This window comes from Sarcophilus harrisii, chromosome 5, assembly GCF_902635505.1.
Source record: "Sarcophilus harrisii chromosome 5, mSarHar1.11, whole genome shotgun sequence".
NCBI lineage: Eukaryota > Metazoa > Chordata > Mammalia > Dasyuromorphia > Dasyuridae > Sarcophilus > Sarcophilus harrisii.
In genome coordinates, this window is record NC_045430.1 from 184,405,186 (window position 1) to 184,549,364 (window position 144,179).

Below are 144,179 nucleotides of genomic sequence, written 5' to 3' on the forward strand. Positions count from 1 at the left end.
GCTAAAAGGAATTGGCTTTTTCATTTGTGCAAGATGTAAAGAGACCAACTTTGACTCCCTCTGATTTATCTACCAATAGGAATCTGCTCCTAAAAGTCACTTGTTTATTATTCTCCTCTGACCAATTGAATGTTTTTATGCAGAAAAATTATGCTCGACTCTCCCGCAATCTCATGCATATCTGTAGTCCATGGGAGAGAAGAATTAAAACCATATGTCATTGGTTTTCCAAAGGAGGTCAGAAATCCAAATTCTTACTTATTAACCATATCCAGCGGTGTATTTTATCTCCCTAGCTAGACTGTAAGCTGCTTAGGGGCTGAGGGACTGTCTTCAGCTTCTTTCCTATTCCTTCCCCAATCCTTATTATATCTCCTTCAGTATTGGGCTTAATAAATGCTTATTGAATCAGTGGATCATCTAATGGATGAATTGGTAAAGTTAATAAAAGAGGTCAGATCTGGCCTGTGAAATATTGTATATAACAGATATGTTAATTGTTTTGCCTGAACTGATTTGTTTTACTATGAATATATTTTGTATATTTATGAATGTGTATAAACATGTTTCCCCTGATGAGAGGTGAGCCTCCTTGAATGCAGGGACTGTTTCATTTTTGTCTTTATATACCCAGTACAGGACTTGCCATATAGTAGATAACAAATGAATATTGATTGATTGATTCCTTTTTAAAAATCTTCGTTAAATGGGATGACTTGATGGATTAGAAAAAGGGAGGGATACATTTAGAAATGAATGTGATTTCCCAAACAAAAATCAGTAATGAGGAAATGCAAAATATTTAATTTTTCTATGCTATGATGCCAAACAAGGCTACAATCTTCAATCCTACTCATAGGTAAAACCTGGTTATGTTTACATCTAAGACAAAACTTTTTTAATTATAAAATTTTAGTTAGAAAATATATACATGGATAATTTTTGACATTCATCTCTACAAAACTCTGTGTACTAATTTTTCCCTCCCTTTTCCCCACCCTCTCCCCCAGGTGGCAAGAGATCTAATAAATGTTAAACATGTGCAATTCTTCTATACATATTTCCACAATGATCATGCTGCATGAGAAAAATCAGATGAAAAAGGGAAAAAATGAGAAAGAAAACAAAATGCAAGTAAACAACAACAAAAAGAGTGAAATTGCTATGTTGCGGTCCACATTCAGTTTCCATGGTCCTCTCTCTGGGTGTAGATGGCTCTCTTTGTTACTGAACAAGTGGAACTGGCCTGAATCATGTCATTGTTGAAGAGAGCCATGTCCATCAGAATTGATCATCCCATACTTTTGTTGCCATGTACAATGATCTCCTGGTCCTGCTCATTTCACTCAGCTTCAGTTCATATAAGTCTCTCCAGGACTTTCTGAAATTATGCTGCTGGTCTTTCTTACAGAACAGTAACATTCCATCACATTCATATACCATAACTTTTCAGCCATTCTCTAACTGATGGGCATCCACTCAGTTTTCCAGTTTCCAAGACAAATTGTAAGAACTGTGTCCTCTCTTTATTATCTAGCTCCAAGCCCTTGTCCTAACCCTGGCCTCAAGGCTTGATACTTTCAACCATTGCTTCTCCTTCCCCATAGTTTGTCCTGATCGAGTTGCTCTGGTCACTACAGACATTCACATAAAAAAAAAAAATCTTGGGAGGTTTGCATTTTCACTTTACCGCACCTTGTTTTGGTCGGCCTCAGTGGATTGTGGGCCTGCAGGCTCCCTGCCAATGGAATGGTATATAAAAAAAATCCATAAGGAAGGTGGGACAGTCAGACCACTTCCCAGTATGGAAAATTTAGAGAATGATTATAACATCTTTCTGGGGTACATTTCTTCCTCTGTCCATTCTTCCCCTACTATTGGTCTTCCCTTTTCAGACTAGTTCTGGACCCACCATAATTCTTGCCTTAAAAATGGCTACCTTTTCAGCAGCTCAAAAAATCTCCAGGTGTCCTGGGTTAGGGGGTCTTACTGCAGCAGCCGCACCTGAGCCCTTCCTTACTCCTTCCTTCAGCAGTAGGGAAAGACACATCTGAGTTTCCTGGAGTTTGCTTCCTAGGTGAGTCCCCCTCCCTCTCTTCTCCCAGCCCAACTACTTTCCCTCCATGAAAATATTTCTTACTACTCTTTTCTATGTAGGTCAGACAGTGCTGGACAAGAGATCTACATGATTTAGATGTGGTTTAAACATTGTGATCCATTTCACTAGAAAATTGTACTCCCTAGTAAGCTTGTAGACTCTTAGAGCTGTAAAGAAAAATTGTTGTTATTCAGTGGGTTCAGTCATGTTTCTTGGCAGAAATACTAAAGAAGTTTGTCCTTTCCTTCTCCACTCATTTGTCAGATGGGGAAACTGAGGCAGAGTTAAGTAACTTGCTTAGGCCTGGTATCAAAGTTCTGTTAGTCTAATTCTGCACCTCTTATTTTAGAGAGAAGGGAACTGAGGTTTAGAAAGATTAAGTGGCCTTTTCCGAGTTCACGGAGGCTGCAGCTTTCAAAACTGAGCTCTGATAGCAGGTCTTTAGATTTCAAATTCAGAGTTCACTGTGTAAATACCTGTGTTTAATGGAGGGAAGAAATTTTGGCATTAAACATATATTCATTTATTAAAATCGAAACTGAAAAAGAATTCTTTGCTGTGTCAGTCCTTTCCTCTCCTTTCTATACCTTTGCCACAGGGAGGTGCCATGGATAAAGTGCTGGGCTAAGGATCAAGAAGACTTGAATTTGAGTCCAGCCTCGGACACTAGCAGTAGGATCCTGGGCAAGCCAGTTAATCCTTGCTTATCTCAGATTCCTCATATGTAAAATGGAGATTATAATAGAACCTACCAACCAGAATTGTGAGGATTAAATAAAATAATATTTGTAAAATGGCTGGCACATAGTAGGTGCTTTATAAATACATACTCCCTTTCATTCCCTCCCATTCACCTTCCTGCCAGGTTGCCTACCTCTTTTGTTTACTCCTGAGATTAGAGGTCTTGCATAGTATCTATATATGTGTATGTAATGGTGATATAAGGGTCCTGTTAGGCAAACATTGATTAGACCCATTCCTTCTTTCATATATTGAGCTGACTTTCTTCAGGTACAATGGGAAGAATGCCGTCTTGATTTCTGTTGCCTGCCTTGTTCCAGCGTCTCCCAAGAGAGGAGAGGGGCAAGGTTAAGCCAGGATAGAACATTTTATTTAAAAAAACACACCCCAAACTGAAACCAGCCTGTTATTCCCTTCCTGACCCCCAGACAATTTTAATCTTGTAAGTAGTAATGATGTGCGTGGGGAACAATTTTGTTGTTTACTGAAGCAGCTGAGTGATAATTGCAGGGAAAGGAGAAAGCGGAAGGTTTTCCCCACATACTGTATTTCTTGCTGTCATTTTCTATGCTAATACAGCCCTGAATGGTAAGCCTTGTGAATCAAGATGACAGATGGAAGGAGAGCCCAGCAGGAGCTCAGGGGAGGAGGCCAGTGAACCTAAAGGGAAAGGTCTCCCTTCTTCCCAGGAAATGAAATTGGAAGAGGACATTTGTGAAGGCTGTCAGACCCCGCAGATGCCAAAGCAATGCCAGCTGAGAGAACAGGGAGTCTGGCACAAAGACTTTTCTGCCCACAAGATGGAGTGCCAGCTCTGCCTATCAGTGAGCGCCTGAGCCACGGACAGCCCGCCCTCTCCCAGGTAAGGAATTCCTTCCCCTTTGACATAAAGGAGAGAGGATGGGGCAGATGCCTCCAAGAGCTTTCCTTTCTTTGGGTTAAGGGGGGGTGTTTATTTTTCCCCAAAATATTTGTCTGAGAATAGACATGGATGATCTTGGAAGGGTTGGAATGTGTATTGTTCTGGAGGGGAAGTTCCACTGTCTAAGGTAGTGACAGACACATAGTAGGTGCTATGCTATACCATACTATTCATGCATACTATACTATAAATAATAGGTACTATACTATACTAATACATAGTAGGTGCTTTACTATACTATACATAGTAGGTGCTATACTATTCTAATACATACTACACATAGTAGGTGCTATACTATACTATACATAGTAGGTGCTATACTATACTAACACATACTAGGTGCTTTACTATACTATACATAGTAGGTGCTATACTATAGTAATACATACTACACATAGTAGGTGCTTACTATACTATACATAGTTGGTGCTATACTATACTAACACATACTAGGTGCTTTACTATACTATACATAGTAGGTGCTATACTATACTAATACATACTACACATAGTAGGTGCTATATTATACTAATACTATACTATGCATAGTAGGTGCTATACTATACTATACTAAAACATACTATACATAGTAAGTACTATACTATACTAATGCATACTATACATAGTAACTGCTATACTATACGAATATATATTATACATAGTAGATACTATACTATACTAATACATACTATACATAATAGGTGATATGCTATATTATATTATACATAGTAACTGCTATATTATACTAATATATATTATACATAGTAGATACTATACTATACTAATACATACTATACATAATAGGTGATATGCTATATTATACTATACATAGTAGCTGCTATACTACACTAATATATATTATACATAGTAGGTATTATACTATACATACATACTATACATAATAGCTGCTATACCATACTAATATATATTATACATAATAGGTACTATACTATACCAATACATACTATACATAGTAGCTGCTATGCTATGCTAATACATACTATACATAGTAGGTGATATGCTATATTATACTATACATAGTAGCTGCTATAATATACTAATATATATTATACATAGTAGGTACTATACATATATACTATACAGAGTAGCTGCTATGCTACATAGTATACAAATATTTGCTGATTGGTTGATCAAATGGGGCTCTCTGTTCCACTCTATATTGTTCACTGTTCCATAGCCTCTTCCTGCCCTTTCCCATCTCTGTACCTTTGCTTGTGGCAGTTCTTAGGCCAGGGATTGCTCTTTCTGCCCTCTTTTTCCTTTCACCCCCAATCCTGCCTATTGAATTTCCTTCCTATCCTTAAATGCCCAGCTTAGGTGTCACCCCTCCTAAGAGGGAAGGGCCAGCTGATGTCCCTCCTCAGATCTTTATAGTTTTTTCTTTGTACCTTTGCTAGGAAGTTATCAAGTTCTAATTTATATTAGATCTCTTTATATGTATACTTCTTAGCTTGCTTACTGGACTGTAAGCTCCTTGAAGATAGGGACTATGTTTTCTTTTTATGGGTACAGTGTCACAGGCACGCAATAAAAATATTAAATAAATATGTGTGATCTGAAACTTGTAAGTTGTATTTCTCAGGGAGTCAGTTACAAAAGTTAAATACCTCCCAATCATTTAGATGTGCCAGTCACTGGGGATCATGGAAGAGAAGAATAAGAGAATGCAGAATTCTAGCATTAATATAAGGCAGTATTGCATAGTGTTTTGCTTTTTGGTTCAGGAGTCAGCAATTCCTGGATTCAGCACATAGTAGGTGTTATACCTACTTGGATTCAAATCCTGCCATTTACTACCAGCCTTTTGATCTTGGACAATCACTTGGCCCATGTCTGTTTCCTCACCTGTAAAACGACAGGGTCGGACGTGATGGTTTCTAGGATCCTTCCCAATCCCTAAATCTGTGATCTGTGATTCCATCAGTGTGACTACTTCTTTCTGTTATAACAGATTGCCCTTCCTCTGTGGCTTAGTCTTCAAGATCTGCTGTTGCTGAATGAGCTTCTTCCTTTAGCTAGTTTAATGATAGGTTTCCCCAATAAAGAGGCTTCTAATCCCATTAAGATGGAAGTTCCATGAAGTTAGGGACTCTTTCTCCTTTTGCATATATTTGTATCCCCAGTACTTAATACAGTGCCTGACATATAGCAAGTCCCTAATAAATACTATATCTCATGTAGTGTAAGCTAATGCATCAATGAGCTCACAGTGGATGTCTTTCTGGTTTCTAGGACCTATCAGAGATTTCACTGTTTTCACATAGCCTTCAAGAATCTGGGAACACCTTTATACAACAAGGATAAGCATACGACTTTAGCTTAAGACTTTAGAGGGAGAAAGGGAATATGAGAGGAAGCCCCAAAGAAAAGGTATACATCATGGATCCCAATGAAGCTTTGGTTCTGCATCATTCAGTGGAATGCAATCCATACAGAAAAACTGATTGCAGGAATGGCAAAGTATCAGACAAAAAAGAAGGTCTATTTTTCTCTGTCCTAGACAGAGGCATTTCTTAGTTTTTCTTCCCTTCCATCTAAAAAGATAGCCCAGACTTTAATAAAAGGATAAAATGCAAAAGTTGCTCATCTATTCCCTTGAAAGTTTGCATTTAGGCATTTCAACCTCAACTCACATCCCTCCTCCCAAACCTCTTATTTGATTTGAACCTCTTTCATGTACACTCTCTCTTTTGAACAATTCCCTAATGAAGCTTCTGTGGCAACCTTGTCCAATTACAGGTTATTTGACTTTCAGGATTTTATATAACAGAAAGGATCACTTCCACCACTGAAACATAACCTCCTGTTCCCAAAAGCCTTAGATTTGTTTTTCCTTTTCTTACCAATTTCTAAGTCAGGGCAAAGATAATTTGCAGGGACAATGCTAATTCAGATGCTGCACATGAGCATTCTATTTTATGCTCAACAACCTTTTACAAGATTTCTCATTATTGGGAATTAGCTCTGGGAGATGAGAGAGGGGTCTATGTATGGAATTCTGGGTGGAGGATGGAGGGAGTCAGCAGAAAACAGTCACAATAGTTTTCTTGTCATTTAAGTCCTTTCCAAGATGACAGAATCATAGATTTAGAGCTGGGGAAGATATTAGAAACCATGTAGTCAGACTGCGTTATTTCACAATTAAGAAGACCTAGGTCCAGTGGAAGTGAGGATTAAATAGCTTGTTCAAGATCACATAGGTGGTAATGGGAGAGTTGGGATTATAACCTGGGTCATCCATCATCTGACTCCAAAGCTATCACTTTCCATTTGGATGACTGTAAACCTCTTCATTTGATACATGGGGAAACTGAAATCAGGGAAGTAAGGTAGTTTGTACAAAGTTTTACACCCAGAAAAGTGCAGATCTGGGATTGGAATGCTAAATCTGTCTCCTGATATAATCAGTAGCTTTCCCACTATACAACATGTCCAGACCTCAAGAGCCACCTAAGTATAAGATGCAAATGAAGTTAACTGTGACTCCCTTACCTCTTTCATTTAAAATCAAATGGGGATAATTTGTGGCTCATTTAAGAACATAAAAAAGATGCTTATTGAGCCCGGCCAAGTAACATGTAGAAATGGGAACTGGATCACCTAGCTGGCAGCAGTAACATGGAAAAGATCACGACCCCTAAGTTAAGTACACTGGGAATTTGGTAGAGCTAGCTCTGGTAAGTGAATCTGTTGGTTTTTAATTTAATTTAATTTAATTTTCAAATAAAGATTCATCATTCTATCCCTCCCACTTTCTCCTTTCCTCTTCCCCCACCGAGAAATCAAGAAAACCATACCTCTGTTAAGAATGTGTAGTCAAGCAAAACACATTTCCTCATTGGCCACATCCAAAAAAAATGTCTCAATCTGCACTCCAAGTCTATCACCTCTCTATTAGGAGATGGACAACATGTTTCATCATGAGTTCTCTGGGATCCTGGAATGTGACCAAATTGAATTCTTCAATCAAGGGGATGAGATGGGAGGACATGTCCTTTTGTTTGGAATCAAGTAAGACATGTCTCCCCCTAGAATGTGACACATTGAGGATACATTAATTAGGCTTCAGGCGCTAGGGTGATTTCTGATGTAGATTTGCCGAGAATAATAACATTTAGTGCTTGAAGATTTATAAAACATTGTACATATGTCATATCATTTGATGCCTAAAACAACCCTGTGAGGTAGGGTGCTATTATCCCTTTTTTGAGGGTCAAATAGCTAGTTAATATCTGAGACAGGATTTAAACTCTGGTCTTTCTGACTCCAGGTTAAGTATACTTACCTACTGTGCCACCCCTTCCTCCCTTTACTTTTTCCCCACCCCATTTCTCTATCCCCCTTTCCTCTTCTCTCCTCCCTCCTCTCCATCTCTCTCTTCTTCTCTCTCTCCCTCTATTCCTCTCTTTCTCTGTATCTGTCTTTTTTCACTTTCTCCCATTTCCTTCCTCCGTTTCTTCTCTCTGTCCTTCTGTCTCTCTCTCCTCTGTTTCTCTCCTGTCTTCCTCTGTCTTCTGTCTCTTTTCCCTCTCTACTTCTTTCTCCCCTCCCCTCCTTTCCTCCCTCTCCCTTTTCGTCTCTGCCCCTGCCTCTGCTCTCCCTGCCTGTTTTTGTCTCTCTCCCCCTCTGTCTTTTTCCCTCTCTCCCTCTCCTTTTTTCTCTCCTCTCCTCCCCTAAAGGATTCCAGCTATGGGAATATCATTACCATTGGAACAAAAGAAAGACCTAGGTTAAGGAATCTTTCAGAGCAAAGGATAAAACTCCATTAGATCTGAAAGATGCCAGAGCTTCAGGATTCTTAATTTGATCCTGATTGTTTTTTCTCATCCCTTGCTAGGAAGACACAAGGAACTCCATGATGAGGAAGTCAAACTTTTCAGTTGTCAATAGTTCATAAATTATACCAAATGTGAGGTTGGAGGAGGGCCTAGGAGAGCCTCCAGTGACATCTTCTATAATCACAGGGAATGACATAAGAAGTTAATTTTCACTGTCTGTGCCCATATCTGGAATGCTCTCCCTTCTAGGCTTTGTTTCCTGACTTTCATGGCATTCTCCAAATCGAAGTTAAAATGGTACTTTCTACAAGAAACCTTTTGCAACCCCATTTCGAGCTAATGCTTTCCCACTGTTGATTATCCCCAATTAATCCTATATAGATCTTCTTTGTATATAGTTTGCATTTGAATGTGAGCTTCTTAAGAGTAGGGACTGTTTTTACCTTTTTTTGTTAATCTTCAGATTTTAGCACAGAGTCTGGCAATATGTGTTTAATTGTGATTTATGGTCTAGTGGTACAAGAGGGGTGACTTTCCGTTAAGTTGAAAAGACAAAACTGGACAATAAACATTTTATTTCAAGCACCTCCTAAGTAAAATGTTTACAGGTTAAATACTAGGGATACTGACACAGAAATAAAAGAACCTTTCCCTCAAGGAGTTTATATACTTATAAAAAGAAAACTCAAATGCATATGTTCTGTTCAAAATTTAACTGCTGGCAGGGCAAGTTCAAATATGATCTCAGATGCTTAATACATCCTAGCTGTGTGACCCTAGGTAAGTCACTTAAGCCCGATTGCTTGAGCCAAAAAAAATTAACTACTGCCTTTCCTGGAAGAAAAAGTACTTGTGATTTTATACTCCAATACTAACATCATCTCCATCACTTTCTTAAGTCTAGATAATCAACAAAACAATACAAAAAGTCCTAAGTTTTACCTTTTTCCTATTTTTCCACTGTGTAACCTCTCAGAGGTAACATCTCCTATAAGACAATTTGAGCCAATTCCAGCACATCCCTGCTCAGATGCTACAGGAATAAAGAAGAATAAGTGAAGCTTAGACACTCCTAAATGGAGAAACCATTAAGAATTTAGTTCAGGTAGGCTCTTCTAAATAATATAGGTGAGAAGGTGATGGTAGCAGTAGAAGTAGAAAAAAGGAGAAGGTTGTGAGAGTTCTTGCAAAGGTAGAAGCAATAGTAGAACTTTTGGCAATGTGGGAAGAATTCTGGATTTGAAGTCCATGGTTCTGAGATCAAATCCCTGCTTTGTCATTTACTACCTGTGGGAACTTGAATAACTTCTCTGAGTGTTAGTTTCTTCATGTATAAAATGAGGATATAGAAGTGTGTGTGTGTGTGTGTGTGTGTGTGTGTGTGTGTGTGTGTGTGTGTTTCTAGGGGAAAAAGTCTGGAGTAACAGGAATTGATAAAAATCAGTGGGGAAATGCAGTTCTTTATACTTACACTAAAATAAGCAGACTTCCTTCAAGAAAGAATCAGTTTTACTCAGTCATGACCAATAAGGAGGGAAGAAAAGTTGAGCCTGAGGGTCTCTACTGACCCAGCTCCACAGATCTATTTCTTCACTTCAGGAGCTTCTTTAGCTGGAGAGTTGTATTCCTCAAACTTGTAGTTCTCACATTTTTCTTCCCCTTCTGTAACTAACTCAGATTTTGCTCTTCTCATTTTCTTCAGCTGCTAAAGCCTTCCTCTCCCATGTTCCTTTTTGATTACTTTGTATCTTCCATCTGCCTACTTATCTAGGTGCTAGATCCTACTTTGGAACACAAACTTAGTAAATGTGTGTGTGTATATATATATAGTATAGGTCCTGGTAAAGTAAATGCTTTCTAGATGCTTTTTGACTTATTAAATGATTATAAACCTGGTTGACTGGAAAAACAAAAATATGGGAAAGTTGGGAGGAGGAGTTGAAGGGGGAGAAGGGAGGAAAAAGAGCAGGTTTTGCTGGCTAAAGAATTCAAAATGAGACATGTTGAATGTGAGGCATCAGTAGGATCTAAGTGACCTCTATTGAGATGTGAAAATCTGGAGCTTGACAAATAGCAATCCTAACACTATCTACCTTACAAGGGCTTAAGGAAAATGTTTTGTAAATATCACACAAATATAGGATTAATAATTATTAATTTTATATCCAATTTATATGAATTCCCAGAATTATAGAATTGTCTAATGATATTGAGATGAGAAAAGGAGAAAATTCCAATATCTTCATTTGGACCTGGTCCTGAACTCAAGACAGGACTTCTCTTTTCTCAGAATTCCTTGTATTTTCTGTTCCTATCCTAGAGAGAGACAGAGCTCTGTGAGAATTCTAGAGGCCCAGGGAGTCTATGTGAATGGGCCTGAATCTTCTTGTCTGAAGTTTTGCTGGGCTGATGGCTGGACCTAAAGTGAAGTGCATTCCAGCTAATTCCTTCCGGTACCAATTCCCTCTGAAAAGCAACACCTTAAGGATGACAAAAACAACTTAAAAGCAGCAGAGATTTCCGCAGGTAAATTCAAGGTTGTGATTTCTATCACAACACACCTTTTAACAGAATTATTTTCATAATCTTCAGTGCCATTTAAGACCTGGATTGAGTTGCAAGGTAAAACTCATTGAAGTCTGAAGCTTCCGAGTGTGAGCAACTCCATTTTAATGTTTAAAAACTCTCTTAAATAACCATAAAGAGGAACTGTTTATCTCAATCGACACTTCAAACACCTGCTTAACTGATACTTGATTATGTGTTTTTGAGGTTTGTGATTGAAAATCCAACACCTGGCTGATTAGATGGCTGTTTGATCATGTTTGGAAATTCAGTCCCATCTTGTGCTGTATTAAGTGGATTGGGTGCCTCTGGGTTTTGGGGCCTAGTCTCTCTTGTGGCAGGATGTTCCTGTTCTAAAAATGCTATCTTGGTATTCCTATTCTATTTGAATAAGTCTTTGGATTGGAAATTTCCTTGGTCTGAGATTTTAGACCACAGGAATAGAGCAAGCATCATCAAAGGGATATCAATCAAAATTGCTTGAGTGAGAATCTGCTTTCTATATAGAAAGTGTCGCCCACTTTGACGCTGTTCTGGGCTGCTCTGAGTGTGTGGAGAGCCCCCTGGCTCCTCCACCAGTTTGGGGGACTCAGCTCCTCCATCCCATCATGGAGCACTGGGATGTCATTTCTTGAGTTTCCCAGGCGGGGCGGGGGGGGGGGGGGGGGGGGGGGGGGGGGGGGGGGGGGGGGGGGGGGGGGGGGGGTAGGACCCTATTCTCTCACCACTTGGGAACTAGTATGTTTCAGAGCCAAAATATAGCCTTTTCCTAGAATCATCTCTGTGCCCTTTCTCCCTTATAAATGAGATAACATTTGTAAAGCTCTTAGCACAGCATCTGGCATTTTTGTTGTTTGGTGGTTTCGACTGTGTCCGACTCTTTGTGACCTGATTTTTGGCATTTTCTTGGCAATGATACTGGAGTGTTTTGTTGTTTCCTTCTCCAGCTCATTTTATAAATGAGAAAATTAAGGTAATGCTCGGGGTCACACAATTAGGAAGTGTTTGAGACTGGATTTCAACTCGTGAAGATGAATTTTCCCGATTCTTGGCTTGGAATCCTATTCACTGCACCATGTACTTGCCCACCTGGCACATAGTCAGTGCTATATAAATATTAAAATACTTATTTTCTTCCCCTTCCCTACTGTGGACTGAAAACTATGGCAGAGGTAATAATAAAAGCTTGCATTTGTATGGAGTTTTACAATTTTCAAAAACCTTTACATATGTATTTCAATGATCTTCACCACAACAATATGAAGTAGATATTACTATTATCTCTATTTTACAGATGAGGAAACTGAGGCAAATAGAAATTAAATGACTTGCTCCCAAAAGTCTGAAAGTTGGATTTGAATTTAAGTTTTCCTGACTACAAGACCTGTATTTCTGCATGAGCTTACTTTTATATTAACAATCTTGACTGTATCCGTTGTTTGTCTCTACTTTCTGAGTTCCTTCCCTGCGCCTAGGACACCTCATATTGGGACTTCAACTTTCTTTTATGTTTATTAAAATGTTATCAAATAAAGGCCTGTTTGTTTTTTTTTTTTAACATTAGCATTTGACATTTCACAAAGCCTGTCTAAATTCCAAGTTAAGGATGAAAGATTGAGCCAAATACTTATTGTTTTCTTTAATAATAAATACAAGGTAACAACTACGTCCTTTTGATAGAAAGTGATCTTTTAAATTATCTCCCCAATATGGAAATCTTCCTTTAAAAAAGGAATAATCATAACTGGCATCCTAAAAGCATTTTTGTGCATTATCTCATTTGATCCTTAAAATGATCCTGTGGGATAGGTGCTACAAGTTTTATTATTTCATTTTCTTTTCTTTCTTTTTTATAATCAAAGAAAATGAGACACAGAATATTTAAATAACTTGGTGAAAGATAAATAATAAAACTGATATTTGAGCTTGGGTGTTTTGGTTCTAAAGCTAGTGTTTTTTCCTGGATAGCATAATTGCCCGAAATGTTAACGTTCCTTTAGATTTTTAAGTGGAACAAGTATTTTCCTGGGTTATGCTTTGATATAAACCAGGAGTTCAAACTTGATGACTATTCTTAGAATCTATGGTAAAATTAGATTCAGTTTCATATAACCTCATAAGCATACTTTCTCATTCAGAACATTTTTTTTATATAAGAATGGTCTATGTACACATGAAGGGCATTTCAATGAAAGTACATCAAAGAAACAACACAGAAAACAACTTTAACTCTCACTCCCCCTGAAAAAAAAAAAAGAAAATATTTTAAAAAATTTAATTTTTTTCTTATTTTGAACTTGAAAAATATTAACAACATAAACATTTTTATAAAGGATAGTAAAATAAAGACTATTGTATATGCCACCACAAACCTCATTCTTTAAAATATTTAAAATATATATATATATATATATATATGTATATACACAAAACACATGACACATGGATATATATATATATATATATATATATATATATATACACACACACACACACACATATACACACATGTATTTCCCTATACCTCTTTCTGACTTTTTCTGAATATTTTCTATAAATCCTTCATTAACAACCTTTTTTTTAAGCACTAAAATCAGAATTCTCCCCTTTTCTTACTTCTATTCTCCCTCAACCCAAGAAAACCATGCCCTAAATCTCTTGGAGCAAGTTAATAGTCAAGGGAAAAAAAAAACCCATATAGGCCAGGTTCAAAAATGCATATCTCCTTCTATATCTCTAGTCTATCACCTTTTTGTTAGAAGTGGGAAGTATGCTTCTCCACAGGTTCTTTGGAGTTATGGTTTGGAGTTATGTGTTTGCATTGTTTAGAGTTCTTAAGCCTTTGATAATTATCTTTCTTTGTAATGTTGTTGTGTAAGTTCTGCTGGTTCTGCTCATCTTATTATTAATTCATTCTGGACTTCTCCAAAATCTCTCCTTTGCTCATTTCTTAGGCTGGAATCATATGTCATTATATCACCACTCTCCAATTAATAGACAACTTTTTGGCTTCCAGTTTTTGATAACAAATAAATTTTTGTATAAATGATTCTTTTCCCTCTTTCTTTGATATCTTTAAGGTTTAGGACTAATTGTGTTATTGTCATAGCTTAGTGACTTTTGGGGTACAATTCCAAATAGCTTTCCAGAAAGCCTGAATCAATTAACATACTCCCTTCCAAAATAGTTATTTTCCTTTTTTTTTTTTTTTTTTTGTGGGGAAGGGGAGAGAAAATCATCCTTGACAATACAATGGGTATAAAGTGGAATCTGAGTTTTAAAACTGCATTTCTCTTAGCAGTAATTTGAGGCATTTTCCATATAACTGTTGATAATTTATTTATTTATTTTTTTTTTGGAGCTGCCATAGGAGAAGAATTTAGCATATAATTTTCCATAGTAGATTATAATATTCTAATAAAACAATTGACTAAGAGATGTAGAGGTTTTAAGTTCTGTTTTATCTATTGTTTGCTGATTATGAAAACAAAAACACATTTAATTTGATAGAATATAAATCTCTCTTTGAATAATGTCTTTCATATAAACTCAAATTAGAAAAATATGACAAGATCAGAGAGAAAAATGGGAGATCGATGTTCACAAAAGATGCTGAGGTATTTGAAACTCATATTTAGATGTAAGATTTTTGGAATGATATTATGCTGATTGCATTGAGCCCTGGAATACTTGATCAATGAAATCAATAATAATTCCACAGAGATTTGGCCCAGTCATACATACTGAAAAACAAAATAGATACAAGGAATTTGTATCTATGTATGAAATGAATATGTAAATGATCAAAGGATATGAATAGATAGTTCTCAAAGATATCCAAACTGTCAGCAACAATATGAAAAAATACTTCAAATTTCTAATAGAGAAATGCAAATTAAAGCATCTCTGAGGTTCCATATTTATCAAATATGAGCAGCAAAATTAAATTTGAGTTCCTTGAGGGTGGGGATTGGTTTTGTGTTTTTTATGTGCTACTTTTCATATCCCTAGCACTTAGTACAGTGCCTGACACATAGTACATGTTTATTGATTGACTGATGATTTTAAAAAGGAAAATGATAATTGTTGATAGGACTTAGAATAGGGTTAATAATGTGTAATGGTTGAAATTGTAACTTGGTCTAGCCATTCTAGGGATGGATATCTTGGAATTATGCCCCCCAAATTACTAAACTCTGCTTACTCTCTGACTCTGAAATAGTACTACAAAGGTTAGACTTCAAAGAAATAAGAGAAGAATATCCATATTTTCAAAAATATTTATAGTGGCTATCTTTGCTATCGTAAAGTACTAGAAACTAAAGACTGCCCATCAACTGGGGAATGGGTGAACAATTATGGGATAGGAATATAAAGGAGATTATTGCTTCATAAGAAATGATGAGCTGTTTTAGAAAAACCTGGAAAGATTTGTATAAATAGATGATAGATAGAAAGATGACAGAGGGAAAAAGTATATTTAAATAACTTACAATGTGCTGGGCACTATACTAAGTGTCAGGGATATAAATGCAAACAAGCAAGACAATTCCTGCTCTCAGGGATGTTATCTTCTAATAGGGAATGATAACACAAGAACATTTAGAAGAAAAGGATACTCTTAGTACCTTGGCATAGAGCAGACGGATAAATAATATGGAGCTCGAGGTCTTAGCAATATAAGACAAAGGTTCACCTATCAGAGCCTGGAGATACAGAGAACTCAGATAGGCTTCGTGGCTTGCCACAAATTAGTGCCAAGAGAAAAACATTCATTCTAGTAGGAGTTTCTAACCTTTTTAATGTGTTATGATTTTCTCTGGCAGTCTAAGAAAGCCTATGGTCACTTCAGAATAATGTTTTTTAAATGCATATGATAAAATATATGAACCTAGAAAGCTAATCATATTAAAAGTTATCAAAATACTAAAAACAAAACAAAACAACTCCAAAACAAAACCAACACAAGGTCATACTCTAGATTAAGAAAATTTGCAATGTCAATCTGGAAAATAATCTCATTCTCAAACAAAAATATTTTCAGTACATATATAATTTTATTATTTAAAAACTTAAAATTAATTTAACTTTTACTTAATTTGTTAATTAAGTTAATTGTTAAATAACTAAATTAACTAATATTTAATTTGATTTTTATTTAAATTTATACATTAAATATATATTATTTAAATTTAATATTTATTTTATTAGAAGGAAAATACTTCTTAGATTTTCTCTAGGAGCTCCTACTAACATTTGTGTAAAACATTGGGTTTTTGAGAAACAGAGTTAATAATAAAAATGGAGAAGAAAAGGAGACTCAAGTTCAGGATCTATCGTCAGTGATCAGTGAGAAGTATTTTTAAAACAGTGGGTGCAGAATTTAGGGGTCAGCTAAGTGAATAGGATTTCATTTCTTCTTCTTCTTAGTTTGCCCTTAAAAACTTAGATTCTGTTCTGTTTTCTTCTTTGGTCTCTACTACATTACCAGTGGAAAAACTATTTCCTATGGCTAAAGCCAGCCCCCTTGCAGAGTCAGCTCATTAGTCTTAATTGTCTTTAAAATGATTTCCAGCTGCTATCATTCCTTCCTGGGGAGGCTGCCTGCCTATCCAGAGTTATGAAGAATGCTGTCAATGGCAGAGTATGTGTGTTGGGAATAGATGTGAGACCTTGCCACCAGTATTTGGAGTTGACAATTGAGGAATGAACACATTTATATTGAAAAGGGACTGCATCAAAATAGTGCTATTAACTGCTGGTAATTCTCAATGTTGGGGCAGCCATAACATGGTAGTAGTATTATATAGTGGAGAGACAGTGTAGTGAAGTGGAAAGAGTAATCCTGCCTACAATAATACTTATGAGCTACGTAATTTAAGCCAGTCACTTAACCTTTCTATACTGAGAGGTTTTCTTTTTATAAATGAAAATGTTTTGATTTGATGAATCCTAGCTCTAAATATAAGATTCAATGTAGTGTTTCCTACCTTTTTTTTTTCTTTCAGTCTATGACATACTTGAGATCCCACCAGGGCAAGTTGTATTGAGGAAGAAAAGATTCTTTGTCTAGCCATTCTCTAGCAGGTGTCCCTTCAGACCCAGCCTCTATCTCCTGTCCCCACATTTTGCATACTTGACTTATCAAGGACCCTTTTAGAGTAAAATTCTCTAATTTTGTGCAAATAACACAATATTTTTTTAAAAAAAGGAAAGATGGGATAAAAATTTAAGTTTGGATAGGAGATAAAGGAAAGAAAAGAAGGCAAGGGAGCTAAAGATAAACCACATTTTGCTGAAATATATTAATAAATAATAAAAATAATTTTTAGTCAAGTTAGCTAATAGTTTATTTAGTTGGGTTTTTAAAAATAGCTTTGTTTATTAATTCAATGATTTTTTTTCACTTTCAATCTTGTTAATCTTTTTTTATTTTTAGTATGTCTATTTTGGAATCTAATTGGAGGATTTTTTAAAAAATTGATATTTTTCAGGGGGTAGTAGTGATTAGTTACAACTTTTTTTTCCCCTCTTATTGGTGAAATTGATGTTAGTTTTCCCTAAGGCTTACTTTTGGCTGCATCCAAGAAATTTTTAATATGTTGTCTCCTTGTTGTAATTATCTTTTAATGAAGTTTTCAATTTATTCTATGATTTGTTTTTTAACCTACCCATTCCTGAGAGTATGTATAATATGTATGAAATGGTAAAGTATCTAAATACATAAATGAAAAATTATGTTATGTGGAAAATAGACAATAAAACTATAAAAGTGGGGACCAAAATTTATCCCTTTTAGCCTTTAATAAATGTAACAAAAGAAAAGCATGTAAAAAGTTAAAGAATAATAATTTTGGAAAAGTTAGAAAGGAGAAACTTATAGAAATTATTGAGTAGTAATAGAACGGGGTATACATATTTTTCAATTGTGTTTGGCACTTTGACAAAAATTAACCATGTATCAGAGACCAAAAACTATAGAAATGTAGAAAAGCACAAATACTAAAATTTCATTTAAGAACACAATGCAATAAAATTGTATTAAATAAAGGACTTCTGAAGAAAAGATTAAAAATTCCTTGATGAGTTAATAATTTGAATTTCAGGAATGGGTAGGTCAAAACACAAATCATAGAACCAGCTGATAACTTTATTAAAAGATAATTACAACAATGAGACAGCATACCAAAAATTTTTGGATGTAGCCAAAAGTAGTTCTTAAGGGAAAATTGATAACACTTTCACCAATAAAAGAAAGAAAAAGAATCTCTCTAATCTCCCCTCCCCCAAAGCAATTTTTTAAAAGTCCTTCAATTGAGACACCAAAATAGAAATTCTAAAAATAAAAAAAATTAACAAAATTGAAAATGAAAAAAAAACCTCATTGAATTAATAAATTAAGCTACTCAAAAAACCCCAACTAAATAGGTAAGCTATTAGCAAACGACTAAAAAAAGAAATAAGAAAATCATATTATAAATATAAAAAATGAAAGGGTAAATTCATAACCAATAAAGAATAAATAAGATACATTACCAGAAAATATTGTGCTTGATTATATGCCAATAAAATAGACAACCTAAATGAGTTGGATGAATATGTACAAAAATATAAAATGTCCATATTATCAGAATAAGAAATAGAAAATTTTAGAAAAAAAAATTAAATATATCATAAATGAACTCCCAAATGAAACAAAATTCAAACCAAAAGGATTTACAAGTTCATTCTATCAAACATTCTAAGAACAATTAATTCTAATGTTATATAAATTGTTTGGGGGGGAAAGAGAAAAGAAAGGATCCTCACTGAATTCTTTTTATGATACAAATATCTTAATATTTAACCCAGATAGAGTAAAAATGAGAAAGAAAAATCTATATCTTTAATGAACATAAATAGAAGAAATTTAGGTAAAATCTTAACTAGGAGATTATAGCTGTATAAAATAGTATATACTATGATCAGGTCAAATTTATGCCATGAATGTAAGACTAATTCAATAATATAAAAACTACAAATGTAATCGACTATATTAATAATAAAAACAACACAAATCATACAGTTATATCAATAGATGCATTAAAGCTTTTTACTAGATAAAACAGGATTTCTTTTAAAAACATTAGAAAGTAGAAGAATAAATGGGTCTTGGGTTAATGTAAGTAGTGACAATCTAAATGAGAGACATTATATGTAATGGGAATATGTTAGAGATATTTCCAATAAGGTCAGGGATATATCAAATTGATATTACCACCCTTTTTATTTAATATTGTGTTAAAAAAAACTAGCTATAGTAATAAGACAAAAAAAGAGATATTAAGGGAGAATAGGTATAGGCAAGGAGGAAACAAAGTTATCACTTTTTGCAGTTTTAGTTGACTTATTTTTTTCTAATTGAAACAATTAATAACTTTATTAAAGTCAGAAGCTGTAAAATCAACCTACATTCTTTTTCAGCATTTCCATATATTAGCAACAAAGTTCAGCAAGAAGAGATAAATTTCATTTAAAATAACTACAAAAAGCATAAAATATTTGGGAGACTACTTGTCAAGACACACACAAGAACTATATGAATACTTCTATAAAATGCTCATTGCCCAAATTAAGTTGGATTTAAATAATTGGAGAAATATTAATTGTTCAAGGATAGTCAATATATTAATATATATATATATGTATTACTATATTTAACATGGTAATATCTAAATTAATTTACTTATCTGGTATTGTAACAATTAAATCACTAAAAGATTGCCTTACAGTGTTGGAAAAAATAAAAATAATTTGGAGGAACGAAAATTCAAGAATCTTAAGAGAAATCACTCATTTGCCTTTTGCCACTATCTCCTCTTTCACTCCTGTCTCATTTGATGATATGACCTTACTCCTTACTAAGTCTAATCCCTTTACTTGTTCAAGTGATATCATTATATCCTATATCCTCCAACAAGACTGCATTCTTTGTCGTTGGTACTCTCTCACTTATTTTCGGACATTCCCTTTCTACTGGCTCACAAACACTTCCATATCTTTTCTATACTGAAAAAAACTCTCACTAGATCGTTCCGTTTCTGCTATCATCTAATATTTTTTCTGTCCTTTGCTGCTAACTTGAAAAGTTCATCTCTAATAGGGCCTCCACTTTCTCTCCTCTCACTCTCAATCTCTTCCAATCTGTCTTCCAATTTAATAATTCCACCAAAATAGCCCTCTCAACTTTACCAATTTTCTCTTAGTTGGCAAATGCAGTGACCTTTTTTCAATCCTCATTTTCCTTGACCTTTCTGCAGTCTTTGACACTGTTGATGATTCTCTCCTTGAATTTTTTAGGTTTTTCAGGACATATTATTTTCTGGTTACCACTCTATCTGACCTATTTCTTTTGCTGGATCCTCTTCTAGATCATGGCCTCTAACTGTGGGTGTCCTTCACAACTCTGTTCTGGATGATGTCCTTTTGTGTCTCTCTATGCTCTATCCTCTGTTTGGTATTCAAAGTCCTTTATGATGTATTCACTTCATACTTTTTAAAGTCTTATACCTTTTCTTATACGAACTTTCCAATTTAATGACAATGACCTCCTTGCTGTTCCAAAAATAAGGCTCCAGGCATTTTTTTTTTTTTTTTTTTGGCTGACCAGGCTGTCTGGAACACTCTTCCTTCTGAGCTCCACCTGCCTTCCTTTAAATCACAATTAAAATATCATCTATTGAAAACCCTTTTCTAACCCCTCTTAATTCTAATGCTTCCCTTATTACATATTCTCTGTTTATCTTACTTATGACTTGCTTTGAATATATTTGTTCACATATTGTTCCCCCCCCATTAGATTGTAAACAATTTAAAGACTACTTAAATATTGTCTTTTGCTTCTTTTTGAATATCTGGTATTTAGTATAGTATTTGGCATATGGTAGGAGCTTAATAAGTGTTTAAAAGTTTTTTTTTGCATGAGCATAAACAATATAGCTAAAATTAGAAGAGTAGCAGATAAATGGGGAAAAATCTTTGTTACAAAGATTTTAGTGAAGATTTCATTCCTTTTCTTTTTTCTTTTTCTTTCTTTCTTCTTCTTCTTCTTCTTTTTTTTTTTTTTTTTTTTGCTGAGGCAATTGATGTTATGTGATTTGCCCATGGTCACACAGCTAGGAAATGTTAAGTGTCTGAGAGCAGATTTGAACTCAGGTCCTTCTGACTTCAGAGCTGGTTCTCTATTGTGCCACCCAGCTGCCCCGAAGATCTCATTTCTAAGCTAGAAAGAGAACTGAGTCATATTTATCAGAATAAGAGCTACTAATTAATTGACAAATGGTCAAAGGATATAGATAGGCAATTTTCAGAGGAAGAAAGCCAAAATGCCCTAAATTGTTCATTATTACTGAAATTCAAGTTCAAAGAACTCATTGGCTTTGCCTTATAAGTGTTAGAGTTAACAAAGTTGACAAAGAAAAATGACAATTACTGGAGGGGCTATGGGAAAACAGGTACACTAATACAAATGGATCTGTGAACTGGTTCAGTCATTTGGGAAAGCAATTTGAATCATGTTCCCAAACTATTAAATTGTGCATATGCATTGATCCAGAAATACTGCTACTAGATCTGTAAGATCTGTACTTCTAAAGAAATCAAAGACGTAGGAAAAGGACTCATATGTACAAAAAAGTTTAGCAATTCTATTTGCAATGGCAAAGAATTGGAAATTGAAGGAGTTTCCATCTTGGGGAATGATTGGCATATATGTATATATATGTGAAAGAATACAATTGTGCTGTAAGAAATGAAGAAAGAGTGGTTTCAGAGAGATCTAGGAAGACTTGTTTGAAGTAATGCAAAGAAAAGACACTAAAACCAAAACAGTTTAACAATATCATAAAGGCAATTTGAAAGATTTAAAAATTCTGATCAAAATAATAATCAACTACAATTCCAGAGAACTCATGATAAACATGTTTCTTATTTCTTGACAAAAGCTGAGAGATTGAGTATAGATTGAGACTTTTTTTTTCCTGCATAAGGCTAAAACAATAATTTACTCCTGTACTGCTGGACTCCTTGTGTAGCTTGTGTATACATATTTTTAAGAGGTGTTTTATTTTTCTTGTTTTCTTAGTGGGGGAAGAGGAGGAGGAGGAAGATATAGATGTAGATGGAAGGGAAAGAAGGCAGACTTTAGTTGATTGAAAGATCTAATTGAAATATTAAAAATCTAGTAAATTACATAAAAGTTAAAATAGTATTTCAAATAATCTTATGATAGTTTAAAATTCCTCCTGACGTGGTTATCAGTTTGGGAGGGAAAGATATCATTTACCTCATTTGGTAAATTGGGGAAAAGAATTATTGGGGTAAATATGGATGCCTGATCCCATCATAAAAACTGAATAGGTGACTGGCCTTAAAACTTGAGAGTGGGTTGGCTTTAGGCCTCAGGTTCTTTCGGTCAAATTGCCTTGGTATGTTCTGCTGCCAGAAGTATTAAAGCATCTTCCCCATTTAGGAGCTGGCCACCTTTCAGAAATGGCATTCCAAGTTTTCCTGTACTAACTCCAACTTAAGTTTTCATGTGCCTGTAATATAGTTTAACATTTAAAAGATCTCTCTAAAAAGGGTATAATAAAAAGTCACTAGATAGAAGTGCCTTTTTTTTTTAAAAGAAATAAAAAAAAACCCATGCATGCACTCAACTTACTGCTATATTTTTAAGTTGAATAATTAATTTTGTCTCATCCAACATTAATAAAGGCAAAGAGTTCTGAATATGGAGTCAATGGACCTGGGTTCGTATCTTAGCTAGTTACTACCTATGCCACTTTAGATAATTTACTAGGCTTTTTTCAGTTTGCTCAGCTGTTTAAAAAAGGGTTTTGTTTGATAACCGCTAAGTTCTCTATATTGTATGATATATGAAGATAGGGCAGGGAATGCTTCTTTCAAAAGGACTATATCTCTAAGCTAACAGAGATTCCATTCATCCTGAAAGTGGATCTGACCCTTAAGATAGTGAAGTCAGGATGCTCTAGCATCCCTTGGTTTATTATCCCCAGTCCAGTGTAATCTCTGGGAAATCTCTAAAACCAAATTTAGGTAGGACTCAATTCTGGGTTCTTCCTAAAATGGGTAACAGGGTTCCTTCTAAAAGGGTATGTAATGCACAGTATGAATATTAGGTATAGGACAAGGGTCACTTTCCTCCATGACTAAAAATATTTGAGACACAAAAACTCAAAGGAAGCTTAAACAAATTCAGAAACATGAAACAAGCCATCACAAACATTATACTTTCTCCCAAAGATAAAGACAACTTTGTGGACCTGATGAAGTAAAAATTTCACTTTCATCTAAAACCCACATTGTCTGATCAACTCACAAGGTCTTTATCCCTAACTTTCTTAGTACTTTTCTTGGTCAAAAGCATTCTCTTGGCAGCACTACTAGTTCACAAATTAATCACTGCCTGCTGGGCAGATGGCACTGGACCCATAAAATCTTGACATCTCAGATTCATGAGGTTACCCTCAGAATTGGAAACATCCATTTCTCAGGATCACTGGCCAGTTATTGGCCTTTGCTCAGGAAAGGAACAAAAAACAGAAGGAAATAAGAGCACACAGGCTTATGTAGACAAGCTCTGTGGTCTCATTATACCATTGTTGCTGTGGGGGGAAGGGAGTGAAAGTCTCCCTAGTTTCCCCTGAAAGTTGCCTTTGGATCCAGTACATAGGGAAAAATGAAAGAAAAGAAAAATAATGGGGAAAATCTTCTGGAAAAGACCAGAGAGGTTGGAGAAATTAGAGGCTTGTAGAGGGGTTGATTTAGCTCTGAGAAAGGCCACGTCTTAGGGCTTCCTTCATAATGGAGGTCTAAGGGAAAAGTTCTGGAAGAACCCTCCTTTGTATTGGGAATCTTGGTGCTTAGCACAATTCCTGCCACCTACTAGGGGCTTAATAAACGTATATTCCTTGTACTCTTGCTTGTCTGAAGGAGAAAGAAAGCCGTTTTTCCTCAGTTCTTCTTTTAACCAATCCAGTAAGTGGTACCTCCTGACTTTGGCCAACTACCTTGGATGCAACTCCCATCTCTAATGGCCAATCAGGAGCTGCTGCATCATCTCAATAAGGATTATCCCCTTCATCAAGGGACCAGAGAACATGACTAATTCAAGGGAAATGCCTTTACCAAAGCCTGTGTTTCCCCATATCCCAAAACGATCCTTTAGTTCATTTAATACGTAGTTACTAGGTGGTAGAGTGGATAGGGTACTGGACCTGGAGTCAAGAAGACTCATCTTCCTGAGTTCAAATCTGACTTTAAACACTTACTGACTGTGTAACCCAGGCAAGTCATTTCATCCTGTTTGCCTTAGTTTCCTCATTTGTAAAATGAGCTGGAGAAGACAATGACAAACCATACCAGTATCTTTGCCAAGAAAACCCCAAATTGGGTCATAAAGAGTTGGACATGGTTGAACAACAACAACAACATATATCCAAACACCCAATGGGTAGTATAGATAATGTTATAAGAGTCTAGAAAAGGCAGTGAGCAATATGGAAGGAAGGGGAGAAATGGGATCTAACTCATGGAAAAAGGCCCTTAAATCTAAGGCTAACAGGGACCTCAGAGGTCATATAGTCTAACACCATCATTTAAAAATGAGTTTCTTATGATATATATTATAACATTGGTTAAAACCTAATCTGTGCCAAATTACTCTCCTGTTTTCCCAGAAATTTTGATCAAATAGAGCGTTCTTATCTAGGTAATTTATCTATGTTTTGGGATTTGTTGAAGACTGGCCAATACCTTCATTTTTATAGAGAAGACAAGCCTAGAAAAGTTAAAAGATGTAAACCAGTTCACACATATGGTATTGCTGTTTGAACTCAGATGTTGTGCATCTGAATTTGGTGATTTTCCCCATACCCTACTGTGTCCCTTGAGATAAAACTTGAAGGATAAATTGAACAAGACAAATGGAGAGGAAGCAGTAGGATATTTCAATTTCAGGAGGATGGTATATAGAAAATTCCTTGGATTCAGCTGCTCCTTTGTCTTCCCTTTCTCTTGGGCTGCTGAATGAGTCAATCCATTATTGACAATAAATAAATAGTATGCCTAGATTTACACAAGTTAGTGGTAGGATTAAGGTAATACTTAATAGGTGCTGAATTAATATGAAGTTATGTTCTCAGCTGCCTAATTTCCACTGATAGTTGCCTTTGGATCCAGTAGATAGGGAAAAATAAAAGAAAGGAGAAATAATGGGAAAAATCTTCTGGAAAAGACCAGAGGAGTTGAGGGATCAGAAGCTTGTAGAGGGGTTGGGGGATCAGAAGCTTGTAAAGGGGTTGGGGGATCAGAAGCTTGTAGAGGGGTTGGGGGATCAGAAGCTTGTAGAGGGGTTGATTTAGCTTGGAGAGCTAAGTTTAAGAGTGCAGGAGATTAGGTAGATGTCTGAATTATATGAGGTGAGGAGGAGAGGAGATAGGGAAACTCTGGGAGTTGTCTTTCCTTTTCTCCCTCTTTCTCTTTTCCTCTCCCTCTCCCTCCTTCCCCCTCTCTCCCCCCTTCTCTCTCTCTCTCTTTTTTCTCTGCCTCTCTCTCTTTGTAAAATATGAGACTAGACTTGACTGAGAGGCTGAAGGGAGGGAATATTTTGAGATGCTGGGAGAAGGACAGGCTGGGAAATATTTAACAACTGGCTCTCTGCAAAATAAAATATGTCCATGTCATACTTTTAAGTTTGATCTACATCATTAATATTTCCTCTATCATTTTTTAAAATCTAAAAATCAATGAAAGAATAAGCCAAATATGATTTCTGAAGTATAAACATTTACACTGAAATTTCAACAATTGAATCTCACAAGCTAATCAGATATAACTCTACAGCACCTCAACTAGGTAGGCTTAAGGAGAAAAGAGAAGAGCTGATAGATCAGGTAGGAGGAAGATGTTTGTTTTACTGCTGTTGAGTGTCTAACTGAGATTAAATAATATAAATTCTTGGTGATCCCATGTGTGAGTAGGAAGGAAGGAGCAGGAAGGGAGCAGTAACTGGAGGTTGGGGTTAGGAATAGGCCCAAACAGATGGGGTGGTAACACGTGGCCAAAAAATTCTCAGGTGGAACTGGTCTGTCCTTCCATAGACATGTGTGTACACACTAAAACCTTATGAACATAGGATCTTCCTGAATCTGATGACTGTGCATCTCAGCAGATTGTGCCTAATGGCTCACAGAAATAATTTTGTCCTTGAAAAAAGGGATGAATGCATATTGTCAAATGTGCAGGATTAAAATATGTATGGATTATTTTGGGGAAAATTTGAGTTCAAAGGCAACTATGCTAATCTACCAGAGAACATCTTTGCATGGGAAATTTTAATAAATCCTAATTAATCCTTACACAGCACAGCCATGCTTAGGAGTTATGATCACAGCAAGGAAATCGATGGAGTTTTGGCCCTTCTAGATTATTTCTAATGTTTGAGGAGTATTGAAATTCTTGGTAAGGCAAAGAGAGGGATAGAATGGGGAAAGAAAAAAAGAGAAGGGACTTTTTATCTATAGGCTCCAGGACCTGAAAGCCCTAAAAAAAGGCTTAGAAAATCAAAGATGGGGGGGAGGGAGAGAGAGGAGGGATAAAGGAGAGAGGAGGAAGGGGGAAAGAAAGGGAAAAAGGAGGAAGGAGGGAGAAGGAGACAAAGAGATTAAAACCTTCCCTTTTCTTCCCACACCTCCCGAAGAACTGAGCAGAGAAAGATGCACTACAAATTCCTAATCAGGGGCATAGGGCAAAATTTTGTTTCCTTTCCTTATTGGGTGTCCAAAGACTTTCAGATATTTAGAATTAGGTTGAAAGTATGTGACCAATACTTCTCCTAATTTTTTCATCTTGTTTCCACTAACTCCAGTGTGTTTAATATATGGGTCTGTGGTCATTCTAATGGTGTGTTGTCTCCTCAAGGCATGTTAGAGAAATAAAACCCCAATTTTTTTAGTAGTATTATTTTCCCGAATACTTTCACCTTTGCAAAACTTTGGGTTCCATGTTTTTCTCTCTCCTTCTTCTCCTCCCCCATCTTTCAAACAGCAAACAATCTGATATAGGTTAAACATGTGTGATTCTTCTAGACATATTTCTATATTTGTCATACTATGCAAAAAAAAATCAGATCATAAAAGAAAAAGCTATGAGAAAAAAAAGCAAAAACAACAAGGTGAAAGCACTATGCTTTGATCTACATTCATTTTCCATAATTCTCTCTCTGGATCCAATTGGAATTTTCCATCCCAAGTCTATTGAAATTGCCTCGAACCACCCTATTGTTGAAAAGAGCCAAGTTCATCACGGTTGATCATCACATAATCTTGCTGATACTGTTTTCAAAGTTCTCTTGGTTCTGCTCATTTCACTCAGCATCAGTACATGTAAGTCTCTCCAGGCCTCTCTGAAATCATCCTGCTGATCATTTCTTACAGAACAATAATATTCCATGACATTCATATATCATAACTTATTCAGCCGTTCTCCAAATGATGGGCATCCACTCAGTTTCCAGTTTCTTGCCACTACAAAAAGGGCTGCTATAAACATGTGTATCTTTTTCTGTTTCTTATGATGTCTTTGGGATACAGACCTGTAGAGGCACTGCTGGATCAAAGGGTATACACAGTTTGATAGTCTTTTGGGCACAGTTCCAAATTGTTCTCCAGAAAGGTAAATCCAACTCCAATTTTATTAATGCCTTTTTCTGATTCTCAAATTTGCTATGTATGGCCTTGGGCAAGTAATTTTTACCTTCCTGATGTTAAATTTCTCAACCTTGAAATGATGACATTTCACCAGATGACCTCCTGAGACCCCTTTCAGATCTGGACTGTGAGCTGATGACATAATGATCTCTCCCACTGATCTAAAAAATTCACTTGGAACTTTCACTAAGCACTTGTAGGTGTGTTCCAGGAAGCTGTTAATGTGCATTGGACATAGTTCACCTTATGATCAGATTAAATATTAATCAATTAATTAAATTAATAGTCCAGTTCAATGGCATGGTTGATAGAATGGTGGACTTAGAATTAGGATAACTTGAATTCAAATTGTCCCTCTGACACTTGTCACTAGCTATGTGACCTTGGACAAGTCACTTAACCTGTCTTATATTTATCTCTCAAGGTAGGAAGGTAGTTCAATGGATAGAGTGCTGGGCCTAGAGTCAGGAAAACTGGGTTCAAATCTGGCCTGAAACATTTCCTAGCTCATGTATCTAGTGGCTTGCCTGTGCTCCTATTTAGAATTATATTCAAGAAACAAGATAAAAGGAGATTCTTGTTGGCAGATGGTTGGGTAATACTAATAACTGCTAACACTAATACAATACTTCGGGGTCTGCAAAGTAACTTGTACATTATGTAATATGATTTGATCCTTATAATGACCTTGCAAGGTGTTGTTGATGCTGTTGTTCAGTATTTCAGTTGTGTCCAATTCTTCATAACCCCATTTTGGGTTTTTTAGGCAAACAGTGGGGTGATTTGCCATTTCTTTTTCTGGTTCATTTTACAGATAAGGAAACTGAGGTAAGCAGTGTTAAGTGACTCATGTAGGTCACATAGCTTCTAGGTGATGCTATGGGGAGATGTTCAAACTCAGGTTTCCCGGATTCTAAGTCACATTTCCCCAGTTGCATGGTAGCCTTAAGAATGCAGGGACTTTTGGGATTTTGTCTTTGTATTTCGAGTGCAGTGGCCCCTAGTAACCATCACCTAGCAGGGTACTAGAAGGTTAGGGGAGCAATTCCTAGTTTGTAATAAACATGTGATAAATTTACAATGGCCATTTCTTTACCCCAAAGTAGGTTTATTTAGGGGAAGAGGTTACAGACAAAATGGAAAGGTAAAATAGGCATCAGGAATGGCAAATAAGAAATAGATGTGGGAGATCATTAGGGATATCCAGGAAAGGAGTTTGGAAGAATCCATTAAATGAATATGCCATGAGGCCTGAAAATGCCATTGATTTGTTGATTAGATCCATAGAGGAGGTTAGCAGACTAACCAGAGTTAGCAATAGAAAGGAGAAAAATGCCTTTAAAGGGAAGGATCTATGGTGGGGAGAGGGGTGAAGAGTAACTCATAGAGAGCTTAGTCCTGGAAAGGACTTAGCAAAGATCTTCATCGTGGGTATATCTTTTATAGGGGAAATATAACCTTGGTGGTGGTGGGGTTCTCTAATGGCTCAGAGGGAAGGATCAAGGAAGAATCAGTTGGAATACACCTGGCAGACCAGGTTCCAGATAAAGATCAATATCTCAAAGGTTGTTTAAAGATGCCCAGAGGTTGGAAGGACAGATAACGGAGGCTGATGAAGATTCTGTCCTTACAAATCTCACTGTACAAACAGGATAGTGTGGGACTTGGCTATAGCCAGATGGATTTCTTTCTCACAAGGCAAGAGAGTAAGCTCCAAGTTCATATCATTAGAAATTTGGCGACTTTTGTGGAAGGAACTAGCATACCCTAGTGGAGAGAGTACTGGACTTGGAGCTAGGAAGAACTAGGTTCAATTCTTGACTCCAATAGTTGCTGTATAACCGTGGGTAAACCTTTTAACATTATTGTGCTTTCATTTCTCCATCTATAAAATGAGAAATTGGATTTAATGGCTTCTGGGATCTCTTTTACCTCTAAATTCATGATCATTTGACTTAAGTTCACACAGCTAGTTAGTGACAGAACTAACTCTCTTTGGTGAGCTATTTAATTCAATATAGCAAGCACAGATTTTTCTAGGCACCATGCTAAGTTTGAGGATAAAAGATAAGTGAAGTTTACATAGTGATGGTGGGAGAGGGGAAGAAGGACACTATATAGTGTCTGTCATATAATATGTGAATATGAGTAATGGGTCCAAAGGAAACAAAATATTCTGAAAGTTTTGGAGAAGGGGGAAATAACCACTTTGATGTATGAAGATCCACCTCCTCCTCAGAGGTTGGATCTGAGATGAGCTTTGAAGAAAGATTTTCCAAATGATACATTTTGGGATTTTTCTAATCCTGTAGTATTTTTATTGGGTAGCATTTAGCTGTCCCTTTAGAATTGATATCTGTCCTACAATTTTGGAGGGGCCAAGAGCGGAGGAAAGTAAACCAATAAGGGCGGAATCCTGTCCCACAAAAGCAGTGGGGGAGGGGTGGAATTCAAACAACTCGTCCGGGAACAAAACAGATAACTTTTGTTTGAGATGAAGGGGAGTGCCAAGCTATCCCAGCATGATGAAAATGACAGCTCCAGATCTAGTGAGGAATTAGTTACTTCAAAATAACAAAGAACCTGAACTGCCACTGATACACAGCCTCTGCTGAAGGTAATATGAGGTTCCTCACGAAGGGAGACATCTCAAGTAACAGCTATGCCAGTGAAAGGGAAGCAGCAAACAAACCTAACCCCTGAAAACTGTCAGTGTCAAAACCAAGGCAAAAGGATTTAACCCTTCAGTTCAGGGAAGGATAACTCCCTCTCAACTGAGTGTTCCCCCAAAACCCCCATTTCTTTGCTTAGCCATTTCAAATTTCTGTGGCCCCCTTTGCCTCGGACGGTTTGGTTGCGTTTTTCTTTTTTTTCTTTTAAACAAAAGGGCCAAAGCCGGGTGCCGGTTTGCCGGGTTTTCCCCCTCCCTCCCCCCCTTTTCCCCCGTGAGACCCCAAAGGGGTGGAGGGGCCCCGAAAAAGAAAGTCTGGCTACCTTTAATGGATTTTGAGAATGAAACGAAACCAACATCCTTCCCTTTCTTTCTCTTTTTTCCCCCCTTTTTTTTTGGTGAGAAAACTCCACCAAAGTAGATTAGTACTTTGCCTGCAACTTAGTGGTCTTAAGAGAGTTGTCTAGAGTTCTGAGAGATTAGATGACTTATTCATAGCCAGTATGTGTTGAAGGTAGAACTTGAATTCAGGGTTTCCTGACTCCAAGGCTGATTCTATGCATGTTGCTGTCTTTCTTCTCAGCACATAGTTGGTCATTGATAAATGTCCAGTGAAGTAAATGGATTTCACAGCAGTAGGCAGACTGTCAAAAAGTAAGGTTAACATTCACATGAAATGAAGATAGACTTATCAGAAAAAGTCCCAGAGGAATAGAAGGAGAGAAGTGAGTTCTATAGTGTAGCATATGGGCAAGCTCTTCTAGTCTCCCCTGAGCACACTGTTGCCATTTGATGTTCTGTCCTTCACATAGTAAGAGAATCTTGAAGGTTTTCATCAGTAAAGCAGATAGGTCACAGTTTAGTCACCCTTTATAACAGGACACACGTGTGTAAGCTATCTGAATTTGGTGAAGGGTACTGTAGCGGGCTGGAACTCTGGAAAAGTATACTTCAAACAAGGATACTTACAGCTGGGTGTTAACTCAGTGTGATTGATGAGATGATGGTTCTCTAGTTCACATATACTTAGTACTTAGTATGGAGGTAATGGTTCTACAGTTGACACATGCTCAGTGTGCTAGAGTGATGTAATTGTTCTAAGGTATATAAAGGCTGAGAGGACTTGAAATAGAGACTTGAGAGAGACTCTAGTGAGAGTATACTTGAGCTCGATCTCAGACTCCTCGAGAAAGCTAACCTGGACATTACAGGTACCATTTGTGACTGGAGAACAGTGGTTCAAAGTGGGTTAAGCTCATTAGTTGAGTGGGGGCAAGGTGCCATAAGCATTGCATCCCCTTGACTTTAGTCTGGTTAACACCATATAGTATCCCCTCACTTCCTTTCTTCTTGTGTACTCCCAGGAAGTATTTATTCCATGAAAAACCAAACCAGATCTTCCCATCATTCTTCAGCTTTGAAGGCTCACTTGTCTTTCTTCAAGGTTAAGATGATCCTTGCCCTCATTTCTGGGAAATGTTCTACTCCATCTTTCTGGGTGTTTTGAGGCTCTAGAATTTGTTTAGAGTCATTACTCAGAGGAATTTGGAGCAGTTTGGGGGAGAGGTTGGACGAGTTCCTGCTTTTCCTCTGCCATCTTGGCTCCACCCCACCTTGGCTTCATACCTGAAAGAAAGCTCACACTGCTCACTGACACCAACACACTTGGGTAGCTGGTGTTAATTCTGGAATTACAGAAATGAGCTTATCTTGAAAGAAGAACAGTTCTTTCTTTTTTTGTTTCCCTCAGAGAGGGAACAGAAGACAGACTGAATCTGGTGAGCACTAACAGGCAGACAGTATTCAATAATTCTCTGAAAACAGGGCAGGGGGGATGCTGCTGCTGCCTGAGAGTGGGATACAAGTAGAAAGAGTAGGTTATTCCCTGACAGAGGCTCCCAGGTTGGGGCCACATGATTCCTCAGTGCAAAGAAATGCCAGGAAGAAAATTCAGTCCTTTGGCTCATTGCTTTGAACCTGAAATTCAGGAGTTGTAATTTCTGACCCTGGTTTAAGGCTGTTTTTCCAGTTAACCAAATTCTAGGGCTTTATTAAGGCTATTCAGAGATCCTTATCATTCTTAGCCTTAGGCTAGAACACAAGCCCTTATTGTTTCCTCTCCTCATTTCACCTTCACTGGTCTAGACTGTTTACTTAGAAATGAGGCTGTCAACTGAGTAGGTGAATGGAAGTCTATGTTTCTATCTCAGATGAGCCATTCTATAGCTGACTGGTGCTACCTTGAGTCAGTCACATACCCCTTGTCCCTCACTCACTCTCTCTCTGTGCTCCAGTTCACCCTCATTTCATCCCCTACTAGCCTGCTTGACTAACATTTGAATTGTCCAGACAGCTGCCAGGTTGGTGTTCCTAAAGCACAAATCTGACCATGTCATTCCAAGGCTCAAGAATCAATTAATCAATTGATATTTACTAAGTATCTACTATGTGCCAGGCACGGTGTTAAATTCTGGGAAGGTTCAGGGGCTCTCTCCTGCTTTTTAGGACAAAATTTGAAGTCTGATTGACCTCTTAAGGTCTTCACAATATGTTAGTGCGTCAGTAAATATTAAGCATACTATATGCCACATACTTGGGGGTACAGATATGTTAAAGACAATCTCTGTCCTCAAGATGCTTACTATCTAATGGGAAAAGACCATTCATAAAAGGAGGCTGACAAGAAAAAGTAGGGTGAGATGGTGAAGTCAAAAGAGGTAGCCCATTGGAAAATGAAGAGATGCTTTGTCCTAGACCCTCTTTTTATATATATATATATATATATATATATTTTTATTTAATAGCCTTTTATTTACAGGATATATACATGGGTAACTCTACAGCATTAACAATTGCCAAACCTCTTGTTCCAATTTTTCACCTCTTACCCCACCCCTCCCTAGATGACAGGATGACCAGTAGATGTTAAATATATTAAAATATAACTTAGATACACAATAAGTATACATGACCAAAACATTATTTTGCTGTACAAAAGAATCAGACTCTGAATTATTGTACAATTAGCTTATGAAGGAAATCAAAAATGCAGGTGGGCATAAATATAGGGATTAGGGAATTTAATGTAATGGTTTTTAGTCATCTCCCAGAGTTCTTTTTCTGGGCATAGCTAGTTCAGTTCATTACTGCTCCATTAGAAATGATTTGGTTGATCTCGTTGCTGAGGATGGCCTGATCCACCAGAACTGGCTAGACCCTCTTTTTAAATAGATGATTTGGGAGCATCTCTCTGACCTCCAATTATGGACAAAGTGTCCTCTTTGCCTCTCTTTATCTCTGTCTAGGTCTCTGTCTCTCATTCTCATTCTCTGTTCCCTCCTCTCTTCTCCCCTCTTTTGTTCTCTCCTCCCCTAAGGGAGTTTATTATTTCCCCTATTAGGGGGATACAATCTAGTGTTCTCTTGAAAGTACTTTGTAGTATTTTGTATGTGGAAAGCTTGGAGCCCAGAGGCTTGCTGCTCTTCTTCTCCCCTCTTCCCCTCCTCCCCTTTTCCCCTCCTCTCTTATTCTCCCCTTTCCTCCTTTTATCCCTCCCTCCTTTCTCTCCCATCCCCATCCTCCCTTTTCATCTCCTTCCCTCCTATCTCCCTCCCATCTTTCCTCCCTCTCCTCCCTTCTCCTCTCATCCCTCTCTCTTTCCCTATCTTTCTCTCTCCCTCTCCCCTCTCTGTGTGATGTGCCATGAGCGTGTACAAAAAAGGAGGATTTCAGTGATCACAAGACAACAAGCATGCTGAGGCTTAGGCCTCATGGGAAAGAAGAAATTGGGACACAAGCATAAGGAAATAAAGAAGCATAAGGAACACGCCATAAGGAAAATCTTCCTAACCATCCTATCTGTATTGCCTGTATGTGTCTAATGAATGTTTCTTCAGAGAGCCTCCCATTTATCAAGAACTTATGCTTATCAAGAACTTATCAAGAACTGTGTGGTGTGATTATATCCGTCTTGCACAGGGGATTTCCAGATAGGGTCAGTGTCTATTCTTCCCCTCCTAAGCTGAATTGGGTATCTGTAGCCTCTGTTTCCCGATAGGAGTCAAAACATTGCAAATCTTCAATAAGGTTGGGGTGGGGAGGAGAGGGAGAGGCGGGCTGTGATAGCTGCCAGATTTCCTTATTTATCAGACCTGACACACATGACAGCAGGGAAGGGATATACTGAAAAATAAATAGGTCACAGGCCTAAGCCAGGAGAACAAGGAGAGGTTAGATTTTTCTCTTCAGCCTCTTCCTCCTCCAACAAAGCCCAGATTTGGGTGGGACTGTTGGTGGAAAAAGAGGGAGGGAAGGGACCAAACCTTTATGGGGTCCCTACTATGTATTGGATACCCTGTTAAATGTTTTATATTTTCTCATTTGATTCTCACAACTACCCCTGGGCGATATCTGCTGTTATTATCTCCATTTTACAATTGAGGAAACAGGAAGAAAAAGTTAAGTGATGTGTATGGTCCCAGCTAGATTGGAACTCAAGTCTTACAGCCACTTTGATATTTAGCTGTTTCACAGCAAGAAGGGAGCATTTCATTAAGGTACACACTGTGTGTGTATGACTGTCGTAGTCCTGTCACAGCCCACCACAGTCTCAGAATAGGGGGGCTGGGAAGTTAGCATAGAAATCAGAAAAGTTGTGACCTTGCCAGTGGTACTTGTAATGTTCAAGATGGAGGAACTAGCTCTTATCTTTTGGCTTTCTCTCAAGAGAAACTATAAAAGTCAGGTTTTCAAAGAGATCCCACATAAACTGGGGAATTCTGGGATAGTATCTGCTTGAATCTAGTATCTCCATAGCAGTGTTATCTGGTTAGGGAGCACAGGAATCCAGGGTTTCATATGCATATATTAAGGGGGTGGGAGGGAGAATGAGGAGAAAGACAGAAGTTAGAGAGTGAGAGAGAAGGGTGAGGGGAGAAGGAAGGAGAGACAGAGTCAGAGCCAGGGGAAAGAGAAACAGAGCCAAAGACAGAAAGGCAAGAGAGACAGAGAAGAGGGAGAGAGGGAGGGAAGGAAACACAGACAAACACACACACACACACACACACACACACACACACACACGCAGAGACAGAGAAAGCAAGGAGAGACAAACATAAACACAGAGACAGAAAAAGAGAAGGGGGAGAGATGGAAGAGAGAGAGAGACAGAGACAGAGAGACAGAGAAAGAAGAGGGGGAGATACAGAGATAGACAGGCAGATGGAAACAGAAAAAATGAGAGGAAGAGAGAGAGACAGGGAAGGAGGGAGGGAGGAAGAGAGAGAGAGCACGGAAAAGAGAGGGAGGGAGGGGAGGGAAGGAGAGAGAGAGAGAGAGAGAGAGAGAGAGAGAGAGAGATATTAACAGTAAGAAAGAGAAATGCATGTCCTTTGAAGATCATGGGTTACTTGAAGAATGATTCAGTTGACAGCTGCTAGCTGGAGCTCTGCTCTCTTCTCAGAAAGATTTGTGTCCATTGGTTGTACTTTTACCCCAGATCTTTTGGAATAATCTACTCTTCTTTTTTGTTGTATCAGGAAATGAATTTGGGTGAATGACAGGGAGAGTGACCAAGGCTGGCAGAGAGGGGAAAGAATTAATGAAGGACTGCTTTTCCTCCTTGGGAGCCCCGTGCTGTTGTCGGGTCTGTTTATGTATGGCTCATTAGGACCTCAGGCCTTCACCATCCTGTAGGAAGAGGTCCTTGATGTAGGGTTGTCTTCCAAGTGACAAAAGGGATGGACAGGCCCAATCATTTCCATGTGAAGAACAGGGAGTCCCAAGGAGACTGATAAGTAGTTTTATTTGGCATTGAAAGTTAGCAATAACATTTCACCAAGTTACTTTTTTTCTTATGTGAAAATGTGTGGGATCCACTGTATTAATACTACTAATTACAAAGCAGGGCTAGGGCATAGTGTTTATCAAGATTTCTTCCTGTCCTCCCATTCTGGGGCCTCTTTTTTCTCATATCAGGAGCATGACTTCTGTATATCATGCTCCCTACAAAGTAGTCATCCCCAAGCCCTACTTGAATAACTATAGTGACAAAGTACTAACTACTTCATGAAACAGCCTATTCAATTTTTTTTATTTTTGGACAGATAGAATTATTAGGAATATTTGCTTTATACTGAATTGAAATGTTTCCCTGTAACTGCCCTTCATTGGTTTGAGTCCTAATCTCTGTTCAAAGAGAACATCTGATCTTCTAATCTTCAATGTGAGAGTTTTTCAAATATTTGAACATTATTTTCATGTCTTCCTCCCTATCCCCATTCTTCAGTTTATCAATCTAGATTTAGTCCATCCTAGGCTTGATCAGAAATCTCATTATCTATTCTTGCATCTCTTAACCTCTTCACCCCCATTTCCCCATCATTCTCCTTACTTTACTCCCTTGATTTACTTTTAGTAAAAAAAAAAAAATTGGCAAAGTGAAGCCATAGGATAACATAACATTCCTTGGAGAGCTTCTTGATGCATCTGTATGCTGAGTACTCTGATACGTGGATTAGGTTGCAGTATGGTTATATTAAATGTGTCTGTATTCTTAGATGATCATGTCATTGTGCATTGAAGATATCATTGACTAAATCAACTCGGCTTCCACCACAAAACCCCTTTGCTCATTTACCACTTTATGGTGCCTACTACAGATCTGCTTATATTCAGGCCTCAAAAATACATTTTAGATCCTGTCTCAATTTATTCTTTAGTGGCGGGAGGAAGGAAGAGGTTATGCTGGTAAGTGTTTAACTACCAGCTCTTTTTGGAGAGAGATGTAGATATTTTTAAATTAATCTGCATCATTACATTTTTCTCCATCATTTTCTTAGGTCTGGACCAGCAACAAAACAGCAATTCAAGTCCTGATTTGTATTGTGTGATGATTTTCAAGTTGTAATTACTAATTTTGATGTGTTGATGCCTCTTGATGTCTCAAAGATATTTCTTTGTCTCCTCTGGTTTCTTTTTTCATGAGCTCAAGCATGTGGTTTGCTTATACTTTTGTTATCACTAGAACTAGACTTCCATCCTTGATATCTGGATTCCCCTTCAATAAGAGATGGAAATGGTTCCTGAGAATAGGGAATAAAACATACCTATCTCCTTGCAAAAGATATAGGGACTTCAGAGACATTGTATATAGCCTTTCATAATATTTCATGTTTTGCCATATGGTCACTGTATCAATTGTTTTTCTTTGTTACAAGGAAGGAGATTTCATGGTGGAATGGATATACAAAATGATGTAATATAAAAAAAGAAGAGTAGCAATAACTTTTTTTTTAAGGTGATGGTTTCCACTAGTTTTTCTTTTCTCATCTCTCTGAAATAAATCAAAAAGAGACCAAACATTCTTTATTTGTTTAGTGTAAGGTCAACTCTACTTGAGAGATGGGAGAAAGAAGGCTACTCACAGGGGGAAAAATCTTTGCTCTTATTTTGAATGCTCTTGTGGAAAAACAGCTGAAGGAGAAAAAGGAGGATTCAATGTTTTTATGAACTTCTTTGTTTTCCCTCATTAAAGCACTGGGAGGATGGGGTTGGAAGAGGACACTAGTCCTGTTGCCTCGGACACAGTGAGGAAGATGAAGTCAGGTAAAATGATGTTCATGGTTGTATGTGTGTACTATATTTATCTATAAAAAGATATAAAGCATATATCCTTTTTATAGTATATATGTCTACATATTGATATCTTTATCAAATATATATAGTCTCTCTTATAGAGATAAAATATCTATAGTTATCTATGTAAAATATATAGTATATATAATATGTACAGTATAGTATAAAGTATATATCTATACTACATATAGATATATACTTTGTATATTTATATATCTCTATATAGAGATATGCTATCTATTTTAATAGATATAGATATCTCTATAGAGATATAGATACATCTCTACACATATAGATAGGTATCTATATATTTATAGATATATGCTATATATTTAATACAGATACATATCTATATCCATCTATATCTATATATACTATGTCTATAATCTCTATTTTTTCTAATATGTTGAAAAATTTTTGTTTATTAAATTCACAATAAAAATAAAATTAGAAAACAAAAACAGAAATATTGAGTTTAATTGAATTTTTTCTTAAAACTTGCAGAGGAAGAAGGAGAGAAATGACTTTTGGGATCAGCTCTTGGAAAAACAATGAAGAAAGAAAAACATGTATCTTAGATTTCCTCTTCTCAGCTTTTTTTTTTTTTTTTTTTTTTTTTTTTTTTTTTTTTTTGCATCATATTCTTGCTTCATGGTTCTTCTCTTAAACTTCAGGTATGTATATTAACTGAGATACTTGATTGGTTCATTTGTTCATTCAGCAGTAATTAAGCCAGGACTGTCCTGTCAGTTCCTTTTGCTATAGAAATCATCTTCTTTTCTACCTTTTAATGATTGAATTCTATTAATGAGGGAAGGAAGAGGAAAATATGATAAACTAAAATATAGTAAAATATAGAAGAGGTTAAATATCAATTCACACTAACAGGTGAATAAATGATAAGATCTAAATGAGCTGTAGGAGGTCTGAATTTTCAAGGGGGTACTTCAATCTCTATAAATGAAATTCTCTTTAGTAGATATGCTGGGAGATTTTTTTTTGGGAGGATGGGGGGGACCTTCCTAGTACCTTTCAAACTCCAATGAAGAGGAAACTGTTTGGCTAAGAAGTATCGCTGGGTAGAAGAGAGAAGAGGTACCTGATAAGAAAAGGCTTAGTTAAAAACTAGGCACTAAGACATCTGGAATTTCCCCAATTTACTGAGGCCATAGCTCTCAGCAGGCTCTTGAAAACTAATGAGTACAAATCACTTCCATTTGACCTCTATATTCTATTTGACTAAGTCCCCAGAAAGATAAAGAGGCTCCTTGCCAAGTTTAAAAGCCATATGTAGGTAGTGTAATAAGGTTTGAACCCTTTGAGGTTCAGATTTGTTTATGTTTGACCCCAAATCACCTCTCTCTACCAAAGAAAATTGACCTGAAAGTTTTATATACGGTTTACAAGACACTTTGAGTCTTTTTGCCAGTTTTACTCAACATCTCCAAAATGAGTTTTAGGTATGTTAGAGCTTTATAGATTAAATTTCCTTCGAGCTACTAAGAAATAAATACTTTGTGATATGCATTTTGGAGCCTATCCAACCCCCTAAGCTTGAAGAACAGTCAGAGGCACTGGGTGATCATTGGGTAATTGGAAGTGATATGTAGTACAGTGGAAGCAAGGAAATTGTGCAGGAGACAGACTTCTAATTAGTCATGATTCATCCATATTAACTAATTGTGTGTGTGACCTTGGACAAATCATTTAATCCCTCTAGCTCTTAGTTCCCTTACCTGAAAAAAGGCTGCCTTAAATCAGATAGTCTATAAGACTTCTTTCTTTCATTTAAAAAAAAATTATAAGCTTAAAAACAAGTGCTTTACCTTTGAGTCATTCATCTCTGAAAGAAGAAGCTACTAAATTTCTATGATCTTTCTTTCACAAAGTGAAAATTTCACCATTCTAATTTGTTCCTTTTCTACTCATCTCAAGTCTAGTTAATTTCCAAGCTGAGTGTCCAAATTTGTTATAAGAGAATGGCAAATTGGAATGGTAGAGACTAATGCATGGTCGTAATGACATATTAATATAACACTTTAAAATCTTTTTGTACAAAACAAAAAGATCAGAATTTTTTATTGTAAAGGTAAAAATCATAGGCCTGTGTGGTTAAAAACTTTTTTTGTTAAGGAAAGGAAATGCCAACATGCTTTTTTAATTTTTTGAGAGGTGGGAAGACTTTTATAACTTAGCTTTGATGATACAGGGCAAGAAGAGAGAGAACTAGAACAGCCTTGTGGGGCTTACAGGATAGATGAGGAAACTGAAATTTAGAGAGAGGACCAATTGTTTATCCAAGATCTCTCATAGTTTCCGAGTCTTGGTGTCTTTTTGTCACATCTCATTGCCTCTTTGTTTTTGCTGACCCTTGTGGGATACCTGTGATTGTTTCTAATATACTAATCCATAAATTTTACTTGGCCAATTTATTCACCAGTCATCAAATCTAAACGTGATCTCTTCCTTCTCTGAGCTCCTCATTACAGTTTTTTTTTTGTTCACAGGTTTCATATAATATTTATATTTATAGATAGGATGCACATATTGAATGCTGGGTTGCCTCTCTTAGTGTTGTTCCTATAGGGTTTATGCACTCAGTGTTAAATTAATTATGTCCTGCTAATGTGTCATATTATAAAGATGTGTCTCTGTTTTATATGGGTGCTCTGTGAATTTGATATCTTCTCCATGACAGATATTTCTTGCTAGTGAGGCAGCTAGATAGATTAGTGTATAAAATTCTGAGCCTGGAATTGAAAGACCCAAATTCAAATCAGGACTCAGTGATCACAGGCAAGTCATGTGACATCTGTCATCCTCAATCTTCTTAACTGCAAAATGATGATAATGATACTTACTTTCCAGGATGGTTATTAGCATCAAATGAAATAATATTTGTAAAGCACTTAGAAGGCACTTAATAATTGCTTGTTTCTTCCCATTCTTCTATTGAAAATTTCATCAGTTGTACTTTGGAGTACCATTTTACCTACACCACCAAAATCCCAAACTAGAGTGAGGTTGGTGTTGTGCAGCATCATGCACTCGATGTGCTTTTAGCCTTATTTCCTGAACAGCCTCCATATGCTTATTTTCTGATCTGCCACAATTCATGACAATCTTGGCTGACTTTGTGCTACTATTTGTTTTGAATGTATCAGCAATAGTACCAAAAAGAAAAGTGAATGAATGGGCTTTGAGTGGGTATATAATGATCAATCAATCAATCAACAAGCTTTTATTAAATGCTTACTTTGTGCCAAATACTATGTTAGCAGTGCTTGCTGTTGCATGTTGAGTTGGGCAATTAATCGTTTCTATTTGCCTCCTTTACCCTGATGTTGATTCAATGTTTACACAGATTTCCCACTATAAGCCCTCCTTTTTTCTTGCATCAAAGCATTTGTAATTCTCCCTATATGTTTTATAACTTTGAGTCCACATTCAGAGATGAGAACCTGGAAAAACACTAAAGATTTCTTTATTTCTCTTCTCCAAGGATATTCCCCATTTAGCTATCCCATTATTTCTGTGAATTTCCTTAGAGTAGCAACAACCTATGATTAACCCTGCTTATAAAAAATGAAGTAAAAAATCATGACAAAAAGAGGTAAACAGTTGTTCCCAGATCAAGAAGGAAAAGTTGCAGCCTTCAAAGAGGAAGATCAAGAGAAGAAAAGAATCATAGCATTATTTACCTTGGGGCCTGTAGTTTGGATGCAGAGGGTTATAGGGATGTAACTTTTAGCTAGCTGTACTTTGTGCTTTATCTGTTCAAGCAGCCTTCTCCCAGGATCCTGGTCTTTTTTTATTTGTGGCAACTACCTCAACCTTCACTTTTAGTCCCCCAGCTCTTCTCTGTGCCTGTGAAGCATCCCATCAAGATCTGAGTTCTTCTTTATCTCTTTTCTCCTAGATTCATTGAAGTGACTTTTAAAGTCCACTTAGAAGTTTAGAATCCTTAACTGTTTGATATTATTTTCTTATTTATATTAGTTATATTTCATGAAGAAATATCCCCATGTGGCTATAATTTTTTAGTTATTTATTGTTATTTATTAAACCTTTTTTTTTGTAATTAGGCATATGAAAGAACCACTTCATTATACATAGAAAGGTAGGTGAGAGTGCATACTCTTTGATCTAGCAGTATCTCTACTGGGCCTGTATCCCAAAGAGATTATAAAAAAGGGAAAAGGACCCATGCGTGCAAAAATGTTTGTAGCAGCCCTTTTTGTAGTGGCAAAGAACTGGAAACTGAGTGGATGCCCATCAACTGAATAAGTTATGGTATATGAATGTTATGGAATATTATGGTTCTATAAGAAATGATCAGCAGGATGATTTCAGAGAGACCTGAAGAGACTTATATAAACTGATGCTAAGTGAAGTGAATAAAACTAAGAGAACATTGCACATAGCAACAAGATTATGTGATGATCAATTCTGATGGATGTGGCTCTTCGATAATGAGATGACTCAAGCCAATTTCAATAGACTTGCTTTTTAATTTTATTTTTAATTTATTTTTTTAACACATTGCTTTATGAATCATGTTGGGAGAGAAAAATCAGAGCAAAAAGGAAAAATCATGGGAAAAAAAACAGAAAAAAAGAAGTGAACATAGCATGTATTGATTTACATTCAGTCTCCTTAATTCTTTTTCTGGATGCAGATGGCACTTTCTGTCTAAAGTCTGTTGGGATTGCTTTGAATCACTGAACCACTGAGAAGAACCAAGTCTTTTATAAAAAGGTTGACCATCACACATTCTTGCTGTTATTGTGTACAATGTATTCCTGGTTCTGCTTGTTTTGCTCAGCATCAGTTCATGTAAATTTTTTCAGGCCTTTCTAAAATCAGCTTATTCATCATTTTTTTTTATAGGACAATAATATTCCATTATCTTCATGTACCATAACTCGTTCATCCATTTCCCCCTTGGTGGGAATCCACTCCTTTTCCAATTCTTTGCTACCACAAAAAACTGCTACAAACATTTTTGCACATGTGAGTCCTTTCCCCTCCTTTATGATTTCTTTGGGATATAGAGTCAATAATGACACTGTTGGGTCAAAGGGTATGTACAGTTTTATAGCCCTTTGGGCATAGTTCCAGATTGTTCTCCAGAATGGTTGGATTATTTCACAACTCCACCAACAATGCATCAGTGTCCCAGTTTTCCCACATCCCCTCCAACATTGATCATTGTTTTTTCCTGTCATTTTAGCCAATTTGAGAGGTATGAGTTGTTTTAATTCACATTTCTCTAATTAATAGTGATTTAGAGCATTTCCCCCATATAACTATAGATTCCAATAGTCTTGTGATGGAGAGAGCCATCTGCACCCAGAAAGAGGACTGTGGGGACTGAATGTTGGTCATAAATTGTTTTTTCAACTTTTCTTTTGTTTGCTTGCTTTTTGTTTGTTTGGTTTTTTTTTTTTAAATTTTTTCCTTTTTTGATTTGCTTTTTCTTGTACTGCATAATAAATATAGAAATATGTATAGAAGAATTGTACATGTTTAATATTTATGGGATTAACTTGCTATCTAGGAGAGAGAGTGGGAGAAGAGAGGGAGAAAAATTTGGAACCCTAGCTGTTTCTGAGATCTGAGGATTTTATTAAGACATTTTTGATAAGCAGCATGTTGTAATGGATAGAGTTGTTTTTTGAGTGAGGCAGGCTGGGCCCTCAACTCAGATCAGAACTCTGACAGATGGTGATTGGGTAATTCTGGACAAGTCATTTAATGACATCCTAGATTGCTTGTGGTAACCTGAATTGGTAGGGGGAACTTCCTCACTAAAAATTCTCTATCCCTATGAAATCACATGTGGTCCAAAAATCCTAATTAGGATTGTATGGGATGCCAGTTTCCTCTGCTATTTTGGAATAAGAATTTCAATGTGGTTAAGATCAATTTCTTTTCCATTACTTCATGACATTTCATTTCTTGTTCCTATTGTTTGAATATATTGCTTAACTGTAGTGCTCTGCATAATTTTCCATGATCAAAATATGCCTACAGTGAGCACTTTCTTTGTGTATTGAGAAAATACTTTAGTAGCTAGTATTTTCATTTACTAAGCATATTTGTGAATTCCCTGAAAATGATCCTGTGCAAAACCATTATTTTACTTTTCCTCATCATTTTCTTTCCTGTCTTGACCCTCCCTAGACCAAGTCTTCATCACCTCCTTTTGGAAACTGGATTACTACAACAAGCTTCTACCTGGTTTTTGTTTTTCCTCTTTACCTATTTCTACCTTTATGTTCATTTAGTCTTTTCTGGGCACTACTTCCCACCTCATGAAATTAGAATGTCTTCCTAAGGCCAATCCAAATACTTCAGCCTGGTTGTGATGTTTCCATCACTGAAAGAGGATAAGAGATGAAGGCTAAGGTTATAAAGGTAAATTAACTCCTCATAGGCACTTGTATGCCTTCATTTGAGGTAGCTGCTGCCAGGGGACATGATTCCTGCACTGGTATTTATCAAATCATTGAATCTTAGAGTTGGAAGGGGCTAGGTAACTCAACTGGTTCCAGAATGGAAATCCCATCTTGTTGTTGTTTGGTTGTTTTCAGTTGTGTTTAACTCTTCATAACCCCATTTAAAGTTTTCTTGATAGAGATACTGGGATAGCTTTCCATGTCTTTCTCCAGCTCATTTTACAGATGAAGAAACTGAGGCAAATAGGGTAAAGTGACTTACCCAGGGTTACTCAGCTAGTATGTATCTGATTTAACTCAGGAAGATGAGCCTTCCTGAGTCCAGGCCCAAGGCTATGGCAGTGTCCAGCTGTCCAAATCCCTCTACAGTGTCCCTGAATTTTCCTTCATACTCTGCTTGAAGATAACCCATGAGGGGGGCACATTACATCTTAAAGCAGCTTATTTTAGTTTTGGAAAGTGCCAATTATTAAGAAATTTATCCATATCCAGGCTAAAATGTGCTTCACTGTATCTTCTGCCCATTCTTCTTAATTCTGTCCTCTATGATCAAGCAGAATAAATTGAATTCTTCTTTAATATGATAGTCCTCCCAATTTTAGGAGATAACTTTGATTTTCCCTTGGTGACTTTTCTCATCTAAGTTAAACATTCTTAATTCTTTCAACTGATTCTTGTATGGAATGATTTTAAGTCCCCACACTGTCCTGGTGACCCTCTTCTGCAGAGATTCAACTTAGTGTTCTGACCAAAATGGGACTCATTGCACTTGTAGTTCATCAAAACTGTTGTCTCACCATGCCTCTTCTATTCCATGATGTTGTGACTGCTTTTATAAAAATTAAAAAAAAAAATCTGGTCTAGAAATTTATATTTGTATTGATTTTTACCTTGAGATTTGACTCATCATTCAAACTTAAAAATTCTGTTTGTATCTTGGTTTTTGTAATTCTTACTATTTATTGCTGGAAGATTCCTTAGAGATGTTCAGTTTTCTCATTTAACAGATAAGGAAACACCAGCCTATAAAAGTCAGGTGACTAGACTAATGTCACACATGCAGTTAAGTATAAAAGTTTAGATTTTGTTATTTACTCATAAATTGGTTATCCCTCCAAACTTCATTTCATTTGTAAATTGGATAACCATATTATTATTATTTTTTTTTAATTTAATAGCCTTTTATTTACAGGATATATACATGGGTAACTTTACAGCATTAACAATTGCCAAACCTCTTATTCCAATTTTTCACCTCTTACCCCCCCCCCCTCCCCTAGATGGCAGGATGACCAGTAGATGTTAAATATATTAAAATATAAATTAGATACACAATAAGTATACATGACCAAAACGTTATTTTGCTGTACAAAAAGAATCAGACTCTGAAATATTGTACAATTAGCTTGTGAAGGAAATCAAAAATGCAGGTGTGCATAAATATAGGGATTGGGAATTCAATGTAATGGTTTTTAGTCATCTCCCAGAGTTCTTTTTCTGGGTATAGCTGGTTCAGTTCATTACTGCTCCATTAGAAATGATTTGGCTGATCTTGTTGCTGAGGATGGCCTGATCCATCAGAACTGGTCATCATCTAGTATTGTTGTTGAAGTATATAATGATCTCCTGGTCCTGCTCATTTCACTCAGCATCAGTTCGTGTAAGTCTCTCCAGGCCTTTCTGAAATCATCCTGTTGGTCATTTCTTACAGAACAGTAATATTCCATAATTTTCATATACCACAATTTATTCAGCCATTCTCCAACTGATGGACATCCATTCAGTTTCCAGTTTCTAGCCACTACAAAAAGGGCTGCCACAAACATTCGTGCACATACAGGTCCCTTTCCCTTCTTTATAATCTCTTTGGGATATAATCCCAGTAGTAACACTGCTAGATCAAAGGGTATGCACAGTTTGATAACTTTTTGAGCATAGTTCCAAACTACTCTCCAAAATGGGATAACCATATTATTAAGGCCATCTTCCGATTAATTGAAAATATCTTGAAGAGATATTTGCCACAGAGACCTGCGATATTCCAGCAACTTTCCTTCAAGATGATTTTAACCCATTAATCATCACCCTTTGGGTTAGATTGCTCAAACAATTCTTTTCCTCCCTTAGTTCAACTCTAGATACAACTATTTTCTAGTATGTGAGCTTTGACAAGACACAACCTCTGAGTCTCCATTTCCTCATCTGTCAAATAAACTGGGTGCTTCAGAAAGATCATTTTTGGCAACAACATCAATAATAGAACTATGTGTTAGAAAACAGGTTAAATGAGTTGACCAGGGTCACATAGCCAGCAAGTGTCTGAAGGTAGGTTTTTCTGACTCCAAGCCCAGCACTGTACCCACTGTGCTTCCTAGCTTGCCAGAAATGTGGATAATGAGGTGGAGAGCAGGGAGATCACATAAAAGACTCTTGTGACAGTCCATTTGAGAGTTAAGGAGTGTCTGATCTAGGGCAATGGCCATATAAGTAGAAAGGAGAGGAATATGAGAGTTGTGACAGTATAATTGACAAAACTTGACAACTGATTAAAAATCATGGATCATGAGTCAAAGGTAATTCCAAGGTTACAAATCTTAGGTGACTGAGAGTTCCATCGTGTTCTCAGTACAAATTGGGAAATTAAGAGAAAGGGAAAGACAATCGGTTTTACTTTGAATATTCTGACTCATAGCTTATGTGATTGATTGCTTATACTCCCACATATTCCCAATCTATACACATTAGTATGGTACTTGTCACTTCTTCCCAAGGTTTCCATTATTTCCACTTTAGCAAGGAGTTTCTCAGTTTTTGTTAGCATTGTTAAGTGTAGAGAGGGTTATCAAAATAGGCTGTTCATTCTGGGATGAATTAATTGTTTTTGGCTACCCAGGAAACAAAGAATAACAAAATAAATAAAAAAATAAAAATAATCCTCAGTCCTGTGTGTCCTTCTTTAGTTGCTGAAGTTATTGTTACAGAGCAGAGGAGAAGGGGAGAGTCTTTTGAGAATCACACAGTTTTTAGACTATCTTGAAATGTTAAATTAGATATAGGTCATCTAAATATTTAGTTCTTGTCCAAGAACCAATGAGTGGATATGTTATTAGAACACTATTGTATGACATTCTCACTACAAATGAAACTAAAATGGAGAAGGAAGTTGAAATTAAATGCAAAGATGGCTCATAGGTTTTCCTTGGAGAGGTCACTCAAGGACTTGTAGAATTGGCTCCAAAATATATAAAGCTCCCAAATGTCTCCAAGAAGTAAAGGCCCCCCCCCCCTTTTTTGATGGTGTTGTTAAATACCTGAAAATCATGAAACACTATAGGGGTGTGAAAAATTAAAAATGAGTATCACTTAATGGAGAATGGAAAGGAATAATGGAAGTAAGCAGATAGCAAAACAGAGCAAATAAGCAACCATGAAGAAGTAAAGCATGTCAATTAAAAAAGAAGAAAAAAAAGAAAAGAAGATAACAGCTAATAATGATAGCTAGGACTTATAGAATGCTTTGATGTTTCCAAAGTACTTTATAAATTCAGAACAACCTTGGAAAGTAAATGCTATTATTTTCTCCATTTTATAGATGAGGAAACTGAGGCAGAGAGAAGTTAAGTAACTTGTCCAGTCACATAGCTAGGAATTGTCCAAGGTAGATTGAATTCAGGTCTTCCTGATTCTAGGCCCAGTGCTCTATCCATTGCACCATGGAGCTACCTCAGAAGATGTGCTGGCCATGTTTTTAGATCATAGGCTAGCTAATGGGTAAACTATATCCTCGTAATATCAAGAGAAAACAAGGAAGTTTGCACATTGGACAGATTTCTGGCAAATTTATGGGAGGACCTGGAGATTGGTCACACTAAATGGACAGACCTAAATGGATTGTGATCTGAATTGTTAGAAGGAATATCCATCCTTCTGGAATCACAGAATATTCAAGGATTTCAAATAATGCAGATAGATGTTAATGATGCTTAATACCTATCATGATCAGTTTTGCTCAATTTAATTCAACAAATGTTTATTAGGCAATTATTAAGTGCTTGGTACTGTGCTACAGAGAAAATGATCCTGATCCTGATCCTGATGAATGATTCCTGATCTCAAAGAGCTTACATTTTGTTCTGAGAGATAAGAGGAACACAGATTATCCTTTCTTCCCTTCCTTGTTCAGAAGATAAAACCAGTATATAGCAAAGTGAAGCTACATTGTAATGGGGGTTAGGGGTGGGAGAAGGGATATGTGTATTTGTAGAGCTATGTGACCTTTATTAATTTTTTTTTACCATGTTCTAGGTATTGTGCTAAGTGTGGGGGATACAAAGAAGGACAAAAAACATGGTACCTACTTTTAAGGAGCTTACTTTTCTAAAGGGTGAGACAAAATGTGGAACATTTGCATTCATTCTGAAAGGAGAGAAGCAGAAAATGGATTTTTCTAGCTTAAGAGATGGTACCAGTTGGATTTGCTGCTGAAGTACATGGCAGAAACGGGCTTATGTATATTCCCTCAGACAATGAGAAGAGTCCCAGCCATGGAGGATGCCTCAAAATTGGAGAGCTTTGCAGTCAGAACTTCTAAAGAAAGAAGCTGCATATTTCTGGAGCAGCATCCAACTTGGAGAACAAAGCCAATGAATTGATCATACGTCATAAATCTGATTGGGAGGGGGTTGTTTGTTCTGTAGCACCAAAGTGAGGGAAGACTAGACTACAGAAAAACATTCTTAGTCTCAGTAGGATTGTTCTGAACTCTGATAGAGATAGAGAAATTCACTTGAATTTCAAAGAATTCCCTCATGAAGGAAATCAATAGAGACATTAGTTTTTTAATAATTTCAGTTGCATCCAACTCTTTGTGACCCCTTTGTGGTTCTTTTGGCAAAGATACTGCAGTGATTTACCATCTCCTTCTCCAACTCCTTTTACAAATGACAAAACAGAAATAAACAGGGTTAAGTGAGTTGCTCACTGTCACATTGCTGCTAAATGTCTGAGTATGGATTAGAAGCTAGGTCTTCCTAACTTTGGGCTTTCCGTGCACTGAGCTGCCTAGCTGCTCTAGGGCTATCTGAGTGTCTGATATGTTTTTTATGTTTATTTGTTGTTTCCTGTGGCTATCTCATATTTCACTTGTAGTTGGATGCTTAAATGAGATCTGGGGATTCTTTTATCCACATTTTGGGCAACCTAGATATGAGTCATAACTAATCTATATTTGGAGATTTTCTTGGAGTAATTCTGGATGGAGGCAACAAAGCAAAGGAAATAACTCCATCTCTCTAGCTCCCAGGGTTGATTGTCCAGATGCTCTTGTTCTGATATAATTTTAGAATGTCAGTTATTTTGGGGTCATCCTCTCCTGAATCCCATAGGCGTGGGTAATTAATAAACACCAAGTCAAGCCTGTTAGTGTTCCATCACAAGACAGTAACAGTTGTAGCTCTGACATCTGCAGGATACAATAGATGCTACAGTTTTCCTTTGGCTGCTAAAATGTCCACTGCTCTCCTTCAGCCAACAGATTATCTCTCTGATGTTAACCATCCTCCCAGGTTGCCAGCCAATGAATGTTGAAGCCCAAGGAAGTGGCTTCTTTCATCCCCAACCCTGTTCCTCTTATTTCAAGGCTTTAGCAAATTAAAAAAAGTAACTTGTCTGCATACAAGGTACTACCACTTCTGTACAGTAAAAAAGAGCAATAGTTCTGGAGTCAGAGGTACGCTTACCACATGTGTGACCTCAGCCAAATTACTTTGCCACTTTGCATCTCAGTTTCTTCATCTGTGAAATGGGGGACGATTGACCAAATGACCTCTAGGTCTCCTTTCAGCTCGAGTTGGAGGACTGAAGTTTGAACTACCTGTTTACCAAAGTACAAATAATGTCAGGGAAGTAGCTCAAGAAAACATATTCTGAGAGCAGTGCAGAAGACAATGTACCTCTCTGAAAAGTTATCTTGCACAGTGCAAGTCAAGCTGGACGGAGATCAGAAGAGCCAGGTCCCAGTCCCTGCCCTGCCCTGTGATTCACTAACTGGGTGACCTTTAGCGATTTTCTCATTTGTAAACAAAGGAGTGGGATTGCCTGGTGGTTTCCAAGGTGCCCTCCGGTTGCGCCTTCACATCTGGTCCTTGTTCTTCCCGCCATATTGGTATTGCTGGAATGGGTGGATGACTTGGGGCTGCCGGGGGGAAGTGTCGGTGGTCGGGGGAACGGGGGACCCTTTTAGGGACTAACCGGGGCTGCGTTTTGCTCCCCATCCCTGAAATTTTGCGTGCAGCTGCTTCTGAGCTGGGGAATGGCCCAGAAGGACGGGGGGCAGTAAGGACACTGGTAGCCTGGGAAAAATTGGCGTGTCAGGGAGCACGATTGAGATGCAAGGCCAAAGTCTGAAAATAGAGAGCATCCCTATTTATCAGGATATCTGACAACTCTCCCGTGGCTTCCTGCCAGGGAGCCTGCCTCCCTTTGTGCTTTCAGGAGGGCGTCCGGATGGCACAGGGAAATTGAATTCCCTTTGAGAGCCGAAGGGCTTCTCAGAGGGACGCGGACCTTTCCTTCCTGCTGGGAAGAGGCAGAAGAAGGGAAAACCTTATATTCACGCACGACAGTGTCTCAATTAGCGAATACTCCGTTCCCAGAGTCTCTCCCCCAGCAGCGCCGGCTTCCACCTTTATCCATCTTAATCTCTACACACTTGAGGACCGGGACTGCTGCGTAAGGACACCAGGGGGCGATGCGGCGCAATGTTAATCTTTCATTCCCTCTGAGTTCCTCTGAAGAGTCAGGGGAGATTCGGTTTTACTGTTGTTAATTCTGTATCAGGTATTAAGGTATTAAAGTATCAGGGTATTAAGACTTATTTAAAAACACACACACGCGCACGCCGCCCAAACCCACTTCAAAATGATTGGCATCCTTTTTATGATAGAGTGTGCTGAAATAATCACAAAATGTCTTTTTTTTTAAAAAATTAAGACTTTTAGTATTTCCCCCCTTAATTACATATTACTAATTATAAGATAATCTTCGACAGTCATTTTTGTAAGATTTTGAGTTCCAAATTCCCCCTCCTTTCTTTCCCCCCTTCCCCAAGACAGCGAGCAATCTGATATAGGTTATATAGTCACAAAATATCTTTGACAAAAATATCTTGAATTAGCTTGTGTAATTGCTGACACTTCAGTAATCTCCAGTGGAAGGCAGCATGTGCATGTGTGTGTGTGTGTACATGTGGATGTGGGAAGGCACATAGACTAGCTTTCCACAGATTGTCCTCTTCTTCACTTGTTAGGAAGATTAAGAGTTGGATAAGTTAATCACTATTTAGTTGTTAATTGACATCTCTTAAAAACTGAAAAGTCTTTACAATCCTAAGGAACGAATCTAGTGGAATAGTTCAAACACCATGACAAAGATCTCAAAAAGGAGAAATTTTTGAAAAATGGAAACTATCACAGAGCATTATTATCCAAAAAGGGTGACTAAGAGAAGATTAGGAATTATCAATATACCTACTTTCTTATCTCTAGAAAACCTTTATAAGAATGATCTAAGCAGCCACACAAGCTCTGCTTGGCAGAGCTTTATTGAGTCAGGAACTCCTGGTGAAGAAACCCACTTTGTTTGTTGACTTGGCCCTACTAATGCTGCAGAGCATTGTCCTGAAAGTTAGTTCCAGGGATTTGTCTCGGGTACTGAAGAAGTAAAGGGATTTGCTCAGTGTCACACAGACAATAAGTGACTAAGGCGGGTTTGTATTTGAGTCTTCCTGCCTCCGACCACTAAGCTGGACCAGAATATTTCTGTCTGACAATGTTGCGTACAAGTGTTAGAAGAAAGCCTTGCTGGAGCTTCAGCTTCTAGACCCTCACCTATCTGGCCAGAGATGCCAAAATCTCATTGTGAGGAGCCTTTGCTGTCAGCTCACAATTATAAATCTCCCATCCCTCCCTGTCCCACAACTAGTGATGAGAAGACCTGAGTTTGAGGCTTACTTAGGTTTGACCACAGGTCAGTGTTTAATGACCAGCTCTCCCTCCCCTTCCCCAAATGTACACAGGATATTTTAAAAGTTTAATCTAATCATGTGCTTCAGTAAATCAGTTCAACAATAAATCAAGCCCTGATATATCAATGTCTGGGGTGTAGCTACTCACTGAAAATTTAACAATGGGCAGGTTCCAGAGCCACCCTGGCTCTATTTCTCACTAAGATAATAATGGAAGGGCAAAGAATCAGAACTGGAAAGTTATAACTACCTATTGGACTTCTTTCCTAATCCACATCTGTCAGGGGAAGTAGCTAGACCATTCAATAGACACAGCAAGAAGAACTGAATTCAAATCCTAATTAAGGCACTACTAATTGTGTGAGTCAATGCAGATCACTTAACCTTTCTCAGCTATTTCCCTCTCTGTCAAATGGAGATATGGCTCCATATGGCTTCTAATTACTACTTGATTGACCTTAAAAAGCCCAGTTTCAATGGCTGCATATTACTTCCAAAAGCAAATGCAAAATCCTCTGGCTTTTGAAGAAGTTCACAACCTGGACTCTTCCTGCTCTTCTATTTTTCTTGTCTTTTACTCCTCTTCACATACTCTACCATCTAGTAACACTGGCCTCTTTTCTGTTCCCTGCACAGGGCACCCCAATCTCCAACCTGTGCTTTTCCAACTTGTTGTCCCCCTGCCTGAAATGTTTTCTCCTTATCTCTATCTCCCAGCTTCCTTAATAACTCAGCTCAAATCCCACCTTCTGCAAAAAGAATTTCCCCGGGTCTTCCTTCCCCAGTTCAGTTAGCTCCCACTTGTACTGTATATTTACTATATGTTTATATATTGCATCACTCCTTAGAGTGGAAGTTCCTCCTTTTAATTCAGTAAACATTTATTAAGTACCTACTAGATATTGAGCACCACTATGAACTCAGGAGATACTGTAATGCCAAAGTTCCCTTTTAATGGGGGTGACCAGTTCCTACAATTGTCCTATTTGGTAATTCTGCCTTAAAGTTATGTCCATCCCCTCTTAATGGTTGAGATAAAGGTTTTATAGACATTCCTTAATGTCATTAGAATATCAGTAACCTCCCTCTATCCCCACCTAGGTCCCTCCATTGTTGTTATTCCATAAAAGGCTTGTCCAGATACTCTTTGAGCTAGACTAGATACTCTTTGGGCTAGACTCTTTGAGATGATAGTCTCGTCTAGCCCCGGGATCTATTGGTCCCAGTATTTCTCTCCATTTAATAAACTATTGAATTGGTCTCTAATCTCTGTCTTGCTCAGTTTCTTTTGGCATTACAATACAAATAAGAAAAAGACACTGTCCTTGCTCTCAAGGAACTTACAATCTATTGGAAAGATGTCTCACACAAAGAGAAGTTGAAAATGGAGGGAAGACCACAGCTATGGAAGCCAAGTGGAGCTGCTGATGGAAAATAGTTCTTAAAGGCAAGGACTATATTCTTGCCTTTTTTTGTTTTTCCAGCACATAGTAAAATATTTAATACATTTATTGTTGAGATGTTGACTGATTATGCCTTCCTTACTGGTTGTTGTGAAGATCCAATGAAATAATAGATTTAATATAAACATCAAGAGATATATAGATGTTACTTATTTTTATTATTATAATAGACATGTCCTCTAACCTGAAAACTCTGGCTCTTTCCCCTAAACATTACAGAAATTTGGCTTCCTGGAAATTAGCCTGGCCTACTGAATGGAAATAACCTATCTCACAATGGCAGGAGCTATATTAAAAGTATACAGCACAGCTCATCTATCTCTAGCTCCATAGGAGCAAATTAGATTAAACTCTTTGACACTGCTGGAAGGAGTTGGCACTTTGAATTATCAAGCACCTTCATGAATAGAGAATGATTGGAGCTCTCTCACCTGGTATTTGTAATGGTAAATCATGTCTCTGTAAGCTGTCAGGATTCTGGACCCTGACAAAATGTAGGAGAAAGGAGATGAGACAGCTATCATTTATTTATACTTTCAAAAGGTTCTGAAAACATGGTTAACAATAGGGGCAAAAGAATCAGCACTGTCATGTATTAATAAACAGGAAGGCAGAGAGCTCAAAGAGAAGGATCTCCTCTATTGGAATGGACAAAGGTGACTAATAAGGTTTCCTAGGGTTGAGGATGAGGACTGATGCTGCTCTGTGGGCTTATTAGTAACGGAAATAATGTGGTATTTAGATACATTTCTCAGATCTTTAAAAACAGGATGGCTATCTCTTTGTCCCGAGTAGACTAAAAGTAGTTATACCCAGAAACTGGGCTTTTTAGGTCAATCAGCCAGTCAACAAGTGCTTACTTACTGTCTTCTGTGGCCTGTGCTGGTTGCTATTAGGGAGGAGAAAGGAGAGTTAGAAAGCGTTCTTTGAGTCCAGTTTCTGACATATACTGACTGTGGGGCTCTGGAAACTCACTTTAAAAAGCAGAGTGGGAGACAGAGCTAACATGGAATGGATGATTCAGCATTCTACTCTGTTGTGCCCATTATAATTGCAATAGGAGTTTGCAGAAGGAAAATGCATATAATGTGGGCTCAAACGGTCAGAGAAGACATTTATGGTGTTAGGTTTGACTCAGGTGGCAGAGAACAGCCAGGTCACAGGCTTGGAAGATTTACTGGAATAGGACAGGGGATCTGAGACATCAGCAAGAGAGTTCTGGCAGGGGGAAGTTTGTGGATTTCCTAGTAGTTTGTGGGTGTCCTAATAGGAAGGCAGGGGTATTACATCAGGGATTCTAGGCAATAGGCACTTAGCATCAGGGGAGTTTCCTAATGGGAGTAAAAGCTTGTCAGGGGCAAACGAGTACCCCAATTCCAGGGGCTCAGAGAACTGAATAATTCAGTTCTCTGCAGTAGTGGTCAAGGTAGCAGTATGGAGGCTTGGATGGTGAGGATTAAGACCTCAATTTCTGAAGCACCAGGAGGAAAAGGGTCTGGTCTTAAGAAATTAACTTTCTGTTCAGTCTTATCTCATTCTTATTTGTGTAAATGCCTTATCCTCTGTTGAGAAGATGAATTTCTTGAGAGCTGGAACTGTGCTCTTTTGTAATTTTTGTATCCCTGGCACATAATAAATGCTTAAGTGTTTGTGAATTGAATCTTCTGAGTCATTGTTGATTTCCTCTCAACTGATTTACACATTTTCGGTGAAATGATACTGATCAGAATTTTCCATCTTCCTTCTGTTTTGTATTTTGTATTTTTTTGTAAATGAGCTTGGACTCTAAACCACTATTGACCTTGACTGCTTTATCTCTTGGCTTGACAAAGAGAGTATATGTTTGATGGCTGACGCTGTTTGGGGGCTCTTTTATTCTTTTTTTGTTTGTGTGTGCTGTTTTGCATTTCAGTTTTTTGCTTTTTTTTTTTTTTTCCTCTGGACTTGTGATTTCATCAGCATAAGGAGCTGTAGGTAAGGAAACTCTCCTGACCAAAGCAGATAGCAATTTTAACTCAATTAAAGAATTGCCTAGAGACAGGTTAAGTGAGTTTCCAGAGTTCCACAATCTGTGTGTCAGAAATAGGACTCAAATGAAGGTTGTCCTGATTTGGAGGTCATCCCCTAACCACAGTACTATATTTTGTTAATAATTAGTTTTGATATTTCTGGTCAGTGCCATTACAATCACACAAAGTATTGTTTTTTCATTTTAATCCTTTCTTTTCATTTGGTACTATATGCCCTCTGCTTGGCTCTAGCCAAGACAGGCAGCTAGACAGGCCAGCTGCTTGTCCATAAATGGCTTATTCTGAAATGACTGCTACATCTTTAATTAGATTGTGAGCTGCTTGAGGGAGGCAACTGCTTTTTGCCTCTTTCTTTGTTCCTAGCACTTTATACAGTGGCTGGAACACAGAGGGGCTACATATTGATTTGTTGTTTGATCAATTATTTTCTGTTTTAAGATACGATCATTTAAACTTTTTATTATGTCATTTCTTTTTTTCCATTTTATAATAAACTAGATTCTTTTTTTGGAGAAAGTACTCATGATATACAGGTATAAGGTTTCTGAGTCAACTATAAATAAATCCTTGGCCTCTTTCATTTCTTAAACTGGAATAGCATTTTCCAGTGCAATTTTCACTATGCTTCCCTGGAACTCCTTTTGCACCAAAGCCATTAGGTGCCTGCAAACTATGAGCAAATTTTATTTGAAGAATCTTGTAAAGGTTTTCAAAGAATTTTTTATGCCTTATTTGGCATATAGTGTATATATTGCAGTTATCTTCACAGTAGTTGTTTATTTATGTTCCTTCTGCATAGTGTCCAATGATCTAATATCCCATGGAATGATGTTTGGGTGTAAAATGATACCAATTCTCCCAATGGAGCTTATGAATCATCCTTCCATTTAGCTATAGTTTCTCTTCCAACCCATTTTAAAGCCATGCTGACTGCCCCATATCATCTACCTTCTTCTAGAATTGAAAGTACCGTTCCATGGTTTGGGGTTTTGGTTTCCATGGTGTCAAGCCCACTATTTCCACGTTTAATCTCTCTACCATGTAATCATTGATATAACCTCCTCTTCTTCCCCAATTTTCCATCTTTAGTTCTGAGTATACTTAATCAGTAATCAAATCAATTCTACCTTTCCTGGTAAGTACATGTGAAACATTTGACCTCTGGCTTCAATCAAGTTTGTTTTTTTAAATGTTTTTATTTATATTATTTGTTTTTCTATGTTATTATAATTTCATCTAGAATCCCTTGTTCTTTCCCTGAGAACTGAATATGATACATAATATTTTAAAAGATAAAAAAGAAAAAAAGCTCATGAGGTTCATCTTTTCCTGTTTCAAACTTTTAAAACTTTTTTCTTTAAAATAATTGGTTAATGGATTTCTTATTGCAAAGTCCCCTCCTCCTTTATATGCAAAGACAATAGCTTCAAAATCGAGAAGAGGTGCTGTGGTACTATTTTTTTTTTGTTAAAGATGGTCCAACTATGGAAAGAAAAACAAAACAAAATGTTTTTGGGCACTCTTCTTTCCTGAAAAATGTGTCAGCATGTACAAGACTATCTGTAACTGAGTAAATAGCTAAGATAATGGAGCAATTTTATGGAGTCTTGTACAACTAATGATACATATTTGACTCTTTTAGAAAAAAAAAAGTACAGCATACTAAGAGACAAAGACTTCCCAGGAGAGTGGAAATAAAACTCATTGTCAAATAAAAACATTCTAGGCTTGCAGAGTATTCTCATAATAATCTTTTTGCCCTTTAAAGTTTAACCAACAAGAATTATCCAAAACTGACCTCATTGTTTCTCCATTACCATTGAGAGTACCACCTCCTTTCAATCACTGAAGCTCCAAGTCTAGGTGAAATCTTTGATTGCTCATTCTCTTTTACCTTCCATAGCCAATCTGTTATCATTTTACCTTTGTAACATCTGGCCCTCATCACTTCCTATGTAGACTACAGCAATGGCTTGCTGGTTTGTCTATCTTGCACAAGTCTCTTCCCAATCCAGTCTATCCTCCACTCCTGGGCAGATCTGACTATGTTATTTCCCTATTCAGTCCACTCTTAGGGTTGTTTATCACCTCCAGAGTCAAATATAAAATCTCTTTTAGAACCTGGCCTGCCCCCATCTTTATAGTATTCTAATTTCTTTTATTTCCTTCCTCCCCATTTCCTCTTTGCTGTTTTTCAAACAAGATACTTAATCTGACCTTTTTGCTGACTACTCTCCATGACTAGGATTCTCTCCCTCCCATTGCTGTCTTTTGGCTTCCTAGGCTTTCTTCAAGTCCCTTCAAAATCCCACTTTCTAAGAGAAGCTGTTCCTAATCCCTCTTAATTCTAGTGCTTTCCAGGATCAAACAGGTGACAGCAGATCAAGTTACTGGCTCTGGAGACAAGCAGAACTGAGTTCAAATGCAACCTCAGACACTTATTAGCTGGGCAAATCACTTACCCAGATTGTCTCCAAAAATTCTAAAAAATATCTAGTACCTTCCTCCTGTTTATCGTTTCCAAGTTATCTTGCATATAATTGTTCTGTACATAGTTATGTTCTGTTATCTCCTCCATTAGGTTGTGAGCTCTTAAAGAGCAAGGATTTGCTTTTACCTTTCTTGGTATTTCCAGTGCTTAGCATAATGCCTGACACAAAGCAGGAACTTAATAAATGTTTATTGATTTACTGGGAAAAAAGAATTATTTGTAAGTAACTTTCATATAGTGTTTTATGGTTTGCAAAGTGTTTTATATAGCTTATCCCATTCACAACAACCGAGGTACATGCTATTATTATGCCTGTTTTATAGATGAGGAAACTGAGGCTGAGAGAATTTAAATGATTTTTCCAGGGTCACACAGTTAGTGGACAAGCGAGGATTCAAACTTTGCTTTCGTGATTAAAAGTTCAACATCTGGTCAACTACTCCATAGCTACCTCTTAATAGTACTACCTTTTTCAATTTTGTGAAACAAGAGCTTGCCTCTTAATGGGAAATCTTTTCATTAAATATAAACAAATGCACATACACATAAAAGACACAATGCACACAAAGGCATACACATATGTGTATACATGCATATAATCACAAATACCTATGTGGACACACAGTACAATATATATAAACACACACTATACACATGTGCATATAAATACACACAATACACAATATGTATATACACATACACACACATATATGAATGAAAACATATGTGTATGTGCACATATACTTTCCCTTAGGCTCAATTATGTTTAAAAAATATTTATTAATTTTTATAGCCCTCTCATTTCCTCATTATTTCTCACAGTCCCAGAACAATCTTGCCTCTTCCTTGCAACAATAACAAAAAATAGTTAAGGAAAATGTATGAACCTTCAGGCCATATTTTTAATTTGCATCTACCTGTTCCCTGTCACCTTTCTAATGAGACTCAGGAGGCTTGCTTCATCCCCAGTCCCATCCATTCATGATTCATTATTTTGACTTCATTATTCACTATAGAGGAAGAGCTCTTTCTTTGGTACTTGCTGGTTGGCAATATGGAACTATATTACTTGTTCTATATGACTGTATTTTCAGTTGTTTATATTGACTGAATGACTTTTCAGATTTTTATGATAACTCAGCACATTTTAAAATTTAGTTATTTATATATATTATTCAGATATAGTTACATATTATACATATAAGGTCATATATATATATACACACACAGTAGTGTGATGTATTATATACGCATATTATTGTATATATCACACACACTATTACATATCATATATATGATTATGTATTAAATGTAATGCATATTTTGTGCATATCTGTATATACACATATCTGTGGATCCTTAAGACAACCCTATGAGGACAATGTTATTATTCTTTCTATTTTGCAAATGAGGTAATTGTGGCCAAGAGAGGTAAAACAAGTTGTCCAGGATCACCCAGAATTGCCGTCATCTTTTCTCCTGGTCCAGCCCTCTATGCTCTGTATTTGTTTAGCTGCCTCATCACAATCCTATATTCTCTTACATATAGCTTTATGCTTATAGAATAAATAGAAATGACACTAGAGGGAGCTGAGATGGGAAAACTAGTTTTTGCAGGCGGCCTTTCCTGGCCCCCTTAATTTTCCAGGGCCTTCCCTCTGAGATCACCTTTGATTTACCTGTTTTTATGTTGTTCATCTTCGTTTACATGTTCTCTCCCTCATTAGACTATAATACAACAGGGGAAGAGCTTGCTCTTTGGTACTTGCTCCTAGGAGACAGGGACTATTTTTGCCTTTCTTTCTTCTTTGCCCCAGCACTTAGTTCTTGGCACAGAACTTAGGTGCTTAATAAAATGTCCGTTGACTTAATATTCTCACTTGTTGGAGGCATCAGGAGTCATCTAGTCCAACCTGTACTTGGACATGAATCCTCACTATGGACATTACTATTTCCACAATGCTTGACAAATAGCAAGTACTTAACAATGTTCTTTCATTCATTCATTCATTCATGCATTCCTTCATCTCTGTGACAAAGGTTCATCTAACTTCTCCTTAAAGACCTCCAGGGAGGAAGAACTTAACTGCCTCCTATTACTCTTGGAATTACTCTTTTACTCTACTTAGATCTACTTAAAGCTAAGTTTTCCTTTCCACAGATTTCACTTGTTGTATCCAGTTCTGCCCTTCAGGGCTAAACAGAGTATTTTTTGTGAGACAACCCTTTCTACAATTGCAGATTGATCCCGTTTCTTCTCTGTTTCTTCATCCAGCCTTAATGTAATTTGGTATTCACACTCCTCACTATTCTAGTCACCCTACATTGTTAATGTTCTCCCCAAATGTGATCTCCAGAGCTCAGTGTAATACTTTACATGGTGGTCCTAAGAATAGACATTTGGGAGCTAAATATCATAGGATCCATGGGATTTTAGGACTTAAGGATGAGAAGAGATGAGATTTTATAAATAAGGAAACGAGTCCCAGAAAGGCACATTGGATTTCTAAGGATCATGATTATTTTTATGGCATCATTATTATGGGATCATTATCCTGGTTTATCATCACTGTTTTCAGAATAAGGAGGAAAGCAGCATGCATTTATTAAACACTTATTATGTACCAGGCATTGTGTTAAGAACTTTACAGAACTTATCGCATTTGATGACTATGAATACCAACAAATAATTTTAATTTGTAGGAATTGAAACTCATAATCTCACAGTTTTTGATTTGATAATTTAAAACAATAATTGATACTTGCAGCATTTTATTGTTTGCAAAGAAATTTTAATATCTTTGATCTTTATCACACTGCTATGGTGCATCTAGGCATTATCCCCATTAGAAAACCAAGATTTAGAAAGGTTAGATTAAGTGACATATCCAGATTGACAGAACCAAGATTCAAATCCAGGGCCAATTTTTTTTTTTTCTGCTGAGGGAATTGGGGTTAAGTGATTTACCCAGGAAGTGATTTACCCAGCTAGGAAGTGTTAAGTGTCTGAGAGCAGATTTGAACTCAGGTCCTCCTGACTTCAGGGCTGATGCTCTATCCACTACACCACCTAGTTGCCCCCAATCCATTGTTTTTTCTACTGTACTGAGCTCCATCAAAAATTTAAAGCAAAAAAAAGGATGGACAAAAACTTTTGAGGGTTTGCCAATGATATGAAGAAGACGTGGCATTTTGGGGCTTCTGTAAGGAATGGATGATTCTGTTTTCCATTACTGTCTGTCTATCTGTCACTCTCTCACACACACTACCTCTTCAACCCCACCACACAGGTAAATATATAAAGCTCTAGTCTTTTATGTACATATTTCTTTTTCTCTGTCTTGCATTAGGGCAATTCAGGACTCCCTTCTTTCATACAGGTCCATTAAGACAATCTAATTAGAGTCAAGCCAATAGTGTTGGGACCTGCTGCTGGCTCTTGATTAATAGTGAACTCGAGGGAGAAGAAATGTCATCCAAAATTCTTCTACTATTTCCCTGTCACTAGCTGGGGGTAAGCATTTGGTGGAGGGTCCATGAAATCTTGATTCTGAACTCAGTTCTATTGCTATAAGCTTCCCTTTCCTAGTTTCTTCCATTCATAAACTTTAAGGCTGAAAAACTGTTAAAAAGTCAGGTAATTGTGTTCTTATTTTTATACTATTCCTGTGGCTGATGACTTCACTGGGACTATATCATATTTCAATTTGGACCTCTTGTACCTAGCACAATTCTCTGCACATAGTACTTCTTGGGTTCTTATTTTCTTCAAGTAAAAAATGGAAGGTTTAGACTAGATGACCCCTAAGTTCCCTGATGACCTGTCTGAAATTCCATGTTAGTCTTTCCTCCTTGCATTTTTCACATTTTAGCACTGCGTGGTGCTGATTTATCTTGCAAAAAGAACATGTTACATCTCTCTCTTTTTTTTTTTTTTTTTTTGAGTGTGAGATGATGACATTCTGTATCACTCAAGTAGAAATGGAGATATACTCTTGCTGAAGAATACTGGTATAAACGTTTGCTTTTTTGGCACTTCTAATGATTAGATGGAATACATATTAGCTCTGTGTAAGAGTCTTGGATTAGAATTGGGCAGTATTTAACAAAACAAATAAAAATATAATCGAACATATATAATTTAAAAATTAAAAAAATCTTGTCTTTAATATTTTTATTTATTAACATTTTTTATTATAAATATATATATAATATATATTACAAAATAAATTAACATTTATTTTATTTTTATTAACATTTGGTAAAGCTCTCCATCTCTGTCATCTGTCTCCTTAATAAGAAGGAAAGCAATTTAATAAATTATACAGCACATATATGATGTTAATATATAGTTTTCTATGTCAATAAGCAGCCTTATGTATGACTTAATAAAACCTTTTCTAGATATTCGATTTTCTAGTCTATTCTCCTATATTGATGCTGGGATAAGAACTGGATTGATCAGATTGATTAAGATTTTTTTTTGAAAGTTATAATTAGGATATAATCAAATAAAAAAAAAGAAAAATTTATTAAGTACTTAATATCTCCTGGGTCCAGCACTAGGTACTGGGTTAATTATGTAAGTTTCATCATTGATGCTACAAGTCACTGCACTTAATGCTACCATCTAAATAGGGAAGTGCAAAGTAGAAGAGGTAAAGCCTTTACTTTTAAGAGTAAGAGGGTTTGGGACTATTGCTGTCTGAGTTTTTCTGTGATTTTTTTTAACCTTTAATTAAACTGCACTCCTCATTCCACTAAGTTCTAAGTCCCTTCAAGATAGGGCTGATTGTATTCCAGTGTTTAGTTCAGTGCCTTAAACAGAATACAGCCTTAATATTTGTTGAATTGGACCAGATGATTCCTCAGGTCTCTTCTTGATCTAGCCATCTGACCTCTGTGTGGTTGTAACACACAAGTGCTAGATTTAGAATCGGTGGGGACAAATCTGCCTCTGCCACCAAACTACTTGTAAAACCACAGGGAAGTTGCTCAGCATCTTATAAAATAGGCTTCCTTTCTGCTTGAAATCTATGGTTCTATCCACCTATAATCATTCCTCACTTATAGATCTCACAGAATATAAAAACAACAAACCAAAACCAAAACATTACTCATTCTTTCCAGACAGCTTCCATTGAAACATTTCTGAGATCTCTTTATTTATAAAACTGAAAGGTCATTATTGAATGTCTATATGCAAGAGATGATCTTGCCATTTTCTTTGCTTTTCTTAGGAACCATGAAGAGCAAGTGAATCTTGAAAGAACTGTTCCCAGCAGTGTTGCCTTTTTTTATGACAATGATCAGACAATTTTGAGAAAGCACATTAAATAGCTGTGGCTACTGGCTGCTGACAAACTCTGGGGGATATTACTGGCACTAAATAAAGTTGATTTTGGATGTGTGATAACACATCGGGCATCTTGAGAGTATCCCTAAGTCATTTGAAAAGATTTTAAATTTTATGGGGCATTTGAAACATTAGCATCACCTTTTTCTGGGAAAACACATCTTTGTGCTAGGAACAGGACCTCTGCCTGTGGTACTTGGTACACCTCTGTGAGTATGTATAGTTAGCATTATGGAGGTAGTACCCCCCCCCCCCCCCCCCCATCTACCTGTTCTTTTATGAAATCACTTCCTCAGGGCAACTAGGCGACATAATATATAAGGCACTGACCCCAGAGTCAGGAGGGCTTGAATTCAAGTCTGTTAATTATAAGGGTACCTAGGTAGTGCTGTGGATAGAGTGCTGGGCCTGGAGTCAGAATGACTCATCTTGAGCTCAAATTCAGTCTCAGACACTTATTAGCTGTGTGACCCCGGGCAAGTCAATTAACCTTATCTTTTTCTTCATTTGTAAAAGGAGATTGAGAAGGAAATGGCAGATTGCTTCAGTATCCTTGTCAAGAAATCCAAAATGGGGTCATGAAGAGTCAGATATGACTGAAATGACAGTAATTATGAGTAATACGTAGCCCAGAGAGGTGAGTGACCACCATATTTAAAAACCACAAAATGGAGATATCTCTAGGAGCAAAATGAAGGTTTATTTTAAGTTCTTGCGAGAAGTGGGCAGTCACTCCAGTGGAAGAAGCAGTCAAAACGATGAGGCACTTTTAAGAGACAGATCAGCAGTTTAAATAGTCCCTAATGTAAAAACCCCTCCCACTACTGACCATCATCCTCACTGGCTGAGGGTCTTACATTCTAAATAATGGGAACTACCCAGGAAATGGAACTTTGGCCAGGAAGAGCACAGCTGCCCATATTGGGTTGAGGTAGGAAGGAAATGATGTCATGGAAGAACAGCAGGTATGTCCTTGGGTCAATGCCCAAGTACCACCTTCAGGCCTACTCCAACTCTGGGGTGGGTGAAGCCTTACTTGATTTTCACAACAGTATTGAGAGATCTCACTCCATCTCATTCAGTAATATTCAGCATAGATGTCTGATTTGCTTATATTTTTGATAGATTTTCAAGGTTTACAGTGAAAAAGAGATAAAATAGATGATATATAAAAATTCACTGTGGTGATACACTGTTAAATTTTATTTTCAAAATTACTTTAAAACTTGCTTAGACAGAGCTGGGAGTTTTCAGATCTTTTAAAAAATGTTAGAACCACAAAAAGATCACAAATGATTTTTAGGTATGGTTTCATAGTTTCTTTATAGATTCCAGCTTCTGGAAAAAGAATTTTATTAGGTTCATGCATTCAAAAATGTTAACTCTCTGCTTAAGATTACTCTCGGCTCCTTATGTTTAATTCTCACCCATTAAGCATCAAAAAAACCTACAGATAGTTGTTACACTTTTGTTTCCGATGATCTGTTTAATTCTTCAACAATCCATTTGACTATTAGAGGGAATGGCCTTTTCTTAATCTTTATTCTTTGACAATTCCAATGACACTTTTCTGGATATGCTTTCCTCTCTAGTTTTTTTGTGACCATGCACTCTACTCCCTTTCTACCTGTTTTAACTATTGTTTCATTTGCATTTCGTTGGGAAGCACCCACTAACCATGGGCATTTTTCAAGGACTTGTCCTTGCTTCCTTCCTTCTTATATACTATTTCGCTTGCAGATCTTACCAGTTCTATGCAGATGATTCTTAGATCTATTTATTCAGCCCCAATCTCTAGTTTCTCATTACCAACTACTGAACATCTTGAACTGAAAATTCGACATTTCTAAACCCATGTCAAAAGAATTTATCATTTTCTCTCCAAATCCTTTCCTTCTTCCCAACTTTCTTATTACTGTTATTCAGGCTCACAAGACTCATTCTTGCCCCCTTACTTGCACTCACTACACATTATTTGTTGTCGTTGTTGTTTTAATTAATTATCTTTCGCATTAATTTCTTCTCTGATGCTGCTGCCACAAGAGTACAGGCCTCATCCCCTCATAACTAGAGTTCTGCTATCCTGTCCACTCTCCATTTAACTGTCAAAGTGATTTTCCTAAATTGTGGTCCGACCATGCTACTAATCTACTGGACTCCAGTGGCTCCTTTTTGCTTCCAACATGAAACTTCAAATCCTATTTGGCTTATGAAGCCCTTTTCAGTATCTCTCAGTATACTGTACAATCCAGAGACACTGGTCTTGATGATCCTCACCTGTCCTATCTTCTAATTCTGTTTTTTTTTTTTTACTTTTTTACTTACTGTGTCCCTCCTTGCTTCTGCTTCCTTGTTTTCTTCAAGACAGCTCAAATCCCAACATCTTCATAGGCCTCTCTCAGCCTCCTGTACTTGTAGGGCCTTTCCTTCAGTTTACTCTGCACAGTTGTCCCTTCCACATTGACTTCTGACATAGAGGTTTTGATATATCATGGGTTGGCATAAGAAACTAAATGGTTCCATCGGTGTTTTATATCGAAGGTTAGAAAAGACTTTGCCAGCTAATTCTTTTCTTCTGGACAATGCATCCCTGGTCACCCAGTAAGCCACAAATTCTACAGCATAGGTCCCGAAGTAGTCTATATGCCACCTAACACATCGTTCATTCAGCCTCTTGATCAGGGGTAATACAGATATTTAAGGTACACTATTGCACACTATCAATGGTTAATTTTTTAAAAAGTGCTTTTTGTTATAGTGTGTTCTCTTTAAATTTGTCTTACTTTAAAAAAATTCATATTTATTTTGTATTTAAGAAAAATTATTTTCATACGGTATTTTTGCATAACAATGACCTACATGTAACCTGTGACCAAATATTTAACACAACCCAAATGAAAAAAATTCAGACTTCTTTGGTATGAAGGGAAAGCCAAAACATTTTACATAGATTTTCCAGATTGCAGAGCCATTGTGTCCCTAATCCCTATAATGTGGAAGGGATAACTGTCTCCCCCATTAAGAATTTTAGCTCCTATAGCTATGCCCAGAAAAATAACTCTGGGAGATGACTAAAAACCATTACATTAAATTCCCAATCCCTATATTTATGCACACCTGCATTTTTGATTTCCTTCACAAGCTAATTGTACAATAATTCAGAGTCTGATTCTTTTTGTACAGCAAAATAATGTTTTGGTCATGTATACTTACTGTGTATCTAAGTTATATTTTAATATATTTAACATCTACTGGTCATCCTGCCATCTAGGGGAGGGGGTGGGGGGGGTAAGAGGTGAAAAATTGGAACAAGAGGTTTGGCAATTGTTAATCCTGTAAAGTTACCCATGTATATATCCTGTAAATAAAAGGCTATTAAATTAAAAAAAAAAAAAAAAAAAGAATTTTAGCTCCTTGGGGCTATATGTTTTTACCTTTTTTTTAAAATTACCCACTCTTAGCACAATACCTGACATGTAAGTGTTTATTTAAATGCTTGTTGACCATCTTGTTGTCTGATGTGAAAACAAACACGAGGTTTGGAGAGGACATACTTCCCCCCTTCCCTCTGAAGGGATTAGCCTAGATCTTAATCATTTTTATGTCATAGATTCCTTTAGCAGGCTGGAAGAACTCATGGACCTTTTCAATACTGCTAATTGCATAAAATACATAGGATTACGAAGGAAAGAAATTATAGTGAAATAAAATTTTCCAAATATTTAAAGAGCATCAGCTTAAGAATCTTTGGCCTAGATAATTTCTGAAGTCCCTTCCAAGAACTTAGATATTATATGAAGTTTTCTAATGCAGTATTAAGATTATTCAATAGTCAAATTTGCTATTTTGCATAAAACCTTGTTCAGCTTAATGACAAAAGTCATTGTTTATACCTAGTGGAATATGGATGCTCGGTACACATTTATGATGCTGATAAATCAAAATACTCTAGAATAAGTGCTATAAAGATCTGACTTAATTGGAATGCTTTGGGGATTAACTGCTGTTGGTTAAGTCAAAATTCATTTTTGTTAAAAAATATTTCTAAAATGTATTAGCATAAAGGATATAATGGAATCTTTCTATGTTCTTCTTAGAATTTTCTAGTGCTGATACAGAAGAATGGACAAATTTATATTAAGTTACATTTTATTAGAAATTTTTTTTTTTCTAAAGACAAAACACCTAGAACCCCCCAGTATAAGGTTGAAAAATTCTAATTGAAGGTTCAAGTTAATCAAGGTTTTGCTGTGTTTGTGGAGATATGTGGGAGAAGTAGGTAAAAGGGATTGAAAGGCAAAAAATAAAACTGAAGATTTCTCCAACTGTAGCACAATTCAAGTTTATTCCATTTGTTCTTGCAACACAAAACTTAAAACACAGTATTATTTAGCATTCTGATGTTTTATGAACTAGGATAATATGAGAAACCTAACCGTGTCAAAAGAATTACATTGTGGAAAAATGAACTCAGATATATCAAAATGCACAAAAGCACTATTTTTTTTTTCATTACTGCTTAGAAAGATATGATTGTTCCTCCATTTACAAAATAGAATTAGGACAGCTTTATTTATTTTGCATGCAAAACACTGCAATTGCTTATGTGGGAGTGCACTCTCACCAGCTTCTTCTAATAGACACTCATGCGGACAATATTGCATGGGAGAAGGTAGCAGCTCAATTTAAGTTTCAATGTAATTTAACAAAGTAGAGGGTGCAGAGGATATAAAATTCAATAAGTATTCATAGGTCTTTAATCATGGTTTGGATGAAAACAATAAGGAATGAGTGGCCTACTTGTCAGCAGCTTCCACATATTATATCTACCTGTCCTTTATACACAACTAGAATTAGGAAAGTGTGCTGTGCATAGAAGAAATAAATGAGTGTGTAAAGGAAAGGGAACTGTGAATTTCGAAGTTCTTAGTAATTTGTCTAAATGTGGCGGTTGTAATTTGACACTTCACTGATGTGCTGGTGTGAGGTAAAGGTAAGCCACCTGTAAATATTTACTGGAGACAAGAGGAGGAAATGAAAATAGAAAATCAAAGAAAAAGAGCAAAAGAAAATGCAAGCTATCTTTCTGAGATGCTAAATTTTACTTCAAGAGGACAAAAATGGTAATTTGACCCTTCACTGATGCATGTAGTGCAAAAAAAGGACAGTTTTAGCTTTTTTTACCCAAAAATATTAATGTTAAAATTGTTGTCAATTTCTCTGCCAAAGTGGTTCAGAGATATATTATAAATAATGAAGTTAGTTAAAAAAAAAATAAATTCCAAACCATCTTGGTCAGCATAGAAATATTATGTTGTCTTACCAAGGGAACTCTTCACAATTATGGGGCTTGCTTACAAGAAGTTAAAGAGAAAGGTGGAAAGGCAAAACTTCCTTTACTGGATTACAAGAAACAGTATAACTTTGTACAAAGCATCAGCTAGTCTAATATACCACAATGTCTGAAGAAAGCAGAAGGCCTGGGAAAAAGTACAGTATACATTCTGTAATAGTCAACTATAATGAAACACTTTGAAAGGTAAGGGGTAAACTGTATAAAGGGTAAGTTCTAAGCCTTTAGATGGCATTAAGCTAATGGGGGAAACGAAAAACTGAACCAAAACCCACACAAATGCACTATTTTAATGGAACTAAAATGGACAAGTATCCTACATTTTAATAGATGTCTCCATTTTAGTTCAGTGATGTAGGTCAGCCCTGATTAATAAGATTTTATTAAATATAAAAAGGTTGTATGAAGACAGCAGAATTATCCAAATATATTCTTTTTTTTTGTTTTAAACAATTATTCAGTGATTGGCTTCTCAGAGTAAGGGAAATCATGGGGTTGGACTGGCTGTGGAAGTGGGAGGGAGGAAGAGGAATCATTTAAAGAGGAAAAGATCTTGAATAAAAAAAGCCATTACACTTAACCAATCGGCAACTGTTCATTATGATTTGGTATTGGCCAGGCTAGCTGTTCTTAGTAGTAATTTAACTCCCTGGAAGGATGCTGCACTATGTATAAAAATCTTCATTAAATTGTTCCCATTCCACAATCTGAATGCAAGGCCTTTTAAAAAATCTGAGGTACATTCAAAATTGTGTGACTTGGTTAAAAAAAAAAAATCCAACATTTATTAGCAAACTAAACTTATCTGGATATTTCTGTTTAGTGCATACTTCTGATTTGTATCATTATTTAAATGCAAGATATTAAAATTAAGTATTCATATTTTGTTTTGCCATAATGCTCAGGAAACACATATTATGTGGTGTGTACAATATTTTTCTTCAAGTTATAAAAACACTGCAATTGGATACTTATTCTAAATGTAAAGAATCATTTTTAAAGTGTATCATACCTTATGTAATACATGATTTTAAAACAGGAAGTTACAATTGTCCAGGTATTATCCAGGTGGGTTGCCATATGTCCATCAGAAACTTTGAGATATTCGGTAACAAATCATGTTTGAGGAGACTGGGTCAAATTAAATTTATCCAAATACTAAACCCCACCTAAACATGGTCTAATCTTATCCTATAATAATCAACATCCAATGTTGGGCTGAGGAAACTATTCAAATTATTTTCTTTGATTCTTCAAATAAAATTTATTGCAAAGAAAAATTTTAAATAGAAATAAGTAGAAGAAAACCTTCAGTTACTAGGAAACTTGTTTTTTTTTTTTCTATGATACTAACAAACTTATGGCTATGATTCTATTTTTAAATCCCGCTCACTGCTAGTCTGAAAGTGTTTCATACATAATACAAATTCTCGAACTAGAAGAGAAAATGAATATATTGGAATGCTATTTCTCCTTCGGATCCCCAAAGACTTATAAATAAGACTGGTCAGTTTTACTTAAGGACACATGAAACCCACATGGAAAAGGAGGAGAAATTCAAAGTCCAGTCATCCAGCTACTTAAAGGGTATGCCCCTCCTTATCTGAATTGAATCTTTGTTTAAATCAAAGTTACTGAGGAAAGATTTGGTCACCAACCATAGGTAACACTCTTAAGCAGGCCAGGAAATCCCCATTACAGTGCAATCTTAAGGCAGAGGGCTATAGCTAATTGCTTATCTCAGCACCCTAAGTTTACAACATGGTAGCCAAAGTTAGGGCTACAAAATATATAGAAGTAGGCCTTTATATAATCAGACCTTTCAACACAATCTAATTAATAAAACTAGTTAGGGAGCTGCACAGGTTGAATGTTAAAACAGTATATTTTGTTTTTGCCCTTTAGGGCATGAGCTGAATTTTATTAGAAACATGAGAGAGTGACATGATCAGGAATCCTAATAAAGTTCCGATCACATGGATTTACTCTCTCTAAAAATAGCTTTTCTGGTAGTTCTGATTTATTATGAATTTCTCTCTCCCCTCACCTCTCTTAAAATATTTAGCTGAAGAAGCTGGCAGATAGAGAGTGACAGACAGACAGGCAGCAGTGTGAGGCCATGGGAGAGGCATTCTTCCATATTTATCAGTCCATCCAGCCATCACTGAAGAAGAGCTTTGATTGCCTGGTTGTCAGTGGCTTCAAAAGCAGTTAGTCCATCTGGGCCTTTCACAGTTTTATCAGCACCCTGGGGAAAAAAAAAAAAAAAAAAAAAAAAAAAAATGCAAAAAAAATGTTAACTTTGGGAGAGAGAGAGAGAGAGAGAGAGAGAGAGAGAGAGAGAGAGAGAGAGAGAGAGGAATTGTTATCATTAATTTAGTGTAAAGTTTGTTACAAGATTACTTTGTTTAGTTGAATGTTTTTACTGAGAATTAAAAACTCCTTAATGTCTTCCTGCTAATTTACTCATCTAGAAAAGAAAGGAGTTGGACAAGAGACTTACGAGTTATCTTCCAGGGCAAAGTATATAATCTCAGTATAGTGTTCTAGAGTTTCTAAAGAACAAACCATTACAGTGCACAAGGGTCTAGGAATTAAAATAGGTTGGGAAAAGGTAAAGGATTACATGGGAGAAAAAAAATTTCTTAACAATCAACAAATATTTTGACAATGTAGACTACATAGAAAATTAGCACGTGGTAAAGATGTTGGCTACAAATAGTTTTCTTTTTCTGTGTACTATATTTTATATACAATCTCTTCACAAAGCATCTGTAATTAACAAGAGAATAAAGTTATGAGAAGAATCAATTATCTTTAATTCTCTTTTCAAGACTGAAGAGTTATTACATATAACACATAATGAACACACACACTAAATCCACAACTAGAATATAAACCCAGATGATAAGAATGACATTGCTCACTTAATAAAACTATGGGCTTCAAATAATGTATAAGTTATGGAGAATATCCTCTTATGCATCTTACTTCTCTGATGGACCACCATACTATTCTAAATTTTGTGTTAGTCCTGGATGAATAATCCATATGCAATTCTAGGACTGTTGTTTGGGTTGTGTAGTCTTTGTACTTAGGCTAATGAATATACTTCTGTGTGTGTTAATGTGCACACCTATGTATCTCCACAAAATATATTTATTTAATTTGTTGGGATACACAGGTCACACCTATAACCTAATGGTTATAATAAGTGTTAATAATCTGTATCTCTCTACTCAGTCCAGAGTTCTTGTTTATGATGCCCCCAACACCAGACGCTACCCTTATCCCCTTCATTATTGTCACTGGCTCCATTGTGTGTAAACTCTCTCTATTTACCAAATTGCTAACTTTTCCCCTAAATCTCCCTGCCCTAATTTGGAGTTTTAAACTTTGAGTCTGTATAAAAATACAAAATATTTTGCTGAGACTAAATTACAATGTATGTTTCCTTTGTAGATTATTTTATCTATTTAAGAACATTATTCTGACTAACAAAGAGAAATTTAGGGATCTATGGCAGAAAAAAAGGTTAAAACTTACCCCTGATTGTTATCTAATTAATTGAAACCACAATATTCCTTCCTTTTCAGTATTTATTACCATGCCATCTCACCTCCAGATGAGAGGCAGCGATGAATTTACTATCATAAAACTTGCATTCTAATCAGTTTTTATTAGTGAGCACTGGCAAGTTGTATAGTTTCAGATCTCTGAAATGAGGGAGTTGGACAAGAAGGTGTCCCTTCCAACTGTCAATCTGTGATCCTGTAATCATACTTTGATGACTTTAGCACCTGGTTTATAATTCTTTTTGTCATTTCCCACGGTATCATTAATGTCTTGATTTAGATTACTCTCTACACCTGTTGTCATCTTCAAACCATTTTTTAAAGTTACCTGACAGTAAATTATTTTTTGAGTATACATTCCTAATATAAATATACTTATTTATAAATCATATATTTATGTGATTGTACTATTATGTATATTATAAAACCACACAAAAATGGACATATAAAAAGATGTGATTAAAAAAAATGAAACATTTGACCCCTGACAAAAGGGAGTTGAACCACTTAAATTTATTAAGTAGTAGTATGACTACTGTTAGATCTGCACTTCAGGTCTCTGAGTAAAGATTATGATAATTACAGGGGCAGGGAAGGCTGGGGGAATGTTAGGGGACAAAAGTACGTAAGAATAACATGCAATCTATTTTCTCATCCTTTGGTTGATTATATAATCTATGGGTCAGTCCACAGAAAACCTCCCTAGATTTCTACTTTGGAATACTGTTCTAGATTTTCAGAACTCACTCAATATACTTAATATAGTTTTAGAAGGGCAGGAATCTTTAGAGATTATCTAATCTCACCTCTTCATTTTACAGAGGAGCAAAGTGGGGCTCAGGAAGGATTAGTAACTTCTCCAAGACCACAAGAATAGTAGTGGAAGATCTTGGATTTAAGCTAACGTCCTTTGACTCCAAGGCTTCCATTGCTATCCCAGACCTTAATTTGGCATTTCTTATGCCTGCCATCTCTACTATTTCCCTCTCTTCCCAAGGTCCATTAAACCTTTTCTCACAGGAGTATAGCATATCCCACTTATTAAATTCATTAACTTTTTCCTTACTATAATGGACTCCTTTTTTTTTTTTTTTTTAATCTCATATATATAGTCAACTACTTCAGGCTATCCTCCCAAATTGCCCTGGATTCTCTGACTAGGAGACCTGCCACTTTAACCCATGTCTTGCACTGCCCAAGATGATTTTCCAGCATAGGGTTCACAGCAGCTCCAGACTTTCTTCTTCTTACTTCCCTAATTCATTCTCATTGACTCATCTTCATTCATGCATCTCCTAAAATTGGGATGTCAAGTTACGTGGAGTTCTCTCGTGTATAAATTTAATTTCATTTCAACACAGCCTGCTTGCTACATCTATCTTCTTTCTTGCCACTCTCAGAAGAAGAGTTCACTCTACTTTTGAATTAATATAGTCGTGTGAGATAGCAACCTTGCTGTTCTGGAACAACAGCACTCCCTGGGGCAGACAAACTCTTTGAGGTATGATCTCCTCATCTAGGAAATGGCACACACATGAAATTTCATGGATTTAGAGCTAAAAGGGTCCTAAGAGATCTAGTCTAACACTCTTATGTTACAGATAAGGAAATAGGTCCTGGAAGAATAAGTGACTTGTCTACAGTGACATGAATTCGGAAATGGCTGAGCTGGTATGCGAGTCCAGTCCCTCTTGATGCCAGAGGCCAGTATACTTTCCTTATTATTTCCATTCTAATTTTTACTACTCACATGTGCAGCTAATTAACATCAGACAGAAATCTTACATTTATACAAGAATCCTCCCTCCTCTTTTCTTTTACCCACCCCAATCTTATTATATTTAGGATTAGACACTAAAAATAGTGGAAATAATATATCTGTATTCAGGAAAACCTCGTTTTAAATAGAAATACTTCAATCAACCCTCCAAGTAACAGAAAGTAAACAGAAGTTCTCAAATAAAAGGGATTTTACAAGTTTCTGCTAACATACTGAATTCTGACTTTTAATCCATTTTGCTATTTATTTGTTTTATGGATAAAGTCATCCTATTCACCTTCTAAGCTGAAATTACTTATGTATTTCCCTCCAAACTATTTCTCTTCACTATCTTTCCAATGGCTTATATTCCTGTCATTTCTATCTGCTACTTTGCCCTATCTCAAAGAGTGCTTCCCTTATCCTCTACTCCCAACCTTAATTTACCTATCTTTCCAAGATTTTCTCCTTATCTCTCCCCCCTCCTAATTTTTAATCTATACATTTGTAGAAATAAGTCTCTCCCTATCTTACCCCCTTTTTCTTATTTCTTTCATAGTAAGACTTTTTTATTCTTCTAGATGTATGTGGTTTCCTCTTCAACCCATTTCCAATGAGACCTTTGATTCCACAATTATCAGCCCTCCTTTTTCACTTGCTTCATCTGTATTAGTTCTTCCTTTCATGCCTCATTTGTCTTGACATTACTCTTTTCTCTCCAAAAGTTTTTTTTTTTTTAAGAATTACCCCACCATACACAGCTCAACTTTCTTTCAAACTGTCCAAATGATAGTCATAAAACATTTTCCTATAAAAAAGCGAAGTTTGACCTTATTGAGTCCCGTGTAATTGGTAGTTAATGTTTACACATCAAATTTTCCATTAAATTCAGCTTTTTGTTACAAAGATCTGAAAGGCTTTCAATATGTTAATGTTTAATGTCTGCCCCCCCCCCCCCCCCCCCGGGAGCACATTTAATTTTGCTGGACATAGTTAGTCTTGGTTGTAACCCCAGCTCTATTCCTCCTGAAATACAATGTTCCAAGAACTAAGGTCCTTCAATGCAGAAGCTGCTATGTGTAATCCTGATTGTAGCTCGCAATATTAAATTTTTTTTTTTCTTGTAGCTTGAAATATTTTTTCCTTAGCCTAGGAGATTTGAAACTTGGTTACGATAGTCCTGTAAGTTTGGTGTCTTATTCCAATTCAATTCAATTTTTGGGAGGAGGGGACAAGAAATGAGGTCCAAGGACTTGCCCATGATCACACAGCTAGTACTTAAGTATCTGAGTTCAGATCTGCTCTCAGATCCTACTGACTTCAGAATAGGTTCTCTATCATCCACTATGCCATCTAGTATCTTACCCCTTAAGTTTTCAGGGGTTGAGTTCTTTCTCCTTTGCTTAACTTCTTTTTAATTGTATTTTGTTTTTAGTAATTTATTATTATAATTAACTTCTAGACTGGAGGTGTGGGGATTGAGGCCTCTAAGCTTCACTTTCTTACTGCTATTTTCTGAACTCTGTCCCCAAGACCCAAACTTGGATACTCATCTCCAACCCTCCCTCTCTCTTCCTCTCCTGCATTTTCTTGCTCCTGTGGTCCTACTGGTGATTGCAAATTTCAACTGTCCTTTATGCCCTGGAGCTGAAATCAGGGACTCTGCTCTCCTACAAATGCCCATAGCTAGCAGAACCCCTGCTCCTCTGCTACTGCACTCACTAAGTATATGGCTAGCTCCTTCTCCCCCACAGCTGCACCCAGGGACACATCTGGCCAGCAGAACTATGCTTGGTATCCCAATGGAAGATACTTCAATTTTCTCCTACTCAGTTGTCTGACCCCAACACTGTCCTTGAGGTGAATGTTCCTAAAGCTGAGGCAGGGTTCCAACCGAGATGCCACCAGTGATTCAGCAGAGTCAGCCTGGTAGTATTTGCATTTCATTCAAGCTAAACCTCCAACCCTGGAGGTAGGTAGGGTCTTTCCTGAAATCTTCTCAAGCTGTCTTTGGAGGGCAACCTCTTTTCCAAGTTATTTATTTCTGCTCCAATATGTTCACTTTGAGGTGATGTTCCATCTTTTTTTTTTGTAGAGGACATTTGGAAAATCTGAAGTTTTCAAACTTCCATCTCCTTTGTTTTTAAGAAATTCTCACCTTGGAAAGCCTGCTATTCTGGCAGTTCTCTTACCTGCTAAATCTTAGCATTACCTATTCTTAATAGATACAGGAAGATTTCTGTCAAATACTAATTTGGTGGAGGTAGCAGGAATTATCAAGGTAAAGATCAAATTGAGAATCACAATAGGTTTCAAACACTGAAAGGAAGCTTCTTCTATTTATTCCTTAATCTGTAACAACTTTAAAAATAGGTGCATTGTGTGTATAGATACCAGAGGGGACACTAGAAGAAACAAAATCCTTATCTCTACTCTTAGGGAACCAAAAATTTAATTAGGGAAATGAAATGATTATGTAAGAAACTACTAGAAAATAAACTTAAGGTAGTTTAGGCAAGTCCTTTACTGACTTACAGATCGATATTAGAAAAAAAAAAAATGTACCTATAACATCTTATTCCCCCAAACACAAAGATAAAATAGGAAAAAAGACCTAGGAACCAAAAAATTAGTAATTTTGAAAATGTTTTGATTTATCATGCTAATATGTTAATAATAATTTTGTATTTGAGCTATTTAAAAATCAAAATCAAAGTAGTAAGCTAATTACTTGATAACCTCTGTCTCATTTATATTGATGTCAAGTGTTAAGATGTGGGTGTCAGAAAAAATTTGATATTTCAAAGATGAAAAGATTCTATGGAAAAGCAAAATATTTACCTGAAATAAAACAGGTAGGTTCCAGAAAATCTTGTTAGCCTTGCACAAAGGGAAGATTTATAAACATTTGAGAATTATTAGAATGATATGTAATCAAGTATTTGATACTCTTAATCCAACAATTTAAGAAAAATGGGATACTTCCTTTCACACTATTTCTTTTCAGATTAAATACTTATATGAAAGATGATAGAAATTACTTATATTTTTTGAATGAAATCAATAGCCTAGACAAAAACTGCAGTTTCTTGAAAGAACAGTAACTGTTTAAATAGCTCTTCAGTCTTAAACTTGCAGAAAAGAAATACAAAAACAAAACATTGAAAGTACAGAGATAAATTAATGACAAAAAGCTAAAACCTTCAGAAGGCGAACAGCCCGATTTCTCTTTCCCCAATATTCTAGGTAATAGGAATAGAAATTCTTTGAAAAAATTGATGCTAGCAATGTTTTTCCCCTTTAAATTAGGAAATATGAAAAAAGTCACATGTGGCAGTCTTTTAGTATTACAAATAGTGTTAATTTCTGAGATTCAGAAATAGAAAATAGTCGGCTTCATATATCCTATGCTTTTGCCACCCTAGACCACCTCTTATTTCCTGACTACAGTTTTAAAAATTCTTCATGACTTATCCTTCTTCCATTTGGAATGTTCTATCCTCAATTTCCACTAGTTTAAATCTTATCCTTTCAAGGTCCTGCTCAAATGCTATCAACTTCCAGAAGCCTTTTGGACTCCAATCAAGTAGACTTAATCTTGCCCTCCTCCGTGCTACTACAGCATTTTGTACCTTTGTTGTAGTATCTCATTATAATTATTTATATATGTCATCTCCCTTATTAGATTCTGTTCTGCAGAGTTCAACAATTTTTAGTCACTTGTGCATGCCCCATTGTATCTAGCACATGACTGAAGACTCTTTCAAAGTTCTATGATTTTTCAGAATAAGTGAGCAATGTTCTCAAAGTGAAATAGATCATAACTTCTCTACAAATTCTCTACAATATAGTCTTTACAGAGTTGTGGCATAACATTTCATCACTCTATAGAGCCTACCCCATGGTAAAACTTTCCAGAATTAAATGTAGCTAGTCCTCTGACAAGATGTAGACTGTTTCAATCTATGTCACAATAAGGCATTAAAGCAGGACTTGAAAATCATAAGTACTTAATAGAATACAATTTCTTCACCCCCTCCCCCCAGCAATGCTCTAGTAGTTGATTATTCACATAATATATAAGTTCATTTAACTTAATAGAAACTAAGTCAAAACTATATTGGAACTAATTAATTAGGCTTCTTCAAATGTAAAATTAGTGGGATGATTTCTAAGATTCTTTCCTGCTTTATTCTATGATTAAATATGAATCTATGTTTTAATATGGACTAACACCTTATCTCCCAATGTTATGACAAGACAAACCTATGAAGGCCTGTAACAAATATGCATAGTTGAGTAAAACAAATTTTTGCACTAGTCTGCCTAAAAACGTATATCTTCTCCTGTGCCCTGAGTCAACTATCTTTGTCAGGAGGTGAGAATCATGCTTCAACATTCTTCCACTTAGAATGGAATAATTTCCTCATGGTCCTCTGGAAAATTTTTAATTATTCATAATTTTTAATTATTATTAATCATTTTGTTGAACAGAGTTCTACAGAGACATGTGTATCAGTGAATTCTGTTGATTTTACTTTCCTCTCTTAAAAATAAAAAGTTTGTAATATGGGATGGCTCTTGGGTAAGGAGAGGGATATATGGGACACTATGGTGCTATAATAAACAGAAAATATAAAAAACACAAAAAATTTGCTGTGCTACCATACTGCATTGGTTAGTAGCTTGCTGCCATACACTACCTATCATTAAACACAAAAGCCTTTTACAAAGGCAAGGGTATAAGTTTCCTCAGAGAAGGCTGTTCTAAGAGTTAGTACAGGATAGTGAAAAGAACAGATAACAGTATAAACAAAATGAACTTAATAAAATATATCTATAAGGTTTTTGGAATAATCTAATCTTATACTACAATATTTGATATCTATGACACTTCAAAATGGTATATTTATTCTATTCACACCACTCCACTGTTGTATTTTTTAAAAAGTGTATAAGATAGATGAGTTATGAGTACCTTATATAATATTATACTCTGCTTATCATGACATGTAAGAGGTAATATAGGTTAGTGTAAAACCACTAAATGAAGTCAAGGGAATCTGACTTGTCTCAAGTGCTATAAACTAGTTAGGTAAATCACTTAATTTTTCTGGGATGTAATTTTGCCCTTTGTCAAATGACCAAGTTCTCTTAAATAATTTAACAATTCTTTTAACTCTAAAATTCTACATTTCAATAACATTAAAACTGTATCCTACCAATGTTTCTTTTTAAACTTTATCTCAACTGTCCAAGTACAATTATTAGATGACTTGTATTTGTTCTTCCACATCTGCAAAGTAAGCAAAGAAAAAAGACAACGAATATTCTTTTACACTGGGAGTTACCTTAATACGAGATTGAGTATGTCAACTTTTACTAAAAGTAGTAGCTTATTATTAATTAATTAAACCTAGTTATATACAGAGTGAAATCTCCATACTTGAGCCAGTTTTCTCCACTCCTTGATCAAACTTAAATAATTTTCAGTAAACGTGCTATTTCATTCAACATTTTTGGTATCTATTTTCCAGCCAAATCATTCTGGTGGGGTCAATCAGGATATTAATAGTAAGATAAGATATTCTGATAAATATATAAATGTAAGTATATTACTTATTTTATGGATCTGCCTAGTTTTTCAGACTGAAATAATGTTTCAAATAGCACACTATGGGATTTTAGGGACTTAATCAACCTGTAAAACTTTACCTTAAGATATCAGATGAGAAAGTTTTGGTTTCTGATAAAACTTTTTCAACATTTTGTAGTATACATATTTAGCAAATTAAGAAAAATTCTATGTTTTATATTTATTAAATAAACTAGTATTATGTATTATCTTATTGTTTCCATCAGTACAGTTAGTTCTTAGTATTTTATTTTTGATCATTTAAAAGATGAACCCTTCCTTCATTGAACATTACCTACTGAAAGAGTTCTTTCCCTCAAATATTCATCAAACTATTTAGATCTCTTCTTTGCCCTTAACACACTGTACTATTACACTTTGTATATATGTCATATGTTTTTAGAGAAGATTAAAAGATCACAAGTGCATGCATGGTCTGTTTTTCATTTTTGTACATTAACATCTCACACAATATATTATATCTAGTATGAACTTAGTCATAAGTTCTGAATTTAAAAGGGTTTGAAGAGTTTGAATTTAAAAACAGCACCATTAAAAATCTTAATTCATATGTTTTTGATGATTCACAATACTATTTATAAAGTTTATATTTATAATTCCTTTAAAAATTTTTATGTTAAGGTCTACTAAAAGCATGTACAATATAGAAAATGGATAATTCTTAAAGCAAATTTGAGTTTGCTGAATGAAAGACCATCCTTCTAAACCTTTACACTTTCTTCAGTATACTACATTTATACTATAATTTCTAACCCCAAAGGTAGGATGCTAGAGGCAAATATTTAAAAATTTATAATGTTAAAGCTCATGATGTGGATATATAATCAGACCAAGAAGACAAATTTATAATCTTATAAAATCTCTTATCCTATGTTGTTGTTTATAGAGTAACAATGTGATTTGTAAGTTTTACTAAATATTACAAAGAGTGCTAATGCTAGGGCAATCCTCATTATTGTATATTAAAATTACAGAAATTAAGATGGGGCTGAATTCTATATAAGGGACATGTTAAAATAAATGAACTTCTGGGCCTAGAAAATGCCTGATGCTAATCGCTTCATCATTCAAGAGAACTTTATCTATAATTACCACTCTTCTTAACAATGTTTTCAAATTACATTGTGCTACAAAATCCAATTACAAAAACAATTGCTTCATCCAATATTAAATGAAGCACAAGTATTGTAGTTTTTTAATCAGAAAAGTTGAGAGGAATGAATTAAGTCACAGTTCTATAGTTCTAAAGAAGGACTCTTATTAGAATGTCGAATTCAATAATCAAAATAAAGTCAAAAGTGGTACAGTGTATAATGCCCAGACTGGAGTTGGAAAGGCCTAAATTCATATCTTGTTTCAGATACTTACTAGCTGTGTCACACTTAAATCTCTATATGGGTTTTATACAACTAAAACAGATGATAAAAACATCTACTTTCCCAGGGCTGTTGTTATAGTTACAAATAAGATATTTGTAAAGTACTTTACACAGTTAAATGTTCCCTTTCTAGAAAAATCTAAAAAATGACAGGACATATGAACTTTCTAACAGTGATAATTGATTCTCATATAGTAAGGTTTTGTTACTCTGAATGTCACAAACACCAGCATGAATTCCACATATATAGAATAAAAAAAAGGGAGAGACTCTATATGAATCTGCGAAGATCTAATACATACAACTTGCTTTTTAAAGGCACATAATAAATTCAATAAGTGAATTTCAAAGCTGGGTCTTGTTTTTTATATTTCTCCTTTTGTTTTCATAAAATGCTTCAATGACATTTTTTACTTTTTGGGATCTCCATCACTAGCTCCTCTGGTTCCTCCCTCCCCGCCCCCACCCCTATACCTTTCTTTGAACAAATAAGGTAGTCACATAAAACAAATTTACAATTTGGTTGTGTCTGAAATTCTATGTCTCATTTGGAATTTGGTAATTTGGAATTACTTCTATTAAAAAAGTGCTACTAAAAAAGCATTATTTTTTTTTTTGTATTTAGGGGACCTTTTATTATTGGATCTCTTTGGACTTTTATGTAAACATAAAATGGTTAGATACTGTTCCAAATTGCTTTCCAGAATGGCTGGATTACTTCACAGTTCCATTAATGGTACACTAAAGTTCTTGTTTTCCAGTAGCCCCTCTAACAAGGACCATTTTCCGGTTCTGTCACCTTTAAGTGTAAGGTACATTTGAATTAATTTGCATTTTTCTTATCATTCATGATTTGGGGCTATTCCTTTGACTTTCCCCCCACATTGAACAGTCCCATTCATGGGGAATGACTTATGTTCTTACATAGCTACAATTGTTTTTTCCATATATCTAGACATCAGATAAATATGCTGTAAAGATTTTGCCTCCGATTAACAGACACTTCAAACCTTAACTATATATAAGTGGCATACTGTGTTCATTTTAGTAAGGACATAAATAAGCTTGAAATCATCTAAGCTGATTAAACAGAAATCAGATCAGAGACCATAATAAAAAAATTTGCTAAAAAAAATTGAAGATGTTTAAACTGGAAAAGACAAGACTTGGTGAGGACATTCATATTATTTTGAGAAAATTGGATATCATTCTAGAAAAGGTAGGTGTTAGTCTGGGTTGAAAAACAAGGTCCAGTCCAAAAGAAAAAAAAACACTTAAATGGATTTATGATTACAACAAATCCTTGCTTTCTCATTCCTTTTTGTAAAGCACTAGTTGCTAATTCAGCTGTTATACAAATAGTTATCTTCTGGTTAATTCAAAATTTTGTGAATACTAGTGCAGTAATTAAAATTCATCCTTTGCAGAGTTGAAACTCCATGAACAATATATCTTTACATTTGTCATGCAATTCAAAAATAATTCGACAATTTATCTGTTACAAGGTAAATTTTTATAATATAAAATAGGCATACAAATCAAACATTTACTGATAACAAATCATACTTTTGCAACACCCACATTCAGTTATGAGACCCCATATAAGGTTGCAAACTAAAGTTTAAGAAAATGGGATCTAATCTAACCTTTATCCAAATTATAAATCAAGTTTACAATTCATCCTACTTTTGGACAGCTTATACTAGTAAAGATTTTTTTTTGCGTTGAAATCGGCTATCTTTTAATGTCACCATTGATTTTCATTCTGCCCTCTATGAGCAAACAAAAATTAAGTCTAATTTTTCTTATACTCAGATAGTATAAGAGTAATGGGTACCTGGAAAAGAAAGGAATAACAAAGTGGTAGAGTTTCATAAAAAGAGAGGTGGTGTTAAAAGAAAAACTTTAATAACTTTCTTGTAGTAGCAAAGAACTAGAAATGAAATAGATGCTAATCAATTGGGAAATGATTAAACAGACACACATGACTTAGTAGATTATCAGAAGGCAAGTTTCCAGAGATCAGTTTGGAGATGAAAGGATAGTAAAGTATTAAGGACAGAAGCTTATATGGTGATATAATTTTGCGTAGGGTTGTCCTTCTTAACTCCCCTTTTCTCACTGATCAAATGGGAATAACAGTCTTCCATTAAGTATAATTGCCATGTCATTTATATTACATATATCCCTCAATTATCTAACTAAAGTGATGTGGTTAAAGAGGCATGAGGAAGACCTGGAAAAATAAACCCAGTTTTAAAATGCCTAATTTTGAGCATCCCACTCTATACTCAAGTATGCTTTCCCCCTTCCCTTTCAAATAACTGCCTGATTCTGACAACTGATCTTTCCTCTCTTCCTTTTAACTTCTCATCAGGAGTTGACTGACTAGTTCAAAACCCTAAAGGACACCTTATAAAAAGAGGTTCAAGACCATATATACCAAACAGATGGTCTGAAAGGGCTTCTTTATATGTACCATAATTTACTTGTCTTTTAGACAGAACTATTAGTAGACATATTAAAATCAGATGCAACTATCAGTTTCTATGTTACAAGTAATTTATTTGCTGTTCAAAATCAATTCAAGAGCATTCCAATTCACAAAATGAAAAAGGGCAAGGCTTACCATTTTATTTCCCTAAGAGAAACTTTAAAAACATTTCTACTGGTATATTCTTCCTCCACCCCCTCCCCCCCACACCCCTTTCCCTCCCATCTATGTTCTTTTACTGCCTCTCTGGTTCTGCTAACTTCATGTTGCAACAGTTAAAGCAAGCCTTCCTATGGTTTACTACATTCTTCAATATTCATCATTTCTTAAAACACAGCAATATTCTATCATTTTCAAATATCAGTTTGTTTAGCCATTTCTCAATCAATACACATCTACTTCATTTCCAGTTCTTAAGTACTAGAGAAAGAACTATTATAAATATTTTAATGTAAATGCAGCCTTTCATCTTTGACTTCCTTCAAGTATGTGCCTATCAATGGAATCTTTTTGTCAATGGTTAGGGATAGCTTAAATTATATGGCTAGCAGAATTTTAAAATGATTCCCAGATCAGTTTGACCAATAAAGTATTTATGTACTTGTTTTTTCCTATCTTTTGTTACTTTTATATATTTACTGAGTGTGAAGTGAAACCTGAATTGTTTGGATTTGCAGAGAAATACATGTAATTCTTAAGTAAACACAAGTTCACAAAGACATTACCTGAAAACTTTACAGTTTTAAAAACATATTGGAAAACACAAAGGAGCACAATGAGTCTGAGCTGAAGAAATACAGGCTGTCATTGAGTATATATGGGTCGGGGGAAAAAAGTTCTTTGGTCCACTTGTTAAAATACTTCATTACTAACTGCCCTTTTTTGGGGCCAGTCGGGAGGGGAAGAGATATAATGTTAATGAGTTATTTGTTAATGTTAATAACATGTTTTCTTTTATAGGACAATATTTTTGTTTCTTATTCAGAATCCTTGAAGGCCATCATACGCAGGTATAGGAAGAAATCAAGATAGCCACAAATGTAAGATAAGACAAAAAAACAATAGAAAATACTCACACATACATTTTACATACTGTGATTGTCTATGAAGGGATCTCTTCATTAATGTAGAACATAACTTGTAATGGGCTGAGGCTTGAGTTGATGCACTGAGGTCCCAAGAACGTGAGGCTAAATAGTAATTGGACTATACTCTATTAATATACATGCTTGGATAAAGAATGAACCCCACCCACTCTCTGTGCAAGTCCTGATGTGTTGTATAGGAAATGATGATTTTGGTGGGTGGAGGCAGAGAGACAGGAAGAGAGGCTGAGAGAGATTGAGCTTGGGTTCCATGCTAGCAGCTGCTGGTCCTGTGGCTTCTGATCTAGCTAGCTTCTTGACTCAGCTGCACACATTGCTATTGCTCATTCCCTTCCACCTCTGATCTTTCTTCACTGAGAATAAAGATTGATGATTTTCCCCTAACCTGAATTCCTGACTCCGGCTGATTTTAAAATACACGGTCTTCACAATAACTTCTCTATAACTCAAGTCTTCAAGGAGCAATACAGTTGAAAAACTAATTGCTGTGTAACCAAACTGATGATGTAGTTTTCCAAACACAACTATCTACAAACTATCACCATGCCCATAATACAGAAAATCTTTTCTATTTGAACTTGTTGGGATTCATACTCTGATAACCCAGTCTTTGAGAGATGCATCTCATTTACAAGTTTACTTCTCCAAACAATTCCATTCAGTTATTCACTTCTCATATCATGTTTCAAAGACAAAAGTGTTTTCAGAGACAAAAGACAAGACAATAAAATAAACGTTAAGGTTCTGAAATTGATTGAATGTGTTCCTTTTTAAAATCTTAAGTTAAAATTCTCTGCATTAAAGAACTAAAAACAAAAAAAAAATAATCAAGGTAAGGACAGTCATTATGGACCTGGAACAGAGTATACTTTCTGCTGTCAATTTTGTAGCTTGTGGTAGGAGTAAAGATAGGGTCAGAAATTCTCGTGTCCATGTAAACAGCCCTCTCTCTTTATCATGAATCCTTTTGGTTGGTAAAGAGGACTCGGATGTTCTCTCTACTCTTTGCCACTATGACTCAGTTGTCTTCTCACCATGGAACAGTCCCTCTACTTTGTTCTATTAATTCTTTTCTGGTTGTATTTTTGATGCTCTGGACTTAGCCCAAACATATGAATTTCTCTTCTTTCCCCCGCCCCAATATTTTTCATTTCTATTTTACAAGTGATTTTTCCCTCATTAAAATGTAATCTCTTTGAAGGCAAGGACTCTTTACTTTTTGCTAGTATCTCTATTCCCAATGCTAACACAGTATCGGGCACAGAATAAGCTCTTAACAGAATGCCAATTGCCTGCCTGATAAAATAGATAATTCTGTTCATATAAGTACTTCTGGAGAACCATATCATTTGTGCTCCAGGTACAAGATGTCTGAAAACTATTACTGAGATGCTTGAAACATTTTATTAAAAATTTCAGAGAGATCACTATTTTCTGCACAGTATTTAGTTAACTAAAGAAATTCAAGCTTTTCCAAATAACTGGAAATTAGTCCCCCATCTATGAAATGACTAAATAAATTATGGAATAGTAATTCTGAGAAGCATAAAAGACACATACGAGCTGATACAGAAGAAAGTAAACAAAATCAAGGGAAAAAATAACCATAATGCCAACAATGTAAAATGGATGAATAACATGACAAATTGACTTGTATATTTAAAACCAAACTTGGACCCAGAGAAAAATGGGAAATTATGAGCTAAAGTGTTAGCTGGTTTCTTTCTTTTTCAATATTTATTATAAGAGACAACTCTCTGGGTAGAGTTGATATATTTAGGATATAGGAATAAATTTAGAAATGAATGTAAATTAAAAACAGAAAATACCAATAAAAATATACAGAATATTTTAAAGTGATAAAATCCAAACTTTTAACTCCTTTAAAGTGATAAATGATAAAAGACAAAGACTAGGGAAAATGGGAACACCAATACAATTTCAGGGGTGTTGTGAAATGCCCTAACCATTATGGGAATCAATTTGGAATAGTGCTTTTCAAGTAAATAAAACCTTTTTATCTTTTGACCTAGCAAAACCACTAACTAAAAAGTGGGAAAGTATTTATACTAAAACATATTTGTGTTTGCTACTTCTGGAATTTACTTTAAAAACGTAGATCAAAAATGATTAAGCCTGTGTATTCCTCAAAGTTATCATATGGGTCATCCAATATATGTTGGAGGCATTCCTTTCAAGCTTCCTTGTCTGGAATGGCAAAGATACTAATGGAACACTGTGGTCACACAATTATTATTTCTCACTCTCACTATGTTATATATTATGTTAAGCAGAGATGTTAGCAGGCAACATTCCAGTACAGCCAAAATCAGATTAAAATGTATTTAATACATTTTATTTAATAAAATTTAATTTAATAAATTAACATTTAATTTATTTAACTTAATAAATTAACATTTAACATTAGCATTTAATAAAATAAACAAAAATACACTATATATGTAGATAATATAATTTTCCAAGTGTCTAGAATATATGTCTATTTGAGTGTGACACAACTGACATAGGGCAAAGTAAGCAGAAATAAGAGAATAGACAATGACATAAATGGTAAAAAGCTAAGATAACCTGAACTTGGTTCAGTACAATTACCAATCTGATTCTAAGACTGATGATCAACTTCCAGTAGAGAGGATAGATAAGTATGGAATAAAGTTTATGCTATCAAACAAGATCAATGTGTCATAGAAGTTTTGGGAGGGGGAAATTAGTAGTAAAGAATAAATGCAGTATTTAAAAAAAATCATCAATAAAACTTTTAAAGAAAAATGCAGTTTTCTGAATTTTGAATCATCAATTGGTATTAAACTGACTTAAAAAAAAGTTTCAATATCCCTGTTCTGCTACTTGTTAATGGTATTTTTCTCTCTTCTGAACTTCAGTCTCCTTATGTATAAAATGATACATTTTAAGATCCTGTGATTTTAGGTTACAATGAAATCAGTGCATTACCTGGTCCACATCTTTCCTAATTTCCTGCAGTTTAAGGAATGGGGGAGTAACCATTCCTTTCCTCTTAGGACTTTAGTACAAAGCTGTTTTTATATGCTCCCTTTTAGCCAGACATTTTTAAAATCAGTATGTATTCCTTGAGTATTCTGCCTCCAAACAAGCAGCTTCCAGTTTAAGAGAGTTTCTTAGGTTACTGCCTAGTCTATATCTTACATAGCCAAAACATTTATATTCCATTGATTAATTCTTGAGATGGATTTGGACCTTATACATCATCTTGAAGTTTATAACTATAAAACACAGGAAAATTGGCCTAAGTTGATAAACATTTTTTGGTATAAGACATTCTAAAATATTTCAAGAAAATGTAGGTATGATTTTTATGACTACAGACTCAAAAGGAATACAATATGAAACATAGAGATTTTAAAACAAGAACTTCTGATAAGTCACATGAACAAGAAAAGAAGGAATCAAAGGGATCGATCAGATTATGAGAGATTAAAAAAAAAAAAAAAACCCACCATGCATAAAGGATAGAAGGACATATAATTCTGTCAACTAACTACAAAAGGGTAACTCCAAAAAATGGCATGAGAAAGGCAAAGAGCCCAGAATCAACTGAGCTTTTTGGAAAAATACTAACTAGAACAGAAAGAAAAGGTGGGGGCACACTATAAATACAATATAACTTCACTAAAGCATTACATAAAGTCCATTGATTCAGATACATTATTAGAACCATAAAATGTTAGCATTTTTAGCTAGATGTTAAATTGGCTTTTTCAAGTTGGCCAGGAAGACTAATCATTCTTTGTAATACTAGTTTATTGTAAATATACATTTAGTTCTGAATCACTAACTTACAAACTTTTGGAAGACAACTCTATCAATATCAGGCAGGGCTGCCTGAAATGTATTCAATCCTAAGAAAGTACGATAAAATTTGATCCATCCAGAGAAAGGGGACCAAGAAAATGGAAGTTATGAAACCAAGTTATTAGATAAAGAATAGTGAACAGAACTGAAGATATTTAGAAGAAAAGAAAACTAAGGGAACATATAATATTTGAAGGGCTACTATGTAGAAGGAAGGAGTAGATTAGGTTTGTATTATAAATAGGAAGACAAAGTGAAAAAAAAAAATTCTAACCAAATTTGCATAACAGTGAGATGCTTCATAAAGTGCTGAGCTATACATTCAAGCAGAGGGTAAATGACAACATATCAGCAATGTCAGATTAAGAATTTTGGCACTGAATGAAGAGATTAGACTAAATGTGTTCCCTGAGATACCTTTCAATATTATTATTGATATTTTATTATATATTATATAGTTTTCTCTTTGAGAAGGGAAAGTTACAGGAAAAGTTAATCCTAGAGATAAAAGAAGCAGAGTCTAAAATACTTATTTTATAGAGCAAGAAACTTAGACTTATCGAGGTTAAGTGACTTATCTAGCTAACTAAAAGTGCCAGTCAACACCAAGACCTACAAACTCTTAAACCCCTAGTCCAGTACTGCTTTGAATAAAGTACTTCAATAGTATGTTTGTATAAGTAAATACTTAGTCTGGATACAGTACAGAAAATAGAATCTGGGACTTCAATCTCAACTGAGAACTCAATGCCTGATACCAGATACAATTTGAAACAAAATAAAACCTGGCAATTTATCTTTAGTTAACCAATAAGTATTCGTTAAGTGCTTACTATGTGCCCTATGCTATGTTAAATTCACAAAGAAAATTTTAAAAACTCATGTATCGTTAACCTGTCTTTTAACATTAATCAGTGAGAAATCAGTGAAAATCAGCAATAGCTCTTACCTTTGACAGAAGCAGTTTCACACAGGAGACATGACCTTCATATACAGCAGACAGCAGAGGAGTGATGTGATGTTTATCTGGAGCCTACAAAATATTAATGGATAAAAAAGCTCATTTATTTAAAGCATATGATTCTAAAGCTGTTAAGTGTCCTCAGAGGTCATCTAGTACAACACTTTTTTGAGCTGGAATACCTTCCATAACATCCTTGACAAAGTGACAGTAATCACCTATTCTTTCAAGACTTCCAGAAGTCACTATCACCTTGGCAGGCAACCCATTTCAATCTTAGCTTATCGTTAGAGATATAGGATGCTGAAAGCTTTCTATTTTTATTCATTGAAATGGGATTTAGTACCTCCCCTTTCAATGGCAATCCTTCAGTTTCTCTAAGTTCAATCTTGAAGTTCCCCAAGTTCAGTCTAAGATGAAATGAATTTTTGTTGTTGTTGTCAAATCACACTGCTAACTCATACTGAAAAAAGAAACGATTTAAAACTTGGTCTTAAAACATTCAATTTGCACTATCATTATAGATAAGGAGACTTAGTTTTCATGTCACTTAAGTAATATTTACTTGTCCCCTACAAAGTTTTAACTCTTTAATCTTTAGTATATCTAGCAAATGCAAACTACAAAAATAAGAAGCTAAGTTTTAAAAAAGTAGACTTAGGACATGCATATATGTGCAAATGAAAAGTAATTCTCTCATGTAACATCAGCTTAATTTAAACAGCTAAATATGTAAAAGAAAATCCAATTCCTTTTCCAATATTGAACTTCAAAAGTCAAGCCAATTCATCCTGCTTATTCTAAAAAGTCTCAAATCATCTTCTAAAGATTAGGAAACTGGTATACAATTTTAAATAATTTTCTTCTTCAAAAAGAGGCTCTTCCAAATATCTTTTAAAAAATGTATAATAACCAATTACCCAAACCATAGAGCAGAATTATTCTAAACTAAGATACCTATTTTTTTTTAAAGACATACATTAATATCGGCTCCTTTCAGTAGCAGAAATTCCAGGATTTCAAGCTGCCCACAGTCTGCAGCATAATGAAGAGGCTTCCTACCACCTTCAAGTGTTCGATTAACATCTTCACCCTTAAAAAGAAAAAAGAATGGTAAATAATATGGTTGGAAAAGGGAAATGGAGTTCATTTCCCACTCTAAAACTAAGTATTTTCCTCAAATCATTGTATTTTCTAAAATGGATTAATAAAATTTGAATGGAAATATAGTACACTACTGAACATCAAGACTATTAGAGATGAAAAGTGAATGAGATGTGTGGACAAAATGAGATGTGCTTTGTAGACACCTAATACTACATTTCAAATTGTTACTTTAAAATTATGAATACCTACAAAACAATATGACTACCTATATAGATGCACTATCCAAACATTTCTAAAATTTTCTTACTTTGAAAGTAAAGTATAATTAGTACATCTAAGTATTTGCCTGTACCTAGATGAGAGACTGCTTGGTAACTGGTACTGTATGGGACAGGCATATTTTTAGAAATAGGACATATTCCTCATGATGGTCTGGAAGTTTTGTGACCCTATTTTGAGATTTTCTCGGCAGAGATCTCAGCAGAGTTCTCAAGGCTCAGCAAGTAGAATTCAAGTTCTAGAAGGTTTAACCTTTCTGGAAAGATGTTGAATATGGTTCTAGATTTAGCTAGATTGGATCTAACTAAGCATGGAGAAAATCATCACCAATAGTTTGGATACTAGATGAAAAGTCTTTGGCAGTAGAAACCCACAAAACAAAGAAAAATACAAAGTGGCTCTAAGACTTATAAGTTATCTTGTATGTAGGCTGCTTCTTCACTGATTTTAGACAGAGTGGCAGAAAAGAATGCAGAGGGTGCTAAGAATCTACAACTCTGTAGTTGGTCTTAAAACACATTTAATTATTAGTATTCAAAATATGAGAACTTAATCCAATTAAGGTACAATAAAATATATTTCTCTTTCAAACAAACACAACCACATTTGAATATCAATTTTTAATGTACTATACAAAGAAGCAGAAATAGCTCTAAAGAAAACAAAGTTGGGAAGAACATAGAGAAAAGACTCATCCTGAAGATGATAATTTAAAAGGCATTAAGGAATCAATTTTCAAGATTTCTAGAAGGGAAGACATCAAACGACATTAAAGAGAGAGGCAGAAGAAGAGAAAGCAGAAGTGGGAGTGAAAATGAGAGCACATAATACTACTTTTTAATGGATGTCTGCTCCTACTGTTGTCAATACTTACTCCAATGCAACATAAAAGAACCTAATTCTGCTAGCTCATTTTGCATAACTCTAGTCTGTTTATTTCCATAAATCATTATAAGAAGTCCCTCAATCTGTTGGGGAATCTTCCTCTAGTTTTCTTAACATTGTGCAAATACTTATGGAGCACACTGACTTTCCAACAACTATTCCTAATTTTCATTACATGAATGGTCCATTTCTCTGTGCCCAAGTCATATCTTTTTCTCTGACAACATTCTTTACAGTTTCTTCCATCAATATTTATAATAATGCAATTTCCTCATGTTCACCATGTACCTCTCTATTATCCTTTACATGATATAAATGAAACTCATCTTCAGTTTTGAGTAAAGTATTCCTGGAAGTGTACTGTTGTTATAAAAGAAGGGTCTTTGTTTCAGGTCACTCAAATCATTGCACCATTTTCCAAAGACAGTTTAGCCTGCTTAAGCCTGGATTCACCTTGCTGGAGTCACCTTTGTAATGACTATTCAAAATATATGCTGGGTCAAGTTCTACAAGTTGTCTAATTACGTCAGTTTGGAGAACAGGAATTCTTTATTCACTTCATTTTTTTCTAATGGACAATTAAACAAACTCTTAAACAATTATAATTATCCAATTTAAGAAGTTCTAAGATAGTTTAAACCTTGATGCAATCAGTACAATATTATCTGTAAAAAGAAGTATTTTCCCCTCTAAGGAAAATCTTTTTTTCTATTTCAACTCTTTACTAAACATCTTCCAGGACAGAAGCAAATACCAATTGATAAGCATATTCTCCTTAGTTTATACCTTACTTGCCATTAATAACCACAAGTTTGAACAAACTTCTATGTAGTGATCTTGAAGAAATTTTGTATGAGTTTGACATATGCAAGGGAGACTTGCTAGAGGAAAGCTCTTAAGGTTATGAACTGAATGCTTCTGTATAGTCAATACAGTAGCACACAATAAGTAGTGTGCTATCCTGTACTCTTTTCTCAAACATTTAAGAAGAACATCTTTGATGCATGCATAGACTATTCTAAGAAAAATTCTGAAGCAAAAGGAAACTAGGCCCATGGGTCATTGTTATTGATAATTCTTTCAACAGACTTTTTTTTTTTTTTTGGGGGGGGGGGCAGCAATAATAACATTAGATCATTTCCCCAAGCCTCTGTACCTTCCTTTTTTTTTCATAATACTAAAGAATTATGTTGCTTCCAACATGAACTGTCTCCTTATACACTTGTTTTATTTCAACTGTTCTTTTTTTATCTTTACTTTTCAATACCATTCCACTTCCTTATACATTGCACACTGGAAGGTGAGAAGGTTCAAATGTAATCACTTCTATGTAATTTAACTGGGATGAAAAATTATAAAATTCTCTACAGACATCCATTTTTTACCTGCTCGTTATTCACTATGCAGTTTCATCCATAAATACCCTTGTTGAGATGTCTTTGCTTAATCAGACCTCTCACCAACTTTTTATTCCCATTACTGACTTTCACTATTTTATGAGGCAACACTGCTTATAACTTTCCAGCATCCTTCTCCATAAGACTTTACAAATGCATTTATATTCTAAATCAGTCCTGTTGTCATCTCTCTCTTCTTTGGAAAGGAAATAAACTATTTACTGATTAGGTTCTTGTGGTTTCCTTGTTTTAGAAATTTACTTATATTAGTGAAACTTTTAAAGGAAATGATGATAGTTTAAAGATCAATAACTGTTCTTTTATCTATTTCCTATTTTTAAGTGTCAATAACTCATTTAAATAGGTCAAATTGGAGTTATTTCAATTGAATGGCATATGATCTCATTCTTATGACTAATCTATATGCTTATGCTCTCAGCTCTAAAAATTCATCATGGCTTTGCTTATTTTATGTTGCAACAGTTCATATAAGTTTTTCATTTCTATAATTATCATATTGAACATTTCTTAAAACACTGTAATATTCCATTACAATAATGTGCCACAATGTATTTAGCCATTCCCCAACTGATGTGCATCTATTCTATTTTCAATTCTTTGATACCACAAGAAATGCTAATAATATTTTGGTGACCTGTTGGAAATTCTGGGTCAAAGGCTGTGAAACTTTAGTCCATTTACTTTTACATAATTACGGATGGTTTTCCAGAATGGTAATATTAATTCATAGTTCAACTGTGTATTAATTTATTACACAATGAATTGTGTAATTTAATTCATTAATATGCTCAGATTTCTACAACCCCTTTAACATTAACTATTTCTGTCTTTTTATCATCTTTGTTCATTTATTAAATATGAGAAGAAACTTCAGGGTTTTGATTTGCTTTTTTCTTATGATAGATGGCTTGGAGCATGCTTTTAAATACATATTAATAATAATTCTTCTTTTGAGAAATGTTCATTGAAAGACCTCACTTCTAAAATATATAGAACTGATTCAAATTTATAAGAATACAAGCCATTCTTCAATTGATAAATGGCCAAAAGATATAACCAGACAATTTTTAGGTGAAGAAATTAAAACCATTTCTAGTCATGAAAAAATGTTCTAAATCACTATTGATCAGAGAAATACAAATTAAGACAACTCTGAAGTACTATTCACACCTCTCAGATTGGCTAAGATGACAGGAAAATATAATGATAAATGTTAGGAGGGGATGTGGGAATTGTGAACTGATCCAACCATTCTGGAGAGTAGTATGGAACTATGCCCAAAGGGCTATCAAACTGTGCATGCCCTTTGATGCAGCAGTGTTTCTACTGGGCCTGTGTCCCAAAGAGATCATAAAAAAGGGAAAAGAACCCACATGTGCAAAACTGAGTGGATGCCCTTCAGTTAGAGAATAGCTGAATAAGTTATGGTATATGAATGTTATGGAATATTATTGTTCTATAAGAAACGACCAGCAGGATAATTTCAGAAAAGCTTGGAGAGACTTGAGGCTAAGTGAAGTGAGAACTAACAGAACGTCACACATAAAAACAAGATTATATGATGATCAATTCTGATGGGATGTGGCTCTTTTCAACAGTGAGGTGATTCAAGCCAGTTTCAAAAGTCTTGTGATAGGGAGATCCATCTGCACCCTGAGGACTGAGTGTGTATCACATTACAGTATTTTCATTTTTGGGGACTGTTATTTGCTTGCATTTTTTCTTTGTCACTTTTTTCCCTTTTTGATCTGATTCTTGTTGTCTAGCATAATTGTGGAAATATGAATAGAAGAATGGGGGAAAAAAAAGAAATTTATTTATATTCATTTAGCATGTATTTTCTAATCCTTTTCTTTTGCCCTATCCCCAAATTCCTGCATTGTTGTCTGGAAGGAAAGCCTATTTTTATAAAGGCTACAGAATTGTTATTATTACTACCATAAGTCAAATGCTTTAAAAATAATTTTTAACAATTGCAAACAGACACAGAAGAGTCTAATACTTTCTACACTGTTCAGTAAGTTGTATGTTTGCAAAGGTAATGTCTTCTGCAGAACAGAGTTCAACTCCCTTGAGTTTGAGTTGAGGTTTTCTCTAGGATGAACAATATTAAATTTACCATAATTGTGGAGAAAAAAAAATAATCCTGATGTAGAACTAAGTAAACAACTGCAAATAAGAACTACTTTAACAAAATCTAACTAAAATTAAATCTCAAAAGTGCCTTTCAAAAAAGTTGTTTATTCTGCTTAGCTCAAGTTAGAAACAAATGCAACAAAATTGCATTATTATAAATGCAAATTGATTTTGAATGGCCTTTTCACATTTGGACAAAGGAACAAGTTTCTGAATTCTGGCTATTATTTCTATAATAAAAAAGGGATTTTAGAGCAGCACATATTGTATACATTCAGAAAACAAATTTAAATTGCAATAGGGATTATTTGCAGTCAATTTCAAAAGTCTACAATTTACAATTTGACTTACAAGTCAAAATCTGAGCTGTTACACAACATTTCTTAGGTGGTTACTTCAGCGACAACTACTTTTCTTTTCATCCGTCTTCATTATCAATCTTAACCTAGGCAACTAATCTTGTTTCACTGAAGTTCAGGGCAAATAATTATTGTGGCAATGGTTAATTAAGTTTCACAGCTAATATAAATTAAGTAGACTTCTGTAAACTGTACCTTCTTAACTTTAAATAAACATTACGAATCTGTCTTTAAAGCAAAATATAACAAAGAGGTACAATCTGTTTTGTTCTTATCAAGAGAGGGATATAAGAACAATTTGAGACCTTTTTCCCGATTCTTAAAAGTTGTTTCAAGGGGTTCCCATCTAATTATTGTGGAAAATGGAAATGATATGTGTAATATTAAAAGTGATTAAATTTTCCTTCTAAAAAGCATAATTAGATAAATTGTTGTACTATGACAAAATGAATACAACTTTTTGCATATGAAATATACTTTCTCCTTGCTTTTGTTTTCCTTCAAAACTTAGTTCATATTCCTTCTCCACTACGAGGCTTTTCTGATTGTTCCCTTCCCATATGTCCCTAATGTTATCTTAGATTAGTTTATAGCCATTTAGTATTTACTATCTAAAAAACCCTAAATATTATATATGTACATGCTCATTCCTTCTTGTAAAAGTTCTTTAAAGGTAAGGGCTGTCCTATTTTTGCTTTTGTATAATTAGTATACAAAACAGAGCTTGATATATACAATAGGTATTTAATAAATGACAACAGAGGAGACTTATTTAGATATATATTATTATCACTGGATCGAGAAGGAAAAAACACCACACCAAACATAAAATTCAATAAAACAACAACAACAACAACAACAACAACAACAAAATTGACCAACTCTATTTAAACATGTAACCTATAGCTGAAAAGCAAAAATATTTATTTGCAAAGTATGCAAAAAGAACCTGAAGTTTACCAAAAATCAAGAGGAACAGAATTTGTGCCAGTCAAATCTCTTCTCTTATCAGTAGTTCTAGTCTCACTTCTCAAAGTCTTTCGAGCATACTATGACCCAGCCCTGGTTTCTTTGAGGATATAATACTCAACTCTTTCTTCATATTCACTACCATGGGCTAAGGTTAACAAAGTAGAGGCTCTCTGGCAGTAAATGAAAGGTATGAATACTTCAGTAATAGAGCTGGGGATATGGAATACTTTAGTGGGAGGAAGAAAAGAATGTAGACAAAACAATAAAATATGCAAGAAGCAGAGGTTATACATATCTCACAGTTTTTGAATTTCATATCGTCAATATTTTCTTTTATAAATCAGAAATTTTGGTTATCCCTATTAAAATCCTATCTCTACAGTGATTTGTCTGAAAACTTTTTGGGAGATTAAATATTAAGAAATTTATTGATGTATTTTGTTTTGACAAGACTGCATACCAATAAACACCTAAATAATATCTACAAAGAGTACTCCCCAAAAATTTACATGAAAACAGACAACATTTTTTGCAAGTCATGGTAGATTTTTTTTTTGTAGTTTTCTATCAGAAAGATGTATCCTTTAAATTTGATAATGGCATTAAAAATGGCCACTGCATAAAACTCAACTTTTCCTAATTCTCAGTGCACGCCTTTTTTGTTTTAAACATCGTTATAGTATTTATATAATATTCTTTTGACATTTTCATGGTGCTATATCACTTTATTATCTAGCTTTCCATATTTTACTTCTTCATACTCATCACTCATATGCAATAAGATCCAGTCACAAACATTTGACATAGCTTATTCAGCCATTCTGAAAATTTCTGGCATATTTTTTGGGAACAGGAGGGTTGCTTTTTGTTATAAATAATGATGCCATGATTATTTCTGTATTTAAGGGTTTTTTCCTTTTGGCTTTTAATAACCTTTGTTCAAGAATAGTCTAGTAATGAAATTGCTGGATCAAAGATTATGTATAATTTAGTAACTTTTCTTGTAAAATTTCAAAATGTTTTTCATAATGTTCAAAACCTTTTAAAAAGAAGCAGTCATAACCAATACACCTTCATAAATGGATGCATTTCATAAGCAGCTAGTGAATTGGTTGATTTGGAATAGGTTATTTTCAATCTCTAGTTCCCTGATATCACTGAAACAACACTGAGAGAAAAAAAATCATACTTGCTATCTCTTTCGTAAAGATTGTACTTAAAAATATTATATGATTATGAAACATAACATTCTAATAAAAATTCTCAGTTATTTAATGGAATAAAATAGCAAATGTTGTAGCTATTTAAGTTCCTATATGTAACAAATTAATTTAAATCCAGTTTTCATTTGTCCTTCATGGATACGGAAGATAACTTTCAAACATCCTCCTCTGAAATATTTTTAAAAATATTTTAGGATTAAATATAAAATTTTTTATTGGGCTTTTCTCTAACCAATCCATACATGACATAGTATATTTTGATTAGTCACTACTAGGAATATTGGTTCCCCCCCCATCCCAAAGGCTTTTCAAAGTACTTACTTTTTTTAGTAAGATTCTAAGGCAGGTAAGGATTGAAGAACTACTTTCCAAATGGTATGCATATCAATATTGTGCATCATTCCCTTTCCTTTGACAGCTCTATTTTAGCTGACTCATTCATTGTTTTGTTTCCCAATTTTTGGATCTCCCTAGCATTTGCTCCCAGACTAGATATACACACATATTTAGTCCCTTCCTAACCTGTAGTAATTTATCATTATGAATTTTATCCTTATTTCCAGAATAGAGGCAGCTCTTTGTTTTAACTAGAGTATGTTCCATGGAAATTATATTCTATAAAGTGAATCACAGTGGAACAATATTGTAGCTGGGAGCTCTATTCCTGAGAAGACTAAGTCACACAATTTGAAAGCTAGAAAGGTTCTTAGAAGTCATCAAGTCAACCTTCCTTCCTTTGGTGGGTGGATGAGAAAATTGAGTTCCAGAGAAGTTAAATTATTTATTTCAGATTACATAGCTATTTAGTTGTAGAGCAAAAATTCAGGGTTCCTTATACTTAAAGACCAATGGTCTTTCACTAATACCACAATGCTACCCTAAATACTTTTCTATAAAAAAATGGATATAAAAATATTGACCATTATCAGTTATGCAACCATTATTATCACTGTATGACATACCTCAACGTATCATAAAACAAAGCAATAGAAAACTTATGACAATGACATAACATAATTGGATCCATAAAACTAAACATATAATTAACATTTTTACTCGGTTTCTTAGAATTGAGAAATTTTCCTTCTACCCAAAGAGGTGGGAAAGGAAGGTTGGCAGGAGTAGAGAGGGGAATGTGAATGGCCAATAGTTCTAAAGAAAGGAAAAGAAAACTTCAAGGGAAGTAGATTCTGACATTTTATTTTCTTTTTAAAATTTTGATATAGCAATCAATATCATGTAAAATCTTGAAATCATTCATAAAATAGTTAATGTGAAAATACTTTTGAACAATTAATAATGCCTCCAATTGCTAGGGGTCAGTAAATTGTATTAACCTAAATATGGTAATCTTCAACTTTTATCTCCTGCTGAAAGAGATAAGAAGCTACAAAATAGTTAAAAGCGTATAAGTGGAAGTAAGGGAAAGTTCCTTTGCTTTGTTTATGGTAGGAATGTTTGGGCTAACTCTACATGTACTTCAGTCTTAAGATTTTTTTTTAAAGACTGCTTTCCAGAAACCAACTGCTCCCGAATCCCCAATCAATCCCATTAAGGTACACATGTTAATTAAGAAAAACAATTTAGGGGGAAAAAAAGAGATCTCTCCTTTCCAAACTGGGCCAAGTGATAGTGGAGAATTTTCTGACAATGGTAACTGTTTATTTAGTAAACAGTCTCAGAGGGTTATTATGGTAGAAAAGCCAAACTCCTGATTAATTTCTCCGATTTTACCTAGGCTGATCTAACAGGCAATTTTCCCCCCAGGACTATATCAAGTCTTTTTAGCTTAATAGAACCTGCCAAACTTGAAAACCTAGGGTTAGCTCCATTATGAAACAAAGCACTGGAAAACTAATGCAGGTTTTTATTAGTTTCTGTCACAAATATGATGAATTTAGTCTTAATTTCTTCAGGCAGGTAATAATCATTAAAGATACTGAATAGGAGAGGAGCCAACATGAAGGGTTAAAAAGGGCAGCCACCCAGCTGATCTCTCCCAACATTCCCCTTCAAACAACTTTAAAATGACGCCTGAAACCAAATTTTGTAGTGGGAGACCTAACAAAAGATTGGAGTGAGACTTTTTTTCAGCCTAAGTAAACTTCAGGAATGGTGCAATGGATAGAGCACTGAGCCTGAAGTCAGGAAAATCTAGGCAGGTCATTTAATCCTGCTGTTTACCTCAGCTTCCTTATCTATAAAGTGAGCTGGAGAAGAAAATGGCAAAGCATTCTAGTAAATATGGTTTTAAGAATTGAACATGATTGAAATTATTAAATTACAACCGAAGAAATGTGTGACATTGAGGCTTGTCCAGAGACTAGAGAGGCAATGATGGCAATAATGGCCAACTCTTTATATATTCTTCAGTTTTACTCTTACAAAAGTTTGCTTAATTTAAAATCCAAAGTATACAGAACAAGTTAATTCAATTGCAAGACATAAAGTAGGTTTTTTTTTTCTTTTTCCTCAAGTACAGTCATTTAAATTTATTTTCCCCACATTTGTATTGTTTAAATTGGGGGGGAGGGACTTAATTGATTCTCCAAATGGGGGCATCAGTCTATACAAAAAGACAATAAAAAGCCTTATGAAATTTACACAACATTATGATATCATATACATTGATGGCAATGGGATTAGGTGAATAGAAACATTGGGCCTAAGAGTGAGGAAAACCCTTATTAATTGTGATAATTGCTAGCTAAGTCATTTGGTCTTTCTGAGCCTAACATAAAGGGGTGATCTATGTAGAAAAAAGAAATTCTTATAGCCTGAATTTATAAATTTCTCTGAGAGATTTAAAATCACAGCAGATTATTATATTTTAATTTGGGTTTTAGGCCTTTGGTGAAGTACTGAAAAGGTTCTGTTTTAGAATATATATAAGGCTTATATAAATATATGCCTTAAGAGTTCTGGTACAGTCATGTAATAACAGTTCTTAGAGCAGCTTTCAGTTTTCCTTCTAATTGCTATCAACAATACCTCTCTCAATCTGGTAAAAAACACCAAAAACAGAAGCAGCACTGTGACTGGTCTGAAAAAGTTCCTCTTATCAGATTAAATTTGTTTCTTTAATATCATTAGCACATATAACATCTGGGATCAATAAAGTCGCCAAAATTTGAACTCACTTTTGGAATGTTTATTTCTTCAATAAGGATTTCACTTTTCCATTAATATCTTTTCCCTAAACTGATGAAAATCAAAACAAAGATAGAGGCCAGACAGCCTATGCTCTAGAATCAATGGACATAATTAGCTTCTTGTGTGGACTTGTGTTATTTGTTGTGTGGATTCATTTATATATGTTGGGCCCAAATCTTCAGCTATCAACTGTGATTGCTATTTCCTCCCAAGATTGCATACTGTACCACTTGCTCATATCTATATATTTATACCTGTGATCTTCAGTCTGATTTAGGCCCTTGGACAGTGACCTTTGGACTATCTGTTTAGATCCTATATTTTGCCAGCATCTTCATTTGGGAAAATACTCTAGACTTTGACTTCAGTTCTATACTCATAATTCAAGCTCAACAAAAACAAAGAGGGACACTTGCAGTGTGCAAAGTGCTTAGAAAATCAAGAAAGGTAAAAATGTTTAAATAAGATGTTGTTAAAACTTATAAATGTTTAATCTTTTATAAATGTCAGCAGGATATATGGGAAAAAATTGAACTTAAGAGGAAGGAGAACTAGGTTGTTATACGTAACTTCTAAAATTAACTGTTATCACAGGCAAGTCAATTAACCTCTCAGACTCAATTTTTTGATCTGAAAGACAATGATAATAATATAGCTTCTATTTTACAAAGCCAAAATGAGGAAAATACTTTCTGAGCCACACAGCATGATGCAAATGACTTTTGTTCATGCCTTTCTATAAGTTCAACTTAGAATTCTATTCAACAGTTCAAAACTTCGAGTGTTTCCTTCTGATATGAGGATATCAGGAACAGTATGTTTTACAATTATAATCCTTTGCTTTCATCATATAATCAGGCCATCTTCTTTTCCTAGCTATCTATCATTCTCCATTCCTACCAAACTAAATCAATTAAATAGACTTTTACTTATATTTAGGTCTATTTCTTTTTCTTGTGGCATTGTAGCTCCCATGAGGTTCTCTAATACCAGAATTTACAAATACGTAGTGAAAAAGCAACTCTAATTGGGCTTAATGTGTATGCTAAATATTAAGATACAATAAAGTGTTTGAAACTTTTAAAGGTTCTAATCTGATACTAACACCATATTTTAAATAAAACGACAATTTAACTTCCACTATTAATTTCTTATTTTTCTTCATCTGGTAAAACTATGAAATTTTTTTCTTTATCTTCAACTTACAACATGATACTGTAGCTGATCTGTACTGCAAAAGTACACACCGTACTGACACAAGAGACCTGTGTCCCCAAAATCTACTTAACAAATGGACTAATTTAGCAGATGTGTCACCATTCTGTAGCACAGCAAGTAAATTAATACTAGTCAACTAACTGATAGAACAAAAAGAAACTCTAACATTTAACAAACTTTGTATGAATGAGTTTATGCTTCTCCAAAATTTCAATTTCACACTATACTATGCTTTTGTTCATTCACATCTTAAAAAGTTTTTTAGAGTATAAACTCACAATCAAGGACTTTACTTTTTGTCCAAACAGGTCCATAGTAACAATAGCTGATTCAACAATGCTTCAATTGATGTGAATACAAAATCTGCTATCTTGAACAACAAAGAAAAGAGATCAAAGAGTTAATATAAATGGGATGTTCAACATGCAGCAAAAGAGAAAAAATAAAGCAGTATCTGAAAATTATGGAATTAAACTGCCACTTGTTTCAAGTAAGGGTAAAAAAAGGCAAGAAAAGTTCAGTGTTTAGAAAATGATCATCATTTATTTCATGTATACTTTAAGAAAAACATCCAAAACATCAAATTTTATTAGTGAATTTTATTTTCAGAAATTTTTATTATCAGAAAATTTATTAGTAATTACTGTTATCTATCAAGTACTGAAAAGAATACAAAAAAAAAAAAAAAAAACAAAACAAAAAACAAAACCCTGAGAATTGAAAGGGACTTTTGTAGTCATCTAGTTTAACTTATACATGAAAGTAATCATGAGATATGATATCATGTAGAATGAACAAAAATAGTTATCTATGTTGCATGAAGATTTTCAAAGAGATAGAAGGCATTTACTTTTCAAGTCAGATCAATTTACTTTTAAGCAATTTTAATCATTAGAAATTTTTTGCCTTAAAATTAAAATTTTTTATTTTTTAAATTTAGCCAAAATTTTACCCTTTACAACATCTACATATTACTCCTTGTTTGGCCCTCTGGGATCAAAGAGAACAAGTCTAATTTCACCTCCACATGACAAGCCTTTAAATACTTGAATAAACCCTATCACATCCCTCATCTTCTCTTATCCAGGGTAAACACTGTCATGAACTAAACTTCCCTTAGTTCAAATATTATATTACAGATCATCAAGTTAAATTTTTGTTAAAACAAGATTAATGAAGACTACCATGAAGACTAGACAGCTCAAATGTTCAGAAATGTGTTTCTTACTATGTTAAATCCACAGTAGACTAATATTAAAAATGGCATTACTATGTAACAGTTCTCCAATTACCCATTTGAAATAAAGTTTATATCATATATACTTGCAATGGCTTAAGAAAAGGTTTGATACTGTTATCAATCTTAGGAGAGGATCTGGCTGTAGTCTATTTAATTGGAGAAATGAATTACTAGTTTACCATTTATTACACTTGCTTTTATGAAGGATAAGCTATATTCCCTGTATGAAAACACTCTCACATTAACAAAACCATCTTTTCCTTCACAAAATATACAATTTATCATTAACAATCAATTCAGATTGTTATTAACTCATATGTGCTTTCAAAATAAAAGTGGCAGTGAGAGAATTCTGAAAAAATGGCAGAGTAGGTTCGTAAATTTCAAGCTCTTCAGATTTCCCCCACAAACAGAACAAATTTGTGCTTCAGAGTCAATATAGAATGGGGAAAAATCAAGAAGGGTTGGAGCAGAAAAGGGGTCCTCCTAGTACAATCCAAGAATATTCAATGACAGACCACAGACCTGGGATTAACCAGTGTGAAGTACAAATACCCCCTGGCTAGCTTCACAGAAACACCAAGCGAGAAAGCCTGGGGCTAGCTGGGTTTGGCTGGAGCCTTACCATGAACCACAGAAACTTTTGCTTGCCAGTCAGGGATCTCAGTTCTGGAAGACTGAGGGAATATAAGCTGATTAGAAACAGCCAGATCCAGATGTGCTACAAAGATGCCCCTTGGGCAAGAAGGAAAAAAGCCTGATGAGAGCAGAAGCAGTAGGGTAGGGATACTGCTGGCTGTGGGCACTTGCAGGAGGGCGATGCTTTTGATTTGGGGTTGGTTCCAGGTCAGAAGGGAGAGCTGAAGTGAAGCTAAAGACACCATCCAACTGATCTAAGATCAGGTGTTTATACTAATATTTCTCATTAAAAAAAAAAAAAAAAAAAAAAAAAAGAACTGGCAAAGAAAGAACCCAACCGTAGAAACTTAGTACGGAATAGGGAAGACCAGAGTTCATCTTCAGAGGAGGATACTGAAGTTTAAAAATCAAATGAGAGACATTGAGGGAAAACCAAACAAATAAATAAAAAAAAAAAAAAACATCCAAGAAAAACAAGATTATTAAAAAAAAGTTAACCAACTCAAAAAGGAGATACAGACTCTCAAAGATGAAAATAATTATTTGAAAATTACAATTGGGCAAAGGGAAGCTAGGGAAGCTCTAAACAGAATATAAAGAATGAAATAGAACAGAATGTGAAACATCTTATAAGAAAAACAACAAAGCTGAAGAACAAGATCAAGAAGAGAAAATACAAGGATAACTGTGACTAAAACAAAAAAAACCTTGACTCAATGCAAGAAATAATCCAAGAAAACTGTTCTGGAATGACAGAAGATGAGAGGAAGGTAAGAGAAAAAAATCTACCAATCACTACCTCAAAGAGATCCTTTGTGGAAAACATCGGAATTTTATTTCAAAACCCCCAAATCAAAGAGAAAATTTTGTGAGAAATAAGAAAAACAATTCAAACACATTGGAGCTACAATTAGAATTGTATAGGACTTATCACAGCCACAATAAAAGATCATAGGTCCTGAAATCATTTATATTCTGGGAAACTAGGCTTGCAGTCAAAAATATCATATCCACCAAAATTATCCATAAGATTGAATGAAAATAAATGGACATTCAATGACCTTGCAAATTTTCAGGACTTTCAACAAAATCAAAAATTTAACATATAAGAGCCAATATCAAAGATCAATTTCAAGGAACTTAACATGGACAGATTGATTATATTTTTTACATGGAAATATATACCATATGTTTAAGATTGACATTAGCAATTGGGTAACAAAAAAAAAAAGACTGGGACAAAATTGATCTGACTCTAAAAAGCAAAATCGTCTAAGAAAAGGCAAAAATGGTAATTATGTTATATAAATGAGATGCAGAGGAAGATCAGACACATAGGCATTACAGGAGGAAAGGAGAGTTTGTAGTTCTGAAAACCTACTCATATCAGGAATGGATTAAATAAGCAATACTACACTAGGGAGATATAGCACCCTCCAAAATTTATAAAGAAATAAGGGGAGAGATATGAGCAGAGGGAGAAGCAAGGGGTAAGGGAAGAAAAAAAGGGAGAGATTCATGGATGAGAAGTGGTTAAGTAATAGCAAGGCAAGTTAAGGATTGAAATAAATGCATTAGTTAGCAGGCATAGGAAAGATGAGATATACACAAATATTACAACAAGGATCAGGAGAAGAATTTATTAGGAAAAAAAGTATGGTTGATAATCATTGATTTTAGGTAAAGGCCAACTTAAAGATTTAATTAAGGGAGAAATCTACATTATGTCAGATATACTAACATTGTTTTAGGTGCATGGTAACTCTGTGTATGCGTGTATGTCGATCTAGTTTGTGTGTGTATAGAGATATGCTTATGTGGGTATGAATGTGTGTTATGTATATATAATACATATGGGATGGGACAGGTATATGTATGCATATGTACACACACATATACACATAGGCATATATCTAAATATAATCTGTGCTTAATTATAACCTGCTTGGGGAAGGTAGAGGGGATGAAAGCAAAAAAAAAAAAAAAAAAAAATAAGTAAAAGAAATGTACAGCAGAGAACAAAAGAACAATCCAAAAGGAAGAAAAGAAAAGGACATTCAAGAATATAATTTCTTCTACTATTATGTATCTTTTCTTAAACTGGTAATTTGTTATATATTTTGACTCCTTCCTGATGTTCTGCTGGGCACATGACAAAGTTCTGTTCTGTTTTATTCTATTTTCCTTTTCTGTTTTTTTTTTTTAATAGAAAGTTAAAAAAAAAAAAGTGCCATGTTTAACCTGTATTGGATTGTTTGCTGTTTTGGGGAGGGGGGAATAAGGGAGAAAAATGTGGAACACAAGATTTTACAAAGGTGAATGTTGAAAACTATCTTTGCACGTATTTGGAAAAATAGAATACTATTATGGGGAAAAAAAAAAAAACCCTAATCCCCCCTCCCCCCAAAAAAACCCAAAGTAAAAGTGCCAAAGCAATTCTATTCAAAATATTTTCAAAACTAAAAGATAGAAAATGTATAACAATTTACCACATTTTTATTCAGTAAAGCCTTAGGTTTCCACTTTTCCCTTAATGTTTTATCTGCACAAAATATTTTCATTTAATCTAATTAGGTTGCCTAACGCAGTTTGTCAAAATCTACACTTGTTTCGTTTAACTGTTTAAAGCTATAGAATTTATCTAATCCAAAGTGGAACTACTAGGCTTGCTAACGATGAATTTTGTTTTTGGTATTCAGTAATATTTAGAAGGGAAATTTTAATTTGGTTTGCAATCTGTTATTCCTTGACATTACTCTTAAAAAGGAATGAGAGATAGTAGAGAATTCTCCCCTCAAATGAACAAACATGAAACAAAATGAAAAACCTATTTATTGTCATGAATGCCTTTCAAAAAAAATACGGTATTTTCAATTTGGGATTAAAAAAATTTTGATTGACTTCAAATATAATTTCATATTATCAGGAAATATGAAAAACCATCATCCTTATAATAGTATAAATAGTTCTAAAGTATAATTTTGTAAATTATCTTCCAAATATAGATCATTAACTACAAAGATGGACCCAACATTATCAAGATAAGTGATTTATTCAAAATTAAGGGTTTGACTAATTAGGCATTCTTAACCTAGAGTCTATGAACTTGTGTTTTTTAATATTTTGATAACTTTCAATATAATTGGTTCCCTTTGAAATCTTATTTCATACATACAAAAAAAAAAAAAAAAATTCTGAAAAGAATACCCAAAGACTTTTTACTAGATTGTGAAAAGCTCCACGATGCAAAAATAATTTATAAATTTCTTACAAAGAGATCTCTTTGAGGCATTCCCTGATTATACTTCCCCCTCTCTGAACTTTTATGAAGCTTCATTGTGACTTCTGTGACACACACAAAGTGTATAATACTGCTCTGTATTATTATTTGTGTACATGCCATCTCTCTTTAAACTACAAGATGATAATTTTCAAAGTCTGGAAGGAAAATTTGGTGACAATAGAGAAAAACAACTTTTCTGAAGGAAAAAAATAGAGCTAGCATAATAAAACTTCAGCTATCCATAGCTTTTGGGATACAGGTAAGTTTGAATAACTACTTAACTCTTTTAAATAATAAATTAATGGAAGAAAATGGTTAAGTCTACTAGGAGTAAAATTCCACGTAGAAATGTTTCTAAAATGTAGTAATATATCCAAATCTTAAATATAGTATGCAGAATTTGACACTTTAAATGGTTTTTTATTTTTCTAGTATGTGCAAAGATAATTTTCAATATTCACCTTTGTAAAATCTTGTATTCCAAATTTTTCTCCCTTCCTCCACTTCCCCTAAACAGCAAGTAATCCAATATAGATTAAAAATGTGCAATTCTTGTAAACATTGAAGGGATTCAAGGCAATTCCAATAGGTTTGTCTTGAATCCCTTCAATATTGAAAAGAGGCAAGTCCATCACTGCTGATCATCACATAATCATCTTGTTGCTGTGTAAAATGCTGGGGCAAGCTAAGTGGCACAGTGGACACAGCACTGGTCTGAAAGTCAGGAGGACCTGAGTTCAAACGTTGTCTCAGATATGTTCTGGTTTATGTGATCCTAGGAAAGTCACTAAACCTGTCTCCAAAAGTAAAAATTTTAAAGAAGATGCTTAGTCAAATTAAACATTTACCAAATGCCTATAAAGTTTAAGGTTCGAGTACTATTCAATGATGTTTTCAGGATCTATTAAGGTGTATAGTTTTGTTTTGCTCATGTTAAATTCCAAGAATTTCATTCTTTGAGCTCGTGTCTTCCTTTGCAACTTTGCTATCTCTTTTTTCTTATCACTTTTTAGTGTTGTCAGTATTTCTAACTATAGCCAAATGCCTTTTTAGATTCTACTTTTCTGCTTCTAATCTGTCAATTTGGAAATTAGATGGTCAAACTTCTTAGAATTAAGTAGAAAGTAATTTCTAACTTAGGATCTGAAGCACTTTCCTATGAGTAAAATGAATGAATTTTAGTGCAAAAATACTTTGTGATATTTTGGCTACACAAAGGCTGTATATTGGATGGGCTAATTTGCTGGATAGCTGAATTCCAGATAAATGAGTCACTGCTAGATTTGTGTGAATGAAATGAATAAGCAGTTTAAGTCCCTCATGAAAAAGTATTCAAAGGCCTCATTCTTGTTCATGGAATTGTTCAAAAGGCTAAAGCAAACAAAGAGGCTATTTTCAGATATAATACTTATTACAATATGTCTTGTGACCGTCAAATAACTATTAAGGCTCATTAATTCTATCACAATAAGATTGTCTAGAATATCTAAACATCCTTTCACTGCTGAGAGCAGGTTTCAAACATAGGAAGCATTTTCCAAAATATTTCATCATTACAGTGCCCAAAATAATTCTTAATGAATAAAAAGCAAAAATATGTTATCTAGATGCTGAAAGAAATTAAAAGATTTATATTTTTGTTGGCATGGCTACTGGCTAGGGCAGGCTGGATCCTCTTTGTGCTATTTTTCTGCTTTAGAAATGAAGAGAAAATGCCCAAAAAACTACTTCTTTTCACACTTTAAGCCCTTAATACAGGTCATGCAATCTGTATGAATAAAAGGAGGATGGTTCAGGGAACATAACTCTTCTGTGTCAGTTTCTAACTTTTTGTTCATCAGAGATAAGAAAGGTATTCCATGAAAGTCTAATCTATTTACAAATAATCCAGAATTATCTGTACAAACAAAACAAGGAAATTTCAATGAGTATTACTGTGAATCCTAGTTATCTAAAATTTAGAGAAAAATGTCAATAAAGTTCACCATTCACTTGTTATGCAATTAGCAGTCCAAATTACCTAGGTCTTAGTTGTCATTGTACTTACTACTGGAGAATTATTAGGCTAGATCAGGGATGGGGAACCTTTCTTCTGTCAAGGGCCATTTGAATTAATTACAACATCATTTGTAGACTGGACAAAATTGGCAAGTTATAGTACTCAAGCGGTAGGAGATTGTTGTACCTAGCTTTCAGCTCATCATAGCCTGTGGTTGCATTAGCAAATGATTTCATGGACTTTAAACAACCCGCAGGCTTACAATTACATTCTGTGAATGAAGTGAATAAGGAGTTTAAGTCGCTTTTGAAAAAGTATTTAAAGATTTGGGCTAGATAGAAGAGTAAAAGTTTTAGATGGAATAGTTTATGAAATAGGAGAAAAGTTTATTTGCAATAGGTTGGATAAGATGATAAACTAGAAAAAGTTAGTTTTATTTACCCCTCCTAGGTTTTTCTTTTGGTGAGATGGAACAAGAAGAGATATTTCAGAAAAAGTCAGATGGTAGAAAGTCACTCGATTAGGAAGAACTAAATGGACAAACTCTAGCAGTTCTTAGATAAAAGTGGAAGGGATGAACAGGTCCCAAGAAGAAACAAAAGTTTGGGAATACTATTAACCACTCCCTTACCCCTTAAGTATTCTCCTCTTTTGGTTTGCTTTTCCTACTCATATGACAGCTTCTTCACTGAATCATCAACTACATGGGTATGACCCGAGGTTCTGCACTTTTGTCTTATTAGACTCTCTAGGTGGCCCTATACTCTATTGCAGCTGACTCTCAGATCTAGATAATCGGCCTAAGTTCCACTTTACCAACAACCTACTTGATTTCTCCAAATGATTGTCCCCTCAGGCTTCTTAAATTCAGTATGTTCAAAACAGAATTTATGAGCTTTCTTCCCAAACCTTCCTCTCTTCCTATTTCTTTGAAAGACACCAGGAAACTTTTAATTATCCAGGTTTACAATCCCAAAGTCATCCCTGCCCGACCCTTTGCCAGGTCTTCATCCTCCATGTTCAATCAGTGACCAAATTTTGATTATATTTCTATAATTTTTCTACATTCATAGTCACCACCATAGTGGAATGGGACTGAACAACAAGAGTATAGTCAAAGGCCTTTTCAAATCACTCATTATTAGATTATATATAATATATAATCACTGTTAACTACCAATCTATCAGACTCCAGAATCTTCTCTTTGTCCATAAAAATTGCTAAACTTGCTAAATTCTACTAAAACAAAAGATTGAGGTCCCTCCCTTATTCAGTCAGGATGCTCTAGTGGGTCACAACTATCTTTAGTATAAAATACAAATTCTTGTTTGATATTGAAAACCCTTTTACAAAAAAAAAAAAAAAAAAAAAAAAAAAAAAAAAAAAAAAAAAACCCTTTTACAATCTGTCTTCAGGCTTATTGTATAATATTTTCCTTCATGTTTTCTATGTTCCTGCTAAACTGTTGTATACATATTCTATCTCTTGGCTCTGTTTATGTGTGCCTTTGCATACAGGCCGTTTTTTTGTTTGATTTTTAGAACTTAGTTTCTCTTAAGGCTCAGCTCAAGAGTTTTCATATACAAAAGTCTATCCTGATCTTTTTGGTTACTTTTTGGTTCTATTCTCTTGAAATTACTTTGAATATATTGTATTAATTTATTTTGCTCACATTACTTTTTTTGTCAAACAGGGCCGAGAAAACTTGTTTTTATCTTTGAATCCTCAAAATCTACATAGTGCCTTACTAAATCAATGAAAGATAAAATACAAAGCAGTCCCAGTTTGAAATTCAACAGTATATCTGTTAAGTACAGCATATCTATGCTGTGTAATATCACATTTAGGAATGGGGCAAACCTGTCAGCCTATACCTTCTGGAATACTTGAGTGTAGTGTTCAATGAGAGAAATAAGGAAATGATGTTTCTAAGGTCCTATATTTTTGAATCTAGATCTTTAGAGAGCCCTCAAATTTCAAGTTTTCACTCAGCAGAAGGAAACATTAAATAAAGCAGGCTGAGGACTGAAAATACTCCCTTCTCAAATCTCAGGCCTTATCTATAGGTAAACTGGCTATGGTGGAGTGAGGTTGGGGAACGATTTCCCTTTCCTCTAAACATTTCCCTTATATTGTCTCATTTCTGTTAAACAAGAATACTTTCCTAGGCGGATTAAAGGAGATACTAAGAATTATTCACGCCTTTGGGGATGATGGTGTGAGGGCATGAAATAGGTCATTTTAATTTATATCACAAATGTTGAGCTCCAGACCTGAAACTCCAATTGCCTATTGAATAGTTTTTCCTATATGTCCCAGTTACACTTTAAAAATCACCCTTCCCTTATGTCTTTAGGCACTAATTTTACCTATAGCAATATATGCAGTCTCCCATGCTCGTAATCTTAGTTATTTCCCTCTAATCTTAGTTATTTCCCTCTACATAATGTTCACTGTCACGTTTCACATCTAATCAATTAGAAGGTACTATAGATTCTACCTTTACAACATTATTTTTATCCACTGTCTCCTGGCTTTTCTTTTTATCCCCCTGCCTTCAACCAGTCCAGACTTTAATTTATCACCTGCCTGGATTTATGTAGTAGAACCAATTATCAACTAGACCTTCAACTCTCTTCAGTGCTTCACATAGTTAACAGAACATTTTTTCTTATGCATAGATCTAGTTATGTTATATGCTTTCAAAACCATGAATCTCAAAAAAAGATTAAAAACTCTTTTGTCTGGCATTCAAGGCCCTCACTCTGGCATTGTCTTAAATTTTGACTTTTTCAACATTTTCTTAAATTTATTTCCTATATACTTTATGTTCTAGTCACAGTGGACTACTTCTTGCCCCTAAACACTATAGTTTTATTTTGCTTAAATTGTTTCCTTTTTAAAGAATATTCTATTTCCCATTGTTTCTTGGATTCTCAAATATCCTTCAAAGTCCAGATGAAATGCCATCTCTTTTTCCTCTTTCTGTATTATACCACAATCAGTTCATCTTTTCCCTTTAAGCTTTATAGTACTTTGCTTCACTACTGTTAATATAGTTGTAAAAGACTGTGCTAGATGTTGGTGTCAGCAAGTCACAATTTCACTGAGCCTTAATTTCTTAATCCATAAAAAGTTACTTGAACTATTTCATAGGGATGGTGAAGAAGAGTTCAATAAACCTTAAAGTAAGACCTTTATCTTTTTTAAACTCTGATTTCTGCACATAATAGGCACTTAAGTGATTTGCTTTCATTCAAATATCTAGCATTGAGTTGAGGGACTAAGACATCTAAAAGAAGGCATTAGAACTAATACTAAAGTATGGAACACTTCACTGGAGAATCACTACTATAATGGGCATATAAGGACATTTATGGGTCAGAGAAAGTAGCTTTGGATTGTTAGGACGTTGAATGATAGCACAGTACTTTTGGAATGAAGAGGACCATATTAAAAAGGAAATAGAGAAATAGAGATAGAAACCTATCTTTTATCTTGATACTCTTTTCATTTGTTTTCAGGCACTAAATCACACAAATTCGTTATTTAAGAAATGCTCAGTTTCCCAGTTCCAAAAGAAGCTGCCACAGAAGGCAACCTGGTTCTAGCAATGGTACAAATTGTGCAATAAACATAAGTATGTGATGATAATAAGTGTGTGGCACACCTATGTATGAATCAGTTTAGAAGTTAACAATGGCTTTGAATTGATTCCAAGATCAATCATTTCTCTTTTAAGACAAAAATCTATTTCATTGTCACAGATTAAATACACCACTGGCCCTGATCAGACACTCTGAAAATTCATGTTGACTGTTAAAAGGACAAAATGAATTGAATGAAAGTATGGATCAATACAACCTATCCCTCCAACTCAAATTATATATTCGAATAATGGTAGATTATTTTCATATTAAAGGAAGAAAGTATTTATTACTGTATAATATTCTAAGCTTGAGGCTTGTGCAAGGGCAACAAACAAACATTTGGTTAGGTATTACTTATAATGTATTGTGAAGACCGCGTATTTTAAAATCAGCCGGAGTCAGGAATTCAGGTTAGGGGAAAATCATCAGTCTTTATTCTCAGTGAAAAAAGATTGGAGGTGTGAGAGAATGGGCAACAGCAATGTGTGCAGCCGAGTCAAGAAGCTAGCTAGAGCAGCAGCCACAGGACCAGCAGCTAGGAGTATGAACCCAAGGTCAATCTCTCTTAGCTTCTCTTCCTGTCTCTCCACCCACCAAAATCGTCATTTCCTATACAACACATCAGGACTTGCACAGAGAGTGGGCAGGGACCATTCTTTATCCAATCATGTATATTAATAGAGTATAGCTCAATTACTATTTAGCCTCATGTACTTGGGACCTCAGTGCATCAACTCAAACCTCAGCCCATTACAATGTATGGCCACCCTAGATCCTATTTCACAAATATTGTTAATTTATCAAGCAAGCATGTACAAGACCCTGAAGCAGCTTGTGCCTTCCCAAGTTTTAACACAAGGTTGCCACAACAGAGATGATTTCATTAAAACCAATCTACTGTATAGTTATGAAACTCCATGGTACTGTTTGGCCCAGTGCCCATTTATGATGTTATTCTTATGGAACTACCTCTTGTAACAATGGCTAAACTAAAGTTTCCCAAAACCAATCAACATTAGGTAAGTTATACTAATAAGAGCTAAACTTTCTTATGAAAATTTACATTAGTAAATATTTTATATCTAATTAAAGCACTTACTAATATAGCAGCACGATCTAATAATTTGACTGATTACTATTATTATGGATTACTGCTATAGAGAAAATAAAGTAACACTGATATTCTCCAAAACAAGAAAAGTATGACATTTTAATTTCAAGGCAAGGTAAGTTCTTGAATGTGATCGATACAAAGCAGATAGAATTTTAATCTGTTTCAACCTAGATACTGTTTAGGAAACAACATCAAAGTAAATCAAAAAGTTTTCAAATTTCTAAAGAAAACAGTCAATTCTTGGTCAAGTTTTTTTTCTTTCTCAGGCTCAAGTGATCCTATTTTCTCTCACACAATTGTTGCCTTTTTAAACCTGAGGCCTTATTAAAATGTAGAGGATAAGCACAGTCAGAATGGGGGATGGAGAGGGAAAGGAAACCACAGAGAAAGGGAAGTTAGAGACCTGATGTATAGTATTTCACAGAAAGTGAAATAGAAGTACATGTAAACAACACAGTGTACGTATCAGGCCTGTTGCAGACATGGACTTATTTGTCCTGCTATTTCAATAGTACTCATCTTTAGTGAACTTTCCAAACCTGGCAAAGGTTTTATGCTCTATGCACAGTAAGTATTTAAGTGATGCTACTGTCAATCAAACAACTTTAAAACCTAGTTAAGGTATAATGAGAGGTATCTCCTCCAAGTAGTTTTCCTGGATTAGGCCCAATAGTACCTTGATACTTGTACTTCTCATCTTTTCAGTACTTGCGCACTGTTTTCAATGCAACAATGCCTTACTTTTTTTTTTTTTAGACCTGTTAACTGGTATAACTTAACTTTAAAATTTGGATAGAAATCTCTAAAATCTATACTATTGTCTTTTGAGTAAAATGTACATAACATTATGTTCTATGATCATCATGAAGATCAATTGTTTTGTTAACAATGAGGTATAACAAAATGAGAAATTATAAGAAAAATTAGGCTTTTAAAGCTATATCTTAAATGTCCTTTGTGGTTATTAAGTTGACAGGATTATTTATTCCATACATCAAACAGCCTTTTTTGTTATCTTTCTATCATGATACACGGTTTTTAAGCTCATGCCTACCTCAGTCCTCATTGACCCTTTTAACTTGCTATTATTTAGAACATGGTAAAGTAATGTATAAAATAAATATAAATGTGTGTGTGTGTGTGTGTGTGTGTGTATGTATGTATTTACTTGAGGCAATTGGGGTTAAGTGACTTGCCCAGGGTCATACAGGTAGGAAGTGTTAAGTGTCTGAAGCCAGATTTGAACTCAGGTCCTCCTGACTTGAAAGCTGGTGCTCTATTCACTGTACCACCTAGCTGCCCCATAAAGTAAATATTAATAAAAATAGTAGTTAGCATTTATATAATGTTTTAAAGTTTGCAAAGCACTTTTACAAGTAAAACATCATTTTACATATTTCCTTTAAAAAGTGTCAGTGATTTTCTTAGGGATTAATCTATTCAAACATTAGCATGTGAGATTAATGGATTTTATGAAGCGTATTATGGCTACATGAAAACAATAAAATTCTTAGTTCTGCTCTACATAACTGAGGCTACTACTGGTAAGGAACCTCTGATTAATTAAAGTATTGATTTACTACCATTTGTATGTGAACTTCTAAGTCTCTTAAAAGTATTTTATACATGTATAATGATATATCCTCAACCTACCAAATAGACAATATAATATCAGAAATAGTACATGGATTGGTGGGGGAGAAAAAAGTCAACAGTTAAGTGAGAAAAATAGTAATCAAGGGTCAGACTGGGAAATGGTTGCCCTCTAGGTACGGTGCCATATCTTCTGCTTCTTTTACATTCTTTATATGTAAAGTGTTTAGGGCACAGTGGGCACTCCACAATAAAAGTGCATGTTCAGAAGTTAAATGTTTGTTTTTTTTCAATTATGGACCTCTTTCTTCATTGGCATTACATTGATAGAGGTACAGACTAACTACTATTCTGCAACTTATAGCCTTAAGAGAGTTGCCTAGTATATTGAAAAGTTAAGTAACTTGTCTATGGTCATATAGCCCATATGTGTCAGAAGTAGAACTTGAATCCAGATCTTCCTGACTTGAGACTTGCTAACTCTATCCAGTATGACATTGCTTCCTTGAAATTAAACTACTTTAAAAATAGCTTTTAACAGTTTTTAAGTCGCACTTCAATAGTTAACTTGATATATATAAAGTTATTATTTTCCTCTGAATTACACTCAATCCATCCATGATGGGTTCCTACAGATCTGGAGATTCTCTTAGCTAACTTTTCATTGGCCCAGAAATGTATCCTGAACCACTGTTTTTTATCTTCTTCATAATTTCAATTTTGCTGAGAAGAAACCAGAAGCAGATTGAGGTAAGGCAAGAAGAAGAGACACAACTGATTGAGGGAAGCCACGTATTCCTAAATACAAATTTAAAGAGGGAATGGTCAACTAAAAGGGTTGTCTTAGCATGTGATCAATGTCACAAGAACTTCAAAATAGGTACAGTAGAGGAGGAAGAATTTTTAATTAGTCTTCATATCTAATTATGACAGCCAAATTATCATGACACACACATATATTTTTTATGTAAAAAATCTTAAACATATACATGAACAGTTTTGCCAGTGAATAAATAAACGAGAAAGGTAGGACTTCAATGGAAGACACTAAGAAAAGCTGAGAAAAAAAAGTGGTCAGCAAACACAAGCTTTTGACTACTTTCCATTGCTTAAGACAGAAGTCAAATCACACTTAGAAATTTAAGAAAGAGAAAGATTAAATGTTTTGCTTATAAGATATTATTATATCCGAACCTTTTAGGGCAAACTATCATTCCTTCTTATCTCCTATTTCTCCTCCCTGCTACATCAGAAGGATATAGAGTAATGAAAATGGATAGAATATTTCCCCCTACACAAATCAAGCAATTAAAACTGACATTTTAATTCATAAAAGAAACTTATTTGAACATAAAAGTATACTCAAGAAAAATATTTTATGTATTCAGACCTTTCGAAAATACTAACGGTGACTTTGGTTCTTATGGAGTATTCTAGCTTTAGATTTAGTTTGTGAAGTCAACTAGATGAAGTGGGGGAAAAATTTTGGATTTGGAACTCAAATGATATGAGATGGAATGGTTACTTTTCTAAAACTGTCTCAGTCATCTTGAATCAAATTTATTTACCCTTCCTGGGCCTCAGTTTTCATATCTATAAAATGAAGGGGTTGGACTGATTGACCACGGTCCTTTCCAATTCTAAATCTAACATTGTATTATTCATAGGACCATAATCCCAAGTCAGGGGCCTCAGAGTTTTAATCTAACCCCTTCAATATAATGACAGGGAATTATATATAATTGCTTATTATTCAACTCATATTGACCAATTTATGGAATCTGGCTTCAAAATGCTACTGGGGAGTAAGCACAACATAGTAATCACGATCTGCTGCAAATAACTGACAGAGTAGATAGCAAGGCCTAAATGATGCAGAGTGGAATATGACAGTGGAAAAAGTTATTAGCTGTCCACAAGATCTTAGGGAGTTTAAACATTCAGAAACACGAATTCTACTTGTTTGTTGCTTCCTAACAGGCAAAAGACAACGGTAAACAAATGTTCATTTTTCTTAGAAAAAGTCAACTCTTGGGCTCAACAGAGGAAGAAGAATTTATATGGGCCTTATGTAATGGCTTTCTTTAAAAGTTGTTTTTAGTGTTGGAGTTCTTTTAAACAACTAACGGAGGAGCAAAATTACATTGTCACATCTACAAAAACAGTAACTTGTTTGGTTAAAAAAAAACAACTGAGATGGTTAAATACTTCTCTTAGGGACAAGATAGATTCAATTTTTATACATGTGGCTTTGGTTGTAAATTGTTTTTCTCTTCACACCAACTATGACTGTTCAGGCATAGTACATTTTACTAGACAAGTATTTCGGACGCTATTTATGAGGCAAGCACGTATTTTGGATGCTATCAGTCAGAAGGCTGGCAAAAGCCTGCTAAGATATTTTACACACAAGTCAGCTAACAATCTGACCACTTGAAGTAAAAGTCTATTTGTGTTGTGGCAGGGGAGAGGAAAAGAGCCACACCCAAAATTAAGGCTCCTTAAAACGATATATTCGTTTCAGAATTATGCGATTTTAAAAACTACCATTTTCTGTGAATACGTTCAAGCTGTGTCAGGCTCGACGTTTTTAAAGAAAGCTACACCGGTTGGTACCACTTGGGCGACTTTATTCTCACTATCAGTGGGTTGTTTCCACACAGATCTCATAGCAATCACAGAGGTCTTAAGAAATGCCGGGACCACGGCCTAAGCCGAGGAGCTTCTCCCGGAGGTGCAGATGTGACTAAGCCGCCTTGCCGAGTCGGGGCGGCTGAGCGGGGTCACATTTCGGGGGAGTCCACTCGGCTGACTGAGAAGAGGGTCATTTTGACTGACTGACTGACTGACTGACTGACGCGAGGGGGAGGGAACGAGAGCTCGCCCTCGTGCCTCGGGGTGACCCTCCCCGCGGCGGAGAAGCCTTCCCCGGCCCGTCCCCGGGGGTTCGCCCCCACCCCCCCGGCCCACGCTTACCTTGGCTACATAATCTTTCACCTCATCCAGGTCTCCATTTTTCAGAGCCCACATGAACTCCTTGTCGCACATCACTGCGGCGGGGCCGGCCGGAGGGAGAGGGGGAGAGAAGGCGGCGAGGAGCGAGGGCGGCGGCGGCGGGAAAGCCCGGACGGAAGGCGGCCCAGGAGGCTTGCTGGCTAGGAGGATCGGACGCAGCAACCACGGGCGCCGGGAGGAGGAAAGTTCTCTGAGAGACGGGGGCCGCGCCAAACGGAGTCCGCCTGGAAAGGGAGAAGCTTCTTCCACTTCCGGTTCACGCTCCACCCTACTCCCCAATGACCCGCCCCCGGCTTCCTCTTCCCCTTCTACCCTGCGGCGCCCGGATCAAAGCCCCGCCCTTGACACCCGCGAGAACACGGGGCTGGGAAGGGGCGGGGTTTTGTGAGTGACTGACTGGCCTCCTTGCACAGGCGCGTTTAAATCAGGGGGCTAGTGGAATGATTTGAACTTTAGAGGAGGCAATAGTGGGGATGACTGAGAAGACCATTAATTGTAGAAGACTAGGTGCTCCAATCAGTTAGGCGTTTATTAAGCCTCTAGTATGTTCCAGTCACTGGGGAGATGATGTCCAACTAGGGGAAATAACACCCATGGGTGTATAAAAAGGATACTCAACATTATCTCCTAAGCAAGCACAAAATCACAATTTGGGGAAAAAAAACGTCAACTCGGATCAACGATCCGAGGGACCCATGCTTTGATCATCAGAAATCTTCTTTTGCAGAAAGCTAAGCCTAAAATTCACTTGAGGTCAACAATACTATATGATGACCAGTTCTGATGGATCAGGCCATTCTCAGCAACGAGATCAACCAAATCATTTCTAATGGAGCAGTAATGAACTGAACTAGCTATGCCCAGAAAAAGAACTCTGGGAAATGACTAAAAACCATTACATTGAATTCCCAATCCCTATATTTATGCACACCTGCATTTTTGATTTCCTTCACAAGCTAATTGTACAATATTTCAGAGTCTGATTCTTTTTGTACAGCAAAATAACGTTTTGGTCATGTATACTTATTGTGTATCTAATTTATATTTTAATATATTTAACATCTACTGGTCATCCTGCCATCTAGGGGAGGGGGTGGGGAGGGTAAGAGGTGAAAAATTGGAACAAGAGGTTTGGCAATTGTTAATGCTGTAAAGTTACCCATGTATATATCCTGTAAATAAAAGGCTATTAAATAAAAAAAAAAAAAAAAAGAAAAAAAATTCACTTGAGGTTATTCAATCCAAACTAATATTTTTCCTTTATTTCAGACTTAAATTTAGTCTCATTCAAGACAATAGGTGAAAGAAAAGGTAGTTAAAAAAGGACATATGGAGGCAGAGCAGAGTGGGACTAAGTCCAGTCTGACTTGTTAGTTGTGGGGGTGAAGGAGAGGCACTGAGAAATTCTGGTTGAGTACATTCCTTTAGCTCCATATCTTATACAATCTCTAAAGCATGTTTGAACTTCGAGTCTTAGTTTTTTCCATAGCTAACTTCATGCTCCAGAACATTCTCAGAGTCCAAAGTGCTGTGATTAGCACTTTGGTCATTCCATGGAAACTGAAAGTACATCAAGGCTTTTCTACAAATGTTTTCAAAGTCAATAACTTGGGGGCAGGCAAAATTTTCTGAGGGTAAATGCCCACTGGATGAGATTTATCAGAAGTGGAAATGACTCAGAAAAACCAGGAAGTCTAGCTAGGTAATTAGGAAGGTAAGCATCCCATAGCTTGATGCTTTCAAAGAGCAAAGACTTCATTCAGTAATATAGCATAGATATTTGTTGTTAGATAGAATAGATATATTTCAGTAATGTTAATTATAAATAGAAATATCTGTAAATTGAAAGCAACTTTCCTCATAAACTTGTTTTGCCTTCACAAATTAGAGATGTGTCCTCATAGAATAGAAATCTCTAGTAAATTCACTTGAAAATTCAACTAATGATGATGGGAAGGAGGTTGATGGCTTAATATTATGATACTAGAAATATTTTCAGAGAACTTTCAGAATTTTCCCTTTTCTCAGGATTTAGAATCTATTCTATGTTCTCCTTTTAATACTTAATCTTCCTACACAAGACTACTGGGATTTTTCTTATACTTGAAGATTGCTTAATTCCATACTTGCCACTCCAAAAATTCTTTCTTTTAAAAAAAATACTTCTCTCTAATAGAATTAGTCTAAAATTTTTCCAGTCTTCCATTAGTATTTCTGTCTCATTATTTTAGCTTGCTTTAAAGTTCCTTTAAGTTGAGCTTTCACATTTTTCAAAGTGAATTAATGCGTTAATTTGTCTATTTACTAAGTTTGAAATGCCATAAAATAACTTTATTCTTGATGGGAACACATCAGTCAAGGCTAGATTCTTTTGAATCAGTAAGAAAAATGTATCAACCAATGTTCTAGGCAGTTTGCTAGGAGCTTGGAATAAAAATGATGTCCTTGACTTCAAAGAGCTTACATTATATTGGAAGAGATAACATGTTCCCAAGTAGAAAACATGTGTATAAATAAAAATATACAAAATATACACAAAATAATATGAATTAATTTGTTGGGAGAGGGTTCTCCCTTTATGATCTGTTTCACAATAGTCTATTCTTAATTCCCCGCCTCCCCCCATCTAAGGCAAGAGCAAGAAACTAAAGACCTTTTATTCACTTCTTTTGAAGCTCTTAATCCCTTACTGTCCCTCCCCCCCTTAGTGTTGTCAATCCTTATATAAGCATTTATTTGATTATTTATGATTTTGAACCATCTTTTATATAATAGTTGGTAGTTTTTAGTTCTTTTAATTACTGTTTATATCTCTTAACTACTTACTCATTATGAACTGTCTTTTGATTTTATGTACATCTACCCATTGTCTATTTAGTTTGTTAATAAGACTTTTATTATAGTTATTTGTCTCAAAGATTTTTTTCTCTGTCAAACACTTATTGTTATCCTGCCAATTTTGTTCATGCCAATTCTTTTAACTTCAATAAATGAAATCTTTTAAATTTAAATTTAAAAATTTTATTTTTATCCCCCCCCCTTTTTTTTTTTTGTAATCCACTCTGTCTTGTATTTGTGAAAGTTATTATTTTTGTACGGCAGAAATGTCAAGTTTCCCAAGAATTGGGAAATGCAATTGAGGAATAATTAATAAGATAAATACAAATACAATACAATATAGATATTGTTAATTTGTAGTTTTCTGATTCAAATGCAGCCCCACAGGGATATTTTTCTACTGGAACTGACATCACTACTTTAGCTTTATAAAAAATGATGAATAAAAAGGGCAAAAGTGTATTTTTGTATAAGAAAAGACAGATAATGAACTTCACTAATAAGGGATATAAAGTATTTCCTTTTTCATACAATAGATTCATGCCTAAGAGTAGAGAAAGAAATTTGGTTCAATAAAAACTCAGTAAAATCTAAATGTAAAAGAAACAATTTTCAGATAGTCTTTAACAGATTTGTTATAAAAGGAATAGAAAATTAATTGTGGCATAAGCTATATTACTCTATAAAAGATGTAGGTGATGCCAACCAGTCAGCAAACAAGCATTTATTTAACACTTAGTATGTTTTAGGCACCATGGTAAACTTGGGGATACAAAGAAAGGCAAAAACACTCCCTGCTCTCAAAGAGTCCACATTTTAATGAGTGGAAACAACATGGAAATAACTAGTTTGTTTACAAGATATAAATGGAGTAAGTAGGTGTTGATTTCTGAGTAAAAGGCATTAACAGCTGGGGGATATTGGTGAGGGACAATAGGGAGAAAACTAAGAGTTTTCTTAAATATGAACAATGTAAATTTAAAGGGGTGCATATAAATAACTTTTACTTTGAACAAACTAATAAAACAAAAATATGAAAGTATGAAACAATTGTCAGATTCATTTTGTTAAATTGAACCTCTTTGAAGACTATGGAATAGCTGAAGCTGCAAAGCATTTTAGTCTCTCAGATCATTTGCATATACATATTTTATGATTCAAGGGGGTAAAGAACATACAATAAAAATTATCTAACTGAAGGCTATAGAATTTCTAAATGAGGATTGTTGATTTCATGGAGTATATTTGGTAAGTCTTTAACATCAAGTGAAAAATGAGTCATTGAGTTCTAGGGAATGTAGGGTGAAGAGGTGAATGAAGAAGATTGACTGGCCTGGAACAAGGGGTAGAAACACTATGAAAAGAGGTGACTACCAGAGCAATAGCTGACAGATAATTTCAGCAGCAAGCTACTCATTGGCTGAAGAGAGATTGGAACTCATTGGATAAGAAGTCAGCAGGTATTGTGCTTCCATGACATCTAGAGTTTTGTATTTTATTTATTATATCTTTTATTATTTAGATTTTTTAGCTCATTGATATTGTTTTTGTTACTTTTTCAGTATCACTCAGGTTCTCTCTTTGTTTCTATCCCTGTCTTTCTCTTTCTCTCTGTCTCTGTTTCTCTGTGTCTCTCTTGTCTCTCTCTGTATGTGTGTGTTTTAAAAAGAAATTCAAACAAGAAACATGGTCATCAACCCTATATTCCTGTCTTTGCTGTTCTTTGAAAACTTCTCTGGTTTGGTGAAAATAGTTTTATGGCTTCATTATATTGAAAGGGATATCTAATTGTATGACTCAGAATCCAGATGAATGAACAGTTGGCTGGGCTTGTCTGTCTTGCTCAAAGAATCATCTTTAACTGCTTTGCAGTGAACTCTCTTTGCTTTAAGTTGATTAGACAATATAGTATAGTGCTTAATAGAAGGCTGTATCTGTATCTGTCTGTATCTGGTATATATATCCCAGAAAAAATATAGATTTAATGAGCTTTCAGTTTTTTGGCTGAAAGAGAACTACTAGTTAAATAAAAAGGTATGATATTTAAGGGTGATTGTTAGATGAAAGTACTTGTAATTGTTTTATTAATCTGAGAGCCTATGAGAAGAGGTTTTGTCCATCAGAAGAGTGGTAAGTGTCTGCTGGAGAGCATTTATATGTGGTATATATGTTCCTTAGCGGCCTAATGACTTCAAAGCCTATAGTTTAGAACTGTGAGTTACTCAAGAACATGAATTTTCTTCACTCCTGTTTTCTTGTCAGGTTTCCCTCTGAGATACTAAATATAGTCATGGGAGAGTAACTTATGAGTGTGATATATTTATTATTATTATACATGCTTATGTATATATATATATATACATATATATGTTATTATTATTTATCATATTTTACATAAATGTTCAAGCTTATAATCTAAAAGTATTATCAAACCATAGCTGGTTTGTTTAGATGGAAACACATTAAACAGGACTTGAAAGCTATACTTACAAGTAAGACCATTATGTTTTCCCCACAACAGTATAAACTTTAGGACCCAGAGACAGTTTGAATGCAACTATGTGATAGCATTTCTTTGGAATAAGAAACCTATCATTGTGAGGGCAGGTTGAAATGAACAATTACTGACCAACTCTTTGTGAAATGTGAGGTGCTACAGTGTGTTTGGATACAACATACACTTGTTACATTTGGTTAAGAATTCTTCCTCTAGTTGTAGATATGAAAGGGATCTATTCTGAGTCACTTTTAAATTTTATAATGTTAATATTCATTTGAAATATTCATTTTGAATTTATTGTGGTGTCCATTAACTCAGTCAATAAGCATTAATTAACTGCCTACTATGTGCCAGGCACTGTGTCAAAAAGAGGTAAAAGATATACCTGTCTATTAAGGACCATGCCTAAGTGAAGGGGCAGTTCAATTCTCTAGCAGGGGTCCTCAAACTTTTAAAATAGGGGGCCAGTTCACTGTCCCTCAGACTGTTGGAGGGCCGGACTATAGTAAAAACAAAAACTTTGTTTTGTGGGCTTTTAAATAAAGAAACTTCATAGCCCTGGGTGAGGGGGAATAATCGTCCTCAGCTGCCACATCTGGCCCTCGGGCTGTAGTTTGAGGACCCCTGCAGGAGCCTCTAAGCTGTGAATCATAACATCTGAAGGAGTTGCAAAGCAGCCTTTGCTGACATAGATGTTCCTTGTGGATGGGGAATGAAATAAATTGGAGGCAGAGGGAAGAGGAGAAAGGTCAGACAATGCAACGGCCTCTCAGTGGAGAGGTCGGAGAACGCAACTGCCTCTTAGTCTCCTTGTATCATCATCATCATCTGCTCACATGAAGAGATCCATTCTACAGGTCTGAGTTAGACCTCCAGCAGCCACTGGCAGGTAGCTCCCCTATCACAACACCTGTTCTCAAAGAGTTTGCAATTTAATGGAGGAGACAACAAGAAAACAAATATTACAAACAAGCTATATACAGGATAAATGGGAAATGATTAGCAGAGGGAAGGTATGATATAAGATATTGGGCTCAATTTAATTCCTTCCAGTCTTCCTAGAAATTTTTGTCAAAAAGGGAGTTACTTCCATGATAAGTAATGTTTTGGAGTTTATCAAACAGTAGGTTATTGAGTTGAGCTGTTTCTGAATCTTCCTTTTCTAGTATATTTCACTGATATATTTTAACAATTTTTAACATGTGCCAAAGAGTTTTGATGATAATGCTTCACAATATAGTTTGAGATATAAAAGTGCTATTGCTTCATTAATTACTATATATAAAAACTATCTTTTTTCTAGATGTTCTAAATCTTGTTTCTTCAAATGAGTTACTTGAACTCTTCTGCTTTTAACTATTTTCTGTTTTAACTTTGATGACAATGATCTAAACACTATAAATGGCCCACAACACTTCTGAGTGCAGCCCAAATCAGATTAAAATGCAATTGGAATGTTGAAGAAAATAAGTGAAAATGCAGTAAAACACAGATAACATTAATGTGTGATTTTTCTAAGTAAAATGTGGCCTACAGGGATCATTAATATACGGTTTTACAGATCCTGTGACCCTCTTCCATATTAATTTGAGTTTGATACCACTATATTATATGAGTAATTTTCTTCATGCCTTCTTGTTGTTACTTGGAGAATTTTCCTTTAAAAAAGAAGGAAATCAAACAAGCAAAAATGTATTCCAATTCCACATTCATACACTTGTCCAATCTTAGTAACATGAAAACACGTATTACATTTCTTAGTCTTGGAGTACAGTCTAAAAGTATTTAACTTTTTATTATTCAATGAATTTGGGTGAAGAATACCTTATTCACTTCTGGGTTCTTTTAGACAAATAATTAAAATGTTCTCCCTTTTACTGAACATCTGTTTATTTCCTTTGATGCTTAGTTTTAGTTTTGCATCTGTGTGTAAGTACATGCACATATATATTTATACATATATATACAAATATATATATATATATATACACACATAACATATATCTATAAATACATATCAAATATATTTGTTGTTGATAATCTTTATTTTTTGGAACATCATTTAATTTTTCTTTGTTTTCTTGTAACCATGGGGCAGTCATGTGATTTTCTGAATGATTCATTTTTTAATGTGAAAGAATTTCCCCTGGGGACTGGCAAAGTTTGTTTTTTGATGTTGTAGTTTTGACATTTGACTATTATGTGACCTGATGGAATTAACTAGGGGTTTATTTATGTTGATACTCTATGAATTCTTTCTATATAAGCTTTGCTGTTTGCTTAAAGTATTTCTAGAAAATTATTCTATATGATTTCTTGTGGTAAGACTTTTTTTTCACTTTTTTTCTGGGTGAACAACTTTTTTGAAGTTCAGTATCCATGTTTTAAAGAACTCATATGAATATACAAATTAGCTTTTTTATTTGCCTTTGCATTTTTATGTTTGACTTATATTGCTCTCATTTGCAAGAATCTTATAAGAGTCTCAGTGTTATTTTTTTCCTAAATTCTGTAGTTTTTGGTTATATAAATATGTATATGGATGGCATATTCATTAAGTCACTTAAACATCTATTTGTTGTTTATGGCTCATTTGCCTTTCTTAGTTTTTCCCTCCTGTAATTTCTTCTCCTCTCATAAGATTGTTATAAGAACAAATAAAAATTTGTAAGGGTTTTAGCACAGAATAACACTATATAACACTATATAAATGCTTATTCACTTCCCTTCTCTTCCCTTCCTCTTCATTAAAGCATTTAAAAAGTATTCATGGAATAGTGGAGAGTCGAAGGAAGGCCAGATGGAAGCACAGAAAGGCAGTAGTTTTGAAAATTACATTTTGAATTAAGTATTTATTTAAAAGAAAAGAAAGCTACAGAATAGAAATTTGAAGTTTCATATACAATTCTCTTTCTCCCTTCTCCTTTGCATATAGTTAGTTTAGTTTATTTGGTGTTTAGGTTCAGAAAAAAGTTTAAATAAAAAAATTAAAGTAATTAAGTAAATAATGTAAAGAATACCATATGACAATATATTCAGTGCCTCAAATATAAACACAAAAATGAGAATGTCTTCTTAAGGCACTTCCATTTTAATAGGGAGAGCCAATAAGGAGTGGTGACCAGAGATGGTAATCACCATATAAGAAGCCACAGGAGTTGTGAATAGAACATAGAGTAGTAGATTGTCATGGTCATGCCTTTTCAGTGTAGGATGGGATGAAGTGAACAATAGAATTTGATTAAAACTGCAGAACAAATATACAGATCCATGTAACAACATAATTAGTCTTTGTGGGATTGATTCCAGGATAGGGACAGGAGATGAGGGATGTGATAGCTATCTGAATTCTGCTCTTGTTTTAACTATTCTTTCCAAAGTAGGCAAAGATATATGTTTGTGTGTGTGAACACTTGAATGTTGTTCTTCAGAGTAAGGTAGAATTTTGCGATTTCTTGAGTGAATGAATAAAAGAAATCAGTGAATGGAGGTGCTGATAATTGCTACAGAAATCTATGTACTTTAAGAGTCCTCAGAATACCAAACCAAAGCAATATCATTCCACCATTATTGACCACCAAGAAACATAAGCATAAGGGGGCATTGATAAGAATTGAGATGAACAAAAAAAAAATCCCATTATATATTGTTTCAAAGGACTTTCAGGATTTTAGCTTATTAATTGAGAAGGAGCAGATTTACCTGAAGAACACATGGACATTGGGATGGAAGTCAGTGAGACAGTCATAAAGAATCTTGGGTCCCTTTTTATTATCTCCTAGGAATTCTTGTATTTCGCAGAGCATTGGGATATTTGAAAGACACTGAGATAATCATCATAGCCTTGCGATAGTAAGGATAGTAAAAGCCTTCCTTATCACTCTGACTGCTAGCTGGAACATCTCAAGAATTCTCTCCCTTTGTCCCAGGTTCAAGGAAAGAGACAAAAATATTAATTTACATTGAGGAGAATTTTCTGAATCTGTAAAATAATTGAGTTGTGAGCAAACAATCAGGGAATGTTAACGATTGTAAGTTTAAAGTCTGGACAAGGCTTAATTAGAATTGTTCTTGATGTTGTTAGTTGACTAGTACAATCACCTGGAATATACTGTGCTTTATAAACTTGTATAACAAAAGGGACTGAGCAGGTTCTTTCATTGAGATAAAGCATGAACAAACCAGTAAGGCCTGAGGAAACCTTTAGTTAGCAAATTTACTGTAGATGATCCTGGTTATTACTGTTCATAGGATCATAGATTTAGCTTTGGAAGGAGCTTCAAAGCTTATGAATTTCAACCTCTTCATTTATCATAGGAGAAAGGTAAAGTACTTGTCAGGAATCAAGTATAAGGAGTTATCTCAGGAAGAAGATGAATTATGTCAATGAGGTCTTGTTTACCTGCCTAAAGTGAAGAGTATGGATTCAGAGATAATAAGAACACCCCAGGATGGATTACAGTTAAAGATTGGTGAGTAGGTGCATAACTATATAAATAGATGGGTGTTTCTTCACGTAGTATTCTAAATCTGACTTTTTTGATTATTAATAATTACTTGCCATGCTATTTTCACAATTATTTATTTTTCTAGAAAAAGCATAATTGCCTGGAATAGCATGTCACATCCCTTTATTTGTCATTTATTCATGGCTTTTGGAAATTTAAACCATTTGAGAAGTTCAATTAAATTCAATAATTATAAGCAACTATTACGTACAAAATACTTTGCAAAGTGCTAGGGAGGGGAGAGAGATACAGACTTGGACATGACTCTTGCTCTTACAGAGCTTACTGGGTAGTAGAAGGATAAAAGACCAATAATCCTAAAACACAATAATATGCATTAACTACATTAGAGATGTACAAAACTAATCAGTAGCTGACCTAAAAATTGCAAACCTAGGGGACCACTACCAATCTGGTAGTTAGTAATGTAAAGTCCTTGAGGCCAGGCACTGACTCACTTTTCTATTTTTATCCCCAGTGTCTACTGTAACACCTGACAACAATGGATACTTAATAAATGTTTGTTAATCAGTTCTCAAAGAAGTTCCCAAAAGACTAGTTCCCAAAAGAAGATGCATAGTTTCTGAAAGGCTTCTGTTGTAAATACACTCATTTTACCAAAGTGCTAGCACTTGCTGAGTTTGAGTTCTCTGGGAGTTATGCCCAGTTAAATTTATTAAGAGATGGTTTTAGCTTGCTGTGACTTTGTCATATTAGGTTGAGTTTATGGTATCTCTAAAAATCTGATTCATAAAGCAAAGTCTCACTGGTTTATTCCGCAAAAATCTGCCTTTATATGTTTGCTTCAGCAAATTGGAAACACAGGTCACAATATCAATACAGACATTAATAATCTAAGCTGATGTATTGACACTAAGAAATGAGTTTTGAATTCAAGTAGCTCTTATATACTGATACAAATTATGTATAGATCAAGAGAGTAATATACTTGCCTATGTTCATCTAGGAGAGAATATGCCTGGAATGCATGAGACATATAAGAGAGATTTTGATTTCTGACTTAGGTGAACTATAATGAATATGACTAGAACAACCTAGTCCTATACAATGTTAATCTCAAATGCAACATAGCCACATCACCTTTCTACCTCTCTACAGGTATTTAAACAAGATTGAACCTCCTGATGTTTTAGCCTATATTCTGCCTGGACCTTATTTACTATTAAGTCTTGTATCTAGATGTCTTTTTTTCTCTGAGGCAAATGCCCTTAAAAAGTAGGTTGATTCTGTATGGACATGTATACATATAGTGTATTTAACATACTTTAATATATTTAATATGTATTGGTCAAACTGCCATCTAGGGGAGGGGGTGGGGGGAAGGAGGGGAAAAATTGGAACAAAAGGTTTTGCAACTGTAAATGCTGAAAAATTACCCATGCATATATCTTGTAAATAAAAAGCTATAATAATAATAAAAAAATTACAAAGAAAAAAAAGTAGGTTGTGTGTGATAATGAAATAAAATTTTGTAATTTAACACCAAGTACAAGTAGACACTTGACTCATTAAAACTTTTAAATCATAACTTCTACTAGGCAGAGCACTATGCATTTCATAGGTTGTGAGTGGTCCAAATAATTTTTGAATTTCAATTCCAAAATAAAAGCTGTGGCAAAAAGTTCTTGTATGTTCTAAACAGTTCCCTATTTTCTTGGTCAGAGGATTCTAACAGATTGGCTTTCAAGAGGTGGAGATGCTTAGGTCATAAAGCCATCACAAGAGTGAGAAGACCCTTTTTTGAATCCACGGTGATGGGTAAATCATTTAGCTGCTGTGGATCTTAGTTACCTCATCTTTAAAAGAAGGGGCTTGAACTATGATCCTGTGATCCTGGGTGAATAACATGAATAAAGGCACACAGGCGGGAGACGTCACATATTTGGGGTGAGTCACTCCTATTTCATTGAAGAAAAGGTAGGGGAATAATGGAAGATTAAAAAAAAAACAAAAAAAAAAAAAACAGACAGCCCTCGATTAGAGCTAGAATGTTAAAGACCTTGAATTTCAGTTAAAAAAACCTGTATTTCATTCAATAAGTAGTGGGAATCTACTGAAGTTTAAGCAAAGGTTTAGGAGAGGGTGATTTTGTAATTAGGAAGGATTGTAAGATAGTTAATTTGGCAACTGTATGTTGGATATATTTGAGGAGGTATAGAATGCACCGGGTGGGAACAAGTTATGGAAACTATTTCAGTAGTTTAAATATGATATAGAATTGACATGAATTGAGGAAGGAATTAAGAAGGAAGAGATATGAAAAATATTGGAAGAAGAATTTCTAAGATATGTTGAGTAAAGTATGGAATGAACAAATATGTTACATAAATCGCTATTTCTGAAATTTCTTATGTTTTCTACACTTGACCCTATCAACTTAGCCATATCCCCCACCCCACTCTCAATTTTTCTTATATATCCTGCCATATGGGTCAAGAATGGACAAAGCTGAGGTTCAATCCTAAAAATAAATAAGTGTTTTTCAGGCTAAAGTTACATCCGTATCATGATGGAAACTGTCTAATAATAATTTATTGTTCTGGTTATAATTATTATTTTGCAATGAATAAACCAGTATAATTAATAACCATTAATTATATCAATCAGTCCTGCCCATGTAACAATCATTATTTTGAGAATGACTTGTACTTTCTTTATAGATAGCTCATACAGTCCCATTTAGTACATAATGTAGCTGAAATATTGTACATCTATAATTTAATAATAGTAAAATGATAATTTTGTATCTAGTACTAGTAATTTAACAAAATAGTATAAAATGAATAAAAACATTTCACTTAATATAAAGGAGTTCAGGAAAAACAAGTTCCATTAGAGAATGGGAAGAAGATATAGACTTGTAAAGACCTAATAAAAGAATAGTAGATACCTTCTATGACTCTAGAATTTGATGACACTACTACTTTAATTATAGTTTAAACTCTATAATTTGCTTTTTCCTTAATATAGTGATGGCATCAGCACTATTTATATTTATCAATCATGATTGGTATCAGTGTAGACTCATAAGTGGAACAATAAGGACGGATAAGAGAAAAGAATGGACATTTTATCCAACTCACAGAGTAAGAGTTGAAAGAGATGAGGAGGAGAAAAGTGTTTGTAGCTAATATGTTTGCATGTCTATGATTTTTGCTTGATATTAACTGAATTGAGAATGGGAAGAAGGTGGAATGGAAAGGATAAGAATGACTGTGGCATCAAATGATCTGGTTGTATCCCTGTTCTGTGTATTACTAATTGTGTAACCTTGGCCAAGACATATAGCCTCTCTGTACATCTGTTTTCTTTTCAACAAAATGAATATGTTGGACAGATGACTTTTAAGATTCTTTCAGCTCTACATTTTTAGTTCTATGATTTGTTCCAGCATGAAGTTTATAAAACCATAATCATGGGTGTCAAAGATGTAAGTAGTGTGGGGCAAATGAGGGTATTGGTATTTTAGGGGCTGAGGAACTTTTGCTTTTTTGGGAAAACATGCTTACTCCTTTTTGAGACTGCTGTCTTTGTGCTTACCTTGTGGACTTCCACAGGTTGGACACAGCCATCTTCAGGCTAATAACCATGGTTATAGTAACTCAGGGAAAGAGGGTGTGTGATACAGCTTTTGGTTCCATGGAAAAGCAGAACACAAAAGTGGTCCACTAGAATAGGGGCTATCACAGGGTCTTATCTTCTCCTACTTTCCTACAGAGGTGTGGGCTAAATTAGAGAGAGAGAGAGAGAGAGAGGGAGGGAGGGAGAGGGGGAAAGAGAGATAGAGGGAGGAGAGAGAGAGAGAGAGAGAAGGAGAGAGGGAGGGGAAGGGAAGAGGGGAGAGGGGAAGGAGGGAGAGGGCAGGGGAGGGGAGGAGAAAAAGAAAAGAGGGAGGAAGAAGGGAAGAAAAAGAAAAAGAAGTCAAGGATGACTCAAGAATTCTAAGCTGAATTTAAAGAGGGTTTAAAATATCACAATAGCACAAAAGCATTACAATAGCTTCATAAATCAGGGGGCTCATAGGTATATATCCAGATTCTTTTCTGTTTCTTAAATTTAAACGTTGAAGCCTCAGCAATATGGAAGAATCCTTTGTACCAGGTTTACCAGTTTCAAATGACAAATGAAAGTAAAACATCCAACTGTCCATGCTGAGAGAAACTATCCCATAGAAAGAAAATAAATACCTGTATGTTGAACATCTTCCAAGGAAATAATTAATTTGGACAATTAAATTTTTAAGCACAAGAAGCTTTTCATACAACAATTGCATGCTGAAGTGTTATTACTGGGCTTATATCCCAAAGAGATCATAAAGAAGGGAAAGGGACCTGTATGTGCACGAATGTTTGTGGCAGCCCTCTTTATAGTGGCTAGAAACTGGAAACTGAGTGGATGCCCATCAGTTGGAGAATGGCTGAATAAATTGTGGTATATGAATATTATGGAATATTACTGTTCTGTAAGAAATGACCAACAGGATGATTTCAGAAAGACCTGGAGAGACTTACACGAACTGATGCTGAGTGAAATGAGCAGGACCAGGAGATCATTATATACTTCAACAACAATACTATATGATGACCAGTTCTGATGGACCTGGCCATCCTCAGCAACGAGATCAACCAAATCATTTCCAATGGAGCAGTAATGAACTGAACCAGCCACGCCCAGAGAAAGAACTCTGGGTGATGACTAAAAACCATTACATTGAATTCCCAATCCCTATATTTATGCCCACCTGCATTTTTTATTTCCTTCATAAGCTAATTGTACAATATTTCAGAGTCTGATTCTTTTTGTACAGCAAAATAACGTTTTGGTCATGTATACTTATTGTGTATCTAATTTATATTTTAATATATTTAACATCTACTGGTCATCCTGCCATCTGGGGGAGGGGGTGGGAGGTAAGAGGTGAAAAATTGGAACAAGAAGTTTGGCAATTGTTAATGCTGTAAAGTTACCCATACATATAACCTGTAAATAAAAGGCTATTAAATAAAAACAAACAAACAAACAAACAAACAAAAAACAATTGCATGCTGAATTGGCACAGGCTTTATATTACTGCAAAATATATAGTTAGTGACTTGTTGGTAAAGGAAAAAAAATTGCAATTCCCCCTTCCCCTTGTAATCTCCAATAACTCAGAAACTTAAATCCCCTAAATGTTAAAATATGAAAGCTAAATCAAATCCACTAAATAAACCAGTATACATTTATTTAATTGAGTTTTCTCATTTTTGATTTCAAGGGGGAAAACAATATGCTGTATGAAGATATATAGAAGAAAACATTTCCATTGCTTCTTACTGGCATAGGTTGAAAAGACTTAAAAGTTTATTTTCTATATACATTTAGGGGTAGTATGACATTGCTTATTTTTATTTTTGTTTTCAGTTCCATATTATTTCCTTTCTTCCAGGCCCTCACCTGTTGAAAAGCATGAAATATGGTGCCCACTGTACATATGAAATCATATAAAACATGTCTGTATTCAGAAAAATAAAGAAAAAATTACAAAAAAATGAAGAAAAAAGTATGTTTGCACTCTGAATCTCTATTAGCTTTCTAGAGGTGGATACCATTTTATGTAATGAAGTCTTTGGAAGTGTGGTAGATCAGATTGTATTGATCAGAGTTACTAAGTCTTTTATAGCTGATTACCTTTATGATATTGCTGTTACTGTGTAGATTATTCTCTTAGTTCTGCTCAATTCACTTTCCATCAGTTCACTGAGGTATTCTCAGGTTGTTCTGAAAACATATTATTTGTTGTTTCTTATATCTCAAGAGTATTCTATCACATTCATACACCAGAACTTGCTTAGTCATTCTCTAATTGATGGGCACCTTTCAGTTTCTAATTCTTTGTGACTACAAAAAGGACTGTTATAAATATTTTTATCCATATGGGTCCTTTTCCTTTTCCTTTGATCTCTTTGAGATAGGGACCTAGTAGGGGTATTGTTGAATTAAAGAGTATGCAAAGTTTTATAGCTCTTTGGGCATTATTCAGAATAAGTCTTTAGAATGATCAGAGTAGTTCACAGCTTCATCAACAATGCATTAATGTATTTATTTTTTAACATTCCCTCTAACATTTGTCATTTTCCTTATCTGTCATGTTAGCAATCTGATAGTTGTGAGGTGATACCTGTTTTAATTTACATTTCTCTAATTATTAGTGACTTAGAGCTTTTTCATAAGATTATTACTAGCTTTGGTTTCCTCTTCTGAAAACTGTTCATACAGTTTGAATATCAGTTGGAGAATGGCTCTTATTTTTATAAATCTCTATGAATTATTTTATATTATTTTTATTAATTATTTTTATAAATCTCTTATGAATTTCAGAAACGAGCTTTTTATCAAACTTGTTGTAAAATTCCCCACCCCCATTTCTTGACTTTCTTCTAATTTTGGCAGCACTGATTTGTTTGTACAAAAGTTTTAAATTTTGTTACCAAAATTATCCCCTTTAGCTACTGTGACTCTCTTTCTGACTCTATTTCTCTTTCCTTCTTTCTCTGACTGTCTGTCTTTCTCTTCTCTATGTTTTTGTGTCTCATGAATTCTTCCTCTATCCATAGATATGACAGGCAATTTTTTCTGTGACCTCCTAATTTGCTTATATCATCACTTTTGTCTAAACCAAGTAGTCATTTTGAGCTTATTTATGGTGTTAGATAGTGGTCTAAACCTAGTTTCTGCTAGACTATTTTTTTTTTTTTGGTCAAATAGTGAATTCTTTTTCCAAGGAACTTTGGGTTTCTCAAATAGTAGGTTTCTGTGCTCATTTGTTAGTTTGTTGTGTACTTGATTTATTCCCTTAATCACTCTATTTCTTATCTAATATCAAATTATTTTGGTGATTACTACTTTATAATTTGAGATCTGTAACTGCTAGGTCCCCTTTTTTAATGTTTCCCCATTATCCCCACCCCTTTCCTTGATAGTTTTGACCTTTTATTTCTCTACATAAATTTTATTATTGTATTTCCTTAACTATAAAATAATTCTTTAGTAATTCAATTGATATAGCATTGAATAATTAAATTAAGTAGTATTGTCATTTTTGTTATATTGCAGCATTATATTTATAGTGATTTACTTGTGATCAATTAATTTTTCTCCTGTTACTTAGATCCATCTTTATTTGTGTGAAGAATGTTTTGTAATTGTGTTTCACATAGTTCCTAGGTGTATTTTAGAAAATAGACTTCCTGTTGGGTTTTTTATTAGTATATCTATATATAAATATAAGTATCTATGTAAAAATGCTGATGACTTCATATGTTATATCTTTGCTAAAGTCATTTAATTATTTAGACTAGTTTTTTAGTTGACTCTCTAGGGTTTTCTAAGTACCATCATATTTTCTGCTGGGTTCTAGTTTCTAATCTTTTCTTCTGTCTTTTACAATTTTATGAGTAAATTAATCACATTCACATTCACAGTGACAATTGCTAACTGTTTATTTCCCTCCATTCTATTTTCTTATAGTTGTCCTCTTTTAAAATCCTGTTCCCTTCTCAAAAGTTTGTTTTATTTCTGATCACTGCCTTTTAAAATCTTTACTGTTTTTCATTTATTTCAGTAGTTTTTAACTCTTTGTGACTCTGGGATTTTCTTGGTAAAGAGACTGGAGTGGTTTGCTATTTCCTTCTCCAGCTCATTTTACAAGTGAGGAAACTGAGGCAAAGAGGGTTAATTAACTTGCCTAGGGTCACACAGCTAGTAAGAGAGTCTGAGACCAGATTTGAATTCAAGAAGATGATTTTTCCTGACTCTAAGCCTGATGTGCTATTCACTATGCCATCTAGTTGCCCTCCTCCTTATCCTGCCCATTTTTTCTTTATTCCTTCCCCTTCTACTTCCTTGTTGAGCAAGAGGAAGACACACTTCCTTATGTGTATCTATGTGTGTGTGTGTGTGTGTGTGTGTGTGTGTGTGTATTGAAAACACATCCACATATATACCTGATATATATATATATATATATATATATATATATATACTCCTATACATTTATATTTCCCTCTTTGAATCTGTTCAGATCAGAGGAAGTGTTACCTGTTCCCTTTGTCCACTTTCCCCTCCATTATAAAAACTCTTCCTTATGTGTTTCTTATGTGTGGGGTAGTTTTTCCTTCTTTTTCAGCTTTTCATTTTTATTTTGAGATCATTCCAACGTTATGAATTCATACCCATACTCTGTCCAGGTAACTCTAACTACCTTAATGAAGATAAAGTCTTTAGGGGTTACTTGTATCATTTTCTCATTTAGGAAAGTACACTTTAATCTTACTAAGTCTATATAATTTCTCATTCATATTTATCTTTTTAATGCTTCTTTTGAATCTTTTGTTTAAATGTCTAATTTTTAAACTTCAGCCATTGTCTTTTCACTAGAAATGCTTGAAAGTATTCTTATCCAATGTCATCTTCCAATTTACCCCCTTAAGATTATACTGTTTTTTTGGATAGTTTATTCTTGTAATCTTAGCTCCTTTGCCTTCTGGAATATCATATTCTAAACCCTCTGCTCTTTTATGTGGTAACTGCTAAATCTTGTATGATCCTAGATTGTAGTTTCATAGTATTCAAAGTATTTCTTTCTGGAGACTTGAAGTATTTCTTTTTGATCTGAGAGCTTTGAAATTTGGCTATAATATTCCTGGGAATTTTTATTTTGATATTCTCTCAATTTTATTTTTGTCCTCCAATTCCATGATAATTAGGTCGGTTTTCTTTGATAATTTCTTGAAATATGATGTTTACACTCTTATTATTCATGGTTTTCAGGCAGTTCAATAATTCTCAAATTATCTGTTTTTGAAATATATTCCAGGTCAGTTGTTTTTCTGGGGAGCTATTTTATATTTTCTTCTGTTTTCCCCCATTGTTTGACTTTGTTTTATTGTTTCTTAATGTCTCATGGAGTCATTAGCCTTCCACTTTTCCAATTCTAATATTTAATCAGTTTCAGATTTAAAAAGGACAGTAGAAGTGAGACTATAGAAAGCTAAGAAGAAGAGAATGAGAGAAAAAAAGAAGCATAGGTACTGATTATAGTTAGTCTTCTCAAGATATTTGCAACAAAACTGATGATATGAGATGATAGATAACCAAGTTGGATGTCAAGTGAATCTTTTTTGGGCATAGAAAGGCACAAGCAGGTGGGAAGTAGGAAAGTAGCCAGTAGATTGTGAGAAATTGAAGATTAGTGTGAGAGTAGGGATAATAGAAATATTAAATTGCTAGAAAATGTTTATTACAGGTTTATTTGGCAGCATGTGAGTATGAACAAAGATAGCAGATGGAGTAAATTGTCTAAGATCGATTCTTGGCAGGGCAAGATCAACATTATATGAGTTCAGGGGCTCAATTAAAGAGTACAGTATAGAACTGAAGTAGTATACCAACAGCTCAAGATAGAGAAGCAAGGAAAGTGACCAATACAGGGGTGATAGTTTGGAAAATTATTGAAGATTGAAAGAATTGGAAGTGTGATGAGAATGAAGGATAGGGTTTTGGGTTGCAAAGCAGATGGAGAGGTGGCATGGAACAAGATTGAAATCAGATAATAGAATTTCAGATTTCATGAACATAGAAGTGGAACCCTTGTAAGTGGTCAGTTGGGTGGGAGAAATAAGTCATGGGGAAACGAGTAAGTTGAGGAGATTGGAGGTTAGAATTTTTGAGGCAGTATTCATATATTTGTTGATATACCCTAGTATGAAAGAAGGAGTTGGAAAGGAGAGAAAGATTGTGAGTCAGATATTGAACTCACCGAGGAACAAAGGACAGTGTGTTGGAAGCAAGTAGATAGCAGCTACAGAATTTTGATTGCATGCCAAGTATGGATTGAATGAACTTCAAAGAAGTTATTGAAAGACAGAGGTAGCAAAAGAGCCCCAAAATGATAATTGGGAGTAAGGAAATTTCCAACTCATTCACTTTGACTAGTGATTGTGAAAGGTTATAATTGAAAGTGCAACTAGTGCTAGAAAGGGTGGTTAGAGAGGCTGTGTTATCAGGAGGGAGCCAAGTCCAAATGAGATGGACATAGTTTGAAAGAGAAAGCTTTAGGATGAAAAAAATTGTTACCCATGAAGCAATCATTTCAAAATGCACAGTGGAAGGGGTGGATAGGTCAAGAGAAATTTTGGCAGAGTTGGGTTCAAAGGAATAGGATTAAAAGAACAAGCAGTAAAGGGTAAAGAATGGGGTTTGAAGAATGACAATGAATTATTGGAATGGGAAAGGTATAAATGAGTGGAAGAAACATTTAGGAATTTGGACTCAGAGCAAATTCTTTTCAGACATTAGGCAGCAATATATAGCTGGAAAGGAAAGATTAGTAGACGGGATGTATCTTTTCAGGTGCAGGCTCAGATGAAGCAAAGCAATTAGTGAAAAGATGATGGTTCCCACCTTGCCCAGCAAGTAGGCTCAGCCAGTTGAGTTTTGAACACAGCCAGAGAGAATCACAAACCACACTGATTGTGGCCCATTAAAATGTATGTTTTCTAATCTCAACTGGGCCCCCACCGCAACCAGGCAAACATTCTGTTCCTCACTAATTAATTTATTGACCCACTCTCCACATTAGCTGTTATAAGTAAGCCTCATTTCTCTTCAAGTCTTTCATGGTACCCATTCCCCTGACCCTGTCATCTATTAACCTTGCCTCATACTTCACCAAAAATATTGAGGCCATTCACCAAGAATTTTTACTTACTGCTCTACTTATGATAAACCCCTCTTTTTGTGACCTTGATCCAGACCACTCCTGAAATTTCCAGCAAATTACTCCATCTCCATTCTATTTATTATCTTTAATCTCCAGATCCCATGTTCTCCTCTATCTTTAAGAAAATCTTTACTTTACTTTACCAGTCTTATCAGTCTATCATCCTGTACTGCTCTTCTTCTTCATAGCTAAACTCCTTGAGAAAATCATCTTCAATTTGTGCTTCTGCTTCTTCTCTCTTTTCTTAGTACCCCTCCTCAATGTGACTTCCTACCTCATCATTCAACTGAAATATATCTTTCCAAAATTATCAATGACCTTTTAATTGCCAAATCTTATAGTCTTTTAAAAATCTTGATGTTTATTAATTTCTCTGTAGCATTTGAAAATATTGGTCATCTTTTTCTCAATGTTTTCTTTAAGTTTTTATTTTTTTAATATTGTTATCTCTTCGTTCTCAGCAGGGAGGTGGCACAACAGAATGCTGAGGCTGGAGTCAGGAAGGGTTGAGTTCCAATACTATCTCAGACACTTTCTTATTAGCTATATGATGTAGGCAAGTCATTTAACTCTGGCTCAGTTTCTCCTTTGTAAAATAGAGATAATAATAGTATTCATCTTATAAGGTTGTTGTGGAGATCAATTAAAATATCTGTAAAGTGTTTAGCAGAATGTCTAGTATATAGTAGGTGCTTAGTAAATGTTTCTCGCTTTCTTTCTTCCTTTCTGTGGATGAAATCATGTGTTTCTCACTCACATAAACAGAGATTATGTACTTGAAACACTTATATACATAGAAGTATACATAGGCTATATATATGTATATATAAATGTGTGTATATGTATATATGTATATATGTATATTTCTACATGTACATAGACTCACTTTTGTTGTTGAGTTGTGTACAACTTTTTGTGACCCCATTTGAAGTTTTCTTGGTAGAGATACTGGAATACTTTCCTATTTCCTTCTCCAGCTCATTTTACAGATGAGGAAACTGAGGTAGACAAGGTTAGGTGACTTGTCCAGGGTCGGTCATCTTGTCCAGGGTCATTCATGTTTGAGACTTGATTTGAACTCAGAAAGATAAATCTTTCTGATTCCAAGTCTAATGTTCTATTCACTGAGCCACTTAGCTTCACAGATTTTGAGCCAAAGAGAGTTTAGAATCTCTTTGGAGTCTAGAATTTAGAGGTTTCTTAGTCTAATCCCTCATTTTACAAATAAGAAAATTGAGGCCCACAGAGACAGGGATTGACAAGGTCAAACAGGTCAAAAGTAGCAGAACTATCTTTTTACTCTAGGTCCTCTGAGTCCAAATTCCATATGAAACATGACAATCAGGCAGAAGCAGAGGATAGAAATCTGATCTTGAAGACTTATCTGTGTTCAATTCTTTTTGGCCTCTGATACATCCTAGCTCTCTCTAAGAATATACTGAATAGTTACTTATCTACATCAGCAGAGGGCCTTTCCTACTTCTGTAAATGTATATATATATATATATGTATACTGAAAATAATGTTTTAATATATATTTTGGGAAGAGGGTTTCCATATCTCCTTGGCTACTTTGTGTCAATCCTTTTCTACATTTGCAATCCCTTGCTCCCTGTCTTTCTCTACCCCTTAACTAACTTGTGAGTAAAATAAAGTATTGAACCCTTTGCCATCTGCTTCTTTTCCTGTCTAAGACCTCTGCACTATAGTGGTACAAAAAACTATTGCTTGGGGACACTCAGATATTTGAAACCTTGAATCATGAATTTCTAAGGGTGGAAGACCTTCTATAATAGAAACATCAAATCATGAATCCTTGAAAAGAGTCTTCCATACTGTCAAATGAACTCATGATAAATCTATTATGTCCAAAGATACAGGAAAAACTTTTCAATTAAGAAAAGGGAACAATTTCCATGCTCATAAAGTATCATTAGAGGTAGGAACTGAATGGGGTTCTTCCAAGATTCATTTTTAGCCATGAATTAATGTCAAAGAAAAAAAAGAAATCAATTTTGGGTTATTACATAATTAATATCCAGGGATTATAGAATTTATCCATAAAAAGTCCTAGAAACAAACTTTTCTTTCTTTTTACAAAATTTTAGGCTTTGAATGTATAACTAACTACATTAAGTTTATATAGAAATACAGTACAGCTTGATTGACAGCTTTGTTTTGAATAATAAGCTATTGGGATCTACATTCAGGGTATAATGATATAGTTTAACATCCAATTTATGAAAAGATTCATTTTCATGCTTTTACTTCCCATACCATGACTATTATGGGAATTTTACCTGAACAAAAACCAGTTTTGTAGAATATTGTAGAATCTGCAGCATTTACTTGCAACCTAAGTTGAAAATAAATGTTTCTAAAAAAAGTAATTACTTTTCTGTGCTTTCTTTTTTGCCTTTAAATGTAATGTGAATGTTGAATGCATTGTGTTAGAGAAGTCAACCCGGAATTATGCATAGCTAAATGTATTATACTGTGGTTTTACTAAAATATGCAAAATAGAATTGTAGCAATGATAGTATTTTAGTTTATAGTATGTTTTGTAAACTACATGAAATGAACATTTTAAATAATCCATCACTTTGATTGTTGACAACAGCTTGTTCTCCATTAAAAACAAAAAACAAAAAACAAATAAGCCCATGAAACATTCCATATGCAAAATACCTAGAAATAAAATTCCAGCTAAAGAATGCCTCATGTTTAGAAAAATGATTCTATGACTTTGTTCTCCATCTACTTTGCCATTTCCTATAGCAGATCGACAATGTACATGATATATTTATAATAGAAAAATTACTTATAGGATTTAAAACTACAAGGGACTTTTGAGATTACTTTTTACAGAAGTATATCCTGAAGCACAAGGAGGTCTGGTGATTTATTTGAGATAAGTAAGACAAGAAATAGCTTTTCTCACTAGATAACCCTTGCTTAACTCAAATCTAGTCTGCTTTAGGAAGAGGCAGGTATGAGCTTCTCCAGTGAGGAAGGAAAGTAAAAGAGAATCTCAGACAGTTCCATGATAGTTTTGGGAAGTGAGAGGGTTATCGATTTGTTTTTCTTTTTTCAGCATACACCACCTCAGTTTACTAGTCATTCTATTTTTAGCTAGATTTTCAGAGAATCAAATTAAGAGGTTCATAGAATTTTAAATTAGGAAAGGACATTAGAGATCATTTGGTTCAACCTCCTTATTTTATAGATAAGAAAACTATAGCTGATATGTGTAAAGTGAGTTCTAGGAGTTCACATTGTAGAGTCAGTACCAGAGCTTTGTATAAGGCAAACCTTTCAGATTAGTGATCACCAGCAACATAAATTACATAGGTTCTTGTAGCCAATAGCAGACCTGGCAATTGACCTAAGTCTCAGCTGGGGCCAGAAGAAAGTAGCCTTAGTGAGTAACTATATGGCAGGAATATGTCAGGAAGCTATAGATAGCAATCTGGGTGAGCTAGCAGTCAGTACCAAGGAAGTTTAATAGTGTTGAATAGAGTGTCTAAGAAGGCAGGTATCAGAGTATGGTGTCAGGGCAGTTGTGTGGAAGGCAAGGAGGCAGTAGAAAAGCAGAAAAACAGGCAATCAACTTGAGAAATATGTATCAACAAGTGGGGATCCAATGATAGGGGCTGACATTTGGGGGCAAGGTTCCAGTCCTTAAAAAGACTGGAAGAAACAATACAAGGCTTCAAGCTTAACAAAATTGAATATATCGAGTAGGTTCTATAGAAAGGGACTTAAGCTCATGAGAGCTACATAAGATTCTAGTATTAGCAGAAGGACAACAGATAAATTTGAGTTAGTAAGTAAGTAGTGGCCATAAAAGCTAAGATAGGTTCAAGAACCAGGGCACTTCAATTCAGAGCTTTGATACTTTGTTAAATCTGTGTCAGAATCATAGAATCATAGAATTTTAAAACTTCAGGAGATCTCAATACCAGCTAGTCCAATCCATATATTGAGTAGGAACTCTCACTATAACATATCCAACAAGTGGCCATTCAATCTTTGCTTGAAGATTTTCATTGAAATCTCTCAAGATATCCCACTGGATTTTTGGACAGTTCCAATTATTAGGAAGCTC

The 144,179-nt window shown here is 35.0% G+C and overlaps 1 protein-coding gene across 1 annotated transcript; it reads right to left on the reverse strand.

The window, feature by feature from the left end:
* Nucleotides 1-68,350: 68,350 nt before the first annotated feature.
* Nucleotides 68,351-119,735, reverse strand: MTPN (myotrophin). Its single transcript, XM_003771636.4, has 4 exons — nt 119,404-119,735; nt 91,138-91,251; nt 90,147-90,230; nt 68,351-71,625 (listed from the first exon to the last, which is right to left on the reverse strand). Exons 1-4 carry the CDS (start codon nt 119,473-119,475, stop codon nt 71,539-71,541), a joined length of 357 nt encoding a protein of 118 aa, XP_003771684.1. The 5' UTR covers nt 119,476-119,735; the 3' UTR covers nt 68,351-71,538.
* Nucleotides 119,736-144,179: the final 24,444 nt, after the last annotated feature.

What these genes read in the sequence shown, in the direction of transcription:
- MTPN (XM_003771636.4), bottom strand. Translation starts at nt 119,475, where the DNA reads ATGTGCGACAAGGAGTTCATGTGGGCTCTGAAAAATGGAGACCTGGAT. An exon ending in TGAAAGATTATGTAGCCAAG is followed by an intron (nt 91,252 to 119,403) that starts GTAAGCGTGGGC and finishes TTTCTTTTTAAG; the next exon opens with GGTGAAGATGTTAATCGAAC. An exon ending in TGAAACTGCTTCTGTCAAAG is followed by an intron (nt 71,626 to 90,146) that starts GTAAGAGCTATT and finishes TTTTTTCCCCAG; the next exon opens with GGTGCTGATAAAACTGTGAA.